Below are 134,037 nucleotides of genomic sequence, written 5' to 3'. Positions count from 1 at the left end.
GCAGGTCTTGAACGAGCATGTTGTTTCATTATGTGTCAGTGAGTGCTTGAAGCCTTTTTTTCGTTGCCTGATTTTAAATATAATATAGTCGCGTTGCTAACTTATTGCATTTTATACATGAAGGGATTAGATGCAGCGAGGGCCATGTTGCAGAGGTGGCTCGTGCAGGGTATGAGGAAAAGAAGTTAGATGAGCATAGAAAGCGAGCTGGTTACATCGTTGAATCACTGATTGTGTTGTCTGACGAGGGGGACGAGGATGAGGACGACACTGCCAGACTTAGCGAGCTCATCGCTCTAGCAGAGGCGGGCTTGCAGGCAGATGAGGTTGAAGACAACACTGGTAGACTAAGCGAGCTCATCGCTCTAGCAGAGGCGGGCTTACAGGCGGAGGAGGCTGAGAACGACACTAGCAGACTGAGCGAGCTCATCGCTCTAACAGAGGCGGGCTTGCAGGCGGAGGAGGATGACGATGTGTTCTTCACTCAGGCTGCAAAGGCCACAGATGAAGTGAAGGCCGCTTACTACAGGCGAAAGGCAGATCAGGGCAATACAGGTGAGCCTAGCCACAGCAACAGGGTTGTGGTTGAGGATTGGTACTCGGACGACGAGTTGCTTACTCAGTATGTTCCTAACTGATGATTTTTTATTGCGTCGTCTATTAATTCCATGATTTATTAATAATCAATGTAGCTATGTAGTAGAAATTTCCATTGTGTTGTCTTATATTCCATTTGAACTACTGATGTATTGTACCCATGTATCATGTACTCGGATTACCCATGATCGATCTTAAGTGATCACATCTGTTTGTATCATGCGTTCAAAATTTCTAAAACGAATGTAATCGGGTAAAATTATCTCGAATACAGCGCCTTAGCCCACTGGTTCGGCCCGCTCATAGCCCAGGTTCTGCCGCGCCAGAGTCCACAGTGCGTCAGTGACGCACCATAGACCACGGCGCGAGAGTGACGCGGATAGGCAACATCCAGCTTTAATTGAGTTGTCGGTGGTGTACAAGTGCTGCCGCGACCGTGCGCAAGTTGAAACGAACATGAAGTAAATAAATGGACGACAAGTTGCCACAACATTTTCATTGGTTTATGCCTCTTGGAAACCTCGTCGTCCGGTGGAAGAAGAGGGTCGTCGTACTCCACCTCAAGAAGGAGGTACAGCTGGTGCGGCGTGGGTGGACTGGCTGGCGAGGGCGGACAAGGCCGCGGCGCCCGCCGTGCTCGGCGGTGGGCTGGCGCGGCTAGACACGGGTGCGGCGGCTGCTCGACCACTAGCGAACGCGGGACGCGGCGGGGGTTTTATTCGGCTCTGCCGCGCCACGGATCAGGGCACGGCTGCCATGTCACCGGTCAGCGATTCCGGTCGCCGCCATGTCAGCCCGCTGCCGCGCCACCATGCATGGCGCAGCACAGGCATTTGGCCGCACCAGGACAATAGACGTGGCCAAAAGTGTCGGTTTAAAAAAAACATAACCATGTTAAATTTAAAATTAGTTTATAAAAAATGTTAAAATAAAAAAAATCCCTAGTAGCAGCAGAGTCGTGTCACATAAACGTGACCACAATTTATTGGCCAGCTATGTTCATACGAAACGCTGAAGGGACGTCAAACTTTATGTGGCAATGCCATAGACTAGGCCAGGTAGCCAATCAGCACTAAAGAGCAGGCCTATTCTCGGTGTATACCTTTGGCAGCTTAAAAAAAATTATCTTTCATATGTTCGTTTCGTCGTGGTTTATCGTAAATAATCGTAAAATTTTAGTCGAAACAGTATTTTTCTCTCACACAAATAAATCAATAATACTTTTTCACGAACCAACAACGATATGAACCAGTCAACCGAACAGGATAGATACAACAAATGAAGACCGTTATTTCTCAGCGTCAGTGGCATCAATTTTTTAGTTGGTCCCACAACATCCACGTCACTGGTGGATGGCGATGGTCCTCAGAAAGCATGTGTTTTTTTTGCCATAATGTGTCGCCACATGGTTTCTCTAGCATTTTGTTAGATGAGGCGTTCGTAGTTTCTGCAAGACACACTGACAATCTGTGAGACTACTTTATATGTACCTTATATTTCAAAGTGACATCCGAGTCTACATGGCCTGATAAGACCAGAGTCCAGCGTAATGCGTCGTGGCATAAGGTTATCTTCAACAACAACATCCAAAATACAAGACTCATTCATTCTTTGAATAGCGCTACAGACAAAAGTTTCAATACATATTTGGCATCTTCTCCAACAACAAGACCCAAAAGAGAATCCTTTCTGCAAATGGGTTTCCAGGAGAGAGGATGTCCATATTTAGGTTGTGCCTCTCAGGCAACCCAAAATAGGTCTCTCGTATAGGTACTCTGTTGAAGACTGATTTTAGGTCTCTTGCTACCCATTTTGGGTTTGGGTGCCCATATGAGTTCCTTGTTGGAGACAGTCTAAAGCATGCCAAAGCTACGGTAGGTGAGTTGTGGCGTGTTGCGGTCAGCGTGAAATTTTTGTATTTCGGTCCTTTTTTAAAACATTTTTTACAAATGATCCCCTAGGCAAAACATTTTCTGAAAATAGACCAAACGCTCGACGTGTTAGAACCTGACGTGCGTGGACGGTGGCTCGGCGCACTGTTAGTTAACGCCGAGGTACTGCCACGTCACCGCTGACTGCGGTCGTAAATTTACCGTGGCACTAGGTCCCGAAGAGGTCGGCGTGGGCTTAGTTAACACCTATCCTCATACCTCGACAGCGACGCGACTCAACACCGAGGTCTAGCGACATAAGGCCTGTGCCAGCGGCCCCCTTCTTCCTCCCTCCTCCATTCTCTCCTTTCTTTGGTGCATTCTTTTGTCTCTCCCTCTCTTCCCATGAACCCTAAACCCTAAATGAAGGTCTAGGGTGGACCAGATCCACATTTTGGATGCTTCCCCAAGGTGCTCCTCCTTCCCCTATTTCATTTTATCTGGTTAGATTCAGTTCCATTTGTTGTTTTTCTTTTGGATAGTAGGCTTTGATTGCTTGGTTGATGTCATTTGCGAAAACTATGTCTTAATTCATTGTAGGCCTCAAATGTATGTTTATTGTGGTATACTAACTTTGTTTCCTTTGCTGAGTTAGTTGTTCATTGGTGGATTAGGGTTAGTTGTTTACTGGTTGCATTAGGGTTATTTGTAATGCAAGTGGCTTCACCTTTAGTTTGATTTAGTATTGTAAGGAAAATGGATCCTAGGCTCATTTATTTTGGATTTTGGTGTTTGATGACCAACACAATCAAATTGGACTAATGAATTTGTAAGTGATTGTTTTGTAGTTTCAGTAGGGTGCAAGACGTGACTTGAACGAAGGTGACGTGATGATCCAATGATCAACACCATAAGCAAGACCCTAGGAGCACAAGAGAAGACCCAAGATATCAAGCAAAGTCCAAGCACGAAGATAGGAACCAAGCTGTATGCAAGATCACAAAGAAACGAGCTCACAGAGGTGACCGAACGATGGACTGGACGTTGGAGAAAAGTGATCGGACACTCCGATCAAGAGGCTCAGCAACATCAGGCGTTAGCAGCAGCGACCAGACACTGGCGGCAAATCGACCGGACGCAAAACTGCAGCGTCCGATCGAATACAGAAAGGTTCCAGAGCGGCGAATTTCCGACCGGACACGTCCGGTGGCATATGACCGGATGTTGGCAGCGTCCGATTAGTTGATCGCAGCTCTAATGATCGAGACGACCGGATGCATCCGGTTAGGATGTGATCAGCGTCTGGTGAGTAGCAGAAAAGCGGGATTTCATCCCCAACGGCTACTTTCTCAGTGGGGCTTATAAATACAACCCCCAACCGGCCAAATAAGATGAGTAGAGCTGAGGAAACATATCAAGGGTGTTGATACACCATTTTAGTGATATTCACTTGTATAGTGCTTTATGTTTCATTAGATGATTAGCGTAGGTGCTTTGCGAAGTGCTTAGGTTGATTAGACCACTGCTTATGCGCTTGCTCTAGGTTTAGGCCTAGTGTTTAGTGAGGTTTGCATACCTCTTACCACTCGGTGCTTGCGCGCACTATTGTTGTACATCGGAGGGGCTTGTAGTCTTGTGATATCACACCAACCGCGGTTGTGGTGTGGCCGCCACCGTGTACCGGAGGAAACAAGGCCTGTGGTGTTTCGGCCGGAAGCTTGATATGAAGATGGTGGGGAGCATCTAGGAGAGGCTTGCCGGAAGGCACGCCAGAGACCCACTTGCGCATGGGAAAGGCCCGAGGCTATCCACGGAGTTACCTGACCAGGAGCTTGGCCCTTACGAGGGATTCCTTGTGAGGGGCTCCAACAAGGACTAGGAGGAAGCTTGCGTGCTTCTCGATACCTTGGTAAAAATACCGGAGTCATCGACGGGAGTTTGCATATCTCTATCTTACTCTTTAGCTCCTGCATTTACATTGATTGTATTACTCCTTTTACGGTAGAGATAGCAACACACTAGCAAAACCATAGGCGCACATTTAGATAGTTTATCTTTTGCATAGGTTTTGCTAGGGTTACAAAAAGAGGCCATAATTTAGAGTTAGATTTTTAAGTTGCCTAATTCACCCCCCCTCTTAGGCATCATGGTCCTCTACAAGTATTTATTTTTTGTTTAATTTAATCACCATCCTTTGATTGGTGTTTAATTACAACATTTTTGTTAGATGCAAGACATGTATCGGGAGCAGTTGTGGTGAAAATGAGGTCACCCTAGAGAATTATATCCCGACGTGTCTAGGAAAGATGCCCTTGTCCCTCCTGACCTTCCTATTCCTAACTATGACTGTGGTTTCATGGTCCACGTGTTTCAATCAAGACATCCAGACACAGCTGCACGTTGCTTCTACACATGTAGTTGTTTTAATGTGGTAATTGGTTCCTTAACTTTTTTTCTTCATTTCTGTTAGTAGTTTACTAATATTTTGTTGGAATCTTATTTTGTAGGACCATGAGAGGTGCTTTTTCTTTCAGTGGATCGACGGTCTAGACAAGTTTGACCCAAGGTACCTCCTTTTCAACGATTGGTGGAGAGGGAGACATCCACGTGAGCACTTCGAGCGGTGGATTCCACCTCCGCCTAACCCCCCGCCAATGACGGCTAAGGAGAAGCACCTAGCCGTAGTTAGACGACTTGAGGAACCTCCTCTGTGCGAATACAGAGATCGAGCTATGATAAACTCTGAGAATATGTTGGGGTTCGTGTGTCCCAACAAGCATAAAGTAAGTGGAAAGTGTATCTGTTTAAATGTTTATCTCTATGTGTGCGTGTACTAATCTTTCTCTTTTAGCACTTTGGATTTGCGAAGTGTCGTTTCAAGGAGTGGCTCTATGGTCCTAAGAATCAATGGTCGGAGCCACCAAAGGCAAAGGAAAAGAAGAAAAAGGGTAATTTTTAAAGCACCTCCTGTCATGTACGAATGTGGTGTTAAAGCCAACTACGGCCTAGTCCCTTTGAAGCTTGGAATAGGCCATTGGTGCAGCCATATGGTTGACTATGATGAGGTTGGTTATTGTTGTGGAAAACATGAAATCGTATTTTTTATCTTTTGCAAAGACTTATGATCTAATTTTTCGTTTGAACAAAGCACTAGGAAATGCAAGTGAGAATCTTATGATGGTCAAGCTAAGTTCTTGGATGAATTGAAGGGGAGGCAAGTAATTGCACGAAAGAGAGGATATGGACCGTAGTATGTTGACCTTTTCGTTAAACAACGGAAGAAGGACATGCTTGAGTTTGCTAGATAGCACGCTTTTCGTAACCCGATCGGTGTTAGGCTTGACAAATGGGGGTTGGAGAGACAGAAGGCATTAGAGGAGGAGAGGGCAAGGAAGGAGGCAAGGGAGGAGACAAGAGTATAGATGCCAGTCTTGAATGACCATATTGTTGCATTATGTGCCAGTGAGTGTTTGAAAGCCTTGTTATTTTTGTTACCTGCTTTTAAATGTAATATAATCACATTGCTAACTGGTTGCATTTTATACATGAATGGATTGGATGCAGCGTGGACCATGCCGCAAAAGTGGCCCATGCAAGGTTTTAGGAGAAGAAGTTACATAAGCACAGAACGTGAGCTGGTCGCACTTTTCTATCTTCGATTGTCATTGCCGATGATGGGGACGAGGATGAGGATGACACTGCCAGGTTGAGTGATCCCATCGCTCTAGTGGAGGTGGGCTTATAGGCGGAGGAGGATGAGGATGATGCTGGTAGACTGAGCGAGCTCATTGCTCTAGTAGATCAGGGCTTGCAGGCGGAGGAGGACGCATTCATCTCTCTAGCCGCAGAGGTCGCAGATGAAGCGGAGGCTGCTTACTATAGGCGTGAGGCAGATAAGGGCAATGCATGTGAACCTAGCCACATGAAGGAGGCTGAGGAGAACGCGTTATTGTCTTAGGCCGTAGATGAAACGGAGGCTACTTACTACAATCGATAGGCAGATCAGGGCAATACAGGCGAACCTAGCCACAGCATCGAGGTTGTGGTAGAGGAATGGTACTCAGATGACGAGTTGCTTACTCAGTATGTTTCTGACTGAGGATTTTTTATTGCGCCATGTGGTAGTTCCATGCTTTAGATTTGGTAGTTCCATGATTTATTAGTGAACAATGCTGTTAATGTACTAGACCTTTCATTGCGTTGTATTGTGTTTTATTTGATCCCATGTATGGAACACTATATCCATTTACCAAACTTCAGAGGGCTTTTCAGCACATTTGGCTTTTGAGATATTTAAACGAGTATGAATTGTTTGTTTTTCTTAGTTATTAAATGCAAGAGGTGTAGCTTGTGCAGTGTGTTGTCACATCAACTGTGCATTGTACCACGCTTTTTAGGTCTACTCATACCGGCATTTTCAGATGAAATGAAAGCACATATGGTGTAGGCTTTTCAGTTGTACCATGTATTATATGAACAATAGGCATTATAGATGGAATGACTGGACACAGTTGTAGCCTCTAGTCTGCATGAAACAAATCAGAATCAATTGGCAAGGGGTCTACGATTACAAGAATTGCTTAAACAATCCCAAAAAATCCCTGTCCTAGTGGAACACCATGTACCTACTATTTTTGCTAAGTAAGCAGAGCCTTACATTCTCAATAGCAATATCAAATTGGATGAAAAATGGTCGGTGGCTCGGCATTGAGTCGACACACGCCGACCATAAAAAGGACAGCGCTTAGCTCTTCCACGTTGAGGGTAGGGCCTAGTCATTTATTAGGGTTCATAGCTAGGTGTTGAGTCGACGCGCGCCGAGGCTAGTCATTGCTGTGGGTAGGGCCCAGTCACCTCGTTTGTTAGGGTTTGCAGCTAGGCATTGAGTCATTGCACATCGAGCATAAATTGGTCAGCGCTTACTTGTTGCGCATTGAGGCTAGTCGTTGGTAGGGTTTGGCTCGCGGGCTGTAAGCATTGCATGAGGCAGTGACTGTGAGTAACCAAACCCCCTTTTATAAAAGAAATAGCTCATCATCATTCAATCATTTAATAAAGATAAATCTAATAAACATATTAGATCTCATCTATTGCTATGACCAATGGGGCATGAGGCAGAATTATGCAGGCTATAGAAACAATAATAGACTTGATGACCCTAACTTATTACTAATATCAGTGGGGCATGAGGCAGAATCATGCAGGCCGTAATACAATAATAAGATTATGGGGCTAACACATCTTTCAACATATCCGTACTTTAACGATCTTATGATATGAACTATTCATGAAAGCGCTCGATATCGGCTAAAACAGCCGATTCAGGCATAGCACATAGTTAATATCATGTCCTATCAGGAATAAATCTACCAAATAACGATCCCCACTCTATGGTCCTAACAGTGGGGTGTGAGGCAGAATCACATAGGCCATGATAACAGGCCATGGAACAGTTTTCGCTAGCCAATAGATCTACTCAAGACCAAACATGCCTTAACCGCACACTATGCGTGATCAAGATTGACATAAAACGACCGATAAAACATAACTCATCGTTTAAGATGCAGATTAGATCAAATTCGGATTAACAAATGATGGGTTAAAAAGGATATAAGGCCGATTTAGATCAATCCCAATCGGGCGAAGTGATATTGCTGTAATTAAATAAACAATAGAAGCAATAAGCAATATCGGTAACTTAATGAATCTATCCGAAGGAACGCCACCCTTAGATAGAGTCGATAACTTGACTTTAATCTAGTTCGAGCTATGGAGGTCGATAGGATCGATGCGGCCATACTTGAACGAGACAAGAGTCGATAACTAGCTTATACCAGAGTCGTAGTGGAGGTCGACCGAATCGATTCAGCCATATGAACAGAAGTATAAGCCATGACGGTACTTATAGACAAGCAGTGGAGGTTGACCAAATCGATGCAGCCATACTTGCTGAAGAACTCGCCGAGATCTACTCTACCTCCTAAGGAGTGGCTGGAACTGAAAAAAGTAACTTATATTTGATTGATTGGGTGTTTTTTACAATAGCTGGGCTTTGATATTTATACCTGGAACCTGCGCATGACTCCTATCTAAGCACGACTCATCACAATCTTTGACCCTAGACAAAACATTCCTAATTTAAGATAACTTGGACTCTAATCTTTCTCTTTTTGTAGAGTCCAACATGTTTTGTCTCGGCGCCGATCGTAGCCACATGCCTGGAGTCGACATGATCTTGGGAGCTTTTAAGTCCCTGCGACTCTTCTTCCAAATTTTGGTGTAAACACATTGAAGGGTCGAGATGGCGGACTAGAGGGGGGGTGAATAGTCTTTTCTAAAATTAACTGCGTCGGCTAACCGAAACAAGTGCGGAATTATAACTATCGGTCTAGCCAAGACTACACCCCTCTATCTATGTTCTCTAGCACCTTCCAAAGATACTAATCAAGCAACAAAGGTGCCGGGCTAGCTAGAGCTCACCTAACTAATTCTAGGAGCAAGGTCACACAAACCTATGCCTCTAGTACTTTAAGCAACAAGAGAGCTCCTACACAAGCTAGTAAGCAAAAGCATAAAGCCACCTAAGCTTACTAGCAATGCTCAATAACAAGGCAACCAATGCTAAATTAGAGAGCGCAATTACTTAGCTACACAAACTAAGTAATGTGACTAACAAGGTTACACAAACCAAATTAGTCACGCAAGGGAGCTACTTCTATGCTACACAAGCAAGAAGGTAACTAGTAAGCTACACAAGCTAACTAATTACAAAAGCAACAACACAAGCTTAATGTATATGAAAATAATCGCAACCTTGTGTAACGGGATGCAAACCAACGAGAAGAACAAGGTTGACACGATGATTTTTCTCCCGAGGTTCACGTGTTTGCCAACACGCTAGTCTCCGTTGTGTCGACCGCTCACTTAGTGGTTCGGCGGCTAATTGGCATCACCTGCCAAGCCCGCACATCGGGCGCCGCAAGAACCTACCCCAAAGGTGAGGGTAGCTCAATGACATGCTTTACTAAAGTTGCTCTTCACGACTCCCACAGGGCGAGCACAATGCCCCTCACAAGCTCTTCTCTGAAGCGCCGCACAAACTTCTTGCGGGCTTCGACGGAGACCACCACCAAGCCATCTAGGAGGTGGCAACCTCCAAGAGTAACAAGCACCACCGGCTTACAACTCGATCACCTAGTGCCACTCAATGCAACCTCACGATGCAATCGCACTAGAATCGCTCACTCACACAATCGAATGATCACTATCAAGTATATGTGTGATGGAGGGCTCCCAAGCACTCACAAGCATGGACACTAAGTCCCCTTAGGTGCTCAGCACCAGCCATGGCCGAAGGCCACTTCTATTTATAGCCCCAAGGGCTAAACTAGACGTTACCCCTTCACTGGGCAACTGTTGGGTCAACCAGATGCTGGTCCTCAGCGTCCAGTCGCCCGATGATAGCCATGTGTCACCTGCGTTCAACAGCATTCTTTCGATCTCAATGGTCATCTTCTGACCGAACATAGCAGCTTCAACTGACCGGACGTTGGACCTCAGCGTCCGGTCATTTACAGTAAGGTACCGACCTTGACTGGACGCGTCCGGTCGCACGTGATCGGACGCAGCCTAGCGTTCGGTCACACTCCAGCTCCTGCGTCACCATGCGTCAGCCTGACCGGACGCGCCCTGCTAGTGTCCGGTCACTTCCAGTGCCAGCGTCCGATGCACTCTGTGAGACCCTGTCTTTTCTGTGTAGGGCGCCGATGGCACCGTCGGACTATCCGCACTCTACGGGCGGACACTCCGCCGGTGGAGTTTCTTCACCAAGTTGATCCACATCAACTCCAACTCCATCTCCTTTGTAAATGTGCCAACACCACCAAGTGTACACTACCATGTGTATGTGTGTTAGCTTTTCACAATCATTTCCCAAAGGATGTTAGCCACTCAACTTGCCACGCCACTCGATCCTAGCGATGATGCAAAGTTAGAACACTCGAGTGGCATTAGATGACCGATATGCAAACAAGTTTGCTCCTCTTAATAGTACGGCCATCTATCCTAAACCCGGTCATCAACTTCTCTACACACCTATGACCGGTGAAATGAAATGCCCTAGGTTATACCTTTGCCTTGCGCATTCCATTCCATCTCCTCCAATGTCGATGCAACACATGCACCAACACGATCAACAATGATATGATCCACTTCATATCATCACGTGATCATATTGGTTCATCGATCTTAACTTTACTTGCTCTTCACCGTTGCCATCGTCCATCGGCACCAAGTCATGTCTTGATCTTCTCCACCTTGATCACATGACTCAATGTCATGTCTCATGTGCAATGAGCTCCTTCATCATCATATGTGTGAGCTTTGCAATATCTCTAAGCCATTTTCACCTTCATGGCATATGTTGCTCACACACATGTACCTGTGGACTAATCACCTGTGTATCTCACATAAACACAATTAGTCCACCTAAGTTGTCACTCAATTACCAAAACCAAACAAGGACCTTTCAATCTCCCCCTTTTTGGTAATTGATGACAACTCTACAAAGATATAGAAATTAAGCTCTTTTGGATTCATGTTGCTTGCCCAAGCAATTTTACCATGTGAAAATGATTTTGGACAAGTACCACAAACCTGAAATAGTAGTATTAGCTCACCCTACATATGTGCTAGAGTGTTTGATTTGAAGCTCGCACACATGCATAGATTAAAAATGTGGGAGAGTAAATACTACAAATGATGTTAAGGTGTATAGAATAAACCTTTGAAGCATGTACCAATCGGAGTTGCACCTTTAAGTTTATCCTTAGCACCATGGTTAGCTAGACATCACTTGGCAATAAAAGCACTAGATACCTTGTGAGATCAACATTAAAAGCAAGGTACTAGCATTACTTGAAAAACATACCAAGTGTCTAGCTATCATCCTATGCATTCTAGTTATCAAATCATCATTCAAGTTCTACAACTAGCATACACCACACAAGCATACATATTGAATTTGAAAGCTTATGCAATGCAAGCAAGCACATGAATATGCAGATATCAAATGCAATCAATCAAAGTTCATGAGCTTGCTCCCCCTACTTGTGTGCTTCTCTTGTCCAAGAAATTATGATCCATCTCTTTTCTCCAATGTTGCTTCCTCTTTGTCCATATTTATGTCCAACCTCCTAAGCTTTCATATCTTATCTCTCCCCTTGCACAATTTATCTCTCCCCCCTATAGAGGCTTTCATATCTTTGTACAATCTCGCCCCCTTTGTCATCAATTTCCATAAAAGGTGAGTTTCTCATTGATGCAAGGGTATGCATTTGGGGTAGATGGTTGAGGCTTGAGTCGTGTATTTTTTATGGACATCTCTTTGTTTGTTGGAATGACACCACTTGTATATACCACTTGTAACTTGTGTAGGGCTTCTTGAGATACCACACATAAGATTTTTGATCTTGTGATCAATTTGTGTGACACCTCCCCCTATGTGATAGCATGGGTCATCCATTTTATACACTTGAGCTCTTGTAGTTGAGGGATGCATTCTTCATTTGATGATCACTTAAAGTTTAGGATCACTTGTGGAACCATCATCTTGCATGATTGATACTATGTATAGATACCACTTGTAGGAAGTGAATACCATTTGAAAGAATCTTCTAGTATGGAACCACTTGTTTGATTTATCAATAAAGACCATTTCTTAAACTTTTGCTATCTTCATGAGTACCACTTGTAGGATATCACTTGTGAGTTGATCTAGACATCACTTATGAATTCTTAATGAAATACTTGAGTCTAGATACCATTTGAAACAAACAAACTAGATATCCATTTGCATTGTTGTCTTGTGCTTGTACTCTTATCACTATCATGAGCTTCTATGGTTGACTTGAACTAAATTGATTTGCCTAAGCTTCCAAGTCCGGTTTGAACCAATGACAAGCTTCTTCACACCTCTTGCAAGGGTTATCTTGCCAATGTTGTACTTGTCACTTGTTAGCAATCCAAATTAAGTCAAGTACTTGGGTTCACTAGCTCATGAACAAATTCATGTACTAACCACTAGATCAAGTAATCATTCAAATAATAGTGGTAGGCTATGAATTTAAACATTTCATTTGTTATGCATGATCCTATGAAGCATGTACTATATGCACTAACCGCATACTAGTAAGGGATGAAATGATCATGTACATTACAATGATACCTTTGCTATGTTGGAGTAGAGGATAGTCACATAGATTCCAATTCATTACTTCAATAGCAATGTAAAGTCCAATTATAAGCTTGGTGAAGACCAATTGATACCATGTTGAATTTCATTCTTCACCCATATGAAATGAATACCACTTATGATCAAGTGCACTTTCTTGTTGTGGTTGACTTGCTTTATCTTTTGATCTTTGCTTGCATGAGAGTATCAATTTGAGAATACCACTTAAAATATCATGATTAGCTCTCTTTTGGGTGTTGCTTGCTTTTCTTGATCAACCCTTTTGATTGCTTCAACTAAGCATCTTAAATTCATAGCCTACCACCCTGGGGATTATGAACACCTGATTGAGGATTTCTTTAGTGCTGCTAACTCCGTAGCCTTTATCTCCTAGGCCGATGATATAGTAGCCAAAGTGTTTTCTGGCCCGTAGTTTGTAATAGGTGATATTAGCAAACAATTTCTCTGTCTTGAGTGATTTTTCTTTTGTTTCATACTTCATACTATATGCATCACTTTGATACACATTGTACTAGCTTTTACCCCTTTGGGTTTATTTTCGCACTAGAAGCAATACCCTTCTGGTATCGGCTATTAGAGCCGACAACCAAGCAAATTGGTTATCAAGTATTAATCGAAACGTTAGGGTAATATTCCTTTAAATATTACCCATTTGATTGCTCTACCAAATTCTCCTTCTCCTTTTAGTGTTTCCAAAATATAAGTATTACCAGGCGCACAACGCTTGATCCGATAAGGTCCTTTCCCACTAGGTGACTGTTTGCTGAACTTGCTGTCCTTTGACCCGATCAGCAATTTTACTCTCCAGGCCAAATCTCTTTCAAAAAATTGCTTATTCTTGACCTTTTAAGTGTAATATTTTGCAATCCTTAGTTTATGGGCTTCAATGTTTTTCAAGAGCACGTAGCCAAAGGCAACTCAAGTCTTCTAACTCATCCATCACAAGATTCTTGTAGACTTCGGCTAACAAATCATTTGGCTCTTTTGCTCTTGGCCCTCAAGGGTAATCCATCCCTAGCCTTCTCTAGAGTCTTATTGCTATTGATCGGCATAAGTCCATCCTGGCTCAAATACCTGATGCTATTCAACAAAAGAAACAGGAACCATTGGCCAAAGTTAGAGAAGGTAGAGCCATCCGAAGTAGCCACAAGAGCATTCCTAGATCAGTCAAAGAAGACAAACAACAGATCATAGAAGCTGATGCTATTCGGCTAGAAGTGTTGAGATCGATCCAGGATGTTCTAGACTCATAATTTGTATATCAACATATGTCTTTGCATAGAATCAATGACAACTACACTTTCTGTTGTCTTACTGTGTTTTCCTTTGTTCCGACTAAAGAGCCGATTTTGAAAATAGTCGATTCCAGACTCTTGGTCTTAATCTTATTTAGGTCTAAAAACATGGCCTTTATTAAGAGAGCCCTTCGATCTTCTATCCTTAGTCATCTGACGCCGTATTCTCTTCGATATTAGCGAGGTGATGCTTCGCCTCCTATTAATTGTGGTTGCCTTTTACACGACCCGAGGCGTCCATCCTTTTGTCCCGTGGCTTCAAATACCGGCCAAGGGATCTGACCTTGAACACATCTGCACTTGCAACTGTTCCTATTTCTTTGCCTTTCTTCACCCTCGCAGAACTCCATAGCGGCCTTTCTCTCTTCCTATAGATTCAATCAACTTCATGGCCGACGAGGAGAACCGTGGCAAGCGCGCGGCAGAGGAGGTCCCAGAGGAGAACATGCCGATGAACCAGCGCCTCCGATGCATGAGGTGAGATTGATATCCTCTATTCATGATGATGATCTTTTCTGACTCGCCTATAGGTTCATCGTGAATGACAGTCTTCATCCGCTCCCCAGGGCCAGCAAGCCCTCTGACGCTACATCTTCCACACCGGCTTCGTCGTTAGATTCTTCCAACTCGTATAACAGCGACGATGCCCAGTGCTTCTTTCGAGAATGGAGGGCGGCCGAGGACCGCTATTCCAAGGCAATTCAAAAAAACGTCCAGCTTGAGATCCGTCTAGGAGTCTTCCAAGCGGCCCTTAATGTGGCTGAGGAGGAGGCCAGTGCTATTCAAGTGCGGCTGGCTGAGTCTGATGCCGTAGTGGCAGGTAAGCCGAGTTCCATGAATGCTTCCATTCTGATTTCCACCGTCTTTATCTTGATAGTCTTCTGTGATCGCCAGCCCTGATGATGTAGTCGGAATCTGTCCAACTGGCGGCGAACGCGGCCGCGGATGTCGTTAATGCTCAGGGTTCCCTCATCAATGCTCACCTCCAAGACATCCCAGCCCATGCTCAGGAGATCGCCCTCCATGGCGTTCGTCACGGTTTGTCGGTGGCACTAACCACGGCACAAGTCTAGATCGAGTATGATCTCCACACCATGGAGGCTGGCTACCCGATGGGTGACGGTCCTGAGGGACATGAGGACCTACTTGAAGAATTTGTCGTTGTCGCAGAGGCCGTTGTTGACATTACATCTGCTCAGGATGTAGTTAACAAGGTCTTCGATTAGTTTGTACTTAGGGTAAACCGATGAGCAAAGACTCATGTTCTTTCATGAATGTGTTTTTAGTGCAATGCCCTTGTGTATGACTGTCTTTGTTTTCATTTCTTTCTCTAGAGGCTATACATATTGTATCCGCTTTTATGTCTTTGAAGATTTTTTTCATTTTTTGAACTAGAGGCGATACCTTTCTAGTACCGGCTATTAGAGCCGATGACTAAATGAATCAGCTATCAAATGTTGATCAAATGCTAGGATAACTTCCCTTTAAATATTTCGCCACATAACTTTTCATATCAAAGGTTAAATGATTGATCAACCCAGGTCAAGCATCCCATTAAGCGAAATAGAACCTCCTTTAATAGATCTATCACTCATGATTCGACTTAGCGTTCGCATACATCAGCCTAAGCCCATCTTCTAGGTCAGTGCTTATTCTTCCTTAATCCAATGGCCGACATGAAGCCATGACTATTTACTAAAACAAACTCTCAGAGCCAATCGCTTGCATCGATTGTTGGTTTTCATTGCTAATCTTAATGAAGCCTCATTCCCATAACTTGCCAAAAAAGCATTCGAAGTCTCCTAGTTCCCAGAAGACTGGATCAACTGTTGTGATGCTCACAGACTCATCAGCGCGAACCAGTTCGACATCATCCCTATGCCATTGAATCAAACACTGATGCATGGTCGATGGCACACAATAGTTTGCATGAATCCAATCACGACCAAGGAGCAGACTATACGATCCTTTTCCATCGATGATGAAGAATGTGGTGAGCAGAGTCTTATTCCCAATTGTTAGTTTGACGTTTATTGCCCCGGGTCTTAGATGCATTACCTCCAAAATCCTTAAGCATCATGTCAGTCTCCATCAAATCTTCTGGTCCTTTGCCAAGTTTATGAAAAGTGGTGTAAGACATAAGATTGACAGAAGCACCTCCGTCCACCAACATCTTGTTCATCGGCTTCCCATTAACAAAACCTTTTATATATAAAGCCTTTAAGTGCCGATGCTTGACTGGTTTATCAAATATTACTTGTTGTACAACCATCAACTTGGCAACTATCTCCTCATACTCCAATTCATCAAAATCTGAATAAACTTCTTGATCTGTCGGAGCTCTGAATTCTGATGGCAATAGAAAAGCCATTTGGATATTAGCCGATGGTTGTTTTCTATCGTTTGTTTGCTTAGTATGCCATACTTGAGGTTTACCGGATGCCTGAGCCTATTTCAACTCTATATTCCTTAGGCGTTGCACCCTTCTCTTCTGGCTCCTTGTCAAACCTCCTGGACACCATTGGCCTTCCTGCCAAACATATTCTCTTTCGTTGCATTCCTCTTCACAATCAACCCAGTCTTGGTCAACAACTCATTTTCCAAGCTGATCATGAACACTTTTATTTTTTAAGCGCCGATCCATGTTATTATGATGATATGCATCTTGAGCATGGATAGACCAGCGGTTGGTTTGAGGTTGCCTAAACTCCAAATATTGATTGCTGCATTCTAGACAGTCATGTCTGGTAGGCAACTTCAAACCTTCATTCCAGCAATGTCTGAAGAAAGGACAATTCCAATGTGATTCAGCTTGTTTCCTTTTATACCTCTCTTTTTCTAGTTGGCGCTGGTATTCTTGATCCTTTAACCAACACTGATAATCCTTTTCCTTCTGTCGCTGCCACTTATTCAACAAGATCCGAGATGTAACTCATGGCTTTGTTGCCCCATCTTTTGATGTTTCCCCTGCTCATATCAGCTCTTTTGCTTAGCGCGACGTCTTCTAATCTCTCTATACCCATTAGCTGATATTTGTATCTTGAGATCTACTGTTCTAGCTTCTTTTGATTTGGTTGATGTTAGGACCTTAGTCTTTCCTTTGAGTAGCCCAGCATCAACCATGTTTTGATCCCCTAGGAAAGGATTATCATTAACTTTTATTTTCCGAGGCATATCAAATTTGAGCCTTCCTTACTGAATAGCCCTCTGTATATGCTGCTGAAAGATTCTACATTCATTAGTGGAATGAGAAGTAGCGTTATGGAACTTGTAGAACTTCTTATTCTTCAATTGATCTGGGGGCAACATAACATGATTATCGAGCAACTTGATTTGTCCCTTCTCAAGCAAGAAATCGAAGAACTTGTCTAATTTTGTGACATCAAAGTCATAGCTCTCCTCGACTCCTCTTCCCCAAGGATTTGCACCATTACTGTCCTTTTGCCCCAATTCCATTCAGTTGTAGCAACCTCTTCTTCTTCATCTTCATAGCCGTCATCAACTGAGTATGGATTATAAGCTTCGGCCACTGTGGTACTCTTCTAGAATCGGATATCTCTACGCATACTCTGGAATTGGCTATTGAGCGCTACCACTCATTGAGCCAATTGACCCAAGTTGTCAAATTCTTGTCCCATCAGCTTTTCTTTCCACATTGGCAGTATTCCTTGAATAGCTAAAGCAGCTAGTTGATCATCAGCCATGTTTAATGAGAAGCACAAGTTCCTAGTCTCTTAGAACCTCTGAAGAAACTCAGTGCCTGATTCACTAGTCTTCCGCCTTATAGTTGTCAAATCGGTTATCTTCTTTTCCCTAGTCCTAGTTTAAAAATATGTATGAAACTTTTTCTCTAGGTCAGCCCAATTAGCAATGGAATTGACTGGTAGTGATGAAAACCAAGTGAAGGCTGGCCCTGATAGGGACAAGGAGAAGAAACGAACTCGATGGGCATCCTCAACTGATGTTTCGCCCAATTGTGTAAGATATCGACTGACATGTTCTATCATGCTTGTACTGTCTTGGCTAGTGAACTTAGCGAATTCTGAGAGCCTGTAATTTATGGGAAGAGCGACCAAATCATACCATTCTAGATATGGGCGTTTGTACGAGAAGGTCAGCCCTTTTGGCTTCAGACCAAACTAATTCTTCATCATCTCGGTCACCTTCAGCAGCAACTCATCAGCATTTGAATTTGGATTTCTCTACACCTGCTGACCCATCTGTGGATTGAAATCCCATGTGCCTTGGTACCCTGGATTCGGAATCATGTGAAGGGTGTTATAATCTGTGCCATAGTGACACCCTTGTGGAATTTCTATCTGCTAGGTCCTTTGCTGGTTTGCTGCTTGAAGTCTCTGATTATAGACATAATGATCTATATCTCTATGGATTCTTTGAATTGAGGGTGCCATTTTTTGAGCCGACGATGGTATGTGGCCTGATGTGCCAAAATTGATCACCTGGTTCTGACCTTGCCCCATCAGCTGTTGCACATGTTGTACTGACGGTCCAGGATTATATTGTATTTAATTCGTAGTAGTACCTTGAGCTTATTCAGATGAACCCTGAACTGCCTAGACATCACCATTACCAGCTGGTGCTGCTTCTTGATGGCTGGTACCGACTTGATTAGTCCCTTGGGTCGATGGATCTAGAATATTGTAATAAGTCGGCCCAACTTGACCAACTGGAAACCCATGAATCGCCTCTTTCATGGCGTTGTGGAATGTGTCTAAGAAAGCTTCATTATGGCTTGATATGACATCAATAGATTTGTCTACAACTTCCGTAAAGAAACGCCTGTCTTCAGCTTCGGCTGTATCTGTCTGCCCGTGTAATAGAACTCTTGGTAGTGGAATTTTCTGAACAACTGTGTTGTCACGTGTTTTGGTGTAGGACAACAAACATTTGCTCTAAAATTCTTCTGTAGCTTTGTCGATAACATCTTTATCTCCATCAGGTAGATCTTCATAATGTACTATAAGGATGTCGTTCTTGTTGTGAACCACCATGATGATTGTGATGTCCCACCGCGCGTGCCAGAAACGTGTGTCGACGTGGAAATTTTGTCCCGTGCCGAGGGCACACGAGCAAGCCAGAAGGATTCGATCGATGGAGCTGGAGATCCACCTAGCTTCAGCATAGGGATGGTCGATCCTGCGCGCTCCTCCTGAGATGTGCTAGTCAATTTGACTCTGCAATTAACAAGGAGGGAAAGTTTATCAGTAATTTAGGGCGGAACATGCCGGTGTTGCTAGACAGTCCTGAATGTGCGGCTCTGAGAGCTGATATGAAAGGAGATCAACTAAATAGTCGATTCCAGCATATTCATAAGAATAAATCAGTTAAAGCTCATGGGGTTGTGTAAGAAGAATCGGTTATCATTTAGAATGAATATCATTATTTGGACAAATATCGGTCAATGGCAAAAATATATCAACAATGATTAAACTATGCTAAGCCAATGACTGCGAGTAACCAAACCCCCTTTTATAAAAGAAACAGCTCATCATCATTCAACCATTTAATAAAGATAAATCTAATGAACATATTAGATCTCATCTATCGCTATGACTAGTGGGGCATGAGGCCGAATCATGCAGGCCATAGAAACAATAATAGACTCGACGACCCTAACTTATTACTAATATCAGTGGGGCATGAGGTAGAATCATGCAGACCGTAATACAATAATAAGATCATGGGGCTAACACATCTTTTAACATATCCCTACTTCAATGATCTTATGATGTGAACTGTTCATGAAAGTGCTCGATATCGGCTAAAACAGCCGATTTAGGCATAGCACACAGTTAAGATCATGTCCTATCAGGAATAAATCTATCGAATAACGATCCCCACTCCACGGTGCTAACTGTGGGGTGTGAGGATGAATCATACAGGCCATGATAATGGGCTATGAAATAGTTTTCGCTAGCCAATAGATCTACTCAAGACCAAACATGCCTTAATCGTACACTATGCGTGATCAAGATTGACATAAAACGGCCGATAAAACATAACTCGTCGTTTAAGATGCAAATTAGATCAAATTCGGATTAACAAACGATGGGCTAAAAAGGATATAAGGCCGATATAGATCAATCCCAATTAGGCGAAGTGATATTGCTGTAATTAAATAAACAATGGAAGCAATAAGCAATATCGGTAACTTAATGAATCTATCCGAAGGAACGCCACCCTTAGATAGAGCCGATAACTTGACCTTAATCTAGTTCAAGCAGTGGAGGTTGACCGGATCGATGCAGCCATACTTGAACTAGACAAGAGTCGATAACTAGCTTATACCAGAGTCATAGTGGAGGTCGACCGGATCGATGTAGCCGTATGAACAGAAGTATAAGCCATGATGGTACTTATAGATAAGCAGTGGAGGTCGACTGGATCGATGCAGCCATACTTGCTAAAGAACTCGCCAAGATCTACTCTACTCCTACTCCTAAGGGGTGGCTAGAGTTAAAAAAAAGTAAGTAACTTGTATTTGATTGATTGTGTGTTTTTACAATAGTCGGGCTTTGATATTTATACCAGGGACCTGCGCATGACTCCTATCTAAGCATGACTCATCACAATCTTTGACCCTAGAGAAAACATTCCTAATTTAAGATAACTTGGACTCTAATCTTTCCCTTTTTGTAGAGTCCAACATGTCTTGTCCCGACACCAATCGTAGCCTTTGTCATTATCTGTTGGCGCTATCTGAAGAAAGCTGATTTCAGTTTTGCATTTGAATCAGCTGATATCGACCTGCATGCGATTGATTCCTTGATGACATGATCTTAGGAGCTTTTAAGTCCATGCAACTCTTCTTCCAATTTTGGTGTAAATAGCCACACCGAGGTAGGGCGCGTTGGCATCGCGAGCTCTACAATTCCAGTAAGTATCGTCCTGAGTGCAAATGTCCGCGTTAAAAAATGTAACGCCAAGGTCTGTGGCTCGGCGTGGTTACGTGTGACACCGAGTTCTTGGGTTCGGCGTGTTGTGATACGACACCGAGGTCATGCATGGTGGCCCCATGGGCACCATTTACTCAGTAAGGACCAACAATGTGCTCTTAACTCGGCGTTAATATACCTAACGTCGAGGTATGTGGCTAAGCGTTGATGTATCTCACACCGAGCCTGGTAGTGTCAACAAAATAAAAAGTTTAGGTAGGTTTCTGCTCACTATTAGCGTTATTTGAATGCATAAGTTACTATAATTTACAGCATAGTACGTAATGGATGTTCCATTATAGGTCCTTTATAACACACGACACATAGAGTTGCATACAACACTCCATGCCGTCCAACATACTACTAAAGTACTTGGCTTACAACTTACCAATGGAAGTAGTGGGCACAACTACAAAACTTATAGCCCCTAGGAGCCACATGATCAGCTGCTACAAGAAGTGTTACATATGCACTATTCTTGTTTATAGTTGCCCATTACAACAGTTAATTTGTGGTCATTACCAAATTTGTGCAAATGACATCAGTCCTCTAAGCCTAATTGGGTGCATATGTGGAACAGTAATACAAAACTTGTACCCACTTATAGGTACTTCCAAGAAGAAGAAGCCCAATTGTTCAAAATCTAGAAAGCAACTAGTGCCCACTTCTTCCTGCCATCAGCTACTCCCTTGTCCATGTATCCTTTAGTACACACTCACCTACATGTTTATAATAGCCTATTCAGTCCCAACTAGGTAGTCAACAAAAGATTGATGAATGAATAATTTTTATAACACTACTTTAATAGATTCACATACATCGTCTTCCCAAGTAGTCCCAGTCCAGAAGTAATCGAGTCCTAGACTTGGTCCATATCTGTGGGGTCAGTTAACGCCATAAGTGCCACTTGAGTCAAAGGGCCAAGTCCTTGTGGTTCCTCGTACGTTACTGCTTTCTTCTTTCCCTCTAGCTCATGCACATAGTTGTGCGACGCACACAAAGAAAGAATTATCTATGATTGCTTTATGCCCTTATAGTGAAGTCCGCATTTCAACATTTCCACTTAGCTTTCGTGGCCCCAAATGTCTATTCTATAACAGTGCATAGCTTTGAATGGTGGTGGTTGAACACCTCCTCCACGTCACCACATTGGTTTCTTGGATGTGGCTATAGATATCCTAGGCTTAGTGTGTAACCAGAGTCCACCAAATAATATATTCTTGCACAGAAACATACAAACAGACAAGGTCACAAACAAACAAGGTCACAAACACTTGTCACACACAACCAATTTAGTTAAACAAACCTGATGGTGGGTGCAGGAAATTGGGATCCTCCCAAGCCATCTTTAACACCCGCATATCATGCGCAGAACCCTCTGTCCCACTGCTAACATACGTGAACCTCATGTCAAAGTCACAAGTAGCAACCACATTTTGGCTGGTGTAACCATGCCTATTAGTGTAGGCCTCATGTTCTGCTGCTTTAAAATTCACTTATATGTGAGTTTCATCAAGGGCTCCTATGCAGCAATAAAAAAAGGTTCATACTTTGTCAACTTATGCAGCACTACAGCATAAGTGTAGTCCTTAGGCCTAAGCACTGCATTTGCAAAGGGCACCATGGCGTTAAACACTAGGGCAAATATCTTGCTATAGGTGCCCAATCCCCTCCTGAATCTCTCTTTCATTTGCCGCTACGATTGCCCTGTCCCACATCCCCAAAGAAACATGCCTAAAGCTTCCAAAGAATCAAGTTCCCTAGTGGATGCTAGACCATAGCCGTTAGATAATATGTAATGCAAGCGTCTGAAATTTTTAGGCTGCATACGAAAGTACTCAAAGCATCTACTATGATCATACAAAAGGTTATCTACCCATTATCGTTCGGTGGCTTCGGGGTGACGGTAGGCAGGGTTGACTTGTGGCGGCACCATCATAGTGGACATTATTGCATATCCTTTAGCCATAGCTATAGTAACCACTTCGTTGAAGCTGTTCTCACTAGAAGTTTCACTTTCTTCATCACTTCTCTCCATGGTCCAAACAGCCTGCATTGTATAACACACATCACGCACAGTAGTGAGTTGTACACTAAGAAAAGTAATACACAAATTAAGAAACATGTTTTTGCAAAAACACACTTCAGAATTTTTAAGAAACATGTTTTAACACATCATTTAGGCATGTAGCTCAACCGGGTACACCAATTAAGAAACTTGTACCCACTTTTCGGTACTTACTAACCTCTTTCCTAGTTGATGAGTATCGTAGCACGCTAGTGAGCGGGCTTCTGTTGTGCACACCTCATGGACACCTACAAAATGAGTAGTTAGCCTACGCAGCAAAAGACGGTACTTAACTTTGCACATGAATATTAAGAAACTTATTTTACGAAAAACACACATATGACAAATTAAGAAACATGCCAGCACACAGGTTATTTGGAGTTCGGGAAAATAAACATGACACATGGTTCTAGCCACGGGCCACATTACATCGATGCAAATTATACAAACACACATGAGTTGAAAAACTAGCGGACAAGAAATGAACTAAAATGATACAAGACAACACTCAAATGTCATCGGTGGTCTCAAGCCAACTCAACATCTAAATGCCTCACGCATAGCTTGTTAAGGACATCCATGATGGCTACTTGTTGTTCCTATTCAGGTGCCACGTAAGCCAAGCAAGACGCTTTTCTATGTTTTAAAAATTCATGAACTCCCTACATGACACAGAGTTCTTAAATAGCTCCAACGCTTCAAAGAATAGGTCTGAAGTACCGAGCACACCGTCTTCTCATAGGATTTGCATTGCTTCGTCCACCTTTGCTTGTTCACGGGTACGTTCTCGATCATGATATGTACTCCTCGTAGCAATGCTTTTTGATAAATGTGCCATGTACTCACCCATGTTGCAAGACTTCTTCTTCTTTGGGCTGTTAATAACATTGTCCCTGCTATCCCTTTTGGAACCAGAGTGGTAACTGGAGGGTCCGAAATGAAGAGGCGTTGTAGCACCTATACCACCAACGGACATGAAACCACTCGTGTTCTGGTTCGGGTCACCGTATAGTTCTTCAAGTTCATTCAGGAAGGGAGGTGGTATGCCACATTTTCCACAAGCAGCACTTGTTTCCTGCAATGAACACATTGCAAACTTTTTGTCAAAAGGATGGCAGTAGACACTACTAGGGCAAATAGTTGACAACATATGGCAATAGATAGTCAACTTACCGCACACTTGATAGTGTCATCGCTATCGGGCTGGGTAACGTACTAGCCAATACCTAGGCTCAGCGATAGTGCCCCTTGTTTGTGTGTCACGACCGAGCCCAGTGGCTGATAACTCCTTCTTCCACTTTACGTATTTGGATCTGAGGGTCCATAGTTTGTTGTTGACCTATCTCCGATCATATTGGGGGAAGTGGGTGTAAATGTTGTTCCAGCCGTGCCTACTTACACCATCCTTGCTGGTGAAGTTGAGCTTTTCCTTTTCTTGAAGGCACATGTCCAACAAAAGCTTAGTTTTAGCATCGATCCACTTTGCGCGTTGGCTGGCATGTTGGCGTGGCATCTGTGTGCACGTTTAATGGCTAATTTGGTTGTGTGTTCAAAAACATATCACAGTGCACATATTAAAGGCTAGTACTACACCTACAACATGATGGAATATGCATCACAGTAAACTTGCCTTGCTTGTTCGCTTCACACGTTTGGCACGCAACTTGTGCCCAGCAGCTTCTAGTGGTGAGCAGGAAGCTATTGATGACGGTGTTAGTATAGCAGTTCCTGGTAGTCCCTAGAGTTGTCTGGACAGAAGAACAGAAAAAGGAAAATGTTAGAGTTCAATCTTTGAGAACATTTTGGATCTGAAAGAGCGTACCGAATCGGGCGAGAAGGAAGTCGAAGACGCACAGTGATGAGGCAGATCCGTGGAGGCCGAAGGTGATGACGATGAGCTGCTGGTGGAGAGGGGGGCAAGAGTGGCTCATGGTGGGGGTGTAGAAAGGGAGGGGGTAGGCTTGGCTCATGGCGGGGTCTGGGAAGGGGAGGGGGTGGGCGTAGTTCACGGCGGAAGGGGAGGGGGTGTCAGGAGGGGAGGGCGGCAGGCGTGGCTAACAGCGTGCTGCTAGCGGCGGAGGGGGCAGGCATGCCCAATGGCGGTGGTGTGTGCTAGGGGTGCACCATTGATGGAGGAGTGGGTTGATTGGCCGCGTTGGGTATGTGTAGAAGTCGGCGCAGCAGGGTGGCTGGCGGCGACCCCAAACCCTAGGCGCAGCACGATGGAGATAGGAATGAGGGAGTGTAACACCCTCGGTGTTACACAGTAAATCACTTGGTAAAACATGTCTTGAGCATCATACTTAAGTGATATTGCATGTGGTGTAATGAATATGTAAAGCATTGTAACTTAAACGAGTCGTAAAGATGTAAAACGAAAAATTAATTTATGATTTAGAAAGTTAGCAAGTAGGGATGTTAACTAATTTTTATTGAACAAAAATGCTATAAAACATATATGTGACACCTTAATAAAGTTTGAAATGTGAGATTTGTAGATGATAATGAAATACTTGGTGTTGAGAGATAATGTCGTTAAGTACTATATTCAATAGCTTAAAAGTGCAACTAGAAATAGAAATCCATTTAACACTTAGAAAATTTCATGAAATTTTGGAAGGTTAGGCATTGTGATGTTTAGCAATTTTTGTAGAGAAATTAGGTTAAGAAGTAGGGTAGTATTATGGCTTATTTTAGTTGCCTAATATACCCTCTAAGGTATAGCAAAAGTGGTTTGGGGATTGGATCTACGGTTTAGACGTCTTGAATGCTTTAAAATCCATGCATAACATGAACTCAGGTTGTCTTCACATGTTGGGCGTGGTCACCAGGCCATCCAACCCCGACGCCACAGCGTCGGTGCGCTGGGCGCGCACGCACATGCGCACGTGGCCACATTGGCCAATTGCTGCTGCCGCAGCCTAGCCACGGTGGGCACGCCGCTAGCCACCAACCATGAGCCGCCGCACCCGCCGCTCACCTGTGCCGGGCCGTCCTGTCGCCATGTCGCGCTACTACCGCTACCATCACGTTGTCGCTGTTGTGCACACCACCCTCCTTGGGTCCTGCTGCCTCGTCATTGTCCTGCTCGTGGTGCTATAGCAGCACATGGTCGAGCCTATAACCGCATCAACATGCACGTTCTACCCTGGTGCCATGTTGTCCAGTAGCGCCGCTGCGACACTCAAACGTGTGCATGTCCTCGCTAGCAACCTGCCGCTCCCCATGGCGACGTTGAGTTTCCATGCATTGCTGGCCTCGCTCTGCGCCACATGTGCAACTAGTTACCGTCTCACCCTTGTCATCTTCCATTAAATGGAAACCACCGGCGCTGAGCCATCATCGCCATTGAAGGTGGGCAGACAAGGCTGCGTCACGTCGAAGCTGATCCTACAGCGCCCGATCGATGTCTATATAATTACTTGTGCCAGATGTCAATTAAGGAACCTAGCTACACGCCAAGTCCACGTACGGTCCTAACCGAGCCCTATCAAGCTCCAATTTTGGAGTTTTCCCTCCGCCATGCCATTAAGGCCGGGCTTGGCCATGGATGAGGGCAGTCACCTACCGTGCCACTCCATGCCAATCCATCTGCCTCACGAGCTTCGCCTCCACCTCCACTTCACCATGCGTGCCTCGCTTGCACCTCTACTGCCTCGCCGTAGCTGCTGACGTGGCGGCGCCGTCTCGGAGCACCGCTGCACCCCCTTCGGTCGCTCACAGCCAGCCCTTATCCACTGACCATTCCCTCAACCATCACCACAGACATGATTGGGGTAAGCTGGGGTTGCTCACGCGCTAGCCAATAGCTATGCGGTGGTCTAGGATGGCCGGTACGGCCATGCCACCATCGCATGTGGCCGCTCGCCATGGCCACCGTTCCTGCAAGTTCCACTGCTCCCGTAACTTCATCTAGTGTAGGCGCTAGGACCATAGATGCAGGTTGGCCCGCTCGTGGGGCCGCTGCATGCCTTAGTTGGACAGCGTGGTCGTCCATTGCCGTGCCCACCACGCCGACGCGCGTAGGAGTGGCCAAGGACCTGGCCATGGTAAAAGAGGATAGTTGCGAGGTCCTTTTTGCATAGCCTCTCTCTCGAGGACTAGTGCTGCAGACCCCGGGTTGATTTGTCTGTAGCACGGGGGGGGCATTTTTGTAAAGTTGGTAGCACGCACGTGGGTTGCCCCGTCGTGGGACGTCTCGCAGTGGGCCGCGTCCGCGTGGGCCGTGCGGTGGTGGGTCGTAGAGTGAGAATTTGTTTTTCTTTTTCTTAAGGAAATAGAAATAGTTTTATATTTTACATTCTGAGCTAAACTTTGAAAATTAATATCAATTCACATAGGTGTCTAAAAATTATGAAATAAATTTTGTTGGGTTCCTGAAAATGTTGTCTATATGATGGTATGATTATATGATGCAGGTCTGAGTTGATGCTAAGGCTTATTAAATCATTTGTGAGTGTTTTGTATTATTTAGATTAGTATTTGTAGGAATTTTTGTGGCAAATTGGTAATAGCTTTGACCATGAAATTTTAACAGTAGATTCATTGTATTATTATGTGCTCGCTATAATTTTTGTAGCCTTAGAATAGGCTAAGTACTAGCGTAGTTAGGTGCTCCTTGTGGTAATATAAGTTAAATCGCTAATAAGAGTAAGATTACATTTTAGTTGCTAAGTTAATAACTGTTAGATGAATCCATACCTGTTTTTGTGGAAAAGATAAGTGGTTAGTATCTTAACCATTAGAGCTAGCTTAGTGGCTTAGTAAATGTATTCTTATTTTAAGAATTGTTGTTGCCTTAATATTAACGTGTTGCATCATCGCATGCATGTAGATAATGAATTGGCGAAGATCATGGCCATCGGAGATCACGAGTTTGAGGAGGTGATAGAGGAGTATGAGGAGGAAATCCTTGTGTAGGAGGAGGTCCTGGAGCCACCACTGACTGACTGAGCTGACACCCCACCTGCCCAAGGCAAGCCCCAATGCATAACCCTTATTTTGAATAATCACTAAATATATATATCTGTGATGTGCATTTATGTTACAGGCATTTTATGGAAACCACCTGCATAAATATATCTATCATATGAGTCCTACTAGTATAGGTGCGAGTAGCTGCTATGCTTAGGTTTTTTGGTAGCGCGAGTAACCTGCCGTTACTCACAATAGGTGATTATTATTATTACTCTCATGATAAAATGGTGAAAGGAAATGGAGACCGGGCAGGGATATGCTACGGGTATTGGTGGGTGTAATAGGTTGTGTTCCACGGCCAATGGGGCATAGCTTGGTTACACTGTTTTCCCTGTCCATGTTGGTTAAGGACCGGCCGTTGCATTGGATTCTAGTCAGGTCATAGACTTATTATCCTAAGCACATACTTGCTTATGTGAGCGGGAAGGCTCGTTGCTCTCTTATTGTGGGTTCTGGCTCTTTTTGAACCGATTGATTGGAGGCAGGGATGGTGGAGGTCTAAGCACCACACTGAGTCTAGGACTCAAGAGTGGGGGCTTGGAGTCCAAGTTTGGATAGGGACCTAGACCCCTTGATAGGAGAGTGGTGGATTAGTCTTGCTTGTGCCTAGGGTACAAGCGGGGCATGTGTTTTGGGGTACCTAGCTGGGATACATTGGTTCGTGAATCATCGTATAATACGGTACGACTTGTCTACAATCTAGCACTGCAGTAAGAACTGGAAGATGAAAGATGATGAAATTGATCTAATTGATCAACTCTTGCTTGAAAGTAGAACAAGTGCTTACATAGAATGGTTAGATAATTGTAACACCCCTGGTGTTTAGCTTCCACATTTGCACTGCATTTCATAAACATGAGCATCATGCATCCATTCGTGAACTTATAGCACATGAAACATAATTTCGAAACATTGCAACGCTTTGTATATTTCATGTGTGTTGTTCTTTTATGAAAAGTAAAGTGTGCAACACTTAAGTGCAACATGTGCCACTCACTTAGTGAAACAAGGTTAGTTAGTGCTATGCAACACAATCATGAAACAAGTGAAACATGACTATGAAACAGTTGCAACATTTCATGTGTTTTTCATCGTTTCAGTACATACCTTGCTTGATTCTTGTGTGACCAATGTGTGGTGTGGCTAACAATCATCCTAAGTAACTTAGTTACACTTAGAATGTCATTAGGAACAATGTTTATGTTGATCACTTTGGCTAATTAGGTTTCCCAGTCATGGTTGACCAATTTGGACCCCTAGAGCTCCTGTGTTTGACTATTTAAAAAGTGTAGCTTAGGATGTTTGCATGTCTGAGCAACCTAAAGCAAAGTTGTAGAGAATTATGTAAGGAACAAAAGTTATTTTGTGACCAACTTGTGAAAATGTGCACAACATGCCCAAAAAGGTCCCACAAGTCAGCTTTGAAGGTGGATTCAACACTTGAAATTATTTCTAGGTCCTAAGTGTAGTTTCAGTTTCATGTACCATAGTTGAGAGCTCTGTAGTCTGCAAACCAAGCCGAACCAGCTCGAGCTCCAATTGTGAAAGTTGTAGACCACATGTAGATCTCCATCTTTGTTAACTACACCTCGAGCCAGATCAGCACGGATTGGGAGATATAACCGCTTGAAATTGTCCTGTCAGTCGGTCATTTGCTGCCGATTCTGAAAAATTCAGACTCGCTACAGTGCCGGCTGGGTTCAGAAAATTGCCGCCGCGTGGGGGACGCGCGTCGCCGGTCGCCTGACCGCGCAGGCCACGCGCCGTGGCTGGCCTGACGCCGCTGCCGGTGTCCTCCACTTGAAGCCACGTCCGCCTGCCTGTCTGCTCACTCTTCCTTCCTCCTTCACTTCTCCAGCTCGCAGCAGCAGCCGAAGCGCAACAGCGGAGCCACCGCTCCACCATTGCCGCCGATCAGCTCCGCCTTCGTCGAGCAAGCTCGCGCCTCGTCGCCCATTCACCACTGCCTTAGCTCCTCCGCGTATCCACCGTCGCATCGCACCCATGGTTGCTTGCTAGCCGCGCTCGGTAAGCTTTCCCGCCGCGTGCAGCCTCGTCGGAATGTCGCCGCCGCAGCCCGTCACTGTGGCCAGCACACCTCCGCACCCTTCTTCTACCCCTATCCCTCGTCTCGTCTTCCCCAGCTCGCATAGTCGCTCCAGTGAAGACGCTACCTTCTAGGCCGGTCCAGTCCGGCCGGAACGCGGCCGCGCACCGCCGTGCGCCACGGCAGAGCCGCCGTACGCCATGGCCGGCGTACCTAGAGGTCGATTGAGGTTAGGTTAAGTAGGTCAATCGATGCGGGTGGTAGTGGTAGTCACGCCGGTGAAGTCGATTTCACCAGAGGAGCCGCCGTCGGCGAGCTTCGCCGTGTGCCGGCCATCGCAGCGCCTCCTCTGCTTTCACGGTCACTGACCGGTGGGGTCAGCTGACAGCCGGGCCCCAGTTGTCAGTGGCTGAGCAGTCTTAGGGCTAGTTCAAATTTTCAGTTTTGAATGCTGATTTGTGATTTTTGTAACTCCTAATTGGTAGATCCAAATTGAGTGATTCCAATTTTGTTAGACTCACAGTTAGGTCTAGTATTTAAGAAAAATATATCTTGAGCACATTTTGTAGAAATTTTGGGTGAATTAATTAGGAACTTGAAAAGTGTTTTTGAATGAATGCAAACTTGTTTAAATCATATCTTGAGTTTCTGTGATCCAAAAATTATGAAATTTTGTGGGTGAGCTAGTATTGTATAGTAGAAGCTCTGGTTAAAATTTGAGAGTCATTGCATGTGTAGTTTTTGAGTTATAGATTTTTCTTTTATCATCAGGTGATTCTTGTGTAAATTTTAGTAATTAATTTGTGAATCCAATGGCCATGAAAATTGGTAGGTAGTATCCTAGTACCTTAAGGATGCTTAGAAAAATATGAAATCTGTTGCTTGACACTTTTCATTAGGGTTTCCTAATTATGCCAATTTAAGCCATTATGCCTTATCATTTTTGTGTAGGCTTTTATTCTTGCTCAAATGGTGTGAAATTTTTATGGTAGTCTACTTAGAGCATGTAGTGTCTACTGTAATTTTTGTAGAATTAATGGGGTAGTTTTCATATATGTTTACTATTTCCACTAATTAATTAAATAAATTAAGAAAGGTAGTAAAAGAAATGTTTTGGTGATGAACACTTTACTTGCTGGTGTTCTTATGATATGTGTGATGAGATAGTAAAGTTGGTTTTGTCTAATTATATGTTTACATCATAAGTTGCTAATTAATTGTTGCATCATGTCCTTCTGGACAGATCTGGGGACTTTAGAAAGCTCCCCATGATATTTTGGGTTTCTGTGAATGAGTTGAATACAAGAGTTGTAGATAAATTAGGTAGCTAGCTCCTGTCAAAATTTGAGGGCATTTGGCCCAGTAGTTTAGAAACTACAGCTGTTTAAAGTTAGGTAGCAGTTTTTGCTGATTCTCTGCCTTGTGAGGATAGACTTCTGTTGATTGATGAATTCGACCTGGTAAAGGTTTGAATCATGCTTTGAGGTCTGAAAATGTTTTGTATACAATTTTATAAGCTTTCCAGATTGTCTTGTTGTATATCAATTGGATTTATAAATCTCCAGTTATAGCTAGTTTACTGCACCGCTACTTAGTATTCATTTTGCTGAAATACAATTGCTTGAGTGTAGGTGGTTGCAATGTTCTCGTTGATTGTTTAGGGGTTAGCCTAACTTGAGAATATGCTTAGGTGCAGGTGCTAGGTCGTTAACTGAAGATGAGCAATTATACCTTAGGTTGTATAAACGTGGTAAGTGAAAGTGATTTGAATAGGGCTAAGTTGGAATATGCAAAACTACAGCGGACATGTGCATTCTCCGAGCATCCCTGACATTCGTTCATGTGCATCCATGATATTTATCTTGCGCATTCATGCAATAGGTGTGCCGGAGGGAGTGACGTTGCTGGAGTTCGAGGGAGCCAACCAGGAGGAGGAACCCGAGGTGCAGGAAGCCGACGAAGCAGTCGCCGCGGAGGAATTGCCCGAGTGCCCTGACCACCAGCCTTCCTCATTCCTGAAAGGCAAGCCCCGGAGCATATTAAGCCTCCTATGTTTTCACAAATACATTGAGTATCTTTTATTGTTGATGATGCATTAAGTATAGGAATTGGTTGGAACCAATTGCTGCATTATATATCCTTCCTTGTCCAGATATCGCACTGGAATCCTATTTAAGTTCAGGACGGGTTAAATGCTTAGCCATGCTTAGTGCGGTAGAAGTCAGGTGATTTCCTGTCACCTGCGAGCTTTAGGATGAGGTGGATCACGGTTGGCTATATTTGCTATCGTGGAAAAGAACCATGTGAATAATGAATTAAGACCGGGCGGGGTCTTGTGTAGGTTTGAACATAGTGACTCCGTCTGAGTCGTTTAAGGACCGATACGCTGTACGTCCTCATGTCATGTTGAACGCAGCCTAACACTTAGCTGGCCGGATAAGTCGTTCCGACCGCGAAGCCTAGTAGCTCGACTCAGGCCGGGGACGCGAGCAGTGGCGACATTCTGGAGGTAGTAAGGATGTGCGGAGAGCCATTGGCATAAGTCCAAGGCGGGTTAGAGTCCCGAACAACCTTGGCAGAGTGGGTCTCTGAGAATGTCGATCGGTTCGGACTCGCGACTCCTGAATCGTACCAAAGGTGACTTGTTTGCAACCCTGACGGGGGAAGCAGGGTTTGTGTTTAGGAATACCCCTCCAGCTGGATAGGAATCGATTCGAATCGCCGTCTCTCCCGGATAGTGAGAACTTGACTGAGCAGCGGCAACGTAGATTCAATTAATTTAACGATATGGTTAAATGGATGATGATAAGGTTGCCACAATGAATACCGGATATGGTTATTAATGATTGCACCATAATAAAATGATTGCTTAGTACAGGTGCTAATATAGATGACAGGCTAATGACTAAAAAGTCACTGCTAGTCCAGGTTAAGAGTTGATCATTATTACTTATGCTTTTCTGCAAAAAGAAAGTGTCAGCCAGCTCCACTACATTAAGCTATGCATAATCCTTGGTGTCATTTGTTTGGTTTTCGACGGGTAAGTCTAGCTGAGTACATTCCCGTACTCAGGGTTTATTCCCTCTTGTTGCAGATGACCTTCTATATCAGGGATTCTGCAAGTACTGTCTCCACCCGGCGGGTGATGAGGACTAGATCATGGGCATGATCTCCTCTCTCTTATCTGAATGCTTTTGCGGTCTGTGATCAACCAACCAGTATGTGTATTTGAACTCGGTGTGTGAGTTAAACTATTTGCTTCCGCATGTTTTACAAGACTTGTTTTGTAATAACAATGACTCTGTGATGATGTAATCTATTTGCGAACATCTGGGAAATGTTGTAACGTACGATATGTTATGTTGGATTACTGTGATCTTGGTTGTATGCAAGTTGGTTTGAAATCCTTCGAGATTTCGGTTGACTACCGGGTTTATATAGGCTCAAGTTCGAGAATTTGATCGTTTCGGCGATTGTTTTTGTACTTGTGCTCTTATAAATTGGTCGGTTCTGTGACAGCTGGCATCAGAGCTAGATTCAACATTAAACATGTCTTATGGCTATTTAAAATAAAAGCTTTTGTTGTAAAAATGGTTTTCAAACTTATAGTTATATATAAGTGTCCAAAAATCAAAATTTTTATGGTATACTGGTGATCACATCCCCTATAGCCCACTTAAGGACTTTTAGGTGGCTTATATATAATTACTAACTGGGGGAAATTGATTGTTTCTATTTCGTCGTCCATGCGGCGTGATATTGCATGGATGCCATTCGTTTGAATGGTAATGTATGGATCAATTGCCTCTACGCTAAGGTAAGTGTGAGTTGCGAGAGCATGACCGTCCAACCGTCGGTCTAGGGGAGAGTTAGTTGTGGTTACTGGAGTATTTACATGTTGCATACATGTATATATGAAAGTACTTAATTGGGGGTACATTTCTCGGGTAGTTTGGATACCGAAGTATATATATCAGGGGATGTATATATGGAGAGTATCTTAGTACTACTTGTGTAATTAGCATTATATCTTGTTGGGTTGGGCTGCAATGAAGTTTTTCTGCAGGTACGCTAACAACGCACCGTGTAGATCGACTAGTTACCGCTAATTGAGAGAACGTATGTATGCCACCGTATAGTCCGCTAAAGCTTAAAATTTCTTAGGTTTGTGAAGACGTACGGAACGAGCATGCATCATATTCACTCATGACATTCATATTGCATTACTCCCTCCCTTATAATTGCTTATCCTAAGTATAAAGTGAAATCTCTCGGCAAGAAGTTTGAAGGAGAGGAATACCCAGAAGAAGTCCAAGGTGTCTCCAATGTGGACAGTAATCACTTCGATGAGTAGTTCGTTAGCAAGTCTCACTAGTTAAGCTTTTGCAGTCATACTGGTAAAGTACCTCAATTCGCTCCCTTTGGGATGCGTATCGTAATGGTGAAGTTTAAAACTTGTCATGTTGGAATGCACTGCGTATAGCGCTAGTAATTTACTTGATGATGTGGTGATTGGAGAATGAATTATTGCCTCTGTTTATTGTATGAAGTTTTCATTCTCGTCAGTAAATACAGTTTGGCACGATTATATTGTTCTTCTCCAATGTGCTGACATCATCAATAATTACTGGTTGCGCATTGTGCAGATGCCTCGTACTCGTTCCGCCGGTGCGAGTGATGATGATGATCTTCCGCCACCACCACCCACACCAACGGAACTAATAGCAATGCTTGCGGAAGGACAGCGCACTATGGCTGAGGCCCTCCGTACGATTGCGAATCGTGATGGCCGTGGTCCACGCCAAGGACCGGATCCAAATCAATACAGTGATTTCAAGGATTTTCTTGACACGAAACCCCCAATCTTCAAGGAGGCTGAGGAGCCTCTACAAGCTGATGAGTGGTTGAATACTCTCGAGCAGAAGTTCCGTCTGCTCCGCTTGACTGAGGTGCTCAAAACTGAATACGCATCGCACCAACTTCATGGACCTGCTGGCATCTGGTGGAGTCATCATCGGTCCACTATGCCTGCTAATGCCCAAATCACATGGGATCAGTTCAAGTCTGCTTTCAGGGGAAATTACATTCCTCCTGGTCTTATGGCGATCAAACATACAGAGTTCATGAAGCTGACTCAGGGAAACAAGAGCCTGAACGAATACCTTGCAAGCTTTCAACAACCTTGCAAGGTACGCTACCGAGTTTGTGGACACAGATGCCAAGAAGATTGCAAGCTTCAAGCGGGGACTTAGCCCCAAACTGATGAAGACCATGGGAAATTGCAAGTGCGCTCATTTTAATGAGTTTGTGAGCGATGCTTTATCGCAAGAGAACAACAATGCTGTGTATGCTGCTTCAAAAAGTCGTAAGAGGGCCTATGAGGCGGGTGCCTCACAATCTAAGGCTCCCGTCGCACAAAGGGCTCCATTCCGTCCTCCAGCATCAGCCGCCAAGTTTCGCCCCCCGCAGAAGAAGAATCCCGCCAAGACTGGGTTTCGCAAGGCATTTACAGTTGCTCTTCCCAAGGGCACTACCAGTCAGGGCAGTTCCAGAGCTCCACCCAGCAACATGCCGTGCTGGAATTGCAATAAGACAGGCCACTGGGCAAGGGAATGCCCTTACCCTAAGAAGAATAATTACCTGGGTGGCCGTCAAGGACAAGTGAACCACACAAATATTACTGAGATTCCTTCAGGTGAGGTAGTGACTGCCGGTAAGTTTCTAATTGACCAACACCCCGCAGTTGTACTATTTGATTCAGGTGCTTCGCATTCCTTCATTAGTCCATCATTTGCATCCAAGTTTATGCAGAAAACATATACTGTTGAGGGTGAGGGTTATTGTATAAGGGCTGCTAGTGGTATTATTCCAACCAAGCTGGTAGTTGGGGATGTACAATTTGTGATAGAAGGGCGAAGTTATCAGGTTGATCTGGTAATTTTACCGGGGCTAGGTATCGACGTGATATTGGGAATGAACTGGATGAGCCGTCATGGAGTGCTTATCGATACATCCACTAGGGTAGTTATGCTCAGAGATCCGAGCAATCAGGAGGGTTTTCTAGTACAGTTACCCAAGGATATCAGTCTTTCTTGCACGACCAATGCGGTGCAAGCAAAGTCTCTGGCAGATATCCCTGTCGTGTGTGACTTTCCGGATGTTTTCCCCGATGATTTGCCTGGATTGCCCCCGGATCGAGAAGTAGAATTCAAGATAGAGTTGCTTCCTGGTACAGCTCCCATCTCTAGAAGGCCATATAGAATGCCTCCAAATGAACTAGCTGAACTCAAGACCCAGTTGAATGAACTGCTAAAGAAAGGCCTTATCCGCCCTAGTTCATCTCCGTGGGGGTGCCCAGCCATCTTTGTGAAGAAGAAGGATCAATCTCTACGCATGTGTGTAGATTATAGACCCTTGAATGCAGTTACAATCAAGAATAAGTACCCTCTGCCGCGCATAGATATCTTATTTGATCAGTTGTCTAAGGCAAAAGTCTTTTCCAAGATTGATTTGAGATCTGGGTATCATCAAATCAAAATTCGGCCTGAGGATGTCCCAAAAACCGCATTCTCTACAAGATATGGTCTATATGAGTACCTGGTTATGTCTTTTGGATTGACCAATGCCCCCGCACATTTTATGTATCTGATGAATTCAGTGTTTATGCCCGAGTTGGACAAATTTGTGGTGGTATTTATAGATGATATCCTGGTCTATTCTGAGAATGAAGAAGATCATGTTGAACATTTGCGGTTGGTTCTTACAAGATTGCGAGAACACCAGCTGTATGCAAAGTTCAGCAAATGTGAATTTTGGCTTCGTGAGGTACCTTTTCTTGGACACGTGTTGTCCGATGGTGGAATTATGGTTGATCCCACCAAGGTGCAAGAAGTATTGAACTGGAAGGCTCCCATCTCGGTGCACGAGGTTCGGAGTTTTCTGGGGTTGGCTGGCTATTATCGTCGCTTCATCCTGGATTTCTCTAAAATAGCCAAGCCTATGACTCGATTGCTGCAAAAAGACATGAAGTTTGTCTGGACTCCTGAGTGTGATGCGGCTTTCCATACCCTGCGAACTCTTCTAACATCGGCTCCGGTTTTGGCTGCAACCGGATATCGAGAAACCTTTTGATGTGTTCTGTGATGCATCAGGTATTGGGTTAGGAGGTGTTCTTATGCAAGAGGGTAGAGTGATCGCTTATACCTCTCGCCAACTTCGGAAGCATGAAGTGAATTATCCAACGCATGACTTGGAACTCGCTGCAGTTGTTCATGCTTTGAAGGCCTGGAGACATTATCTGCTTGGCAATGTGTGCAACATCTACACTGATCACAAAAGTCTCAAGTACATCTTCACTCAACCAGAGTTAAATATGCGTCAGAGAAGATGGCTCGAGTTGATCAAAGATTATAACCTTCAAGTGCACTATCACCCTGGCAAGGCAAACGTCGTCGCAGACGCCTTAAGCAGAAAGTCTCATTGCCACTCGTTAATTGAGAGTGATGTCCATTTGTCAAAGCTTCTTCATCCTGCAGTCCTGCACAACATCACTGTCAGTTGTACTCTACAGAGTCGAATTATCGAGCTACAGAAGACAGATGCAGGTGTGTTTCACATCAAGCGCAAGATGAAAGAGCAAGAAACCAAACATTTTCGAGTCGATGAGGAAGGCGTGTTGTGGTTCAAGGATAGGTTGGTAGTTCCGAAGGATAGAGAGCTTAGAAACCAAATCATATCCGAAGCTCATTCCTCTAAACTATCTATTCATCCTGGTAGTAGTAAAATGTATCATGATTTAAAGCCGCGATTTTGGTGGACCAAAATGAAGAAAGAGATAGCCGCTTATGTGGCTAGGTGTGACACTTGTTGTCGGGTCAAGGCAGTACACATGAAAGCTGGATTACTTCAGCCACTCTCTATTCCTGGTTGGAAATGGGAAGAGATAAGTATGGATTTTATAGTTGGACTCCCTACCACTCAGAGGAATTTTAACTCAATTTGGGTAATTGTGGACCGACTGACCAAGTCGGCACACTTCATTCCGGTCCGCATAGACTTTCGTCCAACTGACTATGCGGAGTTGTACTTCAACCAGATAGTCCGACTTCATGGGATCCCTCGTACTATTGTCTCGGATAGAGGACCACAGTTCACTGCTCGCTTTTGGGAGCACTTACATGGATTATTAGGGACTAAGCTCGTAAGAAGTTCTGCCTATCACCCGCAAACCAATGGGCAAACTGAACGGGTGAATCAAATCTTAGAAGATATGTTGAGAGCTTGTGTCATCTCGGCTAAGGGCTCATGGGAAAAATGGTTGCCCCTAGCTGAATTCTCGTACAATAATAGTTATCAAGAGAGCATAAAGATGGCACCATTTGAAGCTTTGTATGGCCGGAAGTGTAGAACCCCGTTGAACTGGGTAGAAGCCGGTGAAAGGAGATATTATGGAATTGATTTTGTTCAAGAAGCCGAAGAACAAGTCCGTACTATCCAAACCCACATGGCCGCAGCTCAAGCTAGGCAAAAAAGTTATGCTGATCGACGTAGGAAACCTATTGAATTTGAAGTTGGAGACTTCGTTTATCTGAAAGTCTCACCTATGAAAAGTGTCCAACGCTTTGGTGTGAAGCGAAAGCTTGCGCCGAGATATGTTGGTCCGTTTGAAATCATTGGACAAAGTGGTAAAGTGGCGTACAAGATTCAATTACCACCTGAGATGAGTGCTATCTTCAATGTCTTTCATGTATCCCAATTGAAGAAATGTCTTCGCGTCCCTGAAGAGAGAGTTCCATTGGGGGATATCGAGTTAAAATCGGATTTGACCTTTGAAGAAAAGCCGGTTCGAGTGATTGACACTCGTGAGCGAGTGACTCGGAGTCGGGTAGTCAAGTTCTATAAAGTCATGTGGAGCAATCAGGGTAGTGAACGCGATGCAACGTGGGAAAGGGAAGACTATTTGAGGGATGGTTATAAGGAATTCTATCAACAATGGTACGCTTTTCAAATCTCGGGACGAGATTTTTATAAGGGGGGAGGGCTGTAACACCCCTGGTGTTTAGCTTCCACATTTGCACTGCATTTCATAAACATGAGCATCATGCATCCATTCGTGAACTTATAGCACATGAAACATAATTTCGAAACATTGCAACGCTTTGTATATTTCATGTGTGTTGTTCTTTTATGAAAAGTAAAGTGTGCAACACTTAAGTGCAACATGTGCCACTCACTTAGTGAAACAAGGTTAGTTAGTGCTATGCAACACAATCATGAAACAAGTGAAACATGACTATGAAACAGTTGCAACATTTCATGTGTTTTTCATTGTTTCAGTACATACCTTGCTTGATTCTTGTGTGACCAATGTGTGGTGTGGCTAATAATCATCCTAAGTAACTTAGTTACACTTAGAATGTCATTAGGAACAATGTTTATGTTGATCACTTTGGCTAATTAGGTTTCCCAGTCATGGTTGACCAATTTGGACCCCTAGAGCTCCTGTGTTTGACTATTTAAAAAGTGTAGCTTAGGATGTTTGCATGTCTGAGCAACCTAAAGCAAAGTTGTAGAGAATTATGTAAGGAACAAAAGTTATTTTGTGACCAACTTGTGAAAATGTGCACAACATGCCCAAAAAGGTCCCACAAGTCAGCTTTGAAGGTGGATTCAACACTTGAAATTATTTCTAAGTCCTAAGTGTAGTTTCAGTTTCATGTACCATAGTTGAGAGCTCTGTAGTCTGCAAACCAAGCCGAACCAGCTCGAGCTCCAATTGTGAAAGTTGTAGACCACATGTAGATCTCCATCTTTGTTAACTACACCTCGAGCCAGATCAGCACGGATTGGGAGATATAACCGCTTGAAATTGTCCTGTCAGTCGGTCATTTGCTGCCGATTCTGAAAAATTCAGACTCGCTACAGTGCCGGCTGGGTTCAGAAAATTGCCGCCGCGTGGGGGACGCGCGTCGCCGGTCGCCTGACCGCGCAGGCCACGCGCCGTGGCTGGCCTGACGCCGCTGCCGGTGTCCTCCACTTGAAGCCGCGTCCGCCTGCCTGTCTGCTCACTCTTCCTTCCTCCTTCACTTCTCCAGCTCGCAGCAGCAGCCGAAGCGCAACAGCGGAGCCACCGCTCCACCATTGCCGCCGATCAGCTCCGCCTTCGTCGAGCAAGCTCGCGCCTCGTCGCCCATTCACCACTGCCTTAGCTCCTCCGCGTATCCATCGTCGCATCGCACCCATGGTTGCTTGCTAGCCGCGCTCGGTAAGCTTTCCCGCCGCGCGCAGCCTCGTCGGAATGTCGCCGCCGCAGCCCGTCACTGTGGCCAGCACACCTCCGCACCCTTCTTCTACCCCTATCCCTCGTCTCGTCTTCCCCAGCTCGCATAGTCGCTCCAGTGAAGACGCTACCTTCTAGGCCGGTCCAGTCCGGCCGGAACGCGGCCGCGCACCGCCGTGCGCCACGGCAGAGCCGCCGTACGCCATGGCCGGCGTACCTAGAGGTCGATTGAGGTTAGGTTAAGTAGGTCAATCGATGCGGGTGGTAGTGGTAGTCACGCCGGTGAAGTCGATTTCACCAGAGGAGCCGCCGTCGGCGAGCTTCGCCGTGTGCCGGCCATCGCAGCGCCTCCTCTGCTTTCACGGTCACTGACCGGTGGGGTCAGCTGACAGCCGGGCCCCAGTTGTCAGTGGCTGAGCAGTCTTAGGGCTAGTTCAAATTTTCAGTTTTGAATGCTGATTTGTGATTTTTGTAACTCCTAATTGGTAGATCCAAATTGAGTGATTCCAATTTTGTTAGACTCACAGTTAGGTCTAGTATTTAAGAAAAATATATCTTGAGCACATTTTGTAGAAATTTTGGGTGAATTAATTAGGAACTTGAAAAGTGTTTTTGAATGAATGCAAACTTGTTTAAATCATATCTTGAGTTTCTGTGATCCAAAAATTATGAAATTTTGTGGGTGAGCTAGTCTTGTATAGTAGAAGCTCTGGTTAAAATTTGAGAGTCATTGCATGTGTAGTTTTTGAGTTATAGATTTTTCTTTTATCATCAGGTGATTCTTGTGTAAATTTTAGTAATTAATTTGTGAATCCAATGGCCATGAAAATTGGTAGGTAGTATCCTAGTACCTTAAGGATGCTTAGAAAAATATGAAATCTGTTGCTTGACACTTTTCATTAGGGTTTCCTAATTATGCCAATTTAAGCCATTATGCCTTATCATTTTTGTGTAGGCTTTTATTCTTGCTCAAATGGTGTGAAATTTTTATGGTAGTCTACTTAGAGCATGTAGTGTCTACTGTAATTTTTGTAGAATTAATGGGGTAGTTTTCATATATGTTTACTATTTCCACTAATTAATTAAATAAATTAAGAAAGGTAGTAAAAGAAATGTTTTGGTGATGAACACTTTACTTGCTGGTGTTCTTATGATATGTGTGATGAGATAGTAAAGTTGGTTTTGTCTAATTATATGTTTACATCATAAGTTGCTAATTAATTGTTGCATCATGTCCTTCTGGACAGATCTGGGGACTTTAGAAAGCTCCCCATGATATTTTGGGTTTCTGTGAATGAGTTGAATACAAGAGTTGTAGATAAATTAGGTAGCTAGCTCCTGTCAAAATTTGAGGGCATTTGGCCCAGTAGTTTAGAAACTACAGCTGTTTAAAGTTAGGTAGCAGTTTTTGCTGATTCTCTGCCTTGTGAGGATAGACTTCTGTTGATTGATGAATTCGACCTGGTAAAGGTTTGAATCATGCTTTGAGGTCTGAAAATGTTTTGTATACAATTTTATAAGCTTTCCAGATTGTCTTGTTGTATATCAATTGGATTTATAAATCTCCAGTTATAGCTAGTTTACTGCACCGCTACTTAGTATTCATTTTGCTGAAATACAATTGCTTGAGTGTAGGTGGTTGCAATGTTCTCGTTGATTGTTTAGGGGTTAGCCTAACTTGAGAATATGCTTAGGTGCAGGTGCTAGGTCGTTAACTGAAGATGAGCAATTATACCTTAGGTTGTATAAACGTGGTAAGTGAAAGTGATTTGAATAGGGCTAAGTTGGAATATGCAAAACTACAGCGGACATGTGCATTCTCCGAGCATCCCTGACATTCGTTCATGTGCATCCATGATATTTATCTTGCGCATTCATGCAATAGGTGTGCCAGAGGGAGTGACGTTGCTGGAGTTCGAGGGAGCCAACCAGGAGGAGGAACCCGAGGTGCAGGAAGCCGACGAAGCAGTCGCCGCGGAGGAATTGCCCGAGTGCCCTGACCACCAGCCTTCCTCATTCCTGAAAGGCAAGCCCCGGAGCATATTAAGCCTCCTATGTTTTCACAAATACATTGAGTATCTTTTATTGTTGATGATGCATTAAGTATAGGAATTGGTTGGAACCAATTGCTGCATTATATATCCTTCCTTGTCCAGATATCGCACTGGAATCCTATTTAAGTTCAGGACGGGTTAAATGCTTAGCCATGCTTAGTGCGGTAGAAGTCAGGTGATTTCCTGTCACCTGCGAGCTTTAGGATAAGGTGGATCACGGTTGGCTATATTTGCTATCGTGGAAAAGAACCATGTGAATAATGAATTAAGACCGGGCGGGGTCTTGTGTAGGTTTGAACACAGTGACTCCGTCTGAGTCGTTTAAGGACCGATACGCTGTACGTCCTCATGTCATGTTGAACGCAGCCTAACACTTAGCTGGCCGGATAAGTCGTTCCGACCGCGAAGCCTAGTAGCTCGACTCAGGCCGGGGACGCGAGCAGTGGCGACATTCTGGAGGTAGTAAGGATGTGCGGAGAGCCATTGGCATAAGTCCAAGGCGGGTTAGAGTCCCGAACAACCTTGGCAGAGTGGGTCTCTGAGAATGTCGATCGGTTCGGACTCGCGACTCCTGAATCGTACCAAAGGTGACTTGTTTGCAACCCTGACGGGGGAAGCAGGGTTTGTGTTTAGGAATACCCCTCCAGCTGGATAGGAATCGATTCGAATCGCCGTCTCTCCCGGATAGTGAGAACTTGACTGAGCAGCGGCAACGTAGATTCAATTAATTTAACGATATGGTTAAATGGATGATGATAAGGTTGCCACAATGAATACCGGATATGGTTATTAATGATTGCACCATAATAAAATGATTGCTTAGTACAGGTGCTAATATAGATGACAGGCTAATGACTAAAAAGTCACTGCTAGTCCAGGTTAAGAGTTGATCATTATTACTTATGCTTTTCTGCAAAAAGAAAGTGTCAGCCAGCTCCACTACATTAAGCTATGCATAATCCTTGGTGTCATTTGTTTGGTTTTCGACGGGTAAGTCTAGCTGAGTACATTCCCGTACTCAGGGTTTATTCCCTCTTGTTGCAGATGACCTTCTATATCAGGGATTCTGCAAGTACTGTCTCCACCCGGCGGGTGATGAGGACTAGATCATGGGCATGATCTCCTCTCTCTTATCTGAATGCTTTTGCGGTCTGTGATCAACCAACCAGTATGTGTATTTGAACTCGGTGTGTGAGTTAAACTATTTGCTTCCGCATGTTTTACAAGACTTGTTTTGTAATAACAATGACTCTGTGATGATGTAATCTATTTGCGAACATCTGGGAAATGTTGTAACGTACGATATGTTATGTTGGATTACTGTGATCTTGGTTGTATGCAAGTTGGTTTGAAATCCTTCGAGATTTCGGTTGACTACCGGGTTTATATGGGCTCAAGTTCGAGAATTTGATCGTTTCGGCGATTGTTTTTGTACTTGTGCTCTTATAAATTGGTCGGTTCTGTGACAATAATGAACTAATCATGACTGCTAATAAGAAACATACATAAGGATTCACTACTAGTAAGGCTTTTCGCAAAAAGCAAACCCAACAAACTATAAAGCTTATCATATCCTTTGGAGTCAGGAACTTATTCCCACTAGTCGGGTAGGTCTTGCGAGTACATTGTGTACTCAGGGCTTATTTACCCCTGTTGCAGGTGTAGCTTGAGGAATGGCTATTGTGTGGAGGATTCTTTTGGTGGGCACAGACGGATCCATGTATCTTATCGTTAGATGTTTATTTTGATTCCGCTGTTTAAATTCCACACTCTAAACTTGGTATTATAATAATGTATTTCTGAGAACTCTTGTTGTATGAAATGGACTAAGTATTGTAAACTCATTCTCATTATTGGATCCTAGAGGAAAAACATGGATAGTTTGAGTTCTCCCTTGTGGTGTGCTCGACGGAACCGTTCGATGTAGCTAGCTTTCGAGGTGCTTAGTGTCTGGTGGAAGACGAGCGCCTCTGGAAGCGTGCTATTTCGGGTGGTTCTGCCATAGGGAGGGGGGGCTTGGAAGCAACTGGATGCCTCTTTTAGGTTGGGCCTTAGTGTTGAGTTGGGCCACACTAAGGTTTGGGTCTAGCAGAGTGGCAATAGTTGCTAGACCATGACGTTGAGTCGGGCCACGCTAAGATTTGGGCCTAGGCGTTGAGTCGATGCACGCCGAGGTTTGGGCCTAGCATAGTGAGCTTTGCGTGCCTAGGTGTTGAGTCAGGCCATGCTGATATACATGGGCCTCGGGGTTACCTCAGCCCCCACCGAGGTTTCCAGGCCTAGGCTCGACGTTGAGTCGGGCGGCGCTTAGGTATAGGCCTCGGCGTCGTTTGACTTAGCGCCGAGGTCGGCTATTTTGGCACCATGAGCACACCTTACTCGGTAAGGAACTGACTCCAGGCCTCCACCTCAGCGTTAAGTTGTAGCATGCCGTGACAACTCAGCTCGATGTTCCTGGGTTTCACGCCAACCAAATAGGTGCTGCGAGGTCTTCGAAACCATAGCTCGGCGTTAATATATCTGATGCCTAGATAATGTGCTAGCCATTAATGTACCTCACACCGACCTTGGATTCAGTACAAAATAACATGTTTCTGAAGCAGTTGTCATCCTGACAAGTCTTAGCACATATTTTATAAACAGTTCAGCATTTGACCATAGCATCTTTATAACACATGCTCAATATACAACATTTTAACATAGGTAAGACAAGCTCCACTGGGAAGTTCCATACATAAAAGTTTAGACATACAACAGATGGTCCACACAAATTGCCAACAAACATAACAGGTCTAACATAGATGCCATGGCCCAAACAAGTAGCCCACTTCTATTGAGCCCTTCAATGATTATCAAGTACCTCGATAAGGTGGTGTGTGCCTATCGAAAACATGGCGACCATTTAGTATGTTTTGCATGAGAACCACAAAACATCCAAAGGAACTTTCATGATTTTGAAAAGGGAGTACTTTACCTTAATGTGGACGTCGAGTCCTACGCTTGCCTCTGCCTAGTGCATACGTCCCTTGAGTGAACCTATCCATTGGTCGACTCATCCTATGCAGACATCTAGAACTAGAGGATCCTTGAGTTCCCTGAGGTGCATCATCAAGTCATGACATTCCTAGCTCATCATAGTCGACGTCGTCATTGTCATCACCATCGTCGTCATCTTCTCCTTGGTCGCCTCCTTGGTGTCCTCCGTCATCTTCTTGGGCAGCCCTTGATGAGGACATGACCTCTATACATATGACCATGCTTGGAGAACCATATGGAGACCAAGGAGATCAGCGAGGGTGTCCTAAGCAAGAAGGAGGTCCGAGGCTAATTTGGTTCGAGTCCTCGAGGTGGAGGCCCAAAGCAACTCAAGTTCGAGTCTATCTCGGGTTCCAGAACCAGTCTGCCTTAAACTGGTCACCTAGGATGCATCCGGACTCTGTTTTCAATGATCCACATATGGATGGAAAGCTAATTGGATAAGAAAGCCAACCCAATTGGTTTCATGTCAAAATCCATTCGGAATCAACGGGAATCGTCGAAACAAGTTAGCGTCCAGAATCTGTCAGGGTGCTGCGACACCGTATTTTGGTCCGTTGGACCGTGTATCGTGTTTGGGCCCATTAGGGGGCGCGTCCAGGGGGGTGACGCCCAAGACTCTATAAATACCAGCCGTTGCTCTCCTTAGGGTTTGGGTTTTGTTTAGTTCTTGATTTCCTCGTGAAATAGACATCGTTTTGCTGCAACTGTGCCGCCAAGGCTGCTTGCTGTGAACCAGGGCCCTAGTTTTTGATCTTGTTCGCCTGTGGCGATTAGTCCTTTTGAATAAAGACTTGAACTCTTTCTCATTATCATAAGCCTCATATTTATTTGCAATTTCAGATTGCGTTTATCTTGTTCTTGCTTGTGTTCTCGATTCGCTTGCAGGAAAGCCTTCTCGGCGAGGTCAATCGCGTTCGCGTGGTTGATAACCAACGGAGCAGTGGTGTAATGGTTGCGGGGGTCCGAATCAGTCTTGGTTCGAAGCCTAGATTGTGAACGTTGAGTCTCGACCAATCGACGCTATTATACCTTTCGGAAGATCGGGCCTAGTCTACATCAAGTGGTATCAGAGACCTTGTTGCCCGTTAGGTATAACTTTGTTTTCCCCTTTAGATTTGTTACTATTTTTGCATTACCTATAGTCCACAAAAAGCCAATAAAAATATATACATCGTCACATATTCTCTGTCCTATAGCCTCATTGTGCCGTGCAATTTCGTCTCTGTTTCGCGTTGTTGAGTTTGTGCCCTAGGTCAAGTTCTTATTGCTGGTTTTAGATCGTTTTTAGTCCAGTTTGTGTTTTCTCCTTTGTTTTTTATCATAATCCGTGAACACCTTCAAGTATTGCTGTGATTCCTTTGTATTCATCAAACCCTAGTCCACGTCATCTTATTTGTTACACTTGTCTTCACTGTTTTCATCAAATCCTTGCTGTCGTGACCAATTTTGCGCACATTGTTCCGTTTTGTCCTCTAATCCATAGGCCACGTCTTTCACTTGTTTAAGCTCATATTTTCTGTGGTTACTTCTTTTGTGCTCCTAAGTGAAGAAAAAAATATCAAAAAAATAAAAAGAAAAAGTCAAAGAATCTCAAAAAAACAACGACTGCCCAAAAATAGATAAAAAAGAGAGGGGTAAAAGTGGAACAATATCTAGAGGAGCACATAGAGAGCGCCATTTGAGCTGTGTTTGTGTGTGCTGATTTCTACCTTATTCCTAATCATATTCTTACTGTTCATATCACTTGATACATCTGGTACTTGGAACGTGAGTAGGCCAGCAACTAAGACAAGTACTTGGGATACTTATTCAGCTTTGCTAATCAGTTGCGAATTTTGCTATTCCTTGCTACTATATTGTGCATGTCCAAGCTCCACTTTCTTCTAACCAAGTACAGGTTCGCCTTGCAACTGTTACACTCAAGCTACAACGGTATCACAGTCACCGACCGATTGCACCACATGTTGCTTTGGTAAGAACACTTGTAAGACTATGGTAAGACGCTTGAGAGTTGAGTGTCTTATTTTTCCTTGTCCACAACCTAAGTAGTTGGTAGGGATAATACTTTTATACTGTCTTTTGCTATCTTCTAACAATGACAGGTTGTTCGTATCCACCGACTTATGATGGTATAGGTGCTGATGAGTACATGGAGTGGGAAATTGCTATCGATAACATATTTGCTACTCACTTTATGTGTCCAAGGAGGAAGGTAAAAAATACAGTTAGTGTTTTGCGACATTCTGCTTTATCTTGGTGGGAGTCTTTAGATCCTTCTGATAAGCCTCAAACTTGGAATGATATGAAATTTCTTATGCGAGAAACCTTTGTTAATCCACCTCCTGTTTTGACTTCATATGATGAGGTGCACCATTTAGAGGAAGAGTCTATTATTATTCCTCCTTCTATGCCTAACCTTTTGCAGGACAATATAGAAAAGAGCGAGGATGACATGACAGAAAATGAGAAGCTCATAGCCTCGTGAAAATTCAGAGCCATCAACTATTACCCCTGCTGAACATGAGAGCAAAGGTAATGCCCATGATGCTAAACTCATAGAAGATGAGAGTTCTCTTGATGTGCTGAATTTTTCCACCAATCATGCTATGATAGAGCAAATTTTAGTGGAGCATTCGCTTGATTTACCTTTGTCACAAGATGATTTGCTTGATGTTTCTTGTGACGAAGATGACTTGCATGATAATATTTATGTTATACCCATGCAATCATTGAAGAATGATCATGCTATATGTGTGCTGAAAATGAGCACTTGTGCTGAAAATAGACTTGTTATTCATAATGCTAGTGAAGTTGATGAGCTGAAATTGATGTCTTCTTTAAATACTTTGGGTTACATTGAATTTGATGTTCTGTGTAATCTTAGTTCTTTAGAGGAGAAACTTTATGCATATGCTGATTTGCCATGGTTCTCTAGACATACATATCATGTTTTTGGTAAATATAACAACCAAGGGCAATATTTGATACGAGTTTACATTTGTACAAATCCAAATTCTCTTTTAATTGTGCAAATTAATGATCAACTAGAGGACAGTAAAATCAATATTGTTGTTATGCCATATTCCTCTAGTTTTGCTTTTTGAACACAAGTGGAATCCAAAGAAAGGGAGCATATATTTCTTGTTAGTACTAATCTTTTGCAAGATAGTATTGGCAAAGATCATGTGTATTTCAATCGAGCAGACTACATGTCTGTAGGACAAGACATGCTACAAACCTGGACATGTGGTCATATTCTTTCTCACAACATTGTCCATTCCCATTATTTTGGAAACCTCGTTTGTCCTCATGTTGTGCAAGATCGACTTCAAACAAAATCGACGCCGAGGACGGCTTTTCGTCAAGAAAGGGAGGATGATGAGGACATGACCTCTATACATATGACCATGCTTGGAGAACCATATGGAGACCAAGGAGATCAGCGAGGGTGTCCTAAGCAAGAAGGAGGCCTGAGGCTAATTCGGTTCGAGTCCCCGAGGTGGAGGCCCAAAGCAACTCAAGTTCGAGTCTGTCTTGGGTTCCAGGACCAGTCTACCTTAAATTGGTCACCCAGGACACATCCGGACTTCGTTTTCGATGATCCACATATGGATGGAAAGCTAATTGGATAAGGAAGCCAACCCAATTGGTTTCACGTCAAAATCCCTTCGGAATCAACAGGAATCGTCGAAACAAGTCAGCGTCCAGAATCTGTCAGGGTGCTGCGACACTGTCTTTTGGTCCGTTGAACCGTGTATCGTGTTTGGACCCATTAGGGGGCGCATCCAGGGGGGTGATGCCCAAGACTCTATAAATACCAACCGTCGCTCTCCTTAGGGTTTGGGTTTTGTTTAGTTCTTGATTTCCTCGTGAAATAGACATCGTTTTGCTGCAACTGTGCCGCCAAGACTGCTTGCTGTGAACCAGGGCCTCAGTTCTTGATCTTGTTCGCCTGTGGCGATTAGTCCTTTCGAATAAAGACTTGAACTCTTTCTCATTATCATAAGCCTCATATTTATTTGCAATTTCAGATTGCGTTTATCTTGTTCTTGCTTGTGTTCTCGATTCGCTTGCAGGAAAGCCTTCTCGGCGAGGTCAATCGCGTTCACGTGGTTGATAACCAATGGAGCAGTGGTGTAACGGTTGTGGGGGTCCGAACCAGTCTTGGTTCGAAGCCTAGATCATGAACATCGAGTCTCCACCAATCGACGCTATCATACCTTTCGGAAGATCGGGCCTAGTCTACATCAGCCCTGGACGTACCTATACCACCATGTGTAGCCAATGGTCCTACACCATGTGAACTTGATGGAGTAGCAACAAGCTGTGGTGGTACTACAACGTCTTGGCCATATCGACACCCAATGTGTGCTGCTATTTTGTGTAGGCTATACATGGCACGCTGCGGTTGTCAACACGATGCAAGTGAACCAATTATTGAAAATCCATGTATGATGACAACAAAAGTTTGAGGACCACCTGAAGGGCTTGTCGTAGCAGGCTTGCCTCATCAGGATCACCCTTGGGGATCATCAATGCCACTCCTTGCTCTACTATTGTCCTCATGATTTCCTTGCCCTAATCAATCAATTCATTAGTATGTTGACCACCGAAACTAAAAACAAGCTTTGGTTCTCACTCACCGTTCCGATTATGAGAGGGGTGACTTCAACCTATTGTCCTACTCAGGTAGCTTGGTCATAGGGGTTGTCACCTTCATCCGAGCTCGCAATCTCAGCAATATCTTGCTCCATCCAGGCCGGCTTCAAATGTAACCTTGTCCTTTCCCCTAGCGAAACAAGGTACTCACAGAATGCCATATCTTGATGGACAGCGTGGATTCGCATGTTGTTCTACTCAAACAAATGCCACTCATCGATGAAATGCTGGAGTTTGCTCTGCCAGTTCATGATCTTCTCTTGGCGTTGTCGATTCAACCTGCAATATTGGCAGCAATTCAAAGAAAATGGTACATTGCAATGACACATGACATAGTGGACATTACATACTTGTGGAGCTACCAGCTGGTGGAGAAGTCCTTCGAAGGACAAGGCTACAGCCTACCGAACTGTCGTGTGACACGGTGAGGAAGATGGTACTCCACTGCGTAGAAACAAATGAGTGGGCACCTCATTGTCCACAACTCCTTGTCTTCCTTGCATAGTGTGCTCAAATTAATCCCCATAATTCTTTCCCGAGTATATGGACACCATTCAACCTGCATACAATGTGGTGAGCACTATGTACACACATCTAAATGGGAGTTAACGTGTTGGCAAACTTACATGTTGTGGCAATAGGATGTCAAGCTTGTTCATGTAGCTGATGTACGCGTGGCGGGAGATGTGGTAAGTACCGCAGGCTCGCTCAAAGAGGTGTGCCACAGTAGGGGAAACAACTGGGTCTCCTACTGGGAACCAAGCCTAAGGGTGTTCAATCTTATGCGGTCTCCCAACTGGAAGTCTCTCCCACATCCAAATCTAAAAAGTTACAGAAATGTGTTAAACAAACAATATTCTAAACCTAGAAACTTGCACAAGTTTGATTTACCTAAAAAAGGGTGGTGCACCCTAACATTGTAGCATGCACACCTGAAGGCCACCGGCAAGCCTCACACAGCTGACGGTACAGAAGCAAAAGTACCACCGAGCCCCAGCTCCTATTCCCGGCACCATCCTAGTTAAGAAGGCACGGGATGTACATCCACGATGCCGTGTCACTGGTGCTATCAGGGAATAGAATGGTACCAAACATGTGAAGCACCCAAGCCCTGTAGTGGTAGTTCATGGTCGCCTCGTCTACTCTAGGTGGGCACTGATGAAACTGCTCATGAAGCCACTTCAGTGGCACACCACTGCTGCACCGCTTCTTGCCAGGCTGAAGCTCTAGTAGTAGATGTCCCAAGAACTAAGCCACACAGTCCTTCCATCCAGCGGACTCCATGTCTCTTGTCATTGGGAATCCTTGGATTTTTAGTCCAAGGATCATGGATGCATCCTCCAAAGTGATTGTCGTCTCTCCACATGAGAGGTGGAAGCTGTGTGTCTCTAGTCGCCACCTATCAATCATCGTTGTTAGCACCACTAGGTTGAAAGGTGGCACCCCACGATGACAGACATGAGCAATGGTAGCAAGCTTTGCACGCTTTAGGAGGGACGTGTATCGCTCATCATAGACCATGGTCATAGCGAACTCATGTGTCATTGGCCTCAAGGCATTCAGCTCCTGCACAACATATAGAATTAATAGTAAGTATTACATTTGTTGAATTCACAGAAATGGAGTCAATTGAAGTTTACCTCTCCTTGCTCTATCATTTGAGCCCGGTGCTTCTCATCATACCTTGGATCAAGTAGGGGGAAGTGGTCCATCCTGCATGTTAACAAGTCACAACGCATTAGTGTTGATGACAAAAATTATGAAACAATGGTAAGAGAACAAGTAACAAATGTAAAATAACAACACTTTAGCAACTAGTAAACAATGCATTAGTAACCACTAAGTAAAACAAGTACATCAATAGATACCTGTGAGAAAAACAAGTGCAGCAAAAGATAACAAAACATTAATAAGAAAACAAGTAAGGATAATCTAATAACTACTAAGCAAACAAATGCATTGGATACCTGTTCTCTAATTAATTCAGGACATTTCCTTATATTGTGGCCTGACTTATGGCACTTTGAGCAATGACTACGTTGAGTATCCTCTACAAAATGTGTCCCGACCTTACTCGTGGTTGGTCTTCCTTTGGCGGCTCAGTCCATGTCCATCTTGAACCGCTTCCGCCTCCTAGGTTCTCTACTCTTCCAAAGCAAGCCAAGATCAGCCACATACTTTGGGACATCATACAACGGCCATTGGTCTTCGTCTAGAAATGGCTCAAACTGAGGATTCCAAGTGCTCATAAGGTTTCTCAATGAGAACTCAGTTGCCAAACGGGGAGGGACCTCAGCATCAACACGTCTAATCCGACAAGTCGTAATCATGTGGGAGCAAGGCCTATGGTATATGGTTGGTTTCCCACAGGAACATTTGTTCTCATTGATTACTGCTTTATGCTTTACAGCACCACGGTCTTCACCACCGATGTTAGTTCCACCGCTCTCTAGAATCTCATATGCGTTGTTCAAAGGATCGAAACATGCCCCCTTTTGTGTTTTAGACTTCTTCTTTGACCAAGAGAGTTGTTGAGATACTAACAGTGGCCATGGTTTGTTTGCTATCCAAAGAGATCTCGCATGTTTTTTTCCTCACAACAAACCAAGCATTCAACTTGTAGAACATGAACGAGTCAATAGCAGTCATGGGAAGACCCCGACACCCTCTAAGAAGACTATTGAACATCTCTACCATGTTACTAGTCATGAAGCCCCATCTCCAACCTCTGGTGTCGTATGCAAGGGTCCACTTCTCCTTGGACAACATCAAGTTAGCGAGGAACTATCTTCCACTAGCATTTGTGGCTAACTTCAAGGCGTCTAGCTTTTCATTGAATAACTTAACCTCAAGCTCCCTACAAACCTCCTCAAATAACTTGAAGTTGTCCTTTGTGCCATCACGCCTTATAAGATTCTAAACAAGGTGTCTAGTGCACCACCGGTGATGTATTTGGCCATAACCGGGCATGTCTTCTTCTACAACATTTAGAATGCCAGCATGTCTGTCTGATATTACATAAACAACACGCCCCGACCCAATAACCACTTGTCTTACTAGTTTGAGGAACCAACACCAGCTATCCGTGTCCTCCTTCTAAACAATACCAAAGGACAATGGGACAAGTTGGTCTTCTAAATCAGTTCCAATACATATAAGCATTGTGCCTTCAAATTTTCCTATAAGAAACATGCCATTAATTGAGACGACGGGCCTGCAATGCTTGAATGCTTCGATGCTCTGGCCAAAAGCCTAGAATGCCCTAACAAAAACTTGCCTCCCGTTCTTTGTTTCACCCTCCTTAGGCAAATACTCAAAGTGCATCCTAGGATTTATAGCTTTCATTGCATTCAACATTATAGGAAGACGCTCATACGCTTGTTACCAATCTCCAAAGATAAGTTCAAGTGCACGCTACTTTGTCCTCCATGCTTTTCCATACTTGACGTAGTAATTGTAACATAGGAAGATGATCTCAACCAACGCAGACACCATAATGGTTGGCAAATGCTTCACTACGGCGCATAATTGCCTTGCGATGAACCTAGAATTGAGCCGCAAATGGTTTTCTTCTGCCTTAGCCGTGGTGCAAACATATGGTTGCTTAACTGAAGTAATCTTCCATGTGCCTACCTTCATTTTCCTAGCGTATACTCTCCACCCACAATTTTGTTCTTCACAAGCAACAGTGTACCTAGAGTCCTTGCACGAAGTGATGACCCTATATGGACGGTTGTGAACATTGGAGTACTCTTCCAACCATGATTTCAAGTGATCCATGGTAGCAAACAAAATGCCCTTCCTTATGATGTTGCAACCACTAACATCAGGTACTGTTGTATCACTTGGACCTCCATCAGCTACTGCCCTATGCCCATGGCTAAGGTCCTCGAAATCATAAACTAGTGGATCCCTCATAGGCAACACCCTCCTCAATATCTCTATTTCCCTATCATTGAGACAACGAACAGGACGATCGTCATCAGAGTCTTCAGCTAATTCCTATACAAAGGTTTCATCATCTCTAGCTACCTCCATATCAAATTGGTTCCTAGCCCTGGCATCGCCAAACTCATCTTCACCACTAAGATTAGCTTCATCACTAAGATCATCATCAATTAAGTCATCTCCGCTAGCGTCGTCCAAACCTTCTTCTCCCTTACCAACTCCATAAGACTCGTCATTATCATCATCACTATCATGATTCTCATCACCATCAGCTACCGAGTTCTCGTGATCATCTCTGACGCCATCACAACAACCTTCATCTCCCTCGACCGATCCTAACCCGTCAACACCGCCGTACTTTGGTTGTGTAAGAACTATTTCTTCTTCTAATGATGGACCATTCTCTATGTGAGCGTTGAGCGATGGGCATGCTTCAATCTTCTCAATTCCTATGCCATACTCCTTAATTATCACCAAATCCAAAGATCACACTTTGAAGGCCAACACAACTGCTTTGTAATCATTCCATTCAGACTCGCTTGTAATTTTGAGCAACCTCTTGATGCGTGGACCCTGAGACGACCCAACATTTATGACCCCTTCAAACTGAACATGCACATCTTCTTCGGACCAACCTAGCCTTACTTTCACTCGGTCCACTAACTGGGTCAAAGAGGGTGACTCAGAAAAAATCAACACATCCTCAAACATGTCCTCAAATTTCACACTATCATCTCTTGTCCTAACAACATGTCCTCCATGATGCAACCTCACTAATTTGTCTATCTACAACTATCACACAACAAATATTGTCACATATCATCGTCTAATAATTCAAACTAGATGAAATTATCAACTAATGATATGGACCTAGTGAATCAATAACATTTCTAACTAGAGTTGCCGATGCATTATAATCAACACACTGCTAACAACAATTTGATAGGTATAGCACTGTGTTACCAAGACTGTAGGTTGTGCTCTAAAATTCATTGGTGTCATTTGAGACAATTGGTTCAGTATAAGGTCGTAACATCCAAACATATAGAGATGTTACATAATTTGCAGGGATCATCCTATATGCTAGGCTTTAATATTTCCTACACATAACCCATACTTCTACCTGTCATGGTCACATATTTTAAAACAAGAGCAGATCTGTTTTTTTCTTATAACCTCCTAACCCACTGCTATCAAAGAAACCCTAGTGCCAAATGACGAATTAGCACTGAAACTAATCATAAGTAGACAAATCAATCAAAAATATCATACCACAACTCAAACTAAACCATAAATTTCACATATGAACAACCATACAATACCCAACATTCTACATGCATACAACCAATGCACGTAATTCTAACCAGACAAATTAGGGGAGGGCAAGGGGCATTACCTCGGGGATTCATCCTCACGCCAGATCCGGCCACCCTAGTGTGCCACTATAGAGTTAGGGTTCGTGGGGGCGGAGAGGAGAGAGAGCGAACAGGCGGCGGGCGGAAAGAATGGAGAAGGGAGAGGAGAAAGAAGGGCGCCGTGCGACTTAAGTGCCCAAGCCTCGGCGCTCAGTTGGGCCTCGCCGAGGTCTGGGCGTCGGCGTTAACTAAGCCCACGCCTAGGGTTCGTGGGGGTGGAGGGGAGAGAGAGGGAACAGGCGGCAGGGGAAAGAATAGAGAAGGGAGAGGAGGAAGAAGTGGGTTGCGCGGCTTAACTGCCCAAGACTCGGCGCTGAGTTGTGCCACGCCGAGGTCTGGGCCTCGGCGTTAACTAAGCCCACGCCGAGCTCTGTTGGCCCAACTGCCGCAGAAAATTCTACGACCGCAGTCGTCAGTGACATGGCGGCTCCACGGCGTCAACTGATACCGCGCTGAGCCACATACAACGGCGTGGTGTTTTAACACGCCGAGAGTTTGGTCTATTTCCAAAAAATATTTCTCCTGGGGGTTATTTTTAAAAAATATTTTTAAAAAGGATCAAAATGCAAAAATTTCACGGGCAATCAAACACACCCAAGACTTTTGTGAGCATGAAGCAACATGTGGAACCACATGAGATAATCTTGTGACCGTTCCCGAATTTAGCAATCAGGCGGTAGAGGCTAGTAGCAGACATCGAGACAACACAAGCAAGGCTCGTGCCAGGTGGTAGCGGACGAAAAGCTGCCATGGTATCAAAAACGTTGTTTAGTTCTTGATCCAGTGAGCCAAGCCAAAATTTAACCATGACCATGCTAGCAACGACCACACAAACTCCATTAACAAACACAAGTACCTCATGACACTGTAGCTTTATTAGAGTCCCATGTACGTAGACAAACTTAGGAACTTGAAATACAACTCTTTGAGAGGATTTCGGTCAAGAAAAGTTAGGTGATCCCATGAATCTAGAGTCTGAGCAAATACAGGTGGTTTCTCATGTGCTTCGGTGTCACATGGGGGCAAGCTGGTTCTGATTAAGACATGCTTAGCCTCCATTCATATCTACTCCTCTTTTCATAAATTTCCCTAAATGGGTTAGCAACATATGCTAAACTCCCATATGGCTCGTTGCCTTTGAAGACATAGGACTTCCCATCTTATTAATTGGCCAACGGTGGCCATGACGAAACAATATGAGGTTTGGTATACTTATTGGTGTTTTTGTTTGTACGCATTGCATATCCTATCTCTCTTAATAATTGGGCTAATTTCAGCCTAGTATTATTGATTATATGCAATGATCGTATCTATTGACGAAGGTTGGTGCAAGTGACCAGGTGGTAGGACTGCAGGAGCACAACATATTGGCGTGTTGGACTGTTGGTGGGCCCAACGAGCGGACCTCGTAATCTAGCCCAACCTAGTATAGTATGGTTCTTTCATCTCCTTTTCTTTTCTTTTTTCTAAGTATAAGCAAAATGTTAAGCTGAATTTATACGGGCTATCTGAGTTGTCCTAGTTAAAGGGTATTAAAATTGCATGGACTGTTAAAGGTTGCCTAGAAGCACACTGGAAACCGATTCGTGCCGACTCACTGGCGATCCGCGAGGAGTTGACTCGATCAAATTTCAGCCCGAGGAGTCGCTTCCAAGCAAATCAGAAGTTTGCTCGCATCGTAACAAAAGAAAGAAAGAAAGAAGTTTGATCTCGCATACGGCATATGCGGACCCAGCAGCCTGTTCGCTGGCTCGTAAACGATCGTAAATTTTCAGCTGGAAACAGTGTTTTTCTCTCACACCAAACCAGCCAGCAGTAAATAATCCACGATACGATACGGCCTCCCGAACAAGCTGAAGGCCGGCAGGCCCAGCCCAGGTCACCCGAAATTCATTTACCATGATTACATGAACGCAGAGCATTCTTCAAAAAAAAAAACGCAGAGCAAACGCCCCAGGTGTGTTCGTGCTGCATATGCCAGTTTGATCCGTCGTCCTGCGGCCCTAGTAACATCACGCATTTCGGCTGAGTACTGCTGCTACTGCTAGATAACCACTCGGTTACCAACCTGGCCGACGGCCGCCACCGGGTAGAGAGTGGTTTCATAAGCGCCGAAAATGCAATGCATTTAATATGAGAATATCCAGGACAACAAAATCAATTCAATGTTTTGAGAACGAAGAGAACACACACACCCCGATTCTATTCATAAATACAGTTCCCAAAAGTTCAAGAAAACCACCCCTCCGCCGCCGCTTCCTGTCTTCATTTCGACACATCCAAGAAATGGCTACCGCGACGCGCCTCCTCCTCGTGGTGCTCCTCCTCTTCGCGGCGACACCGGCGCCGTCCCTCGCGGAAAGCTTCGTCGTCGGAGGCAGGAAACAACGCTGGGAACCCAACGTCAACTATACAGGCTGGGCGGACCAGCAGCAGTTCCACGTCGGCGACTGGCTCGGTACCATTCTCCCCTTTCTACCTCTGCACACTCAAGAGTTAGCCATCAAGCCGCCCGTGTGATCGAGATCTAGCTTTTGGTAAAAAGAATTGAAGGCGTTTGCTTGCAGAATTCAAGTACGAGAAGGGCAAGTACGACGTGGTGCAGGTGAACCAGACGGCGTACGCGGCGTGCGACGCCAGCAGCCCCATCCTCAGCTACAGCCGCGGCCACAACTTCGTCTTCCAGCTCAACCAGACGGGCCGGTTCTACTTCATCTGCAGCCGCGGCTACTGCTGGAATGGCATGAAGGTCTCCGTGCTCGTCCAGGCGCCGCCCGCGTCGTCGCCGGCGCCCCACGCGTCAAGCGCCAGTGCAGGTGCGGCGGCCGGGGTTTGGTGTGCGGCTCTCGCTGCCTCGCTGGGCTGGGCGGTGGTCAGGCGGTTACCGTTTCGGGTCTAAACGTCCAGGAGCGCACACTGGACTGCCAGTTTGCTATTACTGCCCATTTCTAACAGCATAGTGTAGCCGTGTGGAAGGAAATAATCGAGAAAATGAGCCGTGACGAACTGTCGCGCTGGTTATACTACAAACGTTTCCATGACCTGTTCCTGCATTGCAGTAGCCACACATACTTACCAGTAACTAACCACACATCTTCTGACGTTTCGGCATCAACCCAACACATGTAATAATATTTATATTAAGGAAAATAAACAAAATGAATCTGAGGCAGCTACGCTTATAAGTTTTCTTTTTTTGAAACAAGCTACGTTTATAAGTTAATACTGTGAAACAAGACTTAAATACAAAACTGTGGCGCCATGGGTGTACAGAGCGTTTAACATCATAGTGAACCAACCTTGACATAGTCACTCTTCGGTACGTTTAGTTACCACGCAAAATAAAACGTGCAATTTAGTATGCTTATAACTCAAAGGGAACCTCCCCGCGCTAAATATTTGTACAAATTATAAAGCCATTTGATAAAAGCTTTCATGGTCTTTACATCAGGTCCAGTAGCCAGCTAACTGGCTTCAGCCTTGCCAAAAATTGGACCTAACAGTCCCATGACGATATTAAAAAGTGGAACCAAGACAAGAACATGTACCAGGAACACCTGGCATGAAGATTGAAAGGAAAACTAGTACTCTGCTCAAATTTGAAAACCCTGGCAGCCCGGGATCTCATTGGGCATAGGAAAATTGGACAAACTTCTTCTCGTTAGGAGTGAGTTGGAATTAAAGGATAAAGAAACTCAAAGATGCAATGGTCAGAAGACATAACGCCTTGGAGCATTCCCAACTTGCCTTCATCTAAGGTTAGAAATCAAAAGGGTGGAGATGGAGCGTCAGGAAAGATGGAGCTGGGGCCTTTCTTTTCCTTTTTTTTGTTAAACAGGAAGACCTGGAGTTAGCATAACAGGATGATGGGTTTTGAGTCGAGGATGGATAAGTGTGGTGTTGATCTGTTGAATAAGAGAGCTCTAAGAGATCATGGAGTCCTTGACAATTTCATATAATGAGATGGCAATCTCAATAATTAGCAGGATTATGACACCCCACTCCAGCAGATCGGACCGTCTATTTTGGAGGACCTCTTGAAGAAAATGAATGTTGTGCTGTTACAATAATAAATTGTAAGCACAAATGAAAACTCAAAAAAGATAAAGAAGCCAACTTTTGCACTATCTAGGAGAATGAATACACAAGGCACTACCTCCACAAATTTCAGTTTGAAGTCAAGGCTTCCAAAACGCTGATTGAGTTCATATTCCTCCCGAAGATACTCTAGAATTTGTGCATAATTTGCATTTTTCCAAGCAATTTCCGACCTATACAAGAATCACGGTCAAATGACAGAAGGTGGATGTATTCAGCAGCAAAAAAAGAAAAAAAAATATAAGCAGGGATCCAGAAGCGAAATTGCACTATAAAAGCAACAAGTGAGTCAAGGCAGAAACATGGGGTGCATGCAACAAAGCCAACAAGAATATGGTAATCTCCAAGAATAGCAAGCACAATACTTTTAAAAATAGTGAGTACAGTGAGATAGTAATGTCCAAATTCTTAGTACAACGATCAAAACCATCAACATTTGTTCAAAGCACTGGAAGAAATTCCAAACAAACAGCATAAACCCCATGTGAACCCTTCTTTTCCAAAAGGGAATATCAAATGTATGGATAACAGTGGCTTATAGATGTGCAATGTCTAGCAACTTGAATGACACACCTTCACAATCCTCCACATGGGATTGGCACATTCTTTGATCCATATTATTTAACTTAACATATGCTGTTCGAGAAATGGAACCATCCTAAATAGAAAGTATAGTACTTAAGTGTAGTAGACATACCTGTCAAAAAGACCAAGTCTGATGATAACATCTGCAAGATTAGAATTAGCCTTGCCCACAAGTTGAAAGAGTTTTTTTCTTTGCATGGTGAAGTTGCCAGTTTTTTCCATGACACGATTAATTTCAGTGAATTCCTCAACCATATCATCGACCTATCAAAATTGGAATTTTTGAAGTTTAGAACTTCTAGACAAAGCTTTAATGATACTGCCACAACACATAAGTTCATCAACTTCGCACAATATCAGTACCTGCCGAATATAATGATCAAGGGCGATACTTTGACCAAGAACACTTGAAATTATGCGAATCCCGTCTGTGTCTAAACTTTTAAGAACTATATAGTCAAGACCTCCTTTCATCCATGTTGTCAAGGATGGTTTCTCGACCACTGCATAATCTGTTCATGCAAATCAGATGGCATCAGTAGATGTAGGTTTTACTCTAAACCTGCATCTTTACGATGAGTCAAACAACGCAATTCCAAGGGGCATATGCCAAAGCTCAGTCACAGTGGACAAAAAACAGTGGCAACTTATTTCTGCTAAACAAAAATGCACACAATACATGGCCTAGGCGTGCGATGATTCTCTTTAAGTTGAGTTCTACACAGTTAACAAATAGCATCTTTGAATATAACAGAAGGCAATTGTACTGTTGTCTGTTAATGCAAATATTATCAAGGAACACAAAAATGGAGGCAAGTAAAAAGCAGTAAACAGAAACAGTTTAGCAGTGGTCATACCATCTTTTCTCATCTCTGGAAGCCATCCTGAAGCATGCTTCCTAATTATATCAAGATAGTACTCGGCTTCATGATCCGCAATGTTGAAAAGCACAGCAGAACCATACTGAAAAACAACCACATAGCGATAGCAAAATCTATTGTCCTTCACTCCAATGTTCTGCATAAATATCAACCAAAACCAGGAGGAAAGCATACGTCAATGCTGACTGGTCCAAACGTGCCAGAGATTTGTTAATTTTGAATGTCGGGACTTCCAACAAAGTGATGCTAAACTGTAATCACTAACCATAATCTCAGGTGGGAACTCGGAGTACCGAAGTGCAATGTAATTAAGCGAACGGGTCGACGGAGGTACGATATCATTTCCGTGCTCCGCTTGCATGCTCTTCAGATCAATGCTGCCACGGCGAGGAGGAAAAATTGAAAACACGTCATTTTAGTTCGCAGCGCCAATTGGGCATCGGCATCTCTTCAGAATAGCACGGTAGCACCCAATGTTTCCTCGTTGATAAATCATCAAACGCCTATCGAGCAAGCGCGGGAGCGGCGCTGCGTGCTTACCTGGTGGAGAGGAAGTAGGCCTTGACGGGGATGTAGCGTGCCGGGCCCTCGTCCTCCTCCTCCTGTGGCGGCGAGGGCGCCGGGGCCGACTCGGTCGCCGCGCGAATCCAAGCCCAGTACGCCGAGCCGCCGAGGCCCGAGTCGCGTGCGTCGTGGGGCGCGATGGCCGCGGCCGCCGAAGCTGATGAGAAAAGCCTCGAGAAAGGCGGTAAGTGAGCCGCGCCAGCATTGGACCCGCGAGCCAGAGGTTGGCCCGGTGGCGGCGCTTGTGGCGGCGGCGGCGGCCCGAGGAAGCGGCGGAGACGGCAGCACGCGCGAAGCCGCCCCATCAGGCAGGCGAGTTGCAGCCGCCAAGCTTCGCGACCCCGCCGTACCACTCTCCCTCTGGACTTGGAGAGGAAGCATATGGGGCGGGACCCAGCTCTCAGGGAAGGCCCGCACCGCAAGAACCGGAGCTGAAGGGCCGTTTCGTTTAGTTTCATGAGTTGGGCCACGGCCTCTGATGGACAAGGCCGAATAGGTGACAATCGGGGCATTCCCAGTCAAATTTATTAAAAAAGTGATAATTGGGGTGTTAAATTTTTTTTTTTTGCGATGTAATTGGGGTGTTAGTTGCGGTCCTTCCGGTTAGCTTCAGACAGTGCTAATGTTATTAGGAGTCTCTGAGAAGAAGAAATGGGTCCGTATGGCTAAGTTGTGAAAGAGATTAGGGCTAGGGTTCGTGATTTATTTATGTTGATTTTGCTCATGAGAGTAGAAATTCAAATGTCGATGCTGATAATCTAGCTCTTTTTGTAAAATGTCTGGCTTTTTGACCCACCCGAGGGCGTTTGTATTTCGTATGACCAACTCAATCAATAAAGAGGGTGGTGTTTCTCAAAAAACTGCAGCTAGAACAGCGACCGCGGCTGCAAGCCTACTCTGTGAGGCAAAAATCAATTTTACCTCTCAAATTATCATTTGATTTGTTTCTCTATCCAAAAAAACTGATTTTTTTCTCAAACTATATGAAATCAAACATCTTTACCCTCTAGCTCTCAAAACCTTTAAATTACCTCCTTGTCCTAGTTTGAAGTAGTATTGAAGGTGATTTCGTCCTTTTTTTAGAACTTTTTTTTATAAATATGTGATAAGGTTTTGAATAACGAAAAATATCTCTAAGCTTATAAAAGTTTCAATAAAATTCCTAGAGATAGGTTGGGATATGAAACTTCTAAATATAGTATTTGAGAGCTTGTGAAAATATCTATTTAAAAAAATAGATTTATCTCTAAGAAAATAGAAAAATGTCAGAAAAAACTAGAAAATTTATCAAAACATTATAATTGTTGTCTAAATGTATTTCAAAACTTTCTAAAACAAAAGCATAATACACAACAAGCATGAATGTATTTAGCATCTCGTTTTTTTTTATATGGAAAGTTTTTATAACACATTTAGACATTGATCAAAGTATTTTGGTAGTTACCAGATTTTTTTATACCTTTTCCCATTTCTCTGTAGCTACATCTATTTTTAATAGTATAGATATATTTACGAGCTCCAAATATTATTTGGTTTTTTTTTCATATCCCAATCTATTTCTAAGATTTTTTTCTCATAAATTTTTAGAAGCCTAGAGATTTTTTTTGTGGTTTAAAAATATTATTAAGTATTTGCCGGATTGTTATTAACTAAGACAAGGATGAAACCGCCTTCAAAACCACTTCAATCCAGGGCAAGGAGGTCATTTGCATTTTTTTTCAAAGTTTGAGGCGGTGTTAAGATGGTTTTAGAGTTTGAGAGGAAAATTCGGAGCACAACGATGAGGTAAAATAGACTTTTTCTTCTTATGGGGCTGGACTGGTCTTTCCTACATTTTCTTTCTTTTTATTTTGAAAAACAACCGTAAGCGACTTCTGAATTTAGTGCTCAAAATCCGTTGAGATTGATATATGCAAACTTTCAAATTCTAAGTCGTTTACCCTCTATACAGTGTTTTAAAATGTTCTTGGCACGCACTTGAACCTGGCCTAGTATCTCTACCTTAGATAGTAGCCATACCATGGCTTGTATTTTCGTTCCGAAAACGGAGTACGGAGATCGGGATGCTTTCAGTTTTGCACCCCCTGCAGATGCAGGGAAGTACTGAGCCCTTGTTTAGTTTCACCATAACTTCCAAAAAGTTGCTACAGTATCTGTCACATCGAATGTTTGCGGCCCGTGCATGGAGCATTAAATGTAGACGAAAAGAAAAACTAATTGCACAGTTTGGTGGGAAATTGCGAGACGAACGTTTTGAGCCTAATTAGTCCATGTTTGAACACTATTTACCAAATAAAAACGAACGTGCTACAGTAACCCAAAATCCAAATTCCTACAACTAAACAAGGGCTGAAGTGGTTTCTGAAGACACAGTTCATTTTATTGGGCAGCAGGTTTTCCTGACTGAGTTGAGCTGGAAAGTGCTGAACCTAGTACACCTGAATAAAATGTCATCACCATTCAGTTCAGCCAGTACCGTCATTATGACCAAACTTATGGAAGTGTCGAACTGTCGACCAGGACCTGTCCAGCTGATCTCATGGGTCATGGTTCGGCGAATGCTGAACGAGTTAAATAGACTGACAAACTCACAGAAAAAGGGATGCAGGTGAAATCACCTCACGATCGAAAATACTATATATTTATTTATCTCGGATTAATACTCTTTCTTAGCAGATAATTTGCATAGAAGCATCTCTTCCATCTGTGATAGAACTCTGCGTAAGCACTTTATCGCAATTTTGGACCAAATCTTCTGCCTTTGAAATTCAGCCGGCTACCATTTACAAACTGCATACGCGCCACTGAGCCGAAGGGGACGGACGCAATCTCTACGGTGGAGTTAAATTAAATAAATGCAGTTAGTACGAAGGCAAAATGTCTGTGGGAAGTTATTTCGCCTGCTCCACTTTTTCATCACAGGAAGAGCTGGACCTCATTAGCTTAGCAGTGCCCCACTGTCCGAGCTATCGGAGAACATTACCTCGCCTTTTCAGCAACAGTTAAACAAACACAGAAACTCACATGTCCAATGAGCGGATTGAGCGCTCAGAGATAACTTATCAGCCTGGGCATGCTACGATGTTTTTCTCTCATAACAGATCAGCGAATAGTACTTTTCAGCATAACTTTTCAGTAGGGGCGGAGCTACAGGGTATGCCAGGTATGCACTGGCATGCCCTGCAGATCCAGCAATAGCTTTCATGTATATACATCTGTATTTGTAAAAAAACAAAAAAGACCGTATCTGCACCATGAAAAATGAACGCTGCAGCTGCACCTTGCTGAGAGATGATGAACTTTCCTATTTCTAGGCCCACGCGGCCATATGGACGGGAAGCCTAGGTCCTGCCCACGCGGCCATAAGAACGCCAGGCGGAAATTCGAAAAGTCAAGGTTCAGTCCTTAGATCGCGCAGTTCCTTACTGCCGACGTCTCGACTTCCTACTGGTCTACTAGTATCGTAGATTAGAGTCTCGCCCGCTGGCCGCTGTCTCGAGGCTTGAATCTTCGCGACGCCGACTGCTGAGTACGTGACATGGAGGATCGGCCTGATGCGCGTGCACGATTAACGTGCATATATAGTCTGACTGCCTGAGCCACCGCGGTGAGAATCAATCTCTTTTTTTACTATTCATCTTTCTATAGAAAGATCATGTTTATATCCATGGCTAATATTATCCAGTCATCAATGATATGCAGTGAGGTCGGAGATTTGCTCAACATCAGATACAACAGAAATTGATCAACAATTTAGTATCATGTGAGTGTTTGTGTCATCACATATGAGGATTGAGGATTCAATCCGTGCACTTACAATTTGTTTAATTGTTTGGTATTGTGTTTTTAATAATTATGTAGTTATCAAGAGAGATGGAGATATTGCATTCATTTTTAATAATTGGCTGGAAGAAAGTGATATCATCAACGCATTCATGTCCCATAGAAAGCGTCGGACAAAAAGTCAGATAAGTAGTATTGTAAGTCTCTTACTCTCTTTTATGCATATATTTGGAGCTATCATTATGATGCCTGAACTATTCATATTGCAATGTTGTGGATGTTTTTCAACTTAATCTTCAAATTTAAAACTTATCATGTTATTTAGTGTATATATGCCGAATTACATTGCAAATTTCATAATTGTTACCGAATTGTCAAATGATTTTACCGATTTATATATAATTTTTTTTTGACAACATACCTTGATCTGAAATCCTAGATTCACCACTGCTTTTCAGCGAAGCGAATAGGCCAAAAACTTAACCTGAGCCCTGTTCGCTTGAACTTATCAGTCATGGTACATTGTTTTTTCTCACAGTAAATCAACGAACAATACTTTTCAGCATAACTTTTCAACGAAGCGAACAGTACTTAACCTTAACGGCAATGCAAGCTCAAACAAAGAACCAATCAAACTAGAAATATGGAGGGTACATGATGCACTACAAAAGGAGCCTGAATGCGACATCTACTTATAAGTTATAATGAATTGAAGATGCAAGCAATATGCCTAAATGTGTTCATCCTCCTCTGTCAGCCCCTGCCAAGCGTCTCTGATTCTCTGGTCGTCTCGTCTCGCGGTTATCTTCTCCAATTCTCTGAGCGAACCAGAGGACAATGCAAGATGCATCCACGACCACCAAGCCTTGCCCGCATGCGTGCGACTCCCTGCAGCAAGCAAGCTAGGCTCGAACTCGAACGAACTGACTAAAGCAAAGCTAGCAAGGAAAACCTGACGCCTGACGGTCGGGCGCGCGTCGTCGTCGCGCGATCATCAGTTGTGCAGCCTGTTAGGCCCGCTCGGCACGAGCCGCTTGGACACCTCGTAGCGCGGGTCTATCTGCTCGTCGTCGCGGCTGGGCGGCAGCGTCGGCAGGTGGTGGTACTGGTGGGCGCCTTGGCGCCTGGCGTGAAGCTGCGTGCACCAAGGGCGGAGGATCCGCGGTGGCCGCCCGCGCTGCTGCTCGCGGTCGCAGAGGCGGGCGAGGAAGGCCTCGTCGGCCAGCTGCACCGGCGCCCTCGCCGCCTTCCCGGCCTTCTCCCATGTCGTCTCTTTGTTAGACGACACGGTGACGGCCGACGAGGCCACAAGGATGGAGACCAACAAAAGCAAACGGAGGCAATGCGAGTGCTTCATTGCGTAATGGCGCTCGGCCTCTCTCCGTTTGGTGGGGGTACGTTTTAACAGCGGCGGCCGGCGCACGGTCCCGTTGGCTTCGCTAAAAAGCCAGTTAAAAAGTATTATTTGCTATTTGTTGGCTCCGTTCGTTTGGAGGAATTTTGAAGAAATTTGGAGGAATCTGAATGAATCTACAGGAATTTACGAGAAGAAAACACTGTTCCAGATAAAAAAAAACGGATGGTTTAAAGAAAAACACGAGCGAACAGTGTACGGGTATACACCGAGCCCGTGTTGCTCTGAACTGTTGGCATCTCTCGCTCTCTTTTCCTTTCTAGCGCACCATTTTAGGCATACATGAGGCCGAGCAGGCGAGGGCTGCGGATACGCGCGTAGCGTTGAGTACGGAGCAGCATTGTCCCGTCGGTCTTTGATCCGGACACTGAATCTAAAAGGACACGTCATCGGTTATCACGTACGTGTACCGGTCATCACGTACGTGTACACGTATTAGACTCGGGAACAGAGGAAGGTGGGCCCCGCGGTTTCGTGGCTGCACTCGGAATTTTTGGACGGAGGCGCGCGCACCAACTGTTGTTGGATGAATGTCAGAGCTCATATGTCCGTGTCCGCGTCTGCGTACAAATACTGAGGTTTAGTAAATGGTGACTCGGTGCAACGCACAGATCGGTACATCGGATTTTAGGATTTTTGTCAAGGCACGCGCGGGAGCCTATCCGAGTCGGAGTTCGCGTGCAGGAGCGTATCCAAGTCGAAGTTCTTGTGCGCAGACAACGGTGCGAGCGCGTGCATGGTGGAGTCCAGGCTGCAGCGGCAAGGAAGCAGGAGCGCGCGTCAAAATTGGACGCAGGTGCTGCGACCTCGCGTGCGCTGTGTGCCTGTGTGGGTGCTGTTCGGACGTTGGTTGGCCTAGCAAGTAGTTCACACACGTTTTCTTTGTTTGGATTGGATTTGGATGGACGAAACCGGCGTACACACGTCCGTATTTTTCTAGTAGAGCGCGAACATGACCGTAGCCTCTGGGGCCGGACGCGCACACCAAGTGCACAAAACCGCCTCTCTCTTTTTATGTGGTAGTAGATAGTAGATTTATAAGAAATTTTACGGCTATGTATTCTTGCTATAAGATTTTTATATGGTATAAAACCTGCCCAGAGCGAACTCATGGACCTAAAACCCAGCCCATTACAAGTTACAGATGCACACGGCCTTCAATTCAGCCCATGGGCTTAATTAGGTTAATTTTTGTACTGCCTATAGTGTCTGAAGGCCTATAAAATTCGCTGACCCGTACTAGACTTATTATTATTACTACTCTACCAGCTGGTACTACGTGGCAGTAGTACTAGCAAATGTGTCTGTGCAACGAAACTTAATACGTAGTAAAGCTAGGCCTTGTTTAGATGGGAGTTAGGAATCAGTACTTGGCACTGTAGCACTTTCGTTTGTATTTGACAATTATTGTCCAATCATAGTCTAACTAGGCTCAAAAGATTCGTCTCGTAATTTACAATCAAACTGTGTAATTAGTTATTTTTTTTATCTACATTTAATACTCCATGCATATGTCCAAGGATTTGATGTGATGGAAAGAGAGAGTGAAAAAACTTGCAATCTAAACAAGGCCCTAACATAGCTAGCAACTAAAAGTGACACTTCTAAACAGTAAGAACTTTGTGTAGTTCACCATCCACCATCCAAGACGTACACAAGGAACGTAGTAGTCACCCACCTCACAACTATTGTCGCTTCACGACCAACTCGACGATGACCTGACCTTGTACTACGGAAGCACGGCTTTCTACACACGTTACAATCTTTAAAAAAAAAAGACCATAGTGGCCACATCTCTCGAATTGATACGTACATGCCCCATCTGTCCCTAAATAAATATATTTCTGAAGTTGCCTCACACTTTTAATTGAATTTGTAGGAAAAAAAACATCAAGATTTAGGCCCTGCTTGCATCTAAGTTTAGCCCACACTTTTAGCCCTCATGTTTGGATTCATGAGGGCTAAAAGATGACTAAAAGACGTAGGCTAAACTTTAGCCCCATAATCCAAATAGGGCCTTATGATATCAAGTATCATTAGATTTACCATAGAATATATTTTCATAATATGCTAATTTTATGTCATAGATGTTATTACTTTTTTTTATAAAATTAGCCAAACTTAAAAACTGGCACGAATTCTAGAAATTGATTTATTTGATGATAGAGGTAGTAAAGGATTGCACCGAATAACTTCCATAAATGGCTCAAAACTTCAAATAATGGAGTCTCGATCATCACACAACTCAAGACTTTCCGCGATCCTGAGTAACTCAAACCACACATTCATCAACTCATCATTATTATTAGACACATTTCTTTTAAAAGTCAGCATCAAGCTGTCTCCATCCCATACCTCTAGAACAGCCGCATTAGGCTCTGTTTGATCCCTCTAGTTTTTGCTAGTTTTTAAGAATCTGACTTTTAGAAATTATGTGTGATCCAAACATCTCTAGTTTTTGCTGCCAGTTTTTGTCGGATTCTTAAAAACTAGGAAGCTGTTAATACACAACTTTTGCTAGTTTTTGTGACATATAGAGCAATAAATGAAGCCAGATTCTTAAAAACTAGGGGATCCAAACACCCCCAGTTTTTGCTCAGAAAATAGAGGCAAAAACTGGTTTTTAAGAATCCAAAGCTAATCCAAACATGCCCTTACTCTGCTCATTAAACATCACATAAAGCGGGCAATGGAATAGCTAAACTACAGTTCCCAAATCGGTGTTTCTGTTTCCTAAGTCTGGCCTCCTTGCTTCCTCCTAACTTTCCATTTAAAAGTTAAAACCCATTTGAGCTGCTTTGGGACCTTTACAACAAGCTGAAGCTTCATGCAACAAAAAGTGCTTGTCTTTTCGACTTGCCATTTAATTAATATCATACTCAGACTATAAAATTTTGGTCCAAAGAACACTAGATTGTAGGTGTGATACTAGTATGAGGCGCGTGCATTTGCACGTGGACGCAAATTTGCATTCTGGTTTTTGCAGCCTGTTCGCTTGATAGTATTTGGCTTATAAGTCATGTTTTATCAGCCAACGAACAATATTTTTCTCCCACATCAAACCAGCCAATGATATTTTCAGCCATGGAAACCAGCCCAAACGAGGTGTTGGCGCAGCAACGATGGTTATGAAAGAGGTGCAGTGACACAAGCACACGGAGAGGTCGAATAGGTTAGCTAAGAATTGTCAGAACTGGAAAGACGACGTCGGTGGGTCATATACATATTCGATGATGCACATAAGCAGGCTAATATGGGATAAGTGACTGTACAGGATGTAGATATCACATATAGGTACGTATATGATACAGATGATGCAGTGGCGATGCGTTGCACGTGAGGGTTCATTTTCCATATTATGGGAGAGAGCGCGGGAGAACATGGTCCATGTGGAGCCAAGTTCATGTAGCGCCTGCTGGGCCTGTTGAAGGAATTCGAGCAGATGTTGTAGTATAATATATTTTTGTGGCTGGATAAATGGAGTTTTTGTTGAGGTCAAAGCTGTGACTAACCTGCGCCGTAGTAATAGTTAATGGGGATGATGGCCCCCAGTCGGTTGAACCTGCTGATGTAGGGAAAAATGTAATGTACGCAGAGGCATGGAAGAGGAATGGTATGTCTTTGTGTGGAAGACGGATATTTGAATATAAAAAATAAAAAAGGAGGAGGAATTCGAAATGAAATTCTTGATTTGCCCGTTCCTAGTCGTCATGGGAAAGAAATAAGAAAGAAAAAAGAAAGAGATTAAAAATAAAAAATACAAACAGTATGCAACTCCATTGCATTCATTAGCAAAACTAATCAATTGTATGACCTGAGTCTCCATGATTTTGTGTTGTGTTGCCTGCAAAACGGTGCTGTAGGGGTTAGGCTATCACCTTTTTTGGCGAACCAAGTAGCAAATGACGATGTTGATGTGGAGATTCGGTGAGTCATTACTTAGACAGCATACCTCGAAGCCGGGCCGTGGCGTCATCGTCTTCTTCTGGGCGACAAACGTGATATGTTAGGGGTATATATAAAGAGGGCTGTGTGTTAGAGCTACTATGTCATAGACCTGTTACCCATGAATACTTGTTCAATATATTCTCTCCAGTCAGAGGGATGCATCGTTGAGTGTCCTGGTAATGTTGAAGGAACGGTGTTAATAGCCCAAATGTGTATCTGTCTTGAACAATGAGGCTGTGTTTTTCAGCGTTGCTTACCTCTTCTTGGTGGCGATGTCTCTGTATGTTGTTCTGCCTCTATGAGTTCAGTGGCGTTTGGTGGCAATGGATACAATGGATATGATGCAGATGCAAACCATGTGCATGTATATCGTTACCTTGCTGTGCTTCCATGGGGTTTTCCAAATCGGTGTTGCCTTGATGGCAGTGGCAGAAGGGCTGACTGTCTGGCCTGCGTACAAACTGAAAGAAATGAATGTATAAGGAATATTAATCGGTGCCAATGTCTGCGTGAGATGTCTGGGTACGAATGTGGACATGTTTATGTGCCAATCAAGAAAATCTGTGTGTACGTGCTGGTTAGGCACTGGGAAAATGATAATGGACGTTGACACAGCGATTTAGAAATGGACGCTACTATTGCTCGGCCCCGTTCGGCTCACCTTAAATCCGACTTGTTCGGTAGTATTTTTCTCTCGCACCATTTCAGTCAGAACAATATTTTTCACGGGACCGGGTGTGGTCTGGTTGTCAGCTGCTGATGGCTTCAACGGTTGGTTCGTAGGTATTTGCAGAGCAAAGCATAGCAGGAAAACGGACCGTACTAAGAGTGTCTCCAACAGCGTAGGCAGAGGGGCACCTAAACGCAAAATCCGTTATGCATAGTGTTTTACGTATCGAAAACACGGTGCCAACAGAGGATGCAAACCAAGCCCCCATTTTGCGTACCAGGTGGGTGGGTAGGCAAAAAAGGATCGTCTGTCTCCCCGACGCAAAACACTGTAACGGCGACGACAGCGAGGCGCGCCTGCACGTGGAAGCTCCGCGCGGTGGAGGTTGCGTCCGCACCGTCGGTGGAGGTTGGCCTGGATCTCCTACGCCGCGTCTCGGAGGTGGCCCACGCTGTCCGCTAGGTTCTCCAGGCAGTCGCGCAAGGGGCCCGCCGCCGCCGCCGGCCGCGACCCAGACCCCTTCTTCGCGCCCTTTGCGTCGGCGCCGGATCCACCGCACAGGTGGCCCACATACGCGGACGCGGCGCGCGCGGTCCGCGCTCACCGACAGCGCGGCGCGCGCCAGCTCCCGCGGGCTCCGCGGCGGCGGGGAGCCCCCGTACGACGCCAGGCTCTGCTCGCACACCGACGGGTACTGCGTCGCGCGACCTGCGGATGAAGGCGCTGGCCACCGGCGACGCGGCCGCGACGGCCAGGAACGCCGCTGCGGCGGCAGCGAGGAGTAGGCCTAGGCAAGCCATGATTGCTGAGCTGGTGCGGCTGAGCTGGGCAAGCAGGCAGCTCACGGAGTCACAGTGGAGAGTGCTGGTTGCTTCACTTGGGGGCCGTTTGGCACGGCTCCAAGAATGGCTTCGGGAGCCGTTTTACAGCTCCGTCAACCAAACGCCTCCGCACCGTTCAGCTCCTGGGAAGAAGCTCCGCGATTTCCGCTGAGACGAGCTAGGAGAGAGAAGAGGAGCCAAAAATACCTGCTTCTCCCAGCTCCGTCTCGATCTGGTAGACCCCATCACGCCCATGGTCAAGTCTGCCCCGTGGGAAGGCAAGGCCGGCGTGGGGAGGGACGACGGCACGGCCGCGCGGAGAGTGGTGGAGGCGGCGCGCTCGTTGGAGCGCAGGGCACGTGCGCAGGGGCGCCATGGCTGCGCAGTGCGTTGAGGCATCGGATCGCGGGGGTGTCATCGCGTCAAGCTGCAGCCATGCGGCCATGCGGGCAGGGCGTCCATCTGATGGAGAAGAATGTGCGGTGGAGAAGGCAGAGAAAGAAAATGTGCGGTGGAGATTGGAGAAGATAAGACAGAGAAAGAAAAGGAAAGAGAAAAGAGAAAGAAAAAAGGAAAAGAAAATAAATAAGGGTATTATGGAGATTTTACCCTTTCTAACCCAGGAGAGAAGCTGTTTTGCCAAACGGTCCAAAAAACTGTTTCAGCTCCTCAAGTGAATCTGCTCCCCTGATAAAGCTACAACTGAAGCTGTTTTGGCTGGAGCCGGAGCTCTACCAAACGGACCCTTGAATGAATGATTGAATGGGTATCGTGTTGGAGAAGACGAGATTTTGGTCCGTGACCCTTACACGTGACCTATATTATTGAATGGGTATTGTGATTGGGTTGTTTTTGTTGGAGACAGTCTAATATGGATCTGTGGAAAATAAGGGAGATCAAGTATAGGGAAACAATGCTGAGGCCAGTATAGATCTGAAGAGGAATAATAAAGGAGAGAGGGGGTACTGTGTCCGCTGTGTACCTACCGAGGTAATAGCGCCGGGAAGGATCCGTTCTTCTGCGCCGATGACGCCACGGGATTGCAGCGTCGAGCTGAGCGCCTATGGAAACGCCGTCGACGGCGTCGCTCTTGGTGGCCGTTGACCAGTGTTTTCCTTTCCTCCTCGCCGACGTCGGCAAGGGAGACATACGCGGTGTGTTAGCGACCTAGGGAGTGGGCTGTTGGGCCGCGGGGGCCGTGTTTCGATCATGGGCCGCGGGCCTTTTTCGTTTTTTTCTATTCGCTTGAAACGATGGCTGCACGTGGTTGCTACGTTGGTTTCGTATGGACCGGGCTGGTTAGGTGTTCAAACAGCGTCGATCCCACGCATAGACAAGCGTAGATTTTGTGCTTTAACAGGGATGTTTCATGCCGAGAGGGAGGTCTAACTGGGTGGCCCGATGGAGCGTCGAAGAGAAAAAGACTTTTTATTAATAACAAGGTTTGCAAGAGCTTTTTTTTTAGTCTTGTCATCATTACTATTATCATCATCACTATCCCAAGTGACCACATATGAACCATCATTCTTCTTCTTCAAGGTAATCTTGTTCTTCTTCTCCTTCTTGTCTTTCTTCTTGCTCTTCTTATCATCATCATTGTCGCTATTGTATGGGCATTGAGCAACAAGATGATCATTGCTTCCACACTTGAAGTATCTTCTTGACTTTTTCTTATTCTTGGATGAAGACTTCTTTCTTCTAGCACGGTAGCTCTTCTTCACCATGAACTTACCAAATCTCTTGACAAAGAGAGCCATCTTCTCATCATCATCATCATCCCATGAGCCATCATCTTCACTTGATATATCTTGCTTGGCCTTGCCCTTGGATGATGAACCGGCTTTGAATGCCACACTCTTCTTCTTCCCTTTGTTCTTTTCTTCCTTCTCATCATCATCTCTATAAGTATCATCGGTCATGATATCTTCCAAGATTTGGTTTGATGTTATTGTGTCCAAATCGGTCCTCACAAGCAAGGTGATCAACATGCCAAATCTTGCGGGTAAGCATCTCAAGAACTTATGGAAGAAGTCCTTGTCTTCCACCTTCTCACCAAGTGCTTTGAGATCATTGACAAGCACTTCCATCCGATGAAACATATCCGGCACATTATCATCTTCCTTCATCTTGAAGCTAGCAAATTTCTCCTTGAGAATGTATGCCTTTGCACCCTTTATTGCTTTGGTGCCCTCAAATGATTCTTCCAACTTCTTATAAGTTTCATGAGCCATCTCAATGTTCTTGATTTGTTCAAATGTTCTCTTATTAATAGCATCATGAATAGCACTAAGAGCAATGTCATTGTTTTGAAGAAGCACTTCTTCAGCCACGGTGGGATTCTCTGGATCGGCTATCTCAATTTCGGTCTCCACCACCTTCCACTCTTCTATTGATTGACTTGATATGGCGGTCCGATCGAAGGTTATGGCAGACTCCGACCATCGGAGGAAGGTAGGCGCGGTCGGCTCGGTCATATAGACCTCGCGGCGCGCGAGCTTCTGACGGTGCTTGGAGTCATAGGCTGTCGACCCTCCAAAGATCATGAGGTAGCAATCCAGCGTCGGAAAGCCGCCATCCTTCCCCTCAGCGTCGTCCGTGGTCGGGTCGGGGTCCTTCCCGTGCTTTCCTTTGTTGGAGCCTTCGGCCAAGAACCGCTTCATGAGGTCGCAGTCCTTGTACATATGCTTAACGGGGAAGGGATGGTTTAGGCATGGTCCCTCGAGTAGCTTCTCAAAGTTGTTCGGGGTGCCCTCCATGGGCTTCTGACCCCCCTGTGGTCGGTGGCAGCCACGAGCGAGCCCTCACACCACTGCTTGTTCTTCTTCTTAATGGGACGGTTGGAGGCACCTTCGTCGACGTCCTCATCCCGTTTTGCCTTGCCCTTGAGGCGGTCGAAGACCGCTCCGACCACCTCGTCACCCGAGGCGTGGCTGGTGGCAATGTCGAGGAGCTCCTTGGTGGTTCATGGGCCTTTACGTCCTAGCTTGTTAACCAGGGACTCGCAGGTGGTCCTAGACAGGAAAGCTCCAATAACATCGGCGTCGGTGATGTTAGGTAGCTCGTTGCACTACCAGGAGAAGCACCGAATGTACCCACGGGGTTTCTCCGGCCTTCTGTCGGTAGTTCTTGAGATCCCATGGGTTCCTAGGGCGCTTGTACGTGCCCTGGAAGTTCCCCACGAAGATCTCTTTCAGGTCCGCCCAACTTTGGATTATGTTGGACGGAAGGTGTTCCAACCATGTTCGTGACAAATCGGCCAAGAACAATGGAAGGTTGCGGATAATGAAATCATCATTATTCGCTCCACCGGCTTGGCAAGCCAGCCGATAGTCCTCGAGCCATAGTCCAGGGTTCGTTTCCCTAGAGTATTTTAGGATGTTGGTTGGTGGTCGGTACCTTGGCGGGAAGACAACATTGAGGATGTGTCGGCCGAAGGTCTGAGGCCCCAGCAGGCCGGGGCTCGAGCTTCGGTCCTCACCGCTATCGTAGCGTCTGCCACAACAAGGGTGATAGCTGTGGCTAGCTCCCTCTCTTGGGTCATCGTGGGTACGTCTGCGGGCGTCGAGGGTGTCGCGTGCGTCACGGTTGTGGCCGAGACACTGATGCACCGGGACCGCGGTGCGTTGCCTGCTGCCTTGTGGCATCCTTGTCGGGGTGCTCTGAGGGCGTGCGTGTAACACCCTCGATGTTACACTGTACAACTTTTTGCTAAAACACTACATGAACATCATACTTATGTGTAAATGTGTGTAATGTAGGGTATAAAGCAATATACGGAACTTAAAATGTTCATTTGAAACACGAAACGCATGTTATATTTCATGTCGCGTTGTATTACTTAGGGTTCTAAATGAATTTTTATTGAACGGAAATGTTATGGAACGCATATACGAAACTTTGGTAAAGTTTGTAGCATGAGCTTCATAGGCGATGATGAAATATGTGTGGTCGAGAACGGGATTCGCTAGCTAGTGTATCGAATGGCTTGGAACTCAAATTCGACGCGAATCTGATCATGTTTTGGTTGAAATTCCTAAGTCGAGAAACGGATCGACGAAGCAAAGTTTGGCAATTTTTGTAGAACGATCGGATTAGGTAGTGGCATGGTTTTAGGGTTTCCTCTAGTAGCCTGATATACTAGCTAGAGCGTAAAATAGGTGGTGTAGTTACTAGACCTTCGAGTTGGTTTTTGTAGCAACTTTAAAATGCGTGCAAGGCATGTTCCCGGTCGGTTTCGATGTCTGGGCGCGATCACCGTGACCCGGTCGGTGTCGCCGCTCACCCAGGCACACCCACGTGCACCGCCGCACTGGTGCACTGCGCTGCTGCCATTGCCACACCCTGGCCGCCCACCCGCACGTCTGCCACCGCACTGGCTGGCCCTGCCATTGGCCTCGCACTACAGGCCGCGCCGTCATTGCTGCGCCCTGGCACGCATGCACACACACACCACCACGTGGACCAGCACCGCCATTGCCGCGCACTGGCCGCTCGGCCACCACCATCGTTGCCGCAGTGCCTGCTGTCCTGGTCAGTACGCTGCCACCGTTGCGCCGTGTCACTGCCCGCGTTGAGTCATGTCACGTACTACGGTAGGCCTAGTCGCTCTGCCCCACCGTCACGTTTGCCTGCCGCTTCATGCTCGCTTGTGCAGTGCCATGAGCGCATGGCCACATTTGGCTCTACCCGCACGTCGCCTTACCGTGTGTGGGAGTGCTGCCTGCTCTTGCCATCACTTTGGCTCATCAATGTTGTGATGTTGCCTCCCCTGGCCGGCGCCGTCCACTGCGGCGCAGTACTGAGCCGTCGTCGGCTTATGGGTTATGGCCTTGTGGCCAAGCGCCTTGTGCATGTCTCGTTGTTCCCCTTCGCCCATGCATGCTTATGCTTGGAGTTGACGGCCATGTCCCGCCACGACAGTGCCGGGCCAACCTTGCCTACCTTCCCTGTTCCTCTATCACCGAGCCGTGCTGAGGCAAGCTCATAGTGTCGGCCAAATCCATGAAATTACAGGTGCCTGTGGATGGAGTAGGGACCTAGCTACACGTTGAACACTTCTACTGCTGCTGCTAGCCGGTGTCGAGCCCCAATTTGAAGTTCCTTTGCTGTCGGTCACTTTAAGACTCCACGGCAGCGCGCGTCTAATTCCCCTACACAGAAGGTACAGGTTGTTCGACGGGTGCCCTATCAATCATTAGGTGGGCATTCATTTCGGTAGCCCTAGCATACTTCTCAGACTTCTTCCACACAGTACCATGCACCCACTCAGCAAGTGCAGCCCCAGAAGCCTTAGGGACAGCAGGTCCCACCTCACCAAGGATTGGGGAACAAGCCTGGCGTTTGTTTCAAATGTGGCAAAGATGTCCACTATGCCCGAGAGTGTCCTCAGAACCAGCCAGCTCGGTCTGCACAACCATTGGCGAACTCCAGGCTAGTCAAGCGGACAGTGATCAAGAGGAAGGTGCCAGCCAGCCAATCCGTACAGGTGAATTTCACGGATGTTGAGCAGATATTACAGTAGGAACCGGTGATAGCTTGTATGTTCACCATTGATTCCCATCCAACTTATGTGTTATTTGATTTAGGTGCATCACATTCATTTATGAGCATGGGATTTATAGATCAGCACAATATACCACTTATGGCTATACCATATGCCTATAGAATCCATACTGTGGGTTCACAGATGTGCATCAATACCCGGATGGACACAATAATCTTGGTATTAGTCACTCACACTTACCGCCTATAGTTCATGGTACTGCCTGGGTAAGGCATTGATGCAATCCTTGGAATGAACTAGTTGTGGGTGTATGGGGTAGTCTTGGATTTGAAGTAGAGAAGTGTCGAGTTATGACTTCCTTCTTCTGAGGATAGGATGTCACTTCTTGTACCCTCAGATCTAGTCTTACCTATTGCTGTTCATGCTGAAGCCTCTCCTGATCTTACCTCTATTCAGTAGTATGTGAGTTCTTGGATGTATTCCCTAAAGATCTACCTGGGTTGCCACCGGACAGAGAGGTGAAATTCTCCATTGAGCTAGAGCCTGGTACTGCTCCTATCTCTAGACGCCCATACCGCATGGCTCCAATGGAATTGGCTGAGATGAAGAAGCAGCTAGAAGAGTTGATGAAAAAAGATTTCATCCATCCTAGTTCTTTACCATGGGGTTGCCCAACTATTTTTGTGAAGAAGGATGATACTCTACGGATGTGTGTGGATTACTACCCTCTTAATGCTGTAATAATTAAGAACAAGTATCCTTTCCCCCGCATAGATACTTTGTTCGACCAGCTAGCTGGTGCCAAGATGTTCTTGAAGATTGATCTCCGATCAGGCTATCATCAAATCAAGATCAGACCACATGATATACCAAAGACAACTTTTTCTATTAGGTATGGGTCGTATGAGTACCTAGTAATGTCTTTTGGTCTTACCAACGCTCCTATATTCTTCATGTACCTGATGAATTTAGTCTTTATGCCAGAGCTGGACAAGTTTGTTGTGGTATTTATTGATGATATCCTGATATATTCCAAGAATGATGAAGAGCATGCCCAACACCTTCCGATAGTATCGGCTCGACTAAGGGAGCACAAGTTGTATGCTAAATTCAGCAAGTGTGAGTTTTAGTTAGATCGAGTGCAGTTTTTGGGGGCATGTGTTGACACCTGACGGCATTTTAGTAGATCCTAGCAAGGTGCAAGATGTGTTGGATTAGAAGTCTCCTAAGTCTGTGCACTAGATTTGTCAGTTTCTTAGTCTAGCTGGGTACTATCGATGTTTCATTCTAGATTTTTCCAAGATAGCCCAACCAATGACCAAGCTGCTCCAAAAAGAAGCCAAGTTTGACTGGAGCCCAGCCTGTGAAGAAGCCTTCCAAGTTTTGAAGACATTTCTAACCACTACTCCTGTGTTGGCCCAACCAGATATTGATAGGCCCTTTGATGTATATTGTGATGCCTCGAAGATGGGGTTGGGATGCGTGCTAATACAAGATGGGCGTGTGATAGCTTATGCTTTACGCCAACTGAAAAAGCACGAAGTGAATTACCCCACTCATGACTTAGAGCTGGCTACTGTGGTCCATGCTCTAAAGATTTGGAGGCACTATCTGTTGGGCAACAAAATGTATATCTTTATAGATAACAAGAGCCTCAAGTATATTTTCACTCAGTTTGAGCTGAATATGAGGCAAAAGAGATGGTTAGAATTGATAAAGGATTATAACTTGGAAGTCCATTATCACCCAGAAAAGGCCAATGTTGTAGCTGATGCTTTGAGACGAAAGTCACATTAGGTTGAGGAAACACCTTTGTCTCTCAACCATGCAAAGGTGTTGCCTCACATTGCATTGACCTCAGAATTGCTGGAGCAGATTATTCTAGAGCAAAGGCAAGATCCTGAAGAAATTCCACACATCAGAAAATTGATTGTCGAAGGGCGTGGCCCTCACTTTAGTATTGATGAGCATGATGTGGTAAGGTATAAGGATAAATTGGTGGTTCCATCAAAGGATGAGCTAAAAAGGAAGATTTTGAATGAAGCTCACCATTCAAAGTTGTCTATTCATCCTGGCAGCAACAAGATGTACCGTGATTTATGCCACTTGTGCTGGTGGTCCAACATGAAGCATGATATCACCCAGCATGTCGTGGAGTGCGACACTTGTGGGAGAGTTAAAGCAGATCATATGCATACTCTGGGATATTTACAGCCCTTGCCCATTCCTATGTGGAAATGGGAAGATATTTTCATGGATTTCATTATGGGTTTACCTCGCACAACCAAGGGCTATAACTCTATCTAGATCATTGTGGACCATCTCACTAAGTCTGCTCATTTTATACCAGTGAAGGTTTCATATACAACCAAGAAGTATGCTGAGATATAATTTGATCGGATTGTGACCCTACATGGAGTTCCCTTACTATCATCTCTGATAGGGGATCAATTTTTGTCTCTCGCTTCTAGGAGCAACTCCAGGAGTGTCTTGGAACTTGTCTCCTCCGTAGTTTAGCCTATCACCCCCAGACTGATGGCCAAACTGAAAGGGTGAACCAGGTGCTCAAGGATATGTTAAAAGCATGTACCATTTCTTTTCCTGAGAAGCGGGATGAATGCCTAAAGTTAGCTGAATTTTCTTACAATAATAGCTACCAAGAAAGCATCAGTATGGAACCATTTGAAGCTCTATATGAAAGAAAGTGTATGACAACACTTAACTGGGTTGAAGTGGGAGACCATGGATACTTTGGGCCAGAATTCATCAAAGAGGCTCGAGAGCAAGTGAGCATTATTCAGAGTCACTTGAAGGTAGCTCAGAGCCGACATAAAGCTTATACAGACAAGCAAAGAAGGCCCTTGGAGTTTGAAGTTGGGGATTATGTGTACCTCAAGGTGTCTCCTATGAGAGGGGTGCATCAGTTTAGTATCCATGACAAGCTAGCCCCTCGATATGTGGGTCCTTACCAGGTGTTGGCATAGTGTGGCCCAGTTGCTTATCGTCTCTAACTCCCTGATATTTTATCTGCGGTACACAATGTGTTTCATGTGTCATAATTGAAGAAATGTTTGTGGGTTTCTGAAGAAACTGTGGAAATTGAAGGGCTTCCCCTCTGGCCTGATTTGACTTATGTTGAGCACCCTGTCAAAATCCTAGATGAAAAAGAAAGAGTGACCAAAAATAGTGTGGTAAAGTTCTACAAGGTGCAGTGGTAAAACCATTCAGAGGATGAGGCCATGTGGGAACAAGAGAGTTACATATTGAAGCATTTCCCCCACCTCCTCTCTGGTTCTGATGAGTAGTTGTTATGTTGAAATGTACTTCCTATCTCCTTCTCACACTAGGCACATGAAATCTCAGGTCAAGATTTTGTTTTAGGGGGGGTAGATTTGTAACTCCCTCGGTGTTACACTGTACAACTTTTTGCTAAAACACTGCATGAGCATCATACTTGTGTGTAAATGTGTGTAATATAGGGTATAAAGCAATATACGGAACTTGAAACGTTCATTTGAAACACGAAATGCATGTTACATTTTATGCCGCGTTGTATTACTTAGGGTTCTAAATGAATTTTTATTGAACGGAAATGTTATGGAACGCATATACGAAACTTTGGTAAAGTTTGTAGCATGAGCTTCGTAGGCGACGATGAAATATGTGCGGTCAAGAATGGGATTCGCTAGCTAGTGTATCGAATGGCTTGGAACTCAAATTCGACGCGAATCCGATCGTGTTTTGGTTGAAATTCCTAAGTCGAGAAACAGATCGACGAAGCAAAGTTTGGCAATTTTTGTAGAATGACCGGATTAGGTAGTGGCATGGTTTTAGGGTTTCCTCTAGTAGCCTGATATACTAGCTAGAGCGTAAAATAGGTGGTGTAGTTACTGGACCATCGAGTTGGTTTTTGTAGCAACTTTAAAATGCGTGCAAGGCACATTCCCGATCGGTTTCAGTGTCTGGGCACGGTCACCGTGACCCGACCGGTGTCACCACTTGCCCAGGCATGCCCATGTGCACCACCATGCTGGCCGCACTGCACTGCTGCCGTTGCCGTGCACTGGCCACCCGCCCATGCGTCTACCACCGCACTGGTCGGCCCTGTCGTTAGCCCAGCACTGCAGGTCGCGCCGTCATTGCTGTGCCCTGGCACGCATGCACGCACACCGCCGCACAGACCAGCACTGCCATTGCCGTGCACTAGCCGCTTGGCCACCACCGTCGTCACCGTGGTGCCCACTGTCCTGGTCAGTATGCTACCACCGCTCCACCGTGTCGCTGCCGGCGTTGAGTCGCGTCATGCACTATGGTAGGCCTGGTTGCTCTGTCCCGCTATCGCGTCCTCCTGTTGCTTCGTGCTCGCCTGTGCGGTGCCGTGAGCGCGTGGCCACATTTGGCTCTGCCCGCACTTCGCCTTGCCGCACGTGGGAGTGTCCCCTGCTCTTGCCATCACTTCAGCTCATTAATGCTGCGTTGTTGCCTCCCCTTGCCGGCGCCGTCCACTACGGCGCAGTACTGAGCCACCGTCGGCTTATGGGTTATGGCCTTGCGGCCAAGCGCCTTGTGCACATCTTGCTGTCCCCTTTCGCTTGTGCATGCTTGTGCTTGGAGTTGACGGCCATGTCCCACCACAAAAGCGCCGGGCCAACCTTGACTAACTTCCCTGTTCCTCTGTCACCGGGCCGTGCCGAGGCAAGCTCACAGCATCGGCCAAATCCATAAAATTGTGGGCGCCCGTGGATGGAGTAGGGACCTAGCTACGCGTTGAACACTTCCACTACTGCTGCCAGCCGATGTTGAGCCCCAATTTGAAGTTCCTTCGCCATCGGTCACTTTAAGACTCCACGATAGCGCTCATCTAATTCCCCTAGCCCCGTCCACCTTTATCTAATACGTTGGCATGGTACCTTCGCCCTGCTCCACTCTATCCCATGCACACCCCATTTTGCCCTGCTGCTGCCTGCTTAGTGCTACCGCCGTAGTCGCGCTTGCCATGCGCGCGTGGCCAGGCTCGCTCGGTCAGTCTCTGGTCAAGCCACCATAACCGGTAGGTTCGGGTTGAGTCGTTGTTGCCCATCCTTGAGCTTGTTCACATTGTCTGTGCCTTGGCTCACAGGAACGCGCTCGCCGTCGTAGGGAGGAGTCTACCGCCTTGGAGGGAGCTCGGGACAGCGTCGCCGTTCACTGTCTCGCCTCCCACCGCTTCGAGTTGACATCGAGGTGAGCATCGGCTCCTTAGATAGGGCTATGAGGGTCTAGTGTGGCCGGCGTAGCCGCCCGGTGCCAGCGCCGCCGCGCCGGTGCACGCACGGGTGCCGGGGGACTCGGCCATGGTAAAGAAGAAAAGGGGGAGGGTGCAAGATGCGAAGACAGTGACTCAACTAAATAGTGTTCGAGTAAGCTTCGTGAATAGAAAAGAAAATGGGGGTTCTTTAGCAAAAGCGCCAGCTGTGCGCGGGCTCCGCCATGGGCCGCGTAGCATGGGCCGCGTTCGCGCGCCATTGCGTGGGCCGCGCCGGGTGCTGCGTGTGCGCGCAGGCGGGACGCCGGAGTGGGCCGAGCCGTTCACTCGTGGGCCGCGCTGTGAAATCGGTTTATCAAATTTCTAGTGAATTACAAATGCTTATTCAATTTAGTTTTGAGCTAAACTTTGATAAATTGTAGTAAATCTTATAGATGTCCAAATATAGTGAAACCAAGTTTGTTAGGTTTCCAAAAATGCCATCTATCTATTAGTATAGTTAGTTTACAGATAGCTATGATAGTGATAGGTTCATAAATTCAAACTAGAGAGCTTAGTATTATGTAGATTAATATTTGTAGGAATGTTTGTGGCAAATTGGTGATAGATATAGCTATGAGATTTTTACAGTAGGTTCATTAGATTATTATGTACTTGCTATAAATTTGGTAGCCCTAGAGTAAGTTGATAAATAGAGTAGCTATTATCCTTGTTTTATCATATATAGAGTAAATCGGTATTAGGAGTAAGAATACCTTTAGTTGCTGTGATAATGTATGTCAGGCTTCATACTTGTTAGTGGTAACGGTAGATAACTTAGTACCTTAATCGGTAGGACTAGCTTAGTAACTTGATAAGATATAGTTATTTTAAGAGCTGATGTTGCCATATTATTAAGTGTTGCATCATCATTTCATGCATGTAGATTATGAGTTGGTAGAGTTCGTGCCCATGGACGAATAGGATTATGAAGAGGTCATTGAGGAATACGAGGAGGAGATCCTCGTGCAGAAGGGAGCCCCGGAGCCTTTTGGTGCTGACTTTGCTGACCCATCGCTTGCCCAAGGCAAGCCCCGGTGCATAACCCATATTTTATGATCACTAAATATATATATGATGTGCATTTACGTTACAGGCATTTTATGGGAACTACATGCATAAATCTATCTACCTATGAGTCCTGCTAGTATAAGTCAAGTAGCTGCTTGGCTCAGGTTATCGGTAGCGTGAGTAACCTGCCGTTACTCACAAATATGTGATAAATATGATCACTCATGATAAAATGATGTATAGGTAAATGGTGACCGGGCAGGGATATGGTTTTGGGTATTGGTGGATGTAAGAGGTTGTGTCCTGCGGCCAACAGGGCATAGCTCAGTTACACTTTTCTCTGTCTGTGTCGATTAAGGACCGGTCGTTGCATAAGTCATCAGGGCAAGTCACATATTTATTATACCGAGCACATACTTGGGTATGGGCGTAGAGAAGACTCGTTGCTCTCTTGTCATGGATCTGACTTTTTTAGACCGACTGATTGGAGGCGGGGATGGTGGAGGTCCTTGCACCACACTAAGTCCGGGACTCAGGAGTGGGGGCTTGGAGTCTAAGTTTGGACGGGGACCTGGACACCCAGAATAGGAGGGTGATGGGTTAGTCCTGCTTGTGCCTAGGGTATAAGCGGGGCATGTGTTTTTTGGGTACCCAGCTGGGGCATTGATTCGCGAATCGTCGAGCAATACGGTACGGCTTGTTTCGTATCTAGCACCGTAGTAAGAACTGGAAGATAGAAGGTGCTGAAATGGAACTGATTGCTCAACTCTTGCTTGAAAGTAGAATATGTGCTTACATAGAATGGCTAGATAACAAACTAATATGGCTATTAATAATGACATCAATAAGGAAACACTATTAGTGCTGCTTTCTACAAAAAAGAAAACCAGCAAACCATAAAGCTTATCATATTCCTTGGAGTCAGGAAATTAGTCCCACTAGTCGGATAAGTCTTGTGAGTACATTGTGTACTCAAGGTTTATTACCCCTGTTGCAGGTTACACTTGAGGAGTACCTTTGTGTAGAGGATTTTTTTGGGTGGGCACAGACGGATCCTCGTTCTTTATCGCTAGATGTTTATCTTAATTCCACTGTTTAATATTCCGCACTCTAACTTTGGAAATGTAATAATGTACTTTTTATGAACTCTGGATGTATGAAATGGATTAAGTATTGTAACTCATTCTCATTATTGGATCCTTGGGGGAAAATGTGGATCTTTCGAGTTCTCCCTTGGGGTGTGCCAGACGGATATTGCCCGTTGTAGCTTGCTTTCGAGGTGCTTAGTGTTTGGTGAAGACGAGCGCCTACGTAAGTGTGCTATTTCAGGCGGTTCTGCCACAGAGTGCTGGCTGGCGTCAAGCTTGTGTTGCTGAGACAACGAGATCTTAGACTGTTGTGCCACTGCACGCTCAAGCAACGTGCGAATCTCATGGTGGGCCCGATGATCCTCAGGCGTCGCGGGCCCTAGAAGCCCATGGAGCAAAGCCGTCGCAGCAACGATGTTCTGGCTTGCCCAGGCGAAGTGTGGGAGGGCTTTATCGTCCACGATGATCCTCCGATTCATGTCACGGGCCATGGCGCGCGCACCCATCGTCTCCGTGGCGCTCGATCTCTCGATCGAGCTCCGTGCATTCCTGCTCGAGCTGGAGCCATGCTTCCTCAAGCTTTAGGTGCCGGGCCTTTAGCTGCTCCACCCATAGGCGGGGTGGGGCCCCTGTCTCCCCCTCGACCTCGTCGTTGAGGTCGTTCGTTGGGGTAGCCTCCTCCTCGTGGATGCTTTTGATGTGTCCTCAGGAGTACCTACCATAAAACACTCACAAGAGGGGTGATGGCTCCCCCTGCTGGTGTTAGAGGTGGAGGGCGACTCTATTTCCTCCGTGAAGAGGTCATGGAAATACTCCGCAACATGTTCGGTCATCCCCATGAACTCATTGTTCGTAGGGGATGAAGGCGTGCGTTGCGCCACAGGGAGCTCTATCGGGGCGGTCCGGATGAGGTATTCTGGAGAGAGTGGTTCCCCTCTGGCAAGCTGCGCCATGACGTTAGCGAATGAGAAGGTGAGATGGCGCAGGTCCTCCCGGGATGCCCGGGGTCCTAGGAAGGCACCAAGCTGGCGCTCTATCCTCCCGTAGTCGAAGTCAAGGGGCTGGTTGCTTCTGGGGGCATAGGCCCCCGCCGTATGCAGCTGCAGCTCCTCAAGCGCCTCGGTGATTGCATCGAGGCCGATGGAGTGGAGAGGTTGGATGGCGGCGGGAGCCATTGTCAACTCTCCCTCCACCATGACGATGAAGTCTAGGTCCCCAAAGCGTATGTGCGCGCCCGGGACCCAGCTGAGGTCGTGACTAGCCATCCGAGGCCTGGTGTGGATGTCGAGACGCGTAAAAGGCCCCTACCTGACGCGCCAACTATCGGTGTTTCGAGTAAACACCAACGAGTAAATTTCTAATATTGTGCATCTGGCTCGGATGGTGTGCTAAGAGGACACGAGGTTTATACTAGTTCGGGCGGAATATCCCTACATCCAGTTCATTGATGTTGCTCATGTTACTAGCACTAAAAAGTTCATAGTATGGGTTACAAACGGGTGAGAGAGGGATAGGTTCTAAGTCTCTGGTGGAAAGAACGAATGGGTACCGAGAGCTCGGTCGCTGCTCGGCTATGTGTTCGAGGTTCGATGCTAGTGGTTTTTTATCTGATCCCCTTTAGTGGGGTGCCCTGCTTTCCCTTTTATAGGCCAAGGGAAAGCACGGGTTACAGCAGGAGAAAAGAGGAGAACGAGGGAGAGAGAGAGAGAGAGTCCTGAAGGGTCACTAGGCCCTTCTTTTCCTTTGTGCAGGTCCCGCTGACATGACAGGTGGTGACAGGGACAGCTCCACGCCGGGCGCCTATCCGCCTGATGATGCCATGCCCTAGCGTTGTCAGCGAGTCGTGACGTCCCATTTCACCCCAGCGAGCGGTGCGGCGAACCAGCGTGCTGATCAGCGGCCGTACAAGGAGTAGGCAGCATAGTAACCACGCATCCATCACTATGGGTGATGTGAGTTCCCAGGAATGACATGTCGCGGGGATGGGTCGTGCTGAGACGTGACCACTCCCTATACGATGCCAGAAGTTTGACCTTGGGTTATACTTTCTGGCTCGTAGTGGTTGACGGCGGCGTGAGCTTCCGTTAGGAGTCGTGCCTGAGGGATCGAGCGAGGTGGAGCCAACCTTCAGAGGTCGGACGAGGTGGATCGCATGACCTTGGGGTCGGACGAGGCGAAGCCCGCCCTTAGAGGTCGGGCGAGGCGGAGCCCGTGACCTCGGTGTCGGGCGAGGCAGAGCCCGTCCCTAGAGGTCGGACGAGGCGGATCGCACGACCTTAGGGGCGGGCGAGACGGAGCCCACCCTTAGAGGTCGGTGAAAGGTCCTAATGACTAGAGAAGGTGAATAGCCTATTAAAAATTTCTACAACAACAATTAACAAACCAGTTAGACAATTATGAGGCGAAGTAAGTGTTGCGCTAGCCTAATAAAAATGCAAGCCACCTACCACAATTCTAGTTTATATAGTTTTTGTCCACACAATGGCTATGCCAGTATACTAAGTTAGTGCGCTCTCAAAAGCTAACTAAAGAGCCACACTAACCAAACTAACAAGCTCTCATAACCAGCTATACTAAAGAGCTTGACAACTAGTTTACAGTAATATAAAGAGGGTGAGCAAGATGATTATACCACCGTGTCGAGGAAGGAGCCAATCAATCATAAGAATGAATACCAATAAAGACCAATCACCTCGGAATCAAATGATGACACAAAGATTTTTTTATCGAGGTTCACTTGCTTGCCGGTAAGCTAGTCCTTGTGGTGGCGATTCACTCACTTAGAGGTTCACACGCTAATTGGCATTACACGCCAAACCCTTAATAGGGTGCCGCACAACCAATACAAGATGACAATGACACAAGCCACAAGCAATCCACTAGAGTACCTTTTGGCTCTCTACCAGGGAAAGGTCAAGAACCTCTCACAAGCACCACGATCGAAGCCGGAGACAATCACCAACCTCCGCTCGACGATCCTTGCTGCTCCAAGCCATCTAGATAGCGGCAACCACCTAGAGTAACAAGCGAATCCCGCAGTGAAACACAAATACCAAGTGCCTCTAGATGCAAACACTCAAGCAATGCACTTGGATTCTCTCCCAATCTCACAAAGATGATGAATCAATGATGGAGATGAGTGGGAGGGCTTTGGCTAAGCTCACAAGGTTTCTATGTCAATGCAAATGACCAAGATGATGAGCTAGAGCCGACCATGGGGCTTAAATAGAAGCCCCCATAAAATAGAACCGTTGTACCCCTTCACTAGGCACAACTCGGGGTGATCGGACGCTCTGGTCATATCAACTGGACGCAGGACCCCAGCGTCCGGTCATCCGATGCTTGCCATGTGTCATCGGCTTCAAACGCTGATCGTCCGATCTCAACGGTCATCAGTACATTTAAGTAGTGACCGGATGCGCTGCTCAAAGTGACCGGACGCACCAACACCAGCGTTCGATCGTTTCCAGTAAGGTTCCAGAGGCAAAAAATCACGACCGGACGCGTCCGGTCATGTCCGATCGGACTCACCTAGCGTCCGGTCACACAACGTCTCCTCTGTGCGCTGCCACGTCAGTGGGACCGGACACACCTACTCAGCGTTCGGTCACAAAGTGACCCAGCGTCCGGTCGAAGACAGACGCAAGTGTTTTCACTGCTTCTACTGATCGGACGCGTAGGTCTAGTTGTGGCCAGCGTTCGGTCCACTCTGTGAGACCCTGTCTTTTCTGTATATGGCGCCGGTGGCACCGTCGGACTGTCCGCACTCTACGGCTGGACACTCCGCCGGTGAAGTTACTTACCCTTGCTCAAATGTGCCAACCACCAAGTGTATCACCTTGTGCATATGTGTGTTACATATTTTCACAAATATTTTCAAGGGTGTTAGCACTCCACTAGATCCTAAATGCATATGCAATGAGTTAGAAGATCTAGTGGCACTTTGATAACCGCATTTCGATATGAGTTTCACCTCTCTTAATAGTATGGCTATCGATCCTAAATGTGATCACACTTACTAAGTGTCTCGATCACCACAATAAAAATGGCTCCTACCACTTATACCTTTGCCTTGAGCCTTTTGTTTTTCTCTTTATTCTTTTTAAGTCCAAGCACTTGATCATCACCATGGCATTGCCATTATCATGTCATCATCTTCATTTGCTTCACCACTTAAAATGTGCTACCTATCTCATGATCACTTGATAAACTAGGTTAGCACTTAGGGTTTCATCAATTCACCAAAACCAAACTAGAGCTTTCAGTCGGGTGCGGCGGAGCCCGCGGCCTTGGTGTCGGTTGGAGCTGTAGTCGCACATTTGACTGCCTGGATGGATTATTGTATAACGATCATTAGCCCCTCCTCTTCGAGTACCTTAGTGTTGGTCCCCGATACATAGCATCTTAAGCTTTGACCAAAATTATAGTAAAAATTATAAAGGTTTATGACATCAAATAGGTATACTATGGAAATATAATTAATGAAGAATATATTGATACTTATTTGGTATCATAAATATTATTATTTTATTATATAAATTTAATCAAACTTGAAATGTTTTAACTGTCTAAGAAAGTGTGATTGACTTATAATTTGGGATGGAGTGAGTATGTGTTAATAATATTTTTTTATAAACTCAGTGAAGTAGTCTGACTCGGTCAAAAACCAAAATTAGGACGACCTAGAGTACTCGAATGCTCGATGCTTCACCGAACACGGTACGACCCTGAGCTAGGCTTTTTCTCCGGGCCGTTTAGCTGTCTACATTGCTTACACTCATGCTGCCAAAAAAATTTGGATCCTTCATACGCCATGTACGTAACAACTGAATTATTGATGACGACTTGATGAGGAGGAAATCAAACAGGCACCAACCCCATTATTTTCATACGAACTACTCCCTTCGTTCTTAAAAAAAATACAATTCTAACACTCATGTGTCTTTATCCAAAAAAAAAAAAATTAGTTCATGTTGTGATATCTAAAAGGCGTGCTATATAGATGTATTATGCAATAAAGTATAGTGTTTACATGTGCAATCATTTGTTTTTATCCAATCAACACATGAGGAGGATAAAAAAATAGAGATATATATGTCTTTTTTTGTTGTGTGTTAATTTCTTCTAGATGTGTGAGAATAGCATTCTTTCTATCTAGGATGGAGACAAATGGAGGAAGTGAGAAGAGTAACCAAAAGTGACAAAAAAAAAGGTTTCTTTAAGGTCGTCCCCAACGCTCCACTCTAAGTGTTGACTTCACATTGCACATAGACAAATTGCCGTCATGCAAGAGATAGACAGCCACTTCGTTTCGACTGGATTTGCTTATAAGCCCATAGCTGAAGTACTGTTGGCTACTTTAGTATGAGAGAAAAATATTATTGGCTGGCTGATAAGCCAAGCCAGATACAGGCAGAGTATAAAAAAGTGGTACGTTGCGAAGGTATTCCGTGGTATGAGAAAAAAAGATGTGGTCAAAGAAAGAGAATAAAAAGGGATAATCAAGGAAAAAGACATAAGACCCATCCAAGTTAGTCATATCTCATGCTATTGCAACGTTGCCGTGACTCCTATCCATTTGCTGCAGCTCAGCCTGTTCGGTTGGCTGGTTCATATCGTTGCTGGTTCGTGAAGAAGTACGGCTGGCTGGTTTGTGTGAGAGAAAAATACTATTCCGACTAAAAATTTACGATCGTTTACGACAAGCCACAACCAAACGAACAGGCTGTAAAGCAACGGCTGTTGCTGCAACTGCAGTTCCAAGCCGCCTCAACCAGCGTTGTAGCAAAAGTGGCAAGTGATTGTAGTTGCCCCTGTTTTAGTGTAGTTGAATATGTGCTGTATTATTGCCCTAGTTTGTATGTTATACTTTCTCTTGTAGAACTACCGTTTCATAGCCCAGTTCTAATTTCATGTACGTTCGCTTGGAACGAACATTTCTTCACCCATATTTGAATTTAACGATCTATCTAATGATACTAATTATGTACCATATTTTATATATATATTTGATTAAAGTTGAGTAAGTTTGACTTATCGGGAAACGAGAACATTTAAAATGGACTGAGGAAGTAAGCTTAGCTAGATTACCTTAATTTCGGTGCAAGCAAAATTTTCTCTTGTGTTTTCTTGCTGCCACGGATGAGCCAAATTGGCTCGTCTAAGGTAGCAATAACTTGCTTGCCGCGCATGAGCCGGCAAGATTTTGCTTGCCCATCTAGGCAAAGACGAGGGTAGCTTTTTTTTGATGCCAAGACGAGGGTAGCTTGCCGGAGAACCAAGCAGCCCGCCGGGTCCCGGTCATTCTGGACTCCTCCTCGGTGGCGCACTACCGACTCGATAGTACCGAGAGTAATCACTGGCGTCATCCCGTCTCCTACTCTCCTGATATTTTGCACGCTTGCCGGTTTATAAAAAAAACAAACAGCAACGAGAACTAGTGCGACAAGTAAACAGAAGCATCTAGACGCGCACGGGGTGCTCGGGGCCTCGCTGACCAACAGGCAACAGCGATGCCGCACCTACCCTACCCGCTCCGACTACACTCCATTCAACAGCCACACCCTAAAAAAAAAGCTAATGTACAACCACGTATTTTATATAATTTTAATACATGATTTTTTTTTCATCATAAGATTAAGATCCAACAGTCTCCACCCTTCTTCTACCTTTAGACAATCACAAGATCACAGATCTACAAATCATAGATCACATATCACAGAAAATAATTTTTTTTTCTATAGAAGGATAAATTACACAGCGGTTGGTTCCATCCCGTTCGTAATGGGTCGTCGCGCCATGAGGCCCTGGACAGTCCACTTGGTGCTGCCGCTCAGGACACCTACCCACACGACAAGTCGAGGCGCAGAAGTCGCTCAGGACATCTGCCCACACAACAGTCGAGGCATAGAAAGCGAAAGCGCGCTGATGGTGCTGCGCTACCACGTGCGCTCACCGTGTGTTTCTTTGTGCAAAAAATTTATGTGTTTTTTCTTACTAAAACAAATATATGTTGTATAACATTTCTCTCTAAAAAAAGCCACGCCCGCTGGGCGCGGTGCCGCGCCGCGCCCCCCTCCCCCTCCGGCCCTCCCAGCTCGTCTATTAAACGGGAACCACCCGGTGTGCCCCTTTGCGTAGCGAGTTGGACGCAGAGAATCCCAGGCAAACAAACAGGGTAGTGCTAGTGCTAGTGCAGAGGAGAGGAGAGGAGAGCAGAGGAGAGGAAGGTTGGGTTCGGGGAGAGAGACCATGGCTCCGATGAAGCTGTACGGGGCGGTGCTCTCGTGGAACGTGACGCGGTGCGCGACGGCGCTGGAGGAGGCCGGCTCCGACTACGAGATCGTGCCCATCAACTTCGCCACCGCCGAGCACAAGAGCCCCGAGCACCTCGTCCGCAACGTACCGTACCCTTCCCGATCCCTATCCCGTTTTTGTTGTTGCTTTTTTTCCCCGCAATGGAATGCAGCGTCCGTTCCGTTCGCGTGCTGGTGGCGCCGCTGCAGCCGCTATCCTCGACGGTCGATCTGACTTTCCTCTAGCGCCTAGCCATCCGTACGGGTTTCGTTTCACGGGGGACCGGGGGGTTTTGGATTTATATAAGGCTGGGGTTTCGTGGAGGGAATCCAAAATTGACAAATCAGGGTATTTGTTTCATACTGTAAATGGTAAAATTACAAGATATAAGAAATGGAAGCGTGAAATTTCTATAGGTTGTTTCAGATCTGGGCTGAGCGTAGGAACCTGATGAAAACCGAAGTACTTCGCCACTTCCTCTACCTACCATCTGGCCACACACCTTCCACTACAATGAAACCGTGTTCACCACCTGCCTGCGTCTTCCCTAATCCCTTCGACTAACCAAGTTCTGGGCTGCGCGGGCTGGGTTTTAGTTCTGTAACTCCATCTGGATGGGATTGGGTATTCAGTCAGTAGGATGGTGGGATAAATCCTAGGCCTGCTGTATGTGACCCATGGTTGCTCATGTGGTTTCTTCTGTTCAAGTGCAAACAAAGCAGGTAACAGAGAAGGACCAGGGGATGGCAACTATTTTTTTTGGATTGGTCATAGTAAATTTTTGCAGAATTTTATGCAGGATGGCTTGATACTCGTTGTAAACTTTTACGTATGTTTCACCTTCCTGAAATTAAAATTGATGTGCGCAATAATAAGCCCATTGAAACTCCAACTGGCAAAGCATGCACAAATGTGAAACATTTGAATATTTGATTCTTTTTTTTGAAAGGTAATATTTGATTCTTGTATGCACCTGTCCTAACTCTAGGTATGTTTATCTATTTCTCTGCAGCCGTTTGGTCAGGTTCCAGCTTTGCAAGATGGGGACTTGTACGTCTTCGGTATGATCCTATCTCTTGGGATCCTTTTTTCCATGGAAATAGGATAGTTGTTTTTAGTACATTGTTGGTGTGACTAATTAGCTTGTCATTGGTACTGTTACCCATTTCATAACATATGACATGGCTAGCGCCTCAATGTCCACTTAAATGATATCTCAGATTTTGCTACAAGCACATGTTTTTTAAGAGATTTTTTTGACTAAAGGAAGCCATGATGTGCTTCATGGGGGCTACATATTTGACTTCGTTGCCATGTGCTTCAATTTTTTTTTTCACACTAGTTTGTCGTGTATGAAAGCCAAAGCTGAAAGGAACCTGACATTTGACTTGTAATATCTTGTGCTGTCGCATGGTGAGTGTGTATTGTTCCATATGAGTGAATTACTTTGGCAAACATGATGAGTTCAGTAAGCTTATTGAAGCAAACACATTTCACTCACTCATCAGGGCATGTAGCTTCCATGTGAAATCTAATCAAATGCAGAGATGGGATGTTTTTTTTTTTCTTTTTACTTATTGCTTTCTGAGAAGTGTTAGACAGTCAAATGCTCGCCTTGTAGAATCATTTTGCATCTACTAATGATGTTGATTTCCTAATTTTATTCTTATTTAAATATTTTTCATCTGTGCTAGAATCACGCGCAATCTGCAAGTATGCTGCTCGCAAAAACAAACCAGAGCTGTTGAGGGGAGGAAACCTTGAGGAGTCAGCAATGGTGGATGTTTGGATGGAGGTGGAGGCAAACCAGTACACCTCTGTACTGAATCCCATCCTCTTCCAGGTCCTCATCAGTCCGATGCTTGGGGGAACCACCGACCAGAAAGTTGTCGATGAGAACCTTGAGAAGCTGAAGAAGGTGCTAGAGGTGTATGAGGCACGTCTGACCAAGTCCAAGTATCTGGCTGGAGACTTCCTCAGCCTCGCTGACCTTAACCATGTATCTATCACCCTCTGCCTGCTTGCCACGCCCTACGCATCTGTGCTCGACGCTTACCCACATGTGAAGGCCTGGTGGTCTAGTCTGATGGAGAGGCCATCTGTCCAGAAGGTCGCTGCCATGATGAAGCCATCTGCTTGAAGCGGTGGCCCTATCAATCGGTGAATGGAATAAGCCTAGTTTGTTCTGGGTATTTGCTTGTTCAGTGATGTGTCTTCTACGTTGAAAGTCCAGTGCTTATGAGTGAGCATGCTTGTAATAAGGTCTTGAATTGTTCTGAAATGAGCATTCCCGTGCTCATCTTGAGAATAAACTTTTTGTTAAGGTTCCTCAGGATCTTGATGAGTTCTCGTTTGATGGTTGCGGCTGCAGTGTTCAGGCTCGATGTTATCATTGCAAATGCATGTGCATAGTCCAATGGACAACTTGTCTGGATGTCACGATCGATATGGCAGTCTGGATGTCACGATCGATATGCCCAAAAAAAAGGGCAGTTGCTAGTATGTTCCTACAGTACATGGAAGTAGACGGTAGACCTGGAGAAAAAGCTGTCTTATCCCACATCTGAAAACTGAATAATGGACGGATATGCTCTTAAAAAAGGGCAGTTTCATAGGTTCGCTTCTCTTATAGTCTGTATTTTTTAGCATGTTTTTTAGTTGGAACAGTGTTTTTTCTTTCACAACAAATCAGTTAGAACAGTATTTTGTTTTGTTTTTTCAGCGAAACGAAGCGAACGGAAGAAAAAAGATGTTATATATCTCTACATCTGAAAACTGAAAATGGACGGAGTATGAGTTCAGAAGTCGAGGAGATGACACAACTCACATGTGGCTTGTGGTGGTTGTCAGATTGGCCCCGTTCGCTTCGCTGATAAAACAAGTTGAAACACTGTTCCAGCTGATTTGTTGTGAGAGGAAAACACTGTTTCAGCTAAAAAATCAAGTTAAAAAGTACGGATTATAAGAAAAGCGAACGAGGCCATTAGCATAAGTACAGTATAATGTTAAAAAATCATAGATATTATCGGTGCAGAAAGTGACCAACTAGTAAATATTTGTAGTTTTACTGTACGTTGTGATCGGAGATGGCCTAGCGCTCATGACACAGGATCTATACTGGTTCGGGCAACGTGCCCTACGTCCAGTCGGGGTCGGTCGGCGACTTTATTCCCGAGCCCAGGTGCTCGAAGTCTGTAGTGGGGTTACAAACGAGAAGGAGAAAGGAAGGGGTGTACAAGAGGTTCGGTCGGCTCCGATCGGAAGGGCCGAGAGTGACAGGAACTTTGCTACGAGCTAGGTATTCGAGCGTGTGCTGGAGGGTTTTTGAGCTATCGATCTAGTGAGACTAAACTTGAAGAAGTCGACATCTCTTTGTTGGAGGGAGCGCATCCCCTTTTATAGATAAAGGGGATGGCTTTACAGGTGAGAGAGAGAGTACGGATGTTTCTAAGCCTTGTTGCCCACACTGATAAAGACTGGATAATGGTAGGCGCCCCAACACTGTTGATGTCTCTGTAGAATGTCGGATGCACACAGGAGGTCGTGCTATCTTCTTCAGGGGATGGACGCCGGTACCTGCAAATACTATTTGATGCCTAGTGGCATATGAGGAGCCGCGCTATGTTCACACGGTACGGCAAATCCTGGTGCCCATACTGCAATCGATGTCCAGAGACACGCGGGGGGCTTACCGTATGTGAGTTTTAGCGGCCCCTACAATACTGTAGGGGGAGATATCTACGTCTTCAATATTGTTTGTGTCAGGGTGGCTGCAGAGTATTGTTTCGTGCAGGGTATGGTCCCTGGTACAGTGGTTTTGACTTGTGAGCCTTGCCTTGCCTTTCTCCGCACGTCTTCTGGTTCTTACCGAACGGGGCGCCCCCGGTCAGATGGCTCCAGTCGGCTCTGAGTGCGCCGGTTGGAGAAGAGTGGTGAGCAGGGTTCCCACGAGCCCCGGTCACGGGGTCGGAGTAGGAAGCAACGTTTTGGGCCAGGCCTTTCGATTGGAGAGATAGCTGGCGCCCGAAGCGAGTGCTCCGGTCGGAGAGGTGGGCCGAAGAAGTTGACGAGCGGGCGCTTGTTCTTTTGGGTAGACCTTCCGGTCGGTGACCGGACTGCCCTTCCGGCCCGTTGTGTTTTAGACTCTTGGGCCGGCCCATGAACTACATGTTGTTTTCCTGGGCCGAGCCCGGGTGTGGAAGCCGGTCCCCGAGGGACCCTGGGTTTATGAACCCGACAGGAGCCCCCGAGCCCTCGGGCGATTTGAGCCGAATCGTCTAGGGGATTTTTTGTCTTGCCGGCGGGTGCGCGCGAGCGCACCCGCGGGTGTAGCCCTCGAGCCCCCGGCCAGTTCGGGCAGAACCATCTGGGGGGTGTTGTCTCAGCGGGCGTGCGTGTTTTTAGTTTTGAGACGGAATTTTGTTTAACCATGGCGTCGTTGTGCAGCCGAGACGTTTTTAGGCGTGGAGATTGGATCGAGACAGAGCTCTTCCGTCCCGTTGTGTTTTAGACTCTTGGACCGGCCAATGAACTACATGTTGTTTTTCTAGACCAAACCTGGACGTGGAAGCCGGTCCCTGAGGGACTCCAGGTTTATGAACCATATAGATTGGCACATTTGACGGGAGCGATGGAAGAGACAGTGGACGCTCGATTTTGCTCGTTTGTAGCCTACTAGGTATTATAGCTCGAAGCTCCTGTACCCATATAGCCGCCAGCACGGGAGAGGAGCAGATGTGTGCGTGAGGATGAAGACAAGAAGGCACGACTTGGGCCAGCTTGGCCCATGAAAGAATAGGTTACTTGGGCCAAAAAAAATGAAAGGTAAAGCCCATGTTCAGTTAAGAAAAACAAGAAGCTACTGAGCCCTCAGCCACGTGCAATTACATATTTGGTGAAACAAATACAAGGGTATCCTAGTCATTTCTAGTAACTCCCTCCCTTTCAAAAATAGCTTACTATCTCCGTCCAAAATAAATGCACATATCACTTCTCGAGGAGTAAAAAAATTTAAATTTAATTAGAAATATAAAAAATAGTATCAACATTTGTCTCTTCAAATGAATTTATGGTACAAGTATATTGCATGCTCAATCTAATGGTACTTATTATACATCATAAATAAAGTGTATTTTGTATATATTTCGTTGAACTTTAAAAATTCCAATTCCTTGGGAACGAGATATATATTTATTTTAGGATGGAGAGAGTACATATCAAACAGTCCCTAAAAGTAATTCAAATTTATTGTAAAAAAACATTTTCGAAGAGAATCTACATTAAAAAAGTTTCTATAAGAATTCGAAAGTCTACTAAACGCACCTTAAGAATAAAAGTTAGATTACACCATACACACCTTAAGAATAAAAGTCACTATAAGAATTTGAGTTGTGAAGCTGCTCTGTATTTCATACTGCAGACACATTCATATACAAACCAGGGACGAGTTGCATACCTACCTTGGTATGGTCCAACCTAATCTAATGTTGGCCATGTCAACTACCAATTCTACTATTCTATCTACTCTAATATACTACCTGCAACTGTTGACCGAAGCAGCATGGTGCTATTTATCAAGTTGGCAGCAGCAACTACAACAACTACTAATATTAAGAAGATAAATGTCCCTAAAAAAATATAAATGAAGATAGGGATTACATGTCTATCAATTCTCCCCTAATTCTTGTGCTCCAGCTTGGGACTGATCTTGACAATTCCAATCCTTGCCCACAATTCTTGGAACTTGAATCACCCAAGTAATTTAGTTAGGGTGCCCCCACAGTGGCTGGCGATAACCGGGCTAGCAGTGGTCCTCGAGGACAGGTGCAACACGTCTATGGTTAGCCCTGCGTAGTAGTCCTAGCTCGGTGTAGCAGTGACGTCGGGATGGAGGCGGCTCATCGTGGTCATGTCCGTGTTAGTTGGTCTCTCTTGGTGATGGTCAACTCGGTATGGCTGTGGCGCTCCTATGTTTGGTGAAGCTAATTGGGTACGATGGTGGTGACAATCCAACTATTACTAACTTCGGAGTTCGAAGGATGGATACGGATGGGGCGTCCTATGGAATTGGATGGCAGTTTCACGGGTTCCCTTTAAGGGCGATCTGTAATGGGCTGATAACTGTTGGGCTAGCTGTGGTTTATATGGACTGGCGCGATGGTGACTGCCCACACATGCGTGTGGCAGGCTCACCGTCGCGGTGACTGCCAGCGGGAGGCGGCCCTTTGATGCTTCTCCTTTGTCTTGAAACCATAGTTATTAGGACAGGACCGGACATCGAACCGGTCGAGTCCTCGATTCACGGTTTGTTTGGTTTGATTGCATAATAGATCATTTAAGTGGACCCACTGGTAGGGGTTCTGGTTCCGTTTTTTTGTTGGACTGCCGGTCCAGTCCTAATAACTATGCTTGAAACCTCATGGATGGTGACGTGAAGCGGTGATGGCATCGCTCCTTGTCTTGGTTCATAAACAAGGTGTGATGATCTGCATTAGCTTGTGTTGGGCATGATGGAGGTGGTCCTTGTGGGCTTACATGACGACAAGAGGTCACGCATGCCTGTGACCTTTGTTGAGGTGGCAACAATCTCCTATTTGTGGGGAGACGACTTGTCTCGCATGATGCTCTCAAGTTGGTTTTGCACCATGTCCACGTCATGCTTTAGGGTGAGTTTTGGAGGTGGGGGACTTTTGGGCGAAAGCCTTGCCAATCTACATGCTGAGGCCATCAATAGAGACGCCTTTGGCGCTTCGCTACACGTTGGAAGCATTCTTGTGATGTCTCCTATCTCTTAGGGTTTCTGTTGAAAAAACTTGGGTCCCTTGATCGGCGTTGGCACCATCTATGGACGTTGTGTTCCTCCTTGGAGGCATCGTCGTTGTGATTGCCCCCTATTCCTAGAGCTCTTTGCTTGTTTGTTGTGGCTTGCAGGCGTATATTTGCATGTGCTTTGGTGGCTTTCTAGCGATGTATTGTCATGGTGGTTCTTATTGTTTTCTTTTGTGAGGGTGTTTTTTTCTAAGTTGTTTCTTCTCTGTTCATTCATGTCGGGAAAAAAAATTCTTGATCGTGGTTTTTCAGAGAGAGAGAGAGAGAGAGAGAGAGAGAGAGAGAGAGAGAGAGAGAGAGAGATGTATTGTCATTGGCGATGTCTGATTCTGCACACTCAATAAGATAAACATAAACATCGCTCTTTTAAATGTTTGTTTAAAAAAAAGCTATAAAATGATCAATGTTAGGATCAAATCCGAGGCAGTTGGACGATAACCACATCATCCGCACACTAGTAGATACATATTTGCCTTCATATTTTCTACATAATCGCTGTGTTCGCTGGTCTGGTTCCAGCGAACCAGCCGGCTGGTTCTCCTCTGGAGATTCAGCCAGTTTCAGCCGCTACAGTGTTTTTCTCTCACACCAAATCAGTCGGAACAGTGTTTTCCAGCCAAGTTTCAGACCAGCGAACGGGACCAATAGGGTAGCTCGTAGCTGTCGTATGCATAAGTAACTTTGTCTCTCCATGGAGAAGCCAACATGTATACATAGCTTTGCCTCTCCAAAGAGAAGATAATAAAGGCTCCGCACCAATTATTTCGAGCCGTCTGGCTAGCACTAGCAGGCTGCCAACTTCAAAGCAGAGCAGAGCACATCAGAGCGCACAAGCCACAAGCAACTTTGCCCGCTTTTACTTTGGAGCACGACGGCTCGTCATATCCAGCCACAGCTGCCGGAAGAACAGCCGTTCGCGCGCGCCGACGGAGCAGCTGCAGCCTGCAGCTCCGTCCAAAGGGCGACAGCCTGCAGGATGGCCGAAATGAGCAGAAAAATGGACGCGGCCGTCGGTGGCTACCAATAAATGGACTCCCACGCCACGCCGCGCTCTTACTAGCACAAGGCTGAAACCAGCGTTGCCGAGCGTGAGAAACAGAGCGCCCCCCCTGTCCAAGTGTCCAGGACACCCTCCACGCACACGAACTGATGGCACCTCTGGTGTTCGTGCTGCTCTTGCTGGCCATGCCACTCAGAGGATCAGGTGAGAGATACATCTCACTTCCATGCCCGTATTGATAGATGAAGCTTGATCGTTTAGCGTATTGAGATACCAACCTGCTTGTGTGTTCCGCGTGGCGCATGAGTGCAGACGGCGCGTGGTGCGTGTGCCGCCCGGACGTGGCCGATGCGGCGCTGCAGAAGACGCTGGACTACGCGTGCGGGCACGGCGCGGACTGCGCCGCCGTGCTCCCGACGGGGCCGTGCTACAGCCCCACCACGGTGCGCGCGCACTGCTCCTACGCCGCCAACAGCTACTTCCAGCGGAACAGCCAGGCCAACGGCGCCACCTGCGACTTCGGCGGCACGGCCAACCTCACCGACACAGACCCGAGTACATACAGCACGCACCCCGTTGCTCTCGACACCTGCATCTCTCAGGATCGTTTCTATCTTTCTACTGACGTTTGTTGCCGGTTGCAGGCTCTGGAACTTGCAAATACCCTGCAACACCAAGGTACGTAGGATGCGTAGCGGCCAGTTCGCTGGTGAAACAAACACGGGACTGACATTCTTCTGCTTTCGAATCCGTCGTGCGTGCGTGCAGCGAAGCAGGGACAAGCGGCAACGCAACCGGCACGGGCACGGGCACGTCGTCTCCAGGCTCTGCGAGTAACCCGACTACGACGCCCAGCACGGGAGGGAGCTTCACGACACCTGTCGGCGCGTTTGGCCCCACGCCTAGCACCGTCAGCGCGGGCACCGCCACCGCCGCCGTGTTTGTTGGTCGCCATGCCCTCCTCCTCGCCGTCGTCTCCGTCCTGTCTTTCTAGGTGCGCTGATTTGCTCGATCAGAAGGAATCCGAAGCAGCGTCATCCTCTGTAATCGGCGGCCGCACAAGACAGTTTTTTTTTTTGTGTGTGTGTGTCATGCCTTCATGGTGAAGATTTGACAATTGTTCGTTCTTCTTCTCTCATGTTTCTCGCGGTTTTCGTTACTTCCGCACATGAAAATGGATCGAGTTTGATTACTTTACCTGAACTCTCATGTTTCAAGAAATACGATGGTGTAAATTGCTAGGCATGACCAAATTTTGGCTTTGTACATGATGCCCTCAACTCAAACCATGCTCAAGTTCTCATTTTTCTCTTTCCAATTTCCTCTAACCATATAGCCTCTTTGGGTGGGTAGAGATTATTCCTTCTTTTGATTGGGAGCCAACCACGCTAATATTGTGGATTTATTAAGAACTATTTTTGTCTAAACAAATACTAGGTCCCATAGAGTTTCATGTCTCCACAGTACATGTGACCAAACACGCTCCTTCTTGCTGTTGAAATTTGGAAATGGCGTGGAGGAGAAACTTCCATGCATGGCCATGGGTCATGGCGCGGATGCTGTCCACTACCAAAGAAAAGGTTCGTAGCAATGGCTCATTTTTTTAGGACGGTTGGGGATGGAGACGCCCTATAGGGGATGTGCTGGGAACCCACGAGACCAGCCACTTCTACAAATTGGTTAATTTATAGGGGCGGCTCACTCACCAGCCACCCTTAATGTTGCGATTTGTAGGGACGACTCAATCACTAGCTGCCCCTACAAATGATGCATATACAAAAACCTGCAACTCTCTTCCTCCTCTTCGAGTCACTCACTCTTACCCAAGAAAAAAGGCTTGGGAGGCCATGGGCACCTCCCAAAAATTATCTACTAAGGGTGAGAGATTTTGGTCTCAAATCCTTTGGTGGAGAGGTCGTAGAAGGTAAGAAAATGCTATTCCATATTTTTTTGAAGTTTTAATAGTTGGTTAGTGAGTAATTACAATTTTGCTTTTCTCTCTCTACTATGTTGCTTGAGCTACTTATGAAGCAAATTAGACCCAAGTTTTGAATGTACTAAGGTAAATTAGGTAGGGAAACAAGATCATACCCTTATTTGGTCCATGTTTTTTGATTTTAGTGAACAATTAGTTATTTTTATGGATGTTTCATGTGCACGTAGATCTAGATCTAGAATTTGGTTTTTTTATTAATTTCGTTTTTATAAATTTATGTTTGATGAAATTGGACTAGGGTTTGCATGAAAGATATTGGGTAAAATATTAATTGTTACTAATTGTTGTCTTTGAAATTGTTTATTGTAATCAACAAATATGTATTTTAAATTATTTATGGATAAATAGGCCATTAATTAATTATCCTCTACCATAGTGTGTTTGTATGCTTCATGTAATTATATTTGATTTATATTCATATAGGAACTCTTGGATGTATGGTTCGTTAAGGTTCAATGCAGGTTTCCGTGAAGAGGTGTATAAATTTATTGAAGCCGTAGAGAAGCATGCAACGATGTTGACAGAGAATAAGGATACAATTATTTGTCCCTGTAAAGATTACAAGAACCGTATGGCATGGACAGATGTGACTATCATCAGATCACATTTGATTATGCAAGGATTTGTTGAGGACTACATAGTGTGGATTCATCATGATAAAACGGTTGTTGTTAACGACGAGGATGAGGAGGAATATGATGACGAAACCCTAGAATCCATGTCCCAATATTCAGCAAAGCTTGATGCATGAATGGATCTTGAGTTTGGCAATGAACAAGGTGGTGATGCTGGTGGTTGGGATGGTAATGACGAAGGTGGTACCAATAATGACGGCAGAGCACGTGTCGGGGATAAAGATGATTTTGATGATTTGGAGCACATGATTTGAGTCCTTGGACTGAAGATTTTACTAAAGAGCCTGAAAGGTCTAGAAAATTTTGAAAAGGTGAAAAAGCATCAAAGGGGACTGTGTATGGTGTTGAAAAGGGTTATCCGACGCACTCGATATTGCTACATTTTGTGCTTGAGCTACTTATCCTGAAGGCTAAGTACGACTGATCAGATTGTAGTTTCAATGATCTATTACGTCTCCTGTCATGGTTGCTGTCACAACCAAACTCAGTTCCTGCCAACACATACCAAGCGAAGAAGGTTATAAGTCCAGTGACAATGGGGGTTGAAAAAATCCATACATGTCCTAAGCACTGCATTCTTTTTCGTGGTGACATGTTCAAGTCACTAGATAAATGTCGCATGTGTAGAGCCAGTCGGTACAAGAACAATGACCTTTACGACGAGGATGAAGCCTCCATGGGGAACAAGAAAAAGAAGCATGAGAAAAAGGTGGTACAATATTCTCAACCCCTAGAGGACACTCCATTAGGCAACGATGTAAAGCAGAGAAGAATTCCTGCCTTGGTAATGTGGTACCTACCAGTGGTCGACCGCTTGAGGCGTATATCCCTAAACCCTAAGGAAGCCGCACTCATGACATGGTGGGATGATGAGCGCAAGGTGGTTGATGATGTGATTACACACCTGGTCGATGGTACTGTAGGATCGAGATGACGGACTAGAGGGAGGTGAATGGTCATTTTTCTTCCTTACTCATGTGTTGCTTCTCATTATCTTGCCTCTCATGAGTTGCTTGATCCTTCTTATCAAGCTTGATAGGACACCTCGAGGCAAAGTGTCCTATGTCTCCACACTTGAAGCACTTGATGTGAGCCAAATCTCTTTTCTTGTCTTGATTCTTGCTCATCATCTTGGCATCTTGGATTTGCATTAGATGCGTGCACTTTCACCCCTTCTTGTTCTCTTCTTTATCATTAAGTCACCACCATCATGACTGATCTTGACTTGCTCTTGGGGTATCTTCTCTAGCTCAACTTGTGGCTTTGGTTGAGGCTCTATTTGTTGCTTCATCAATTACTTGGTTGGGCACATTGAGATGAGGTGACCCCAAGTGCGGCACTTGAAGCACTTGACCTGCTTGAGCCTCTCTTCTTCCTTCATCTTCTTGAGCTTCTCAATGTTAGGGCATTGATCATGAAGATGACCCACTTCAGGGCATCGATTGCACATGAAATGAGAAAGCTTCTCACGTGCTTCCTTCTTCATCTTCTTTTCTCTTTTTCTTTCGCCCTTTGTCATCTTCTTCTTGAAGCCAAGGCCACTCTTGTCACCGAAGTTTCTTTGAGTCTTCATCAAATGCTCAAAGGTGACTTTTGAGTTGTAGCACCTCTCTAGCTTGTTGCTCAAATTCTTCACTTCCTTTTTAAGCTCATTGTTCTCCTTCAAAAGGTTAGTCTCACAAGACATAGAAGAAGAACAAGCATCTATATGTGAAGAACATGACATATCTAATAAATCATCATAAGAGGTGGATACGTGCTTCTTGCCTATATCACATGGCTTGGCAACATTATGTGATTGATCATTTGACCCAAGTGATGAGCTCTCACTAGTTTTAGTCTTTTCATTAGAAAGTTCCTTAGTGAGAAAAACATGGTCTTGTACCAAGTTATTATGAGCCACACTAAGTTCCTCATGAGCCAATTTTAGCTCCTCATATAAACAAGTAGTAACATAAAGTAGATGCTTTTGTTGTTCACATGTGTTCTTTAGAAATGAGTTTTTATTTTCCAATTTAATTGTTTTTGCCATCCCATTTCTTAAAGCCTTAGTGAGTTTGCATACAAGCTCAAAATTTGGATCATCACAATCAACAATCACACCACCAATAGATACCTCTGCATACAAGCTCAGAGGATATTGAGGAGGAGGAGCAGGAAGAGGAGCAGTCGGAGCTTGATCCTCACACGTCCTTGGGTTCGACGTTAGCATCTTTGAGGTGGAGCACCAGACGCACTCGCCATACTTTGACCACCCATCGCCAAGGGAGGGTGGTGGTGTCCTTCGATGACGACGACGACGATGATGACGGTGAGGGGGCTGGTGGTGGTGAGGATATCGACTGGGATGACATGCAAGAAGATGAGGAGTGAGTTCATTGACATTTCTTCTTTTCTTCTCTTTTTGGTGCTTTATGTCAAAAGGGGAGAAAATTAGAGAGGTCAACAATTTTTTGACACCATAGAGTGGTTGCTGCAGCAGGAGGTTCACGTTCTATCTGTTGAGAAGTAGTCTTCGCTAGGTTGTGAGTTGGAGAGTAGCTCAAAACTCTAATTTGTGTAATAATGCTACCTTTGTACTCTATATGTGTATGGATATAGACATGTATTACTTCTATGCTATAGCAGCCAGTGCGACAGCGCCGCACCCAAGCCTAGTAGTGCCGCTCTGCGGCAATGCTACGACTAAGAAGCCGCAATGCTGCACCCATCTGTCACAGCAAACTTGTTCTGCATAACCTGTCATTCATATCACGATGATTTACTTGACACAGTGTGTAGCACCCCACAGGAGCATGATTGTAGGGGGAGCCCCATCACCTTCACTAAAAATGTGAATCTTGGCCTATTATGCGAGAATTCAATTCTCCATTCACATATTAAGGGGAGGCTGTACACCCATGGCTTAAAAATCTCAGTATTTATTTCATATCTTTTGTAAGCTCTAATTGGGTTGTCATCAATCATAAAAAGGGGGAGATTGAATGTGCAATTAAGCCCTAATTGTAGGTTTTAGTGATAATAACCACATAATTAGAGAACTAATGAGATTTATCGAGATGACAAGCAGGGAATCTATATTCGAGGATGTTATACGAAATGGAGGAGCCCCCAATTACAAATGTTGATGGCTTCAAACTCAAAGAAGGTTTAAATTCTTTTATATTTTGAATTTGAGTATAGATAAAGCCATACTATAAAGGAGGGACACAATGCTTAAGCTAATATGTGCTACCAAGTGCTCAATATCTTTACATACATCCTCAGTTTTATAGCTAAGACAGCCAACACTCCACCCTTACTCTTGCTGTATTGCCTGGTGCGGCAGTGCCGCACCTAGAAAGAGGCACTGCCATGACTTAAGTGATCGTTGGAAGGTAGGGGGTTATTTATACTTTTCTCCTTCCTCTCCAATGTCCCTCTCTCCTTCTCCAATGGTTCAATTCGACCAAAAATAGAAAAGTGCTCTTCTCTCTCTCCTCCATTGGTGACTTTGAGCTTCCAAGCTTCTCCTTTGATTTCTCTATCAATCATTGAGAGAAAAAGGTCCCAAACTCGATTAGAGAGTAGATCCTTTGATTCCCCAAGTCAAAAGAGCACTTGGTTCACATTTTGGCCAGCGGTTGTGTTTATTACTCTTGGAGCTTTGCTCCTAGCTGGCTAGAGCGTCGCTCGTGGAGCTTGACAACTTATGTGGCAGCCCCGTTAGGTTTGTAACCATCTCTTGAAGCTAGTAAACTCACCCCTCATGTCAAGAGTTAAGTCTCTTGACTTGAGAATGAGGAAGGGTTGCAAAGCCCTAAGCCTTACTGGCTAACCTCAATAACGTGGACTTAGGCAAGCCTTGGTGGCGAGCTAAACCATGAGATAAATCCATGTGTCATCTTGTGCTTAAGTTATTTCACTTGCATTTCATATTGTGTTGAGGTGATTTCAAGGGTTTGTGGTCGATCTACTTGTGTGTGGTGTCCCTACCACTTCTAGTTGTTGATCTGTGTTACATATACCTACAGGAAGCTCAGAAATTTATCCGATTTAAGTTTCCATTCACAGTTTTTGAATTGTGCCATGAAGTTGTCTGTAAGTACGACAGTGCCGCTGTCTTGGCTCGGCAGTGCCATAGAGTGGCAGTGCCATGGGCACAGCGCGGTAGTGCCACAGGTTGAATTTAATGAAAGTTTGAGTGTTTGTTTTAACAGGCCTATTCATCCCTCTCTAGGCTAACCAAAGATCCTACACAAACTTGATCTTCATCTTGAGTTTGATCTTGATCTTTAACTTGAGTACCAAATATGTGCCAAGTACACTCCATAATTAAATGGCCTTGTACTCTTTGTTTGTCATGTGTCTAACTCATCTCAAAAGCAAACTTAGGTACCTTACTCACTTATGAACTTGTTTCTAATTTGCGGACCTTTCAATCAAAGTGACTCTTGATCAATCCAATAATTATCACTTTTCTGGCAGATTCTGTACCCTTCAATAAAAAATCCATATCTCCCAATATACAAATTCAATTACCACAAAATTTGGTGGAGATATGATTCACTAAGTTAACTAGCAGCTGTAAAAATTTGGGATTCATTTGACTTTTAGATTGCTAACAGATTTCAATTCTTCCACCACTGCTATATGCTAAAAACTGTTGCACTATGGCTGACAAGATCCACTTGAAAACCAAAGCATATCTTATCCAATTCTCATGAAATTTCTAAAGCATCTCATACCATAAGTTTAAAGCATTCATACCAAATTTTAAGCTAATCCAAATAGATTTGATCACTCAAACTCAGACTTGATCTCAGCTAGCTCAGATTTTAAATTTAGAACATATTTCAATCACTTGAGCTATACTTCATCAAATGTGAATCAAACTTAAAAATAACTTATTTGAATACTTTCACAAGACATCTATGGGGTATTAACCCCTATACCCTTATGGCTAGGCTAGGGCCGGCCCAGACCAGAGGGCCTAGCCCGTTAGAAGACGACGCGCGGCCCAGCCAATCTGTTCGGAGTCCCGCGCAAGGAATCAAGGCAGATTTGGAGATCAAGCAAGATCCTGGTCGGTTAGAATAGGAATCCTTATCCGGCCACCTATGGCAATTGTAACCGGTTAGGATTAGTTTCTAGATCTGTAAACCCTACCCCCGAATTATATAAGGCGGGTAGGGGACCCCTCTAAAAAACATCTCTTATTGACATACAACAATACAATCAGACGCAGGACGTAGGTATTACGCCTTTATGGCGACCGAACCTGGATAAAATCTTGTGTCTGTCTTGCGTCACCATCTTGTTTGTAGTTTGCGTATATGTCTGCCGATAATCTACTACCTTAGGCATACCCCTAGGTAGACTACCGACCATATTTCATCGACAGTGGTGCACCAGGTAGGGGGTATGCGTACTGCTCTCTAGAAGAACAAGATGGTCATCATCCCCGGTTCCATAGCTACGCCGAACGGCCTCACGTTCACCATCGGCCAGATCACCTGGACCACTGACTCCGACGACTTCATCACCATGACCCCAGAGGAGGTGCGGGTTCAATCTGCGCCGACCACTGCTTCACCTGCATCGGCTACGGCTCCGACCACGCCAGCGTCGTCTTCAGCCACGCCGACAACCCGTCGTCCGCTTCCTCGCTACAAAAGGAGGCAGATCGACAACACCGACTTGCTCGACTCCATCGATCGGGTCGGCACCAAACTTGCCGAAACCCTGGCTCTGGTAAGTTCGATTCAAAGTCAACCTAATGAGCATGTAACTATGACCCACAACAGATCTATCCGACCAGCTCGGGCCAGTCGTCCTGCACGGCTCGGTATGGATCTCGTGGTCACATCTACTCTCGAAGGGCACTCCGTTCGTTGCTGGCCAGCCCCCTGCGACATGTCTCTGGCTCTCCGAGTATGAAGCCTCGATGGAGAACCACCAGGTACAGCCCTATGGCCTACGCAACTTCGTCAACATGGTCCGAATTGAGGATTATCAAGAAGGATCGGTCCACACAGTTCAAGAGGGTGGCTCAAGCTCCTCGTCCGGCATCGCATCTAATGCCTCCGTTCACACCGAGCTCCAGCATCATAACGATAAAGGCGTTGGATATGATCTGGATATCCCAGACCACGCCCCAGGATTCCTACGATTCTCATCCTTCCCACCAAGGCGAGGAGACTTGATCAATGTTGTCAGTAATGACGAACCACCGGCAGTCGGCGAAACAGAACAAGAAAGGCTAGCACGCGAAGCACGCAATATTAACCGGTTTAATCACCGACAAATTGAAGCCGAGGCAGAAGAGGAGGCCCGACGCATAAGGGTCCAGCCACACGACCTTCACAATGCCTTTGACAGGGTGGGGGACAAGCAGGTCTTCAGGACTCCAAGTGCCAACGTAGCTGTTGCTATGGCGACGATGCAACGACTACCCAACACCCCGGAAACACAGGCAGTTCGTGACGATATACAAGCTTACCTGACGGCTGCTATGGCCCAGATTGTAGAGATTGTAAATCAAGCCCGGGCCTCATCTGTCTCAGTCGAATCAAGCCACAGCCGCCAGTACTCAAGTCGCTCACAGCCACCCAGCCAACGTGGCTCGCGCAACAATGACCCATCAGACAACCATCAAGGCGGAAACGGTGGTCACGATGGTGGTCGGGACGACAACCACCGTCGGGATGACAACCGCCGCGACTTCTGGGACGACAACCTCCGGGACAACCGCGATAATCGCCGCGATAACCATGGTCACAGGGTTAATTAGGGTGGCAACCGAGATCGCCGTGATGGCAATAACGATCTCCGCCATTACCTCGGAGAACGCAATCTGCGCGATCGCATCAACCAAAGAGCCAACGATCGTGCATCCCATGAAAGCTATCGCCGTATGGAATATGATACTGCCCACGGCCCTCCGGGGTTGAAGCAGTTTACTCCGCACCTTCGCTAAGTCATATGGCCCAAGAACTTCAAGCTCGAAAAACTTCAGAAGTAATATTCCTACATATTCCTCCATGAAGATTGGAGCTTTGGATGTGGGCCTCCACCACGATATTGGGCACTATTGTGCACAGCTTGCTGAGAACAACATAAATGATGTGGTCAGTCTCATAACTTATAACCAGATTAATTGTTATGTCTATATATATGTATGGTTTTGATAATCATATTTTTTTCCAACAGAGGCAGATTGAGGAGAATGGCGTAACATACGCAAGTTGTAGCTTTGAAGCCATTATAAACCAAGAGATGTATCAATTGGGTCGTTATAGATGGGAATATGGTGGCCCTGTTCTCACTTCAGAGGGAATCCAAGAAAAATATTCTTGTGATGAGGAGAGAAGGTTCTCCACCAATTCTGATCGTCGCCAGTAGACCTTGTGAACAATATTGTGAAGCAGAGGAGAGTGTCCTAGTAAATATATTACGCTACATTAGTGATATTTTGGCATATAAAATCAATGATCCGCACTTCTTCAAGTACGTGGCACGACGTCGGGAAGTTCTAGGAATTTCAATTCTTGTTGGTTGTAATAATAAACTGATCTAAATTATTATGGTTTGTAATGAGCAAATTTAAATTATTATGTGTTTGTAATGAATGGGTTTGTAATGAAGTAATCTAAATTATTTTGGTTCTATAATGTATATATCTTCTTGTTAATTAGGTGTTAATATAATGTTCTTGTGAATTATATATATATATATATATATATATATATATATATATATATATATATATATATATGTATGTATGTATGTATGTATGTTCTGGTCAGATTTGAATTTTCAAATTTCATTTTTTTAAAAAAATATACTGTAGGAGCGGTTCTAGAGAGGACCGCCCCTACAAATGAAAATTATAGGGGCAGATGGTGTTACAGCTGCCCCTATAAATTATTTTTGTAGAGACGGCTGATGTTACTAATCGTTTTTATAAATAAAATTGTAGGGGCGGCTGCTGTTTGTAGAGGCGGCTTGGGAACCGCTCCAACAAACCCTTGATTTGTAAAGGCGGTGTGGTAGGGACGACCGGCAAAATCGTCTATCAAATTATGGTTAGCTGTCCATACAAATACTTAGTGTAGTAGTGGTAAGTGTCAACGCGTCCAGCACCAAAGCTCTACCTGTAGTTCCCACGCACCGGCACTAGCTCCTCACAATACCGCGCCCCCGTCGGTTGCGCGATCCACTTATTCCTCGCTTCCAATGCATGCCTTGCCACCATCTACATGTTCCGGCCGGTTCCTTCTCCAACCTGTTTCTCTCTCTGTCTTCTCATCAATCCCGTGTCCGTGTCTCCGGCAAGCACGCGGCGCTAGCTTAGCGCCCTGCTGCACCCAGGCGCTTCTCCGTCAGCTTATTCTCCACGGATCGGCGGCATTGATGCGCGGCGCGACGACGCAGCGGCCGTGTCATGAGGAAGCTGTGCCCGAACCTGGACCGCGACGACTCCCTGGACACCGTGCTGGAGGTGCCCATCCCCGATGAGATGCTCATCAACGCCCCCGGCGCTGACAAGCGCCGCGGCGCCGGGGGCGCCAACATGCGCGCCTGGCTCAAGAACCAGGCCTTCGATCGCGCCACCGTCGACGGGGCTGCCTCCGCCACCGCGGAGCTCCAGCTGTTCCTCAACGTCGTCGGGTCGCCGCTCATCCCCTGCCCCGTCCCGCACGATCGCGCTTTCAGCCGCTCCATCCGCGACTCCTCTATCGTAAGCCACCCACCCATCATCGTCCTACCATGCACGGGAGCGGAATGAATGATCGCGCGTCCCTGGCATGCATGCTACGTTTTTTACGCGCGCACGGAAATCGTGACTCGGTTGCTTGATGAATGATCGATTGAAGCAAGCGTCGACGGCCAAGTACATAATCCAGCAGTACATCGCGGCGACGGGCGGGCAGGCTGCGCTGCAGGGGGTGCGGAGCATGTACGCCGTGGGGAAGGTGCGGATGTGCGCGTCCGAGTTCCACCTCGGCGACCAGACGGTCACCACCGCCGCCGCGCAGGGCCGCGCCGAGGTCGGCGGCTTCGTGCTCTGGCAGAAGACACCCGAGGTCTGGTTCTTCGAGCTTATAATGGCCGGCCACAAGATGAGCGCCGGCAGCGACGGCAAGATCGCGTGGCGGCAGTCCGCCGCCGAGCACTCCCACGTCTCGCGCGGCCCGCCCCGGCCCCTACGCCGCTCTCTCCAGGTAAATTAAGCACCAAAGGCGGCACGGGATGGCATGCAGAGGATCGGATAGCGTTCAGCCAGATGCATCTTCGATCGTGCTCCTTTTATTTGCAGGGGCTGGATCCACGCTCCATCGCGAACCTCTTCTCGGACGCGGTGTGCATAGGCGAGAAGGTCCTCAACAACGAGGAGTGCTTCATCCTGAAGCTGGAGGCTGGCGCCGCGACGCTGCGGGCGCGGAGCGCTCCGGCGTTCGATATCATCCACCACACGGTGTGGGGCTACTTCAGCCAGCGCACGGGGCTGCTCATCCAGCTCGAGGACTCGCACCTGCTCCGCATGAAGTCCGGCAAGGGCCACCGCCGCAGCGAGAACATCTTCTGGGAGACCAGCATGGAGTCCGTCATCTCCGACTACCGCTACATCGACGGCATCAACATCGCGCACGGCGGCCACACCAACGTCACGCTTTTCCGTTACGGCGAGGGATCCGTCAACCACAAGCGGAAGCTGGAGGAGACGTGGACGGTGGAGGAGGCCGATTTCAATGTGCACGGCCTCACCACGGACTACTTCCTGCCGCCGGCCGACCTCAAGAAGGACGTCGAAGATCAGAATAAGTGATGGGCTAGCGTTTGATTCCACTGATTAATTGGAGGACATAGAAATTCATTCATCCAGGGATGTTTTTTTTAATTATAGGGGTGGCGGCAGTTCTCTGTGTTCTTTCATTTCTCTCGTTTTCTTTTTCTGATTTAAACTGCAGGGGACTACATGGTTAACTCATGTAGAGAGTACAATAGATATGGGGAATGGGGAGCTTGATTAATTAATTTCTTTAATTTTGGTTGGGACTTTCTATCAAACATCTATAGTGTGACAAATTGGTTTCATTCTGACCTTTCAAAAAAAAAAAGGTTTCATTCTTCACCGAACCCTTCAGCTGTGAAGAGCTCCTTTCAGACCAACACATATCCCTCATTTTAGTGGAGGCAAATTATTAAATGGATCAGGAATGAAGAATTACTGTATCACTACCAAAACACTCAGAAACTTTACACTCCGTCACCAAAGTTTCGGGAACAGTAGAATGCTATCTCTAACATCATATGTACTTCTACAATGTCATGAGGAAAGGAATGCTAGGCAGCAAGACAGGCCACAAGAAAAGGCAAAATCATGCTAGTTTGGCAGAACAGGACATCACTATATACTCATTCAACAGTACCATTACAAACCAAAGAAGGAAACCAAAAATCAGGTGGAGGGGACTGAGGCATCTCTTCTTCAAGAATTGGTTCAAGCTTTACACTCGAAAAGAATACTGCAGTGTCTTTTGAGTTCCTTCAAAAAGATCTAGCAAAAGTGTCTCCAAATCCTCTGGCCTGTACTTTATGTAACGATCTCGATGCCTTGTGGCATCAAGAAAGCCTGAATATCTTCCCACGAACGTCCTATAGGCCTGTATAACTTTCAGTGATATTGATATCCGGACATCATCGCGGAGTTGGTCATCTGGGACAGACCATGCTGTCTGAACTCGGTAAACCTCTTCAAAGGACAGATTGAAATTCTTTATCTTCTCCCTGATGGTTTTGCGAGAAGCAGCATCACCAGTAGCACACAAGCCATCATCACTGAGGTAAGAGAGAACATTATTCCATGATGCCCTCTCATATCTCATAGCTTGCTGCTGAAATTTCCTGTTATGAATCCGGATCCAGTTATCACCAAGAAAGCTTTTGAGATCTGAGTTCTTCACTTTCTGAACCATGTAGTGGATGTTGTTCATCATGAAGATGTTCTGCAATCGATCATCTCTGTACAATCTAGACCCAGCTTCAAGATTTGCCTCCAAAACTGCAGTAACAGACTGTAGATGCAAAGCTGTTGCCGTGAAATTAGGATATGAGTTTGCCATCAACTGAATGTCAGAAGCCAGGCATCTTTGATCCGTGTCCTTGAGAAGTGAATCAAGAGTTTTGTTGTATGCTGTGAGAGCTCTTATGTAGTTCATAACATACTTTGTAAGTGGATGCACTTCTCCACGAGCTACTGCACTGGATGAAGTGTATGATTGGATGGCATACTTGAATTCTGCGAATGTCTTCCTTGCAGATTCTCCCAGTTGCAGTAGTGCTTCATGATACTCATTCAGGATCATATCATCGTATCCTGATTCAAACAAGGATTCAGCTTCAGGGAGAAGATCTTCCAGGACATCATACATATCAAGCAATCGAAAAAGCTTTTCTGTTTTTGGGGGACCAATTGCTACAGATACATAAAAGCTCAGAAGTTGTATAACTGAGTTAAATGAAATCTCAGAGAAGCACAAGTCTGCAGTTGAATCTGTAAGTTCACCAAAGACATGTTTGCTAAGACGTTTCTCACTAACAAGATATACTTGAATAAAAACCCTCATTGCCCGGTTCCATCTCTTTATTAATGAATTCAACTTGTTCCAACTAGTGTTCATAAGGTCCTCTATACTGAGCTTTTCCAGACGAAGAGACCCAAAGTACTCATCTATCGCACTCTGCCGTGAGTTTATATAAGCCTGGCAACACTCCTTATCATAGCCATTCAGGAACATGAATTTAGCAATGGACTTGACAGCAGAGAGTGCACCAGGTTGAATTAAATCAGGCACAAAATATTCTGTTCCTCCACTGATATCATTTGGTGTTTCCTTCCCTTCCGATTGTTCCTCACTAAATGAGCTGCTTGAAAAGTCTTCCACACTACCATCCTCTGTAGAGCGAAAAGAGAGAACCTCCTGTTCTAATGGCTGTTTGTAATTTGCAAGAAGATAAACAAATTCCTCTTCGAGTCTTGCCATTGCCATTTCAGAAAGGTCATATGCATACACAGTGAGTTCATCCAGCTGTTTGGCTTCTCCACCAGGGTCTAAGGTCCTTAACTTTTCAGACAGTTGTTTGATTTTGCGCAGCACTTCCAAGTACTCAAATGAGTCCTGTGGATCATGGACATGCATGGAGTTGTCAAAATCCAAACTAAGAATCTTCTTTCTCAAGACCTTAAGCGCTTGTTTAACATCGCATGTCTCATTATCTTCTCCCAGAGTAATGTTTGAGAACTGCTTAACTATCTCTGCAGCCATCATATTATGAACCTTCCCTGCATCATATGTTTAACACAAATATCAGGTCTAACTCCAATATTTCAAAGTGGAGACTTGAATTTGGGAAAGCTAGTGACACAAAGAAGTAAAGATAATGAAAATCCTATCATGCCAAATAGATGGAAATAGACAATTAAGCATTGATTTGCGAAAATCAAACATATGATGCTCAAGCAGCAAACCTTTGAAACTTGTAAGCACAGCCATATAAATAGCAAAGGTAAACAGAAATTGGAAAGAAAAAAAAACTAGATAACGGTAACATCACAGTTAGAGCAAATACAGACTAGTTACCTCCCTTCCTTTTTTTTCCCTTAAGAAAAAACAGTGGAGAAACTTGATCATATAAGATTCGACCAGCCCGATGGCTTAATAATCTAATTTGCTCTTATTGAGCAGCAGGAACAGGGCAGGTCCTCTTATTTCTAAAAACAGTTGATGATCTCAATATGTGGGTTATACTAGCAGATGAACTTATTGGTTCTTATATTAGTCAATTATTAGGAGAAAGTTGTCATAGTAGCTACTAGCTAGAGTCTAAAAACACTTGTTGGGGGGAAAAGTTCCCACGAACAAGGAAAAAAAAAACTCAAATAATTTCACCATAAATATCTTCATTAAAGCGAAACCAAACTGGAGGCAAAATCTAACTGTCACTGAAAAGCAAGAAACTATGCAAGAAACCTTTACAGAGCAGGAAGATGAGACTCACCACCGGCACCGAAGAGCTGCTGCTCTTCGCCCACTCCGGCGGTCGCCCACGGGAACTCGTCCAGGAGGCGAGAGCGAGGAAGAGAGGCTCGCGGGCGAAGAGAGAAAGAGAGGCGCAAAGTACAAAAGAGAGAGAGAAAGAGAACGGAGTACGATTTGGGGTGTGGTGGTCAGGTCAGTGGAGCTATGTGGAACAGTACGAGTCAAATCTACCCGAGGGAAGCGACGGCGACGGGAGGGATGGGGGCTCTGCGGACTGCGGAGGGGAGGATGGGGATGGTCAGCGGACGCAATTGGAACGGGATGCCGTGGTGCCGGGCCTCTCGCTCGCTCGTCCCTGTTGCTGTCCGTCCGTCCCTCCCTCCCTCTCGTCTGAGGACGGAAGGAGTCAAGGACGACAGGCCGCGGCATTCCGATCCAACGGGAAACGCGACCGTTCCGCGGGAACGGAGTGAAGGGCGACTTTCGCACTTGGGGGAGTTGGCTTGCGCAGCTGTGTGACCGTACGGACGACTGACTAGTCGACTCGACTACCCGCCACCAGCTCTCCAATGTGGTGAGCAAATTACTCACTCGGTTCAAAAAAAAAAAAAAATTCCTTTTAGGTGTCATTATAAATCTCAAATAACTAGATACATATAAAAATATTTTAATACTTATATAATGTATAGAACGAATCACAAAATATATCTTCATAATACCTCATCTAGAAATACAAATGATGATAATATTTTTTTATAAATCGAGTCAAAATCTAAAAAGTTTGACTTAGTCCTAACCTAAATAACCATTTTTTCTATATCTCAAGTGTCTGATTTTTTCTGTTGTTGTTCGGTATGTAATTTTATCATTGTTTGGTTATAGAAAAAAAATACTTCGTATCATTTATGAGTTGTCCTTTTAATTATAAAAAAAATCTGAATTATACTCTATACCAATTAAAGAATTTGTATACAGCATGTGCCTAATGGATTGTCATAGATCTATGACCCTATAAGAATGAGTTCTCGAGAGGGCGCAAGACAACAATAACGATGAGGGAAGGTAGAAGATAGATAAATTATATTGAAATTACGAGGACTTACTGTTGGGAAGACTGATAATGGAGCAATCGTCGGACCCTCACGTGATCCAACTACTCTGATTCTTTCCAGGTTGACCTTCATCAACTGTTGCATCCTTGCATGCACCGATGCCACAGATAGGTCTCCCATGCACGTTATTCTTCTCGATCGTTAAGGGCACTCTAAGAGTTGTGCACTCGCTCAAGCACGGCCGCCATGCCATGCCTATGTTGCCGTCGTAGGCACCCGTGTCCACTTAGCCACCACCGGAGCCACACCTCGTTGCACAGTGCTTGCCCATGTCATGTCGGTGGCTGGCGCACCGTGGCCCTAGGTTTGCGACACTAGCGCACGTGTTGTTGTGGTCATTGTGCCCACACACAGCTTCACCCGTGCAGCCACACTCATGCCACCGACAACGCAATAAATTATTCTCCTGTTGTAAGAGATGTTTTGCTAGTCAATGCAAAATCAGCAAATAAGTTATTTCAAATAAGCCTCTATGCCAAGGTTGATTTTGTTGTTCCGTGAAATTTTGGGTGATAAGCCATGCATCATCCAGGGGCGCCAACTAGTCCAGCTCGACCTGGTACCACTCCACGGATCCAACCTCTCCGTCGATCTCGAGCACGCACACGGACCTAATGAGGTACGAGACGGCGGCGTCGACCGTGTCGAACTTGGCGAGGTCCGGGGGCAGAGCGTCCCCAGGCCAGTTCTCCAGTCAGGCCTTGAGCCTTTCCTCCAGCTCCTCCCTGGACACGAACTCCTCGTCCATGCCGGGCTCCATCAGCACGTACGTGTCCGACTGGATGTCCGCTCGTCTCCTCCGTGCAGCACAAACCTTCCCAACAAAATGATGATCGTGTCCGGTTGGTTATTATTAGGTACAGAAGTAATACGGGAGTATGACAAAATATTTCCTTTCTATTTCCGTGGCAAGACTTGGACCTGGTTTCCGTGGCCTTGAATTCTCGGTGGTCGCTTCAACGAGGCCGCGCAAAAGCTCGCGGCACCACCCACGAACGCCTTCTTCTGCGAGCGCCGGCGGCGGGGCAGCAGCACTGACGCCCTCCTGCCTGCATTTGAGGAGACAAGTCAGGTGCGGTTACTGAGAAACGTTGAAGCGGTAAGCACTGTTTGACTACTGGTGGAAAAGCGTTCCTTCCATATGCAGGACTTTCCCACCATGTGATCTAGAAAGTTGCTCGGTTTTTTCTCCCTCATCAAGGGTTTGTCCAATTCAAAAGTGGAAATCCGTTTGGAGTGCCAGGTGTGGATTTCGTTGGGGATCATGGCAAAACCCCTTTTCCATTGTGGGATCATGGGACTTAAGCTGCAGTCCGCGTCTAGTGAATGCAAGTCATAGATTACCTACTCCGGTTAACAACTGCAGGGCGAGACTGGGGTTCTTTCTTGCCAACTTTGTAAGTCCTTGTCAAAAAGGTTGCGCACGCAATCAGTCATTCAGTCAAATTCGAAAGAAACTATTCGATGATGATGAAATCGTAGCCGGCTCTTGCCATGCTACAATATACATATTCCTTGAAAATCATCTAAGACTTCTAGCAGTGTGTTTAGTTACACAAATATGAATAATTATGATCACGCTGACTATATGACTTGTTCAAGATGCCGGTTAAAAAACTCTGCAAAATCTCTTACCAAAGCCGTCACAATCTTAGGCCATATTTAGAACGAAAGAATAGAAAACAAGGGAATGATATGAAACCATGAATAAAATAGGGATGGGCGGAGAAAATGAAAAATATAGGAAAGCCACAGAGAGTGGTGTTCGGAACTATGGTTACCTAATATCAATCAAACAAAAAACAAATTCAACCCATCCGTTTGTTCTTATCCGCACCTCTGCCTTCTCTCCTATCGTTATCCATTCACTGCTCACCCGTCCCTCTCTCGTTCTTCCAAAACTCCATCGCGGCACACCCTCTCCGCCGTTCTTGGAGGACTCTGTCGTGGCCGGCCGGTGTCTTCCTTCAGCACATGTTCTTCTTTCTGCATCAAGGTGCTGCACGGCATCATGTTCTCCTCCACAGACCACAGGTGACAGGTCTTCGGCCAGAAGGCGACGAGAGGGTGAGTCGTCTCAGCAGCGGCGGTGTATATCGAGAGCATGGGGGCTTGAGTGCCGACGGGTTAGTTCCAATTGTATCTTCCAGCCTATCGTGCCTTGATCTCACCACCATTTTATATCTCTCGCACACACGTTACTCGAGCTTCTGCGAAAATGTTCTGATTGAAGCATTTTGTGAAGCAACACGGCCCTGTCCGCTTCGCTGAAAAGTCAGGCTGACGAGTACTGTTCGCTGACTTGTTACGAGAGAAAAACACTATATCACGATAAGCCAGAAAGTCCGAAGGAACGGTAGACGTCATCGAAACGCTGGAATCATATACTGTATTCCTCTAAAATTCCTTTGAGAATCCTTCATTGCTGCCTCCAGTCTGTTAGTTAAACTAGTGTGTTATGGCAATTGGCATGTTGGGCACTTGGCCCTGGGACTGATGAACCAACAAACAGAGCCATGGTGTGCACCATAACAGAGGATAAGAGTGATCGGAAAACTGACATTACCACTGATGAGCAGTCCACCGGTGGAGCCGCACTCCCGGGCTACAGCCGCCGCCGCCGTTTCCATTCTGCCTTCTCTAGGTTGTGTCGCCTTAAAATTCTTCTTATCCCTTCAATGGCGTTGTGTGGCCTTAAAATCTTCGTTATCCCTTCAATGGCTCCCACACCTGAAGCTTTTCAGAGCCCTCCTGTGGGTTATATCCTCCTCTACACTGCGATTGGTGACAAGAGCGTTTATCTAGAGGGACGACTGGTTCCTTCTCAGTGAGGACAAATAGGGACATGCCACATTGCCGAATTGCCACGGTACCGCTGAAGGTCGAACCACTAATTTCCAGTCGCATTTCAACACTCTGGCAATGGCAAGTACAATTGTAGGTCAACTGTGCAATCACTAATATCCAGTTCCGAGACCAATTCAACATTTCAACTTGTATCAAATATAATGATATGATACGAAAACACACCAGCTTGCCCATCCTGGGAACCATGCTAAGGTTTCTATCGTGAGCTAGCCATCACAATACCTTCCCAAAAACTATTATTCCCACTCTAGAAATTTGTCCCATGGATTAAGGGCTTTAATGGAGAGTATGACTCGTGCTAACAAATCGCTACCAAAAACAACTCGTTTATTCAACCTTGCAAGGTCACAGTCACGGTGCACCGAGATGAATGGATCGTTTAGTCTTGCATTAACAAAAGTACAAACCATTTTCAGCAACATTGTAGTGGTCAGAGAGCTTCATATGCTGAGATCATTTGACTAATTTTTACTAGGAGGCTATTTGCAGTTTCATCCTTTGGGTGCGGGGACGTCAATTCTTGGTACCGGTGAAGGGTTCCAGTGAAATCTGTAAACAGTCCGTCAACCCCCACAGTGTTTATCCAAAAATCGTATTCACTGTAGGGATCTTGATGAAAGTTGAAGTGCAGGAATTGGTTCTCATTCCTGTACGTGTATGGATGTACCTGCACAACAATAGAATGCAGTTTAACATGCTTCGGTGGAACAAGTGAACAGTGAGATAAAACAAGCGTAAAAATTGTGGCCTGTAGCAGTGTGACAATTTGATCCACATGTTCTTTTTGCAACAAAAAGTTTGCACCATAATGCATAACCAAACACGAGCTTAATGAGCTAATTTGAGTAATTCAACCAAAGTGTTACTGAAGCAGACTGCTTATTATCAGGGAGCTCTTATCCATTTTTTGAAGAAAGGAAGGCAGTCCTTCCAGTTCAACGCATAGGACACGGTGAGGATCAGGACACAGCTGTAAGTAGTCTTCCCAAAAGAAAGTAGAGATGTGAGTTGTCAATGCAGGTGTTGTCAGCTAGGTGGTAGAGTTCCAACCCAATGCACTCAGTGATTGGCCATAGTTTTAGTCAATGCACTTATGCACGTGACACCAAAATTACAAGAGAGCCATGATGTTTTATAGGATCCTTCTGGAGTTCTGGTTATCCGAAGTGTCCAGATGCATTTAGACAGAAAAAACATTGAAGATAGCAGTTAACATAGGGAAGGTGGTCCAATTAGTATAGGTTACTTTACAATAATCCATGTAAAGTATGAACTTTAGATAATTACAATAAATACAAACAATTGAGATAATTACAATGAATACAAACAAATGCCATACCTGGAGATTATAAGCATGTGCCCGTGCAACAAGATCACTAGGTGGCATCAAGTAGTTTCCTGAAGCTGGAACAATAGTATCTTTCCACGGACCAAGGCCGACAACATATTTACTAATGTATGCAAGGTAATCATCTGAAGTGATTTCCCAGTATGACTGCAAATGCGAAATGAAATAAGTAATATCCAAAGGCATGTTCCACTGAGTTGCACTAAACAAGCCCTAAAATCTCAGGGGTTGATTTCTGTTATCCAGACTGTTTTTCTTTCATAGCATTGGAACAAATGGGTGACAGATTGTTACAAAACATTAGTACCTGGTTCATGTCTTGTGTTCTCACTGTGATACCATCAATCAAAAACACCTTCGGAGAGTCAATCAAATCCGATACATGTACAATGGAGGTGGGAGCAAAGGATTGTATAAACAATGGCTGCTTCAGCCAATTCTCTGACATATATTGACCTTTGTATCCATATTTAAGCAAGGTATCCACAAATTTGTCCTCAAACTTCTTTCCATCAGCCCACTTGACCTGGTGAAAGTAATACAAACTCATTTGACACATCATAAATGAGAAATTAGCCCCTTACATTGTCAAAAAAAAATGACAGTTTGGCACTATCCAGCTCATCGTAGTCAAGGGTATCAATGCTAACTACTTTTAGGAAAAGCATATCATCTGCAGCATCGATGTCACAACCCATGTGCCAGAAGAAGGAAACATAGTAGCAATTTAATTACATTTGTGACAAAAAGAAAACTTTATAAACTACCATCTTCAGTCCTGTTCGTTTGGTAGACAACAGTTACTTTCATAAGCTCAGCAGCCAGCTGCTGATATCATCATTGTACAGAAAGTTTATATATACTATCTAAATAGATTGTTTTTTTGGTGGCAGTGACATAACTATAGAATACCACGAATCAAAATAAAGTGCATATTTCGTCTTGAGAACTGGGGGACCTACATGCTTGTTGATAAAAACTGGATCTTTAATCTCTGGATATATGCCGACAGTTCTGTCTGCATCTAGGGCAATTGAAATGAATTCTTCAAATGTGATGATTGAAAACATACCTGAATGACAAGATCACAAGAAAATAATAGATTGCTATCATTAATCCCCAATCACAATCTTCCATGCGAGTTAATGCAAATGTGTTCTTAGGCCAAGTAAAGTAAAAAACAAAATAATATAGCTGTACTAGTTCTAAATAAACAAAGGTTTCGTAAAGGAAATGGAATACCTGCTTTGGTGAAGAGAAATAACTATGTTAAATCAACAAATAAGAATCCTAGATTGTATCAGATAATGGGAAGAAATGTTATTGAGAAAAGAACCAATGAACCACATCCTATACATTTCTGAGTAATTAAAACAACAAAATTCCTATGATTTCCTAGAATATTGCTGCACTAATAAATAACTGCAAAGGGTATGTTGTTTACAGTGCATGGAAACTTATCAGAATATTCCCTCAGGAGAAAAATCCGAATATTTTGGCTGGCGAGTGATGAAACTAATTATTTCCAGCTAATCGCCAAGTTTATAGCAGTTACAGTAAGAAGCAAATAAACTGGCAGCAGCAGGTCATTTCAGCAAATGCACATGCATGTGACAAGAATCAATTCAAGGCTCTTTAGAGTTGGAGCACATCAGCATGGTCATAGAAGAGGAAGTATGGCATGAAACAATTATGACAAGTTGACAACAAAATCCATGCGAAGGATATCCATACCATTGTATTGTTGATCTCTGAACGAGTATCTCTGCTTCACTTTAAGTGTTTTAAGTTCCTCCAGTGTGAAGTCCACTGCAAACCAACACTTTGACATTAGTTTAAATAATCAAGAACACATAAGCTTAGAGCGGTGCCTGGGGGCATCCCTTGGGACACACAGATCCGGGTTCGAGCCCCCATGGGCGCTCCCCGTGGTTCTGCATTAAAAAAAGGTCCCTAGTTGTGCAAACTATTTTTAGCAGCAGGCGCAGGATGTGCCTCCTGGGCAGGCAGCCTTCACTCTTCAGGATCTTTTCTAGACGCAGGAGTGGTTTGCATCTACCTAACATCAAAGCTGTTGGGCGGTCTTTCCCCAGAGATCTAGTTTTTTTTTTTCCTTTCCAAAAGCTTACAAGTTTGTCATTCTCATTTTGCCCCTCCACATAACATGAAGTTGAAACTGTCAATATATTATATGTAAATAGTGTTCCAGTATACATGAGCATGTAATAAATTCCTGAATTAGAGTCAAGAAAACGCAGCAGGGATGCACTGTTATTTACTTGTTGCTTAACTATATTTCATGTAGCAGATATGTAAATTAACGGTAATAACAAAAGGAGTGAAGAAATCAGGGTTGGTTGTAAGATACAAACCTACAAACCATCCAGTAACATTAAACCACTCCACTTCATAGGTTCTTCTTCGATTTGCAAATTCCTTACGCCTGGCAACATCAGTTGTATCGTCCAGTGTTACGTCATGAAAACAAATCAAGGCCCCATCTTTGCTAGCAAGGATGTCAGACTCTATAAAATCTGCCCCTTCTTCAATAGCTCTCTACAATAGGATTTCTTTTGGTTAAATGTGATTTTCCAATTTAGAATACCTTATTGTCCACATGCTAGAAAAATTATAAACTTGTGATATGTGAATTCAATAGTCCTTTGCATTAATCGATATCTGATAATCTGAAAGCTAGCATTTAGGTGCATCAGCTTCACAAAAACATCTTATTCCCTTGGCAAGATAGAAATATAGAATTCTGCTACAGATCAATAGTGCTCGCAATTTTCTGAGCAGTACCAGGTATGCAGCAGCTGTTTCCTCGGGAATTTCCCCATTTGAGCCACGATGAGCAATGTTATATGGTCGAAACGTCTGTATGGGTTTCTTCTCTTCATTCTTCGTCTTACTCGGTAGAGGAAAGAGAGGCCTAGCAAATGCCAAATGTAATAGTAGCAGAAGAAAAAGAGGTGCACAATCTGCCAGGGACATCGATGCAGATAAATTAGAGATAAGTATACTATTAGCTACAACATAGATTAAGGCCATATGCAATCCAGAAACATTAGTCATGGTTCAAATACGCATTGCATCAGGGATGTCAATTTCTTTTCTCAAACATGCAGTAGAACTGCATGCCATTGTATTAATAATTAAAACAGCCCGATTACATGCCATCTCCATGGCTTGGGATTAGTTTTTTTTTTGTTGTTGTAGGATTTCCACCCTAGAACATATGATCAAGGCTGTCAAATGAAGATACATTAAGACAAATGTGGCATCAGGTGCACATTAAGATTCTATCATGGAGATCTTTTAAGATATTCATGTTGCAGCAACATGGATAGAATATGCAAGAATGTCAATTATATGGAGAGAACCACGATATAAAATACAGAAGAAAGAATAAATCTAGCTGCCACTGCCTTTGTTTTGTACTTCTTCTGCACGTGGATGCAAGGATACGCATGTTTGTGCTTTGGAACCTTAGTCAATGTCAGATTCCTTTGCAGTTCAAAAAGAAAGAAAGAAAATCCTCTCCCCTCCATTAATTTTGGAGTTTTCTTTCTTTTTGTATCTGTCATGCTCCTCCATCCATAGTTTACTAGGGGTTACAAGTTACAACTCTCAAGATCAAGTCTTCAAATATCGTTGGAGTATTGATTCAAAATGGAACATGCCAACTCATCTAGGATTTCTACATAGGCAGGATATGAAATCAGAACAACTGAACAAGTCTGAACACATCAGAGTATATGTTCATCAGTAGTGTGAAACTAGGTAGTATCATTATCTAATTAGCACAACCAACCCAGCAATTTCGTTATTAAACAACCTAGAAGGTGCTAAATTCACGCTTTACCCATTCATCCAGACATATCCACCTCAGAAAGGCATACCAGATACAGACCGGAATAGCAACAGATAGGCAACTCAGAGCAAGCTCATTCCACATCACACTCGCACCCTGCAAAAGTACCCTTCACTGCCTTATTCGGTATCACGAACCAACAAAAACCATGCCAGATCATTCACAAAATGGCCATTCCACAGTTAGCTCAGCGCAAATGCAGATGCAGCCCCCGCCTTACAATTATAAGGCGATCGCGCAAGGATAAAAACAAGCACGCGGAATGAACTGCTGAAATTTGCATACACACGCTAGGTTTATCAGATCGGTGGGCACTGCGCCGAGCGAGCATTCAGAAATCAGGATGGCCGACGAATCGAGGGGAAGAGGGTCACTTACAGAGAGAAGGGCGCATGGTGCAGCGGTGCTCCCTCGGTCTTTACCCCTGTTGCCCACGCTCTTCTTGCTCCACTCTCCTGGAGTCCCCCTCCCGTCTCCCCACTGTATATGGGAGCGAGCGAGCGAGCTTGCTATGCTCCGGTTTCAGCGGGGCAGAAGACGAAACGGCGCGCGGCACCTCGCTCCGTGGGTCCGTGCTGAGCGCCTCTGCTCTCTCCTCGCTCCCACAACCCCGCTTTTTCTTTCGGTCACGCCATCGCTTCTTCATCATCGTTCCCCTTGACGGAACGGAAGACACAATCCAACCAAATCAATGGCCGCCCCAACCAATGAGATTGACGTACGGTTACGAGCTACAACCACCCTACCCTGGCTACAACATCACGCTGCTCCGATAGGGCCCACCCGTCTGCCACTCCTCGAAGGTGGAGTAGACGCGTACGTTTAGACGTTTCCGGCGCCGTTGACGGAATATTCTGGGAATAAATACTCTACGGAGTATATCGCTGCCGAGCGTGGGGACGGCTCCTGGGCTCCCGTGCCGGCCTGCCTTTCTGCTGGAATTTGATCGGCATGGGCTGGGCCAGCTCGACACGCCCCGACCCGGCAATGGTCGCGTAGCTTTTGCCGTTTGGTGCGGCCCACGTTCTCGCCCAACAGAAACCCGAGCCCATCGCCATTTCCAGCGTCTTGTCTTGTCTCGCTGTATCGGCCGATCTCCCCATCCCTCTCTCCTCTTCGTGGATTTCACCACCGAACTGACCCCGATGGCCTCCGCCGCCTCGTCGGCCGCCGGCGCTGGCAAATCGCTGTTCCAGGGGCTCCGCAGGTTCCTCAAGAAGCCGTGGGAGATCACGGGCCCCTGCGCCTCGCCCGAGTACCGCAGCGCGCTGCCTGACGCGCTCGAGTACCGCGTCAAGTGCCCGGCCACCGTGCGCGACGACCGCGACAAGGCCATCGTGCCCACATCCGATCCAGAGACAGTCTACGACATCAAGTACTTCACCCGCGACAGCCGCCGGAACCGCCCGCCCGTGCGGCGCACCCTGCTCCGCAAGCCCGAACTCGAGCGCTACATGGCCACCAAGCAGTTCGACCCCACCAAGGACTTCCCCGTGCCATACGTCAACACCACCGTCGAGGAGGACGACAACACGGTCGGCGGTGGCTACCAGAATTGACTCAGGTGAGATGTGGTGTCTCCTCTTAGATCTGAGGTCGCAGCTAGGGTTTCATACTTTGCGATTTGATATATTCGGGCTGAAAAACGAGGTATTGCTGGCTTGCCACAAAACTTGAAGCAGTTATCCGGACATGGTTGAATTTGACTGTGCTTGATGCCTATGTCGTGTATGTTACGTGCATTAGCTAATTGAATAGGCTTGCAATGTAAGACAAGGTATCATTTCATCAGAATCAAACACACCACATAATTTGACATGACGAAGGCAGTAGTATTTTTCTTTGACAGAGGTAATACCCTGCTTTTATAGAAAGCATTTAAAGGTCTGATACCCAAGGCATTAGTAATTAAATGATCATATCTTTATAGTCTGCATTATTGTCTCATGGAGGGATGTTTCTGTGTTCTTGTTTGCTATTTGGTATATGTCCATGTTTATTAAGGCGGTAAGTCAAGCCGCGGCAACCTGCCCATTTGAGTACACTAGGCGTTTAGGGCGCGCGGTGAGGCAACGCCATACAGACATCTTAATATATAATGCCATTAAAATTCAGAAGCAAATCATACCTTAATATTGCCAATTCTTAGCATAATACCATAATAAGTAGTGCTACTATAGTGCTAGCGCCCAACACAAAGTAGCAAAATAGCAAATCTGAAATATGAAATCTCTCAATAGCAATAGATTAGTCTCTAATGACATAATATAACTTAATGAGTAGTGCTACTAGTGCAAAACAGACCACAATCACAAGCTCTGAGCACCTAGCAGTCAAACACATGAAGGCAGAGCAGTTTACATCCACCCAGAAACAAAAGCAGCAGTGCAGACTGCAGACGGCAGAGCATATCCAAGTAAAGAGCAGAGGCGCACATCCAAGAGGAGGGAAGCCCAAGAGAGAGGAAGAGATGCATATGTACCTGTCTCGCGACCTTGTGACGCTGGGCTGAAGAAGACAGGAACCAGCAGAGAAGGGGAAGGAGCCATGAATCAATCAGCAGAGAAGAGGGAGGACCAGAGGAGGCACCAATCAGGGTCGCAAATCAGTGGAGTAGAGGAAGGGAGGCTCGAATTGTCAGAGAGAGGCGTTAAGATGGAGCAGAAGAGGTGGAGCGGCAAGATTCTAGTGGCGCACCGCCAAGAACCAGGTGTGCGCCCTCTTCCGTTTCCCCGTCCCTGTCAATTGGCGTGTGGAGAGAAGATGGGTTATGGCCTTGTGGAACCTGTGGGCGCACGACTCTAGTTGGTCTCCTTTGCACGCAAATCTCCCATGTCTGCGCCCATTTTTTCATGTGCGCAGCTCCTCTCTCGTGCCCGCACCAAATCCCCTGCGCCCAAGCTCGTGCAGCGTCCGCATCAGGTCGCTTGTGCCTTAAACAGCACCAAATTGTGCCTAGGCGATGGCTTTTGTCGCAAGGCAGAGGCCATACCCCTATTGGTCGTGGCGAGGCCGATGCCCAACCTCGAAACTATACTGGACGCCTAGGTGATGACTTTATGTCAGTTGGTTAATGCTTAAAATGTAATTTCTGCAGGTGTAGGGTTTCACTACTCACTTTACTGTGTCATTCTCTGAGAAACTCTATTATTGTGACTTATATTTGGGTTTGAGATTTGAGACTGGTTAATATACACAAGCTAGATAACAGGTTTCAAATGTTAGAACTTTAGCAATTTATCTTTCAAATTAAGTAAACCGGAATGGGATAAAGTGGATTTGGAATCCATGCAGATTGTGGGCACAAGAAGTGGGCATGACAAAAATGGGATATGAACTTTACACAATCCTCCCATCTGGAATCCTGCTGCTTGCAGGGAGGCTACTGAATTTATGCTGTTTAGTGAGATCAATGAAGCTTAGGTGGATAGCCGTGTTTCACTCTGCTTGGAAATTGTACATTTCACATTAGCTAACAGATTATTTTACAAAAAAAAAAAACACCCCATAAGTCACATTGGTTTTGGGATCCCACCACCACCTCTATGTTTTGCTGCAAAAATCAGCCCACCACACATGCTCTATGCCGAATCCTCAACATGGAGCCATTAATGTAGTCTCTATGAAAGTTGAATACTTATAAAAGTACAAACCTAACATTTTTTAAACTTAGACCAAATGAATCACACATGAAAAACTTAAGCCTGGCCAAACTGATTTTTTGCTATATGCAAAATTTCTCCGCCGCAATATCATAAGTAAGCCTAATCCAAGTATTGGAACAAACTTGACTTGGTGCATGACTTGTAGTGGCTCCATGTGTAGTGGGGTGGGCATTTACAATAAATATTTTTATGCGGTGGTATCTCAAAATCCAAGTAACATATGGGTGGGTTTGCATTTTGCCTTTATGTTTATGTCTGTTGTTTGGTGATTTTGCTGCCTCACTTTCAAAATGTTCGGGTCTCTGGCGTTTGCCATGCTTTTCATGCCACTGCATTATCTCATTTGCTTTCATGCAATATATTGTGATTTTTTCAATGCTCGTCATTTTAGATTTGGGCCTTCAACTATAACTAGCTCCAGACTTGAAGTGGAAGTCATATCTAATTATTGCCCCCATGTATGTGGTTACATTGCAGGAAAGCTTGCTGATTTGATGCTCGTTAATTTGTCAGGCATCCTTTTCTTGGACTCCATCAGAAGCTGCACTATTTTCATTCCAGCTATGAAATATCCCTTTTTCTTTTGTTCCAAGTGGAAGTTTTCTGGTTGTAAAAGATGACGGTGGCAATAATATGGCACTTGTGGAGCTCACGGGATGCACATATCTTGTAACTTGTATTCTAAAACTGTCTACCTGATACCAATCTTACTGTTTAATGGAAAACTTAAGGTTTCTATTCCAATGTGTATATCATCTCCAATTAGTCAGTAACTTGTGCTGATTTGACAAAAGAGCAAAAAGTACTTCCGTTTGTACTTTATGTGCATGGCTTGTGATCTCATGCCTGTATGTAGCGAGTCTTGGCATGAGAATTGGGAAGTCAATTATAGGACGTGCTCGTGTGTATGGTCTCATGGATGGAGCGGTACGCGCTGGGGTACACGTACATCGATATGATTATATGATACCTCTGGAGTGTTTGCATGTGATCTCTTGGTTGGACCTTATCATGGTCGAGTCGATGGATCTAGGCAACTCGGCTTGTCTTTTTTTTCTCTAAAAAAAAGAAAGACCAGTTTGGATGGCTACAAAGAGGCGCTAATTGCAGGGCAATTTTTTTTATCGACACACATTTTAGACATTAGCCTATTATGTGGGCAATGGTGCAAATTCGAGCTAATTTTAACCAGCTAATTATTAGATCATCTAAACAGGTCCTAAGTAGGCTTATCTTTGCCTAAAGCTATATTATCTTATCCTGTTCGCTTGGCTTATAAACCATATTTTTTTAGCCATCGAACAGTATTTTTCTCTTGGGCCGGCGGTTGCTATGTCTGCAAAAGGAGGCTAGTGAGTAGTACTCCCTCCGCCCGCAAAAGAATACAATTCTGGAACAGTGTCATGGTTTAGTACTTCAAGTTTAACCAATTATAGTTAAAAAAATATAAATGTTTATAATATCAAATAAACATCATTAGGTTAATTACGAAATATATTTTTATAATAAATTAATTTGGAGTTATAAATGTGAATACTATTTACTAGAAATATGGTCAAACGTGAAGCACTCTAACTAGCACGTATACTCGGCCTGTTCGCTGGTTGATTTCTGAACTAATTTGGACTGACTGAAACCAACTTTCATGGACAACAGAGAGGTAGTATGTTGCTATATGCCGCTGATTTTGGTCGTGATGACTGATGAGGTACTCCCTCCGTCCAGAATGCTTGAAGGACTAGAACCGGTTACCAAGGTTAAAGGTAAAAAACTCTTATATCCCTATAAAACAATCATCACAGCCGTTGATAATTTGAAATGACATGCACATTTATTGTTCTGCCTCCGTTGCAGGCCACAGCTCATCACGGCTCCAGCATCCAACACGAGACTTTTTCATTTTTCTAGGCCTTGTTTAGATGCTATTCAAATTCCAAGTTTTTTCACTTTTTCTTCATCACATCAATTTTTAGCTGCTTGTATGGAGTATTAAATATAGGTAAAAAAATAACTAATTGCACAGTTTAGTTCGAAATCACGAGATGAATCTTTTGAGCCTAGTTAGTCCACGATTGGACAATATTTGTCAAATAAGACGAAAGTGCTACTATTCATCAGGTTGAAATTTTTTCGCAATCTAAACGAGGCCGAACATTCAGGCTTGTGGACGTAAAGTGATGGTCGACAGATGATTGATGGGCTAGTGTGGGGCCTACGTTTTAGACTATTAGACTGTTCATCTGGCCGTGCCCTAAACTATCATAAATTTTTAGTTAAAATAATATTTTTCTCTCACAGACTAACTAGCCATACTTCTTCACGAACCAGCAACAATACGAATCAGATTGACATCCAGCATTCTGGGACAAATTTTGAGCGCCACGACGTCTAATATTCTGCGACGGAGGAAATACGAGATACGACTGCGCATTCATATCATAGGTCACACATTCATAAACGATTAAAGTTCTCTATGATTTGATTGTTACGCATAAACTTTATTGCTCCTCAAACTTAATTTAGTTCTCCAAAAGTGTACTATACAAAAAGAAGATTTTTCGTCATATCAAATTTGCGATACATGTATGGAGTACTAAATGTAGACGAAATCAAAAATTAATTGCACAATTTGCTTTAACTTTGCGAGACGAATCTTTTGAGCCTAATTAATCAATGTTTGAATAATAATTCATAAATACAAACAAAAATACTACAGTGGATAATCGTGCACTATACATGCCGAACTAAACGCACCCTTATAAACACAAACTTGACTGACAAGTGGATGACCATAGCGAACTCGCAACCAGTTCCTATGTGGTATACCTCTCTGTAGTTGAGAGTCATTGGCATGTGGGCCTGGTTATGCCAGTGACTCGCTACAGTGACGAACTGCACATTGGGCTCACTCAACAAACTCATGTTCCTCGCTGCACATGAGACTCAGGCCTCGTTTGGTTTCTAAAATTTCTGTTACATTGAATGTTTGGACATATGAATGGAGTATTAAATATAGATTAATTATAAAATTAATTACACAACTTGCGACTAATTTACGAGACGAATCTTTTAAGCCTAATTAGTTCATGATTTAACAACGTAGTGCTACAGTAAATGTATGCTAATGATGGATTAATTTGGCTTAAAAATTCGTCTCGTAAATTAGCCTTCATCTATGTAATTGGTTTTATAATTAATCTATATTTAATACTCCTTATTAATATCTAAATATTCGATGTGACATAAATTTTAGCAGCAACTAAAGAACCAAACCCCTCCTCGCTCGGCGACCTCATGTTGATCTGCACTAGTAATACAGTACTATGGTAGTTGGTACAAAATTTCCACGGGCACCGAAATGACTCCATCAATGACTTCCCCCATGCCATACATTGGCATCAACGTCGAGACGGATGACAACATGGTTGGCTGTGGCCTGTGGGCCGGTGGCTACCAGAATGGAGCCAGGTGAGATGCTGCAGCAACTAGGGTTTCAAATCCTCGGTAGAATTTGGTGCAAAATATCATCATGCGTGCATATCCAATTCAATCTTCTTTTGAGTCAAATCAATACTTTCTTCTTTGTTGTACTAATAGAAGTTAAGGTCTGCTTGCTGCAGCTGCAATAACTCTTAAGCACAGAAGTATTAAGGATCAGTTTGGTAGAGCTCTCTTTTCTAATTCTTGAACTTCACTTCTTGATTCTCCGGTGGACTGATTCTGATGGGGGAGCAAATTATGGAGCGAGTGAGAATAAATTCTGCAGTGATTCTAGTGGCGATTGAATGTGGAGTAGTTAGAAGCGATAGAGAGCGGGTTTATTTAGCTCCCAGCTCATAATCTAAATGGAGAAGTGATTATCAGCTCGAATCTTAACGTGATGCTCCTTAGGTAGTTTGGTGTTTTAGATTTTACTAGACTTCAACTACTACTACTTCCTTCTGCCACAAAAACATGCATGCCACGTGACAAACAACCGTGCATCTAGGCTACGCGTGTGCTAGTGTAATACTCCCTCCATCCACAAAAAAAAATTGCTTTTCAAAAAATCAAACAGTTTGTACTTTGACTAAGATTATATAAAAAATATTAGCATTAATGATATATTATTAGTATCATTAGAATATATTTTCATAATAAATTTATTTAGAGACATAAATGACAATAATATATTACTATACACTTGGTCAAACTTGAGTAAACTTGACCAGCACAGATTCTATAATTGCATTCTTTCATGGACGGAGTGAGTAATCTGCAAGTTGTGTCACGTACACACGGAGTACTCTCATTGCTGGGCACTGGCCAGACGCAGTCAGAGGCGACATTAGAGATACGAAGGCACGTCGTCTAGGCGGCCTCCCAGGGTGTCCACGTATATTCTATTTAGTTGGTGCGTTAGATAGAAATTCCACGACTCAGACGAAGCGTGTCACAACCAGCCTTCCTCCATGCATTCGGCAATGGATAGATGAAGCAAGTGGACGCATTCAATGAAGTAGATGAAAAATTGAATGACCCTGCATGTAAGGACAATATACTGTAGGTATACTTTGCATGCAAAAGTTACTATGGTAGGAGGATTTACATCACTGTGCTTTCACGTGTCCTTTACATTACAAAAGTTACTATGACAGGAGAAATTTACATCACATGTGCCTTCTTCCTTTACATTAATGAATTTACTATTAATAGATACTAGGCAGTAAAATTTCATGCATGCACAAGTGTCTCCCTAAGCTATCCAGAAATTCACTCGGTAAATTTGAAAGCACTCGATATCTTCACCTACGCAGGGTGGGCCGAAAGCAGGTGGACACATTTAATGCATCCCCTCCATGCCACCATCAGATAAAAACAAGTCAAGCAGGTGGACACATTTAATGTCTCTCCTTCTTACCATCAGATAAAAATAATTCACCGACCATGCAGGAATATTTGTACTTACACATGCATCCATGCATCTAAGAGACGGCTTGGGTTGTGTGCACGTTGCTACCGAGGTGGTCAGTGGTTGGGGTTGGTCGCCATTAATACGGCTACCATACTTGCATCTGCACTCATGCATGTAGAGGCGCCCGTTCCTCCTCCAACTCTTGCCTATATAAGCATGTGACATCCATTGCTTCATCACACCCCTCCCAGCCCTCCCAGTGTCTCCATGTGTCCTCCTTAATATAGTGGAACTTTGGGCCACCATTATTTACATGGACTTCGGGCCGCATAACGCAGTGAGCCTCAGGACGTTATTTTGCGTGCGTGTGTGTGACTGCAAGTCATATT

General features: G+C 44.9%; 10 protein-coding genes, 1 long non-coding RNA gene and 2 pseudogenes across 13 annotated transcripts; 7 read left to right on the top strand and 6 right to left on the bottom strand.

Moving 5' to 3' along the window:
• The first annotated feature begins 31,698 nt into the window (after positions 1 to 31,698).
• Positions 31,699 to 33,384, top strand: LOC136453300 (uncharacterized). The gene is made up of 3 exons (XR_010758998.1): positions 31,699 to 31,813; positions 31,945 to 32,085; positions 33,158 to 33,384. It is a non-coding gene; the product is annotated as an uncharacterized lncRNA (long non-coding RNA).
• A 24,240-nt stretch (positions 33,385 to 57,624) lies between these two features.
• Positions 57,625 to 58,403, top strand: LOC136453298 (early nodulin-like protein 19). Its single transcript, XM_066453872.1, has 2 exons — positions 57,625 to 57,915; positions 58,025 to 58,403. The coding sequence occupies exons 1-2, from the start codon at positions 57,744 to 57,746 to the stop codon at positions 58,354 to 58,356; spliced, it is 504 nt and encodes a 167-aa protein (XP_066309969.1). The 5' UTR covers positions 57,625 to 57,743; the 3' UTR covers positions 58,357 to 58,403.
• Positions 58,404 to 58,817: 414 nt separating this feature from the next.
• LOC136453297 (protein RETARDED ROOT GROWTH, mitochondrial-like) lies at positions 58,818 to 61,915 on the bottom strand. The gene is made up of 7 exons (XM_066453871.1): positions 61,562 to 61,915; positions 61,287 to 61,398; positions 60,998 to 61,157; positions 60,504 to 60,652; positions 60,253 to 60,404; positions 59,614 to 59,728; positions 58,818 to 59,515 (listed from the first exon to the last, which is right to left on the bottom strand). The coding sequence occupies exons 1-7, from the start codon at positions 61,888 to 61,890 to the stop codon at positions 59,381 to 59,383; spliced, it is 1,152 nt and encodes a 383-aa protein (XP_066309968.1). The 5' UTR covers positions 61,891 to 61,915; the 3' UTR covers positions 58,818 to 59,380.
• A 4,447-nt stretch (positions 61,916 to 66,362) lies between these two features.
• Positions 66,363 to 66,725, bottom strand: LOC136455232 (CLAVATA3/ESR (CLE)-related protein 10-like). The gene has a single exon (XM_066455352.1). The coding sequence runs from the start codon at positions 66,723 to 66,725 to the stop codon at positions 66,363 to 66,365; it is 363 nt and encodes a 120-aa protein (XP_066311449.1).
• Positions 66,726 to 71,823: 5,098 nt separating this feature from the next.
• Positions 71,824 to 72,200, bottom strand: LOC136455231 (21 kDa protein-like; annotated as a pseudogene).
• A 20,032-nt stretch (positions 72,201 to 92,232) lies between these two features.
• LOC136450601 (glutathione S-transferase 1-like) lies at positions 92,233 to 94,735 on the top strand. The gene is made up of 3 exons (XM_066451119.1): positions 92,233 to 92,508; positions 93,416 to 93,464; positions 94,098 to 94,735. The coding sequence occupies exons 1-3, from the start codon at positions 92,359 to 92,361 to the stop codon at positions 94,541 to 94,543; spliced, it is 645 nt and encodes a 214-aa protein (XP_066307216.1). The 5' UTR covers positions 92,233 to 92,358; the 3' UTR covers positions 94,544 to 94,735.
• Positions 94,736 to 100,051: 5,316 nt separating this feature from the next.
• Positions 100,052 to 101,462, top strand: LOC136450602 (PLASMODESMATA CALLOSE-BINDING PROTEIN 3-like). The gene is made up of 4 exons (XM_066451120.1): positions 100,052 to 100,435; positions 100,544 to 100,786; positions 100,876 to 100,909; positions 101,000 to 101,462. The coding sequence occupies exons 1-4, from the start codon at positions 100,381 to 100,383 to the stop codon at positions 101,223 to 101,225; spliced, it is 558 nt and encodes a 185-aa protein (XP_066307217.1). The 5' UTR covers positions 100,052 to 100,380; the 3' UTR covers positions 101,226 to 101,462.
• A 9,654-nt stretch (positions 101,463 to 111,116) lies between these two features.
• Positions 111,117 to 112,918, top strand: LOC136453296 (uncharacterized). The gene is made up of 3 exons (XM_066453870.1): positions 111,117 to 111,584; positions 111,721 to 112,068; positions 112,164 to 112,918. The coding sequence occupies exons 1-3, from the start codon at positions 111,288 to 111,290 to the stop codon at positions 112,671 to 112,673; spliced, it is 1,155 nt and encodes a 384-aa protein (XP_066309967.1). The 5' UTR covers positions 111,117 to 111,287; the 3' UTR covers positions 112,674 to 112,918.
• A 150-nt stretch (positions 112,919 to 113,068) lies between these two features.
• LOC136453295 (exocyst complex component EXO70E2-like) lies at positions 113,069 to 116,267 on the bottom strand. Its single transcript, XM_066453869.1, has 2 exons — positions 115,907 to 116,267; positions 113,069 to 115,190 (listed from the first exon to the last, which is right to left on the bottom strand). The coding sequence occupies exon 2, from the start codon at positions 115,174 to 115,176 to the stop codon at positions 113,356 to 113,358; it is 1,821 nt and encodes a 606-aa protein (XP_066309966.1). The 5' UTR covers positions 115,177 to 115,190; positions 115,907 to 116,267; the 3' UTR covers positions 113,069 to 113,355.
• Positions 116,268 to 117,219: 952 nt separating this feature from the next.
• On the bottom strand, positions 117,220 to 119,760 carry LOC136450600 (uncharacterized). The gene is made up of 3 exons (XM_066451118.1): positions 119,566 to 119,760; positions 117,921 to 118,048; positions 117,220 to 117,813 (listed from the first exon to the last, which is right to left on the bottom strand). The coding sequence occupies exons 1-3, from the start codon at positions 119,627 to 119,629 to the stop codon at positions 117,694 to 117,696; spliced, it is 312 nt and encodes a 103-aa protein (XP_066307215.1). The 5' UTR covers positions 119,630 to 119,760; the 3' UTR covers positions 117,220 to 117,693.
• Positions 119,761 to 120,171: 411 nt separating this feature from the next.
• LOC136450599 (glycerophosphodiester phosphodiesterase GDPD6-like) lies at positions 120,172 to 125,793 on the bottom strand. Of its 3 annotated transcripts, none has more exons than XM_066451116.1 (8): positions 125,468 to 125,793; positions 124,018 to 124,196; positions 123,588 to 123,658; positions 122,950 to 123,024; positions 122,178 to 122,287; positions 121,523 to 121,741; positions 121,207 to 121,362; positions 120,172 to 120,534 (listed from the first exon to the last, which is right to left on the bottom strand). In XM_066451116.1, the coding sequence occupies exons 2-8, from the start codon at positions 124,113 to 124,115 to the stop codon at positions 120,298 to 120,300; spliced, it is 966 nt and encodes a 321-aa protein (XP_066307213.1). In that variant the 5' UTR covers positions 124,116 to 124,196; positions 125,468 to 125,793; the 3' UTR covers positions 120,172 to 120,297. The 3 variants fall into 3 exon arrangements, with proteins under 3 accessions (XP_066307213.1, XP_066307212.1, XP_066307211.1); XM_066451115.1 differs by having other exon boundaries at positions 123,588 to 123,771; positions 125,468 to 125,789; XM_066451114.1 differs by lacking the exon at positions 125,468 to 125,793 and having other exon boundaries at positions 123,588 to 123,771; positions 124,018 to 125,185.
• A 371-nt stretch (positions 125,794 to 126,164) lies between these two features.
• LOC136453293 (uncharacterized) lies at positions 126,165 to 129,498 on the top strand. Its single transcript, XM_066453868.1, has 2 exons — positions 126,165 to 126,653; positions 129,268 to 129,498. Exon 1 carries the CDS (start codon positions 126,235 to 126,237, stop codon positions 126,646 to 126,648), a length of 414 nt encoding a protein of 137 aa, XP_066309965.1. The 5' UTR covers positions 126,165 to 126,234; the 3' UTR covers positions 126,649 to 126,653; positions 129,268 to 129,498.
• Positions 126,670 to 129,498, top strand: LOC136453294 (uncharacterized; annotated as a pseudogene).
• Positions 129,499 to 134,037: the final 4,539 nt, after the last annotated feature.

The sequence above is a fragment of the Miscanthus floridulus genome, chromosome 5 (genome assembly GCF_019320115.1).
Source record: "Miscanthus floridulus cultivar M001 chromosome 5, ASM1932011v1, whole genome shotgun sequence".
In the NCBI taxonomy this organism is placed as follows: Eukaryota; Viridiplantae; Streptophyta; class Magnoliopsida; order Poales; family Poaceae; genus Miscanthus; species Miscanthus floridulus.
Note: the sequence above shows the minus strand (reverse complement) of the source record. Positions and strands in the feature narration are given on the sequence as shown.

Coding starts and splice junctions, on each gene's coding strand:
- LOC136455232 (XM_066455352.1), bottom strand. CDS start 66,725: ATGAAGCACTCGCATTGCCTCCGTTTGCTTTTGTTGGTCTCCATCCTT.
- LOC136450602 (XM_066451120.1), top strand. CDS start 100,381: ATGGCACCTCTGGTGTTCGTGCTGCTCTTGCTGGCCATGCCACTCAGA. Junction 100,436..100,543: donor CATGCCACTCAGAGGATCAG/GTGAGAGATACA, acceptor GCATGAGTGCAG/ACGGCGCGTGGTGCGTGTGC. Junction 100,910..100,999: donor AAATACCCTGCAACACCAAG/GTACGTAGGATG, acceptor GCGTGCGTGCAG/CGAAGCAGGGACAAGCGGCA.
- LOC136450601 (XM_066451119.1), top strand. CDS start 92,359: ATGGCTCCGATGAAGCTGTACGGGGCGGTGCTCTCGTGGAACGTGACG. Junction 92,509..93,415: donor CCGAGCACCTCGTCCGCAAC/GTACCGTACCCT, acceptor ATTTCTCTGCAG/CCGTTTGGTCAGGTTCCAGC. Junction 93,465..94,097: donor TGGGGACTTGTACGTCTTCG/GTATGATCCTAT, acceptor CATCTGTGCTAG/AATCACGCGCAATCTGCAAG.
- LOC136453297 (XM_066453871.1), bottom strand. CDS start 61,890: ATGGGGCGGCTTCGCGCGTGCTGCCGTCTCCGCCGCTTCCTCGGGCCG. Junction 61,158..61,286: donor AGTTCCCACCTGAGATTATG/GTTAGTGATTAC, acceptor ATATTTATGCAG/AACATTGGAGTGAAGGACAA. Junction 59,729..60,252: donor AGACTTGGTCTTTTTGACAG/GTATGTCTACTA, acceptor ATTCTTGTATAG/GTCGGAAATTGCTTGGAAAA.
- LOC136453298 (XM_066453872.1), top strand. CDS start 57,744: ATGGCTACCGCGACGCGCCTCCTCCTCGTGGTGCTCCTCCTCTTCGCG. Junction 57,916..58,024: donor CCACGTCGGCGACTGGCTCG/GTACCATTCTCC, acceptor GTTTGCTTGCAG/AATTCAAGTACGAGAAGGGC.
- LOC136453296 (XM_066453870.1), top strand. CDS start 111,288: ATGAGGAAGCTGTGCCCGAACCTGGACCGCGACGACTCCCTGGACACC. Junction 111,585..111,720: donor CCATCCGCGACTCCTCTATC/GTAAGCCACCCA, acceptor GATCGATTGAAG/CAAGCGTCGACGGCCAAGTA. Junction 112,069..112,163: donor CCCTACGCCGCTCTCTCCAG/GTAAATTAAGCA, acceptor TTTTATTTGCAG/GGGCTGGATCCACGCTCCAT.
- LOC136453295 (XM_066453869.1), bottom strand. CDS start 115,176: ATGATGGCTGCAGAGATAGTTAAGCAGTTCTCAAACATTACTCTGGGA.
- LOC136450599 (XM_066451114.1), bottom strand. CDS start 124,290: ATGACTAATGTTTCTGGATTGCATATGGCCTTAATCTATGTTGTAGCT. Junction 123,025..123,587: donor TGTTACTGGATGGTTTGTAG/GTTTGTATCTTA, acceptor GTTGGTTTGCAG/TGGACTTCACACTGGAGGAA. Junction 122,288..122,949: donor CAGAGATCAACAATACAATG/GTATGGATATCC, acceptor CTTGTCATTCAG/GTATGTTTTCAATCATCACA.
- LOC136450600 (XM_066451118.1), bottom strand. CDS start 119,629: ATGGAAACGGCGGCGGCGGCTGTAGCCCGGGAGTGCGGCTCCACCGGT. Junction 118,049..119,565: donor CGGTGGACTGCTCATCAGTG/GTAATGTCAGTT, acceptor CCTCAAATGCAG/GCAGGAGGGCGTCAGTGCTG. Junction 117,814..117,920: donor TTCAAGGCCACGGAAACCAG/GTCCAAGTCTTG, acceptor TTTGTTGGGAAG/GTTTGTGCTGCACGGAGGAG.
- LOC136453293 (XM_066453868.1), top strand. CDS start 126,235: ATGGCCTCCGCCGCCTCGTCGGCCGCCGGCGCTGGCAAATCGCTGTTC.